Source organism: Adiantum capillus-veneris, chromosome 2 (genome assembly GCF_014529385.1).
Source record: "Adiantum capillus-veneris isolate H3 chromosome 2, ASM1452938v2, whole genome shotgun sequence".
NCBI lineage: Eukaryota > Viridiplantae > Streptophyta > Polypodiopsida > Polypodiales > Pteridaceae > Adiantum > Adiantum capillus-veneris.
Window position 1 is genome coordinate 133,278,326 of NC_140932.1, and position 144,179 is coordinate 133,422,504.

At 41.2% G+C, this 144,179-nt stretch overlaps 3 protein-coding genes and 4 pseudogenes across 5 annotated transcripts; 6 read left to right on the forward strand and 1 right to left on the reverse strand.

The window, feature by feature from the left end:
- The first annotated feature begins 31,010 nt into the window (after positions 1–31,010).
- LOC147463665 (lysophospholipid acyltransferase LPEAT1-like) lies at positions 31,011–33,199 on the forward strand. 3 transcript variants are annotated; one of them, XM_086490091.1, is made up of 6 exons: positions 31,011–31,123; positions 31,580–31,647; positions 31,735–31,868; positions 32,226–32,367; positions 32,458–32,521; positions 32,595–33,199. In XM_086490091.1, exons 2-5 carry the CDS (start codon positions 31,632–31,634, stop codon positions 32,475–32,477), a joined length of 312 nt encoding a protein of 103 aa, XP_086346217.1. In that variant the 5' UTR covers positions 31,011–31,123; positions 31,580–31,631; the 3' UTR covers positions 32,478–32,521; positions 32,595–33,199. The 3 variants fall into 3 exon arrangements, with proteins under 3 accessions (XP_086346217.1, XP_086346206.1, XP_086346211.1); XM_086490080.1 differs by having other exon boundaries at positions 31,053–31,478; XM_086490085.1 differs by having other exon boundaries at positions 31,053–31,444.
- A 752-nt stretch (positions 33,200–33,951) lies between these two features.
- Positions 33,952–60,584, forward strand: LOC147463666 (cytochrome P450 71A26-like). The gene is made up of 2 exons (XM_086497088.1): positions 33,952–34,198; positions 59,911–60,584. The coding sequence occupies exons 1-2, from the start codon at positions 33,952–33,954 to the stop codon at positions 60,582–60,584; spliced, it is 921 nt and encodes a 306-aa protein (XP_086353214.1).
- A 4,656-nt stretch (positions 60,585–65,240) lies between these two features.
- Positions 65,241–67,798, forward strand: LOC147463667 (cytochrome P450 71AU50 pseudogene; annotated as a pseudogene).
- A 2,925-nt stretch (positions 67,799–70,723) lies between these two features.
- LOC147463668 (uncharacterized) lies at positions 70,724–72,642 on the forward strand (annotated as a pseudogene).
- A 3,351-nt stretch (positions 72,643–75,993) lies between these two features.
- On the forward strand, positions 75,994–78,019 carry LOC147463669 (uncharacterized; annotated as a pseudogene).
- Positions 78,020–84,027: 6,008 nt separating this feature from the next.
- On the reverse strand, positions 84,028–84,648 carry LOC147463670 (uncharacterized; annotated as a pseudogene).
- Positions 84,649–93,888: 9,240 nt separating this feature from the next.
- LOC147463671 (cytochrome P450 71AU50-like) lies at positions 93,889–96,414 on the forward strand. Its single transcript, XM_086490104.1, has 2 exons — positions 93,889–94,974; positions 95,731–96,414. The coding sequence occupies exons 1-2, from the start codon at positions 94,069–94,071 to the stop codon at positions 96,361–96,363; spliced, it is 1,539 nt and encodes a 512-aa protein (XP_086346230.1). The 5' UTR covers positions 93,889–94,068; the 3' UTR covers positions 96,364–96,414.
- The last annotated feature ends 47,765 nt before the right edge of the window (positions 96,415–144,179 follow it).

Consider the following 144,179-nt stretch of genomic DNA (forward strand, 5'->3'; position numbering starts at 1 on the left):
ATAGAGGTTTTTCCCTTCCATTTCACTCCACACATTAGAATAAACATTGCAATTAGTAGAAAAATCCATTTTCAACAAAGTATGGTGTTCATGTTTGGTGCCCAAAGAGTAGGAGAAATTCTCGCGTCACCAAACCTTGTTATCCTGCCGCTTATTGATTATCATAGGTCATTTGATGTGAATATTTTTATTTTGTTATAGAATAGATTGCAATATAGAAAATATTATTGTGTAAATTAAAAAAAAAAAACAAAACAAAAACGTGTTGTCACTTTGAACCTGATTCAATGGAGGCCCAATGCCAAATGTCCGTATATCCTCTTTTCTTTGGAGAGCCTAGAGAGGATGTAGAATTATTTTTAGCAAATTTCAAGATGTCTTGCTATATCAAGAGGATAGTAACTGATCAAGAACGTATAGAAATGTTTGAGGTGGTCCTTAGGAAAGATGTTAGTACTTGGTTTGACTCTTTACCTGAGGAAGTTAAAGGGAATCACATGGAAGTTGTAAATCATTTCAAGAGATACTTCTTTGATCCACAAAACAGTCAAAAGCTATGGCAAGGCATTGTTTCTCACAAATAAAAAGACTTAGATGACTACTACATGTATAAACAAGAGTTTCTATGTCTTTGGGCTGTATGGGTGAGAAATGTTGCTAACCTTGGTGATGGTGCAGAGTTCCTAAAGAAGGAGAGGGTCATAGCCGGTCTCTTTCCCACACTCAAGATAAAAGTTGAGGCGGGTACACCTGCTACCTTTGACGCAGCTGAAACTAGGGATGTTGAGAAGTATAGGAAACTCAAGTGTCTAAGAGGAGAGGTTCCAATAGAGGGTCCTAGACCTAAGGGAAAATTGAAAGCATCAACTTCCAGAGAGATTCCGGAGGTAACATCAGAGGTAATTGAAAAGTTAAATGAATCCTTAAGTAACTTGTCAATTTACCTTGCACAAGCTGTAGGTCCTAAGGGACAAGCAAAGAAGTCAGAAGAGCGAGAGCCACCACAACCTAGGAGAGTCTTGTAATGTTGGAATTGCAGAGAGTCTGAACATCCCACCGGGATGTATAATTGTCCTTGGCCCCGTGGGGATATAGGGAGACCTAACTTGAACTACCTAGTGATGAATGCAAGTGAAGGAACTAGTGAACAACCACGGCTTCTACAAAGTCCAAATGAAGCAAGACCACCTCCACGAGGAGTGGAAGGAGTTCCGCCTTTGCCAGACCCAAATGTGCATGTGGTAGAGGTGACAAATTCCAACGAGGTTGACCTGGAAGCAAATGGCATTAAGCGTGGTAGAGGAAAAGGTAAGGAGAAAGAAGGAGTTATGTCATAAAGTGACCATGGACGAGAAAAGAAGGCAAAGGAGACCAAGGAAACCAAGAGGACGCGACGTCGTATTAACCTCCAAGACTTTCCTCTTGGACATGGTATGGCTCCGTACAACTTGTTGGAAGACATGAGAGGTAAAGGTCCTGATATCTCATGGCCTCAATTTCTTGCATTATGTCCACAAGTTAGGAGGGATTTAACAAGGGCAATTAACACTAGGAGAAAGGTAAAAGAGAGTGTGCATGTTGTAAAAATTGCACAAGCTGAAATGAATGAGGACATTACATCTGTACTAGATTTTTACATCAAAGGGAGATTGGTTAGGAAAGGTCTAGTGGATGGGGGTGCACAAATTTGCATCATGACAGAGGGACTCATGCAAAGACTAGGCATGCACATCCATGAGACACCTGAAATCAAAGTCAAGATGGCAAACAATAGCAAGGCTAGGTGTGTAGGCATTTGTAAAAATGTCTTTGTAGAGGCCTTTGGCATTAAGAAGGCTGTTGATTTTTATGTTATGTCGACCAAGGGAAGTGGTTATCCATTTATCCTAGGAAGACCATGGCTAATGAAAATGCGAGCTTTGCAGGATTGGGAGAGTGAAAAATTAATTTGCAGGAATGACAATCATAAAAAGGTTGTCTTTGACATGAAGGAGCAACGCCAAGAGCAGCTCCATGAAGAATCATCTCAAAGTGAGACGGAAGAAGATTGGATTGATAACACTTCAGAAGAAGAAAGGAGCGGCAGCATTATTGAAGAGGATTTTTCCATCGAAGTTATGGGGGTAAGGTTTAAGCCAACCAACCAAGAGACCTCTTGTCAAGGTTTGGAGGAGGTAGGTTCCCAAGAGAACCAAAATGTTGAAGATGAAGGAATGTTAGAAGGTATGTTGTCTACAACTCTTACAAAGAATGAAAGAGAGGAGTTCAAAGGTGTGTTAAGGAAATTTCCTAAGCTTTTTGCTAAAGACTACACCGACGTGCGTGGAGTAGATGATGTTCAACACAAGATTGAGCTAAAGCCAGAGGCCAAATCTAAAGCTCAAAAGCTACAAAGGCTAGGAGTCATCAAGGAGCAGACTCTACTCAAGGAGGTAAGAAAGCTTCTAGCAGCAGGTTTCATTTATCCAGTGGAGAATTCAGAGTGGGTCTCTCCCATTGTTGTCACTCCCAAGAAAAACGGCAAGTTGAGGGTGTGTGTGGATTACCATCCGCTCAATGAGGCAAGAAAAAGAGATCACTTTCCCCTCCCATTTGAGGATGAGATACTAAATGAGGTAGCTGGTCATGAGAAGGACACTGTATGTGATGGCTACTCAGGTTACTTTCAAATAGGGATTGCATTGGAGTACCAATTGGACTGACAAATGCTCCTGCAACTTTCCAACGTTTCATGAACATGGTGTTTCAAGCATTCTTTGGAAAGTCAATTAGGGTGTTCATTGATAATTTCTACATTTACAGCTCAAAATCATTGCATCTACAAAAGGTAGAAGAACGTTTAAAAAAACTTTACGACATGGGAGGTCAACTCAACCCCGACAAGTGCCACATAGGTGAGGATAAAGTGATCTTGTTTGGTCACAAGGTTTCCTATAAAGGTATTGAGGTGGATCCTTCAAAGGCAAAGGCTCCTATTGAGCTACCGTCACCGAAGAGTCTTAAAGAGGTCATCTCATTCATTCAAAAGGTGAAGTATATGTCATGCTTCATTCACTTAGCCTCGGAGTTACTTCACCCTTTGCAAAAGTTGACACAACAAGTCGAGTTTGTTTGGTCTGATGAGCTTGAAGAATATTTTTGTAACATCAAAGTCATTCTGTTAGAGCTACCTGTTGGGAGTACACATTCTTTGTTAGCTCTAGTGTTGAGAAAGAAATAATTGGTGTTGTTTTGCTACAACAAGATTCCCATAGTACCAGGATGCGACCCATCTACTTTGCTAGTAGGGTCATGAATGCTTTGGAGAGAGGCTATACGGAGGCAGAACTCATGATGCTTTCTCTCATATTTTTGGTGAGAAAGTTTAGATCCTACTTGCTACCAAAAACTTTTGTAATTCTCACTGCAGAAATTTGTTCCCTTGGGTGTCATCTCAAATGAATCTTAGTACTAGGATCTCTAAGTGGATTATGGAGTTGCAAGAGTTCCAATACTCTTTCAAGGTAGAAGATAGTGTGCATGCACAATTGGCAGGGATTCTCACTTATAGAGTACATGAGAAGGAGATTAAGGTGCCTAAAGTAAAAACCCTACCATTGCCACCACCTAAAAGTATTCCTAATGCTTTTACCTTGTTCTTTGATGGAGCTTTTTGACGAGTCACAGGAAAAGCAAGGGGAGGGCTAGCATTGTTCAACCCAAGTGGAGAGGTGGTCATGAAAGAGAAGGTCAATCTACCAGATTCAACTGCAATAATGAAGCAAAATACGACACACTACTTCATGGTTTGAAGATGTGCATTAGTCAAGGTATACAACGTCTCATGGTAAAGGGGGATGCACTTCTCATTGTGAAGCAAATCTTAGGCATTTTGGGCATGCAAGAATAAAAGCCTCAGGACAAAAGTTCATGCCATTCGTAGGTTGTTTAATCAGTTTGAAGAAGTGCAACTATATCATATTCCTAGGAAACAAAATGAAGATGCCGATTTACTTGCACAACAAGCAGTTACATGTGCCCAAGAATTAACTGTGAAGAAGATTTTGCTTGCGGGGTATGTTTGGCCAAGCTTGCATGTAGATGTCCAACATTGGTGTAAAAGTTGTCACAACTGTCAGGTAAATGGAAATAAAAGGTTGGTGCATGGTCCGAGGCAAATAGTGTTTGCAAATGGACCCTTTGAAAAGTGGGGCATTGATGCTATGGGTCCTCTGCCTAGAACAAAGAATGGTAAACTCTACATTCTAGTGGCTGTAGACTACATGACTAGGTGGGTAGAGGCTCAAAGTGTGGCAAGAGTAAATGGGAAAACAGTGAGCAGGTTTGTCCACTAATATTTGTTGTAGATTTGACACACCTCTAGAGATTGTTTCGGATAATGGTCCAGGGTTCAAGAAGGGTTTACTCATAGAAGTTTGTGAAGAGCTTCACATTCTACATCGTCATAGCACACCCTACTACCCATAGTCAAATGTTTTGGTGGAGAAGGCTAATGGTGTCATTGCAGGCATCATTAGAAAGATGGTACAAAACAAGACAAAGTTGTGGGATGACTTCTTAGCTGGTGCCTTGTGGGCATATCGAACCACATATAGGAAAGCCACAGAGTTCACACAATTTCACTTGGTCTATGGTCAAGAGGCTTTGCAGCCTATCGAGCTCAACATCCCAACAATACGGCTTTATGGCAAAGGTGCACAAGATGATCAAGAGGTATGGATGGATCGACTTCTTACGTTAGTGGAGCTTGAGTGGAAAAGAGAATTAGCTTACGAGTGCTACAAGAGAAAATCCACAGAAGCGAAAGAAAAGCTCGATAAGAAACTGAAGGAAAAAGGTATCAAGGAAGGAGAGCTTGTGCTAAGGTATGACAATCGACTTGACAATCGTTTTGATGCCAAATTTGAAACTAGATGGCAACGGCCATACATAGTCAAGAAGGTTTTCAATCCAAGTTACTATCAGCTTATGGACTTGAATGGTAAAGAGCACTTTAGGAACTTGGTAAACGGGTATCACTTGAAGCCCTATTTGAGTCGCCTTCTACCAAAGGATCTACCAAAGATCTGTCAAAAGGCAGCTATCTCATGTAAGTATTGTTCCATGAAGCATGAGTGTAACTCCAGTCAAAATGCTAAGGGACCAAACAATGAAGATCTCGTCAAGGACTCTGAAGCACTCTCTTTGGAAAAGATGCTCTATGATCGTACATGAATATACCATCATCCCCTGGGAGGGCTAATGATAGCCATTTTTCGGCTCTCCGTAATTGCCATAGTGAGTTACCTCACCCCACCAAAATCACCTAAACACTGTGGCTATTCTTACCTTTTCATTGTACATAGGTGTGTGTTAGTTAGGGGGATTTTTCCATATCTTCTTAAAACCCTCAGCTAGCTAGTCACTGCGCTAGTTGAGCCAAAAAAATAAAAAAAATAAAAAATATTATGGCTCATTTGTGTGTATATATTTCATTGTACATAGGACTTAAATATAGGGAATTTTCATAATTATTTTTGTATTTATTTAAATATTTCTATCTAGGTGTGCGTTATTTTGCTATCTATGTTATGTACATTTACTCACCATTATCATAATATTTTTACCTATGTATCCTATAAAAAATCATTTCATGCAAGCTTTTCTTATTTTTGGTGTGAATACACTCCAAGGAAAAACCTCAAAAATATCTTTCACCATCAGTCATTGCTTTTCACTAAATTTCTATTTCCTAGAGGTATTTTTTCGTATCTTTTGTAAATAAATATACTTCAATACAAATAAATGATTTGATTCCTTATATTTTCATGTCTCTCTTTTTTCCATTTTATATTTATATATAGCTAACACTATTCTAAATTCCATGAATAGTTTATATATACTATCCTGTTTTTTCCATCATCTCCATGTTTTATATTTATGCATAATCCACAACCATGCATATTTTCAAACCCCTAGAATCAATTAGGTCATGCTCTCATGCAAGGAGGGGCTCACGTTTGGAGCCATATGCAAATTCAACAAAAGGGGGCCACTGAAGACTTTTTTGTGAAGAAAAACAGGTATTTTGATTTTTTATATCCATCTCCACTCCGAATTTGAAGCGGTGGTCAAAAGAAAAAATGTGGACCAAGAGCTTAATAATTACCTCAAAAATTTTGGTGCTTTTTGGAGATTTCTGGAGTAACCACCGGTGAGCTAGGATTTTTTGAGTGGACCCCAATCTGTCCACTTTTCTCACAAGTAGCCCATAGTCTTCTCTCACCTCTTTCCACACTTCTACACATACACACACTCATTCCTCTCAATCTCTCACTCAAACCTGCACCTTCCATGGTTTCTCTCACCTTCTTTACCATTAACCTCTCCTCTTACTTCCATAGCTCTCATATGAGCTCTACATGTACATACACCATCTCTATGCCTCTCTCTATTACTTCCAAAGTGCAATTCCATCTTACCCCTTCTCTCTATACATAAAATTCAGCATGTAAACCATGCTTAATCTTTGAAAATTGAGAAATCTCATCAACCGAATTGCCATTTTCATCGCGGTAATCAACCTTGACGGCGGTGGCGTAAAGAAGAGAAGAAGAAGAAGATGATCGATAGTCATTTTGAGAACCTACACAAGTAAGTACTTCTTCAAGCTTCACCATCACAAGGATTTTCTCACTTCATTCAGCCATCTCACTTCAAGCATCCACCTCATTCTACCCATTGTAAATATATCATTAACTTTCTAATGATTACTAACACTAACCACTAACATACTAACAGAAAATAGCCATTGACCTAACCATGAAAGACACCTCACCTCAAGACATGTGTATAGTAACTCTCTCTCTCTCTCCTTCTTTAAAACTCTACTTTCACTTTATCTACCATCAATAATGCTCTCTTTTGAGCCCACATCCATGACTCAAGCAGACAAAGAAGGTCCGCAATGTTTTGATATTTAGAAAAAATCATAATACTGATTTGTTACCTTGTAATTTAGATTTTGAAATAATCTTAATAAGGGCCTCTAACCTATAAATAGGTCCCTCTCCTTCTTGTAAAACAACCTCCAATATCTCACATAGCACCCCAACACTCTATGTATGAGCAGAGACTTAGGTGTAGCAATCACTTTGTAAGCTTCAGTTTTGGTGTGAGAAAAGCTTTCAAGGTACACATTGCAAGTGAGAGGGCGTGAGCTTAAAATCTCAAAACCACTATTGTATATGTTCCTCTATCATCAATGAATTGAGATTTGGTGCATCAAAGGAGTGATTCGACGTTCAAATCTTCGTCCTTCCACTTGTGCGATACGGTTTAGTGAATTCAAGGTGACTTGTGTATTTTGAATTCTATCGTTTAATCTTGTTTTAGAAAGTGTTTTAGTGTGTTTTCATTACCAATTTTGTGTCCATTGTAATAGGGTATTGTGGTGAGAGGTCTCCCATATCCTTAAACAGTGTGTGTGTGTGTGTTGGCAATGTTTAACATTCACTAAGCATTGAGTTAGTTTTGTACAAGCTCAACGATAGCATCATAACAGATCATCTCCATTTGCAAGTCACAAATACGGTATTACGTAAGATCCCTTCCTCTCTCTCGTCTATTTGCTCTAGCTCTCCTTGGTCCATTTTGTGTGTGTCTTGTTGTGAGGTTGCTTGTGTGTGTTTTGTGGCGCATCTTCTTGGTTGTGCCAAAATCTCTCTTGCGTCCTAGTTCGCATACCATAACTAGGTGGTGCCCTTTCACTTGTTTGGTTGTGGGTTTGTTGTTGTTGTTTCTTGCTTGTGGTTGCCCAAGCCCCAATTGGGCAGCACAGCAGCCTTGAGAGGTGTTTAGAGGTCGCCTCTCTTGTTGCCTGCCCCGGACCGCCTCACTAGTTTAATTTATTTTGTTAATCTGACTTTGTATCAGATACACCGCATTGTACTTTCTGGTCTCATAGGTCACTTTGGCCTTTTGAAGACGTTAATATAACATTACATTTCATTTCATTTCTCTCTCTCTCTCTCTCTCTCTCTCTCTCTCTCTCTCTCTCTCTCTCTCTCGTCGGATAGATCTTTGAGGTCTCTTGGGACAGTCTCCTATGACGTTAAAATTCTCTTCTTCTTCTTCTTCTTCTTCTTTTCTCTCTCTTAGTTTGACATAGGAGGGAGCTAGTAAGCTTGATGCACTGTCTCCAATGGTTCACCCCCCTACCACGTGACCACATTTTGTTACTTTGTACTTTTGGCCTTTCCAGATAGATGGAGGAGGGCATCATGTATATTTTATTTGTCTCATATGCTGACTTCAGTCTCCAATAGATGTAAAAAGATCTTTCTTTGTGTGTGCGCACACGCGCTATGCCATTCGCAGATTTCGCAAGGGAAATGCACAAGACCATGATGGACTGGTGGCTGAGCATCTTTTACATTCCAGAAGTATGATGGGAGAGCTTGTGGCTTGTATGTTTAACGCAACTATATGAACACAAACAACAATGTGCTCATATTCAATCAAGAAATCCGACCTTGTCAACTAACTATTGCACTATCATGATTGGTCATACATTGGCCAAGCTATATGCAACCATATACTATTTGGCCTCTACATTGATGAGATTTCAAATTATATTGCGAGAGGAGGAGCCCCTTTACAGTATTTTTAGCTACGGCTACAAATAAATGAAAATGTTTTTGTGCACACAAAATGAATTTATGAATTTTTCGATGCAATGTGCCGTCTAAAAATTTATCCGTGTCAAGATAGAATGATAAGTAGAGTAGTTGTTGGATGCAGTGCATAATAGTTCAGAACAAGCACATAAATAAGATGGTGTCACCAATTCGCTCAAAATAGCTATAATTTAATAGTTTTTGCAGTGGCCGCCCAAGAAGTGACTGGCCGGACACAGTGGATATACGACCCCGTGAGAGCTGGCAGATTGAGCTGGAAGAGACATGAAATTGGCCGGGTTATTAATGCCCTAGATTGTAAAACTAGGATTTAACGCCCGTTTTTAAGTAGAATGTTTAAAACCTTTAAAAAAAATAAGCGGAGGGGCCAGTTTGAACGCGGAAGACTCAACAGACAAAAAAGAACCATTCTTAGCTTAAGAAAACTGGAGCTAGCGCTACGTCTTGGCAGCATTCTGCAGCAGTTTCCATTCACATAGAGAGCCTCATCTCTCAGCTCTTAGTTCAACCAATTCTCTCTCTCCTCCCGATTCTCTTGCTCTGGTGTCTGTGAAGGCCGTGTAGAAGCTGTGAAGCGCGCGGTGGAGGTAGAATGCAGCCATAGGAGCTTGTGTGCGTCCCTGCGGGGAATAGTCGCAGTCAGACAATTACAATACTTGCTGACTGTTGCTAAATTGGCTTTATTTGACATAAAAAATAATTCTAAATGAATTATTGGATTTATAAGTGAGAGGGTTTTCTCGCTTGGAACACCAAGGAAAAATAATTCTAAATGAATTATTGGAATTTTAAGTGAGAGGGTTTTTCTCACTAGAGACATCCTTGTACAGAGTATTCCTAGTGTGTCATTCAAAGTAATGACGGGAGCACTTTGAATGACAAACTAGAACGGGAATATCTGTAAGGCCACTAGGAACGGGTACTTTTGATGCGTCACATCGGATGGGTGACAGGGAGCACCGGGAAGAAGTATCTGACCATCCGGGAACGGACATCTCTGATGCGTCATAGGATGGGTGACATAGAGTATCGCGAAGGAGATTGTACCGTAAGTTCGATAGGAAGTGACTAGGTGATGGGTATTCCTGATGCGTCACAAGGTGAATGACGGGTGCATCGGAAAGGGGATATCCATATTCGAGAGGAAATTCCGAACTGTGTTAGAATTGTGCACAAGGAAAAACAAGCACTTGAATGAAGATGGGTTCATAGGAAACTTTGAGGAAAAAAAGATGCTTTCTGAGAAAGAGAGATTGCTTTTCGGGAAAGCGGATGCTTTCCCGCGATGAAGTCTATGTCTGCATTGCAACTGTGCATGTGATTACATCCAGGGACGCCTAGGAAGTGCCGTGAAAGTATTGTTTTTAATTTAAAAGGTTTTATTGAGTTTTTAGGCAGATTCAGACCATTTTTAAAGGTGCCCGGCGGCCCACTTGATAAGTGGACAGCCTATGAATAAATAAAGCAGTAAAAACGAGCCAGTGATTTTTCTCTCTTTTTTTCTGGCAGAACAACGTAAAAAAAAAAACTCTAAAAAACGGCTGCAATCTCTACGCGAGCAGCCAATGCTCTTCTATCTTGTCGTGGCTAGGGAGCTATAAAAGCATCACACACCCTCTCCCAGAGAGAAGATCAATGTTTTGCAAGAAGAAGATGCTGCTGCAGATTTCATCCGCAAAGAAGACGTTGCCGGTGATACCCATGGCTGCCTCAAGTGTACTAGATGTCGCCAAGACCCAGTACATGAGTTCCCTCACGAAGAAGTGCCTACAGAGCGTATTTCCATCGTGACAAGTTGCTGTTTTTCTCTGTTTTCAGTCCATAAATGTCTTAGACGGGGTTGGTTTACAAGAAGGAACCCGAGAGCACACCTCTTTTGTGTGTAGGATTGGAAGAGAGGATTTTCTATGTAGAGATCTCTTCCAGGGAATTGCTTTTCGAAAACCGAGCCGCGTTTTGAGCATCGAGATTGTGAAGGTAACAATTTTCATGCTTTGATCTCTGAGTATCTGATTGCAGGTGTACTTCCTCTTCGTGAGGAAGTAGGAGCAGAGGAAGGCACAAGCCTTTGCAGGATAAAAGCGCTCTGAGGAACTAGAGCCAGATCAGTCCAAGGGTTTCATACCCGAGTTTGGGAAGTAGGTCCACGGATCCGAGAGTGGTAGACTCTCAAGATGTGATCCGGAAGTTGAAATTCCCAAGGGAAGGACTTCAGGTCCGGGAAAGCAGAGTTATGCTGCAGGAAGAGGTCTCTGGGAATAGAGTCAGAAAAGAGTTGCAGGGATGTCATGCCCTGAGTATGGAAAGTGAGATCCAGAGGCGAGAACCTTGATTCTTGAGGATTTGGAATAAGGAACGGAAGTTCCTTGGAATAGGGTTTTGCGCTAGGAATCGGAAGCTGAGGCTTCCAGGAACCATCAAGTATTATTCTAGAATGAACGTGGTAATACGTTCGGTTCAAGTGCTTGTATAGACTTCTCCTCAGTAATAAAGATACTATTACGGGGGGGGAGGGGGGACCAATGCATCTTCTGGTCCTTAGTAGTGTGTCGATCTTCTCTCTATCTATTTCTCTCTATATACTCTGGCTTCATTAATTAAGTGATAAATTCTATTTTTTCGAGTATATTTTATATTGCTATGCGCTCCCATTTGTGATAGTGGTATCATAGCATGGTCTCTTCTCTTTCTCTGTAAAGGAGGATGACTTTGGGAAGATACGGGAAGAAGCCATGACAAGCCAAGAGAGAAGTAAGCAGGCAGAACCCTAAGTCCTGCAAGGAAAAGCTCGTAGAGTTGGAAAAAAAAAATTATCTGCAAGAAGTCGACACAAGACTTGGGATTCTCTGAGAAGGCGACAAGAGCATGATGCTCAAGAACCTAGAGCATCCACGGAGCGGAATGCTCAAGATCCTTCAGAATCCAGAAGATATCCATGAACATCAATCCAGAACCATAGCCAAGAAATCTTGTCATTTTGGGAAGGATATGAAGAAGATCTATAGACCTACGAACACTCCAGTCAAGTTTGATACTTTTGACGGAACGGAAGATGTGCTAAAAGCTACTGCTTTCATTCGACAGTTTGAAGTTGCCTTTGCAAACGGCGATTTCTGAGAAGTGTCAAAGGTGAGGCATGTGACCAAACACCTCAAGGGGGATTGCAAGTACTTGGTGGTATACCAAAGCTCTGCAAGGAACTTACAACAAGACTTGGATTCAATTCAAGGCTGAAGTTTTCGACAATTTTTTTTTTCCTCTACGCTTTGAGGAACGCATCCAAGAAGATTGGGATCGGTTTGCCCAATAGAAACACAAGCGAGTCAAAGAAAGTAGTGGAAAACACTGCTGGTGGTAATAACTCGCAAGAGGAAAAGATTGGAAAGAAGTGTCGCCGTGCACAAGGAATGTTCGGATTGGAATTGTTCGCCTACGTTGAGCGACAACCCGGAACAAGAACCTTCTTTAATGTGATCGCAAACTCTCTTTGTGAAAGAAAGACATCGAGATTAATGCTCTATGACTTGGGCATTCCCTATGTGGGAGGACACAAGAGATTTAATACTCTCTGGACTACGAGCGCAGGATTACGCGCAAGGACAAATACCTAGATTGATTTTTAGGAGGATCATTCCTCTCGGGATTGAGAAGGTGGAATTGAGTTAACAGATTCTCGGATGAGGAAACTTCCGATCTGTTGGAAAGACGCAAATGACGAGTTCTTACATGGCTCGTAAGTTTGATAATTGGTGAAGGATATCCTCGAGATTTTGCTTTTTTCCTGTTTCTCTCCGAGCAGTTCAGTTGGACCTCTACAGTTGAGGACAACTGTTTATAAGTGAGAGGGATGCTGCTAAATTGGCTTTATCTGACATAAAAAAGAATTCTAAATGAATTATTGGATTTATAAGTGAGAGGGTTTTCTCGCTTGGAAAACCAAGGAAAAATAATTCTAAATGAATTATTGGAATTTTAAGTGAGAGGGTTTTTCTCACTAGAGACATCCGAGTACAGAGTATTCCTAGTGTCATTCAAAGTAATGACGGGAGCATTGAGAATGGGAATATCTGTAAGGTCACCAGGAACGGGTACTTCTGATGCGTCACATCGGATGGGTGACAGGGAGCATCGGGAAGAAGTATCTGACCATGTGGGAACGGACATCTCTGATGCGTCATAAGATGGGTGACATAGAGCATCGCGAAGGAGATTGTCCCGTAAGTTCGGTAGGAAGTGACTAGGTGATGGGTATTCCTGATGCGTCACAAGGTGAATGACGTGTGGATCGGAGAGGGGATATCCATAGTCGAGAGGAAATTCCGAACTGTGTTAGAATTGTGCACAAGGAAAAGCAAGCACTTGAATGAAGATGGGTTCAGAGGAAACTTTGAGGAAAAAAAGATGCTTTCTGAGAAAGCGGGATTGCTTTTCGGGAAAGCAGATGCTTTCCCACAAGGAAGTCTATGTCTGCATTGCAACTGTGCATGTGATTGCATCCAAGGGCACCAATGCCGTGAAAGCATTGTTTTTAACTTATAAGGTTTTATTGAGTTTTTGGGCAGATTCATACCATTTTTAAAGGTGACCGGCCTCCCACTTGATAAGTGGGTAGCCTATGAATAAATAAAGCAGTAAAAACCAGCCAACAATTTTTCTCTCTTTTTTTCTGGCAGAACAACGCGCACAAAAAACAAAAGTTTTGAAAAACGGCCGCGATCTCTCTTTGAGCAGCCAATGCTCTGCTATCTTTGTCGTGGCCAAGGAGCTATAAAAGCATCACACGCCCTCTCCCAGAGAGAAGATTAGTTTTTTACAAGAAGAAGATGCTGCTGCAGATTTCATTCGCAAAGAAGACGTTGCCGGTGATGCCCATGGCTGCCTCAAGTGTACCAGATGTCGCCAAGACCCAGTGCACGAGTTCCCTCGCGAAGAAGTGCCTACGGAGCGTGTTTCCATTGCAACAAGTTGTTGTTTTTCTCTGTTTTCAGCCCATAAATGTTGTAGACGGGGCTGGTTTATGAGAAGGAACCCGAGAGCACACCTCTTTTGTGTGTAGGATTGGAAGAGAAGATTTTCTATGTAGAGACCTCTTCCAGGGAATTGCTTTTCAAAAACCGAGCTGCGCTTCGAGCATCGAGATTGTGAAGGTAACAATTTTCATTTTATGATCTCTGAGTATTTGATTGCAGGTGTACTTCCTCTTCGTGAGGAAGTAGGAGCAAAGGAAGGCACAAGCCTGTGCAGGATAAAAACGCTCTGAGGAACTAGAGCCAGATCAGCCCAAGGGTTCCATACCCGACTTTGGGAAGTAGATCCACGAATCCGAGAGTGGTAGACTCTCAAGATGTGATCGGGAAGTTGAAATTTCCAAGGGAAGGACTTCAGGTCTGGAAAGCAGAGTTATGCTGTAGGAAGAGGTCTTTGGGAACAGAGTCGAAAAAGAGTTGCAGGGATGTCATGCCCTGAGGCTGGAAGGTGAGATCCAGAGGCGAGAACCTTGATTCTCGAGGATTTGGAATAAGGAACAGAAGTTCCTTGGAATAGGGTTTTGCACTGGGAATCGGAAGCTAAGGCTTCCAGGAACCATCAAGTCTTATTGTAGAATGAACGTGGTAATACGTTCTGTTCAAGTGCTTGTATAGACTTCTCCTCAGTAATAAAGATACTATTACGGGGGGCGACCAGCCCATTCTGGTCCAGTACTGTGTCGATCTTCTCACCCTCTATCTCTCTCTCTCTCTCTCTATCTATTTCTCTCTATATACTCTGGCTTCAATAATTAAGTGATAAATTCTATTTATCCGAGTATATTTTATATTGCTATGCGCTCCCGTTTGTGACACTGGCCATGAAAATTTTAGCATTTTGATGCATTCCAGAAGTAGATTTCAGCCAAGGAGAACTTGTGTGGGCATCGGCTACGCGAGAAGATATTAGTAGAAGCTTCTCCCGCGTTGAAAATCCAAGTGTTAAACAGTCGGCACAAAATTCATGTGGACAAGGATTTCAAAGCCATCTCCAAGAAGCAGATTCGACACCACAAGAAGAAGAAGAAGACGTTCTAAGCTGGAGATAAAGATGTTAAATTCGAATGTTATAATGGAAAGAGGGTTGATACGAACCACAAGAAGAAGAAGAAGACGTTCACAACTGGAGATAAAGGTGTTAAATTCAAATGTTTTAATGGAAAGAGGGTTGATACGAAGGCTCTCACTTTTATGGACAATTTGAGGTGGCCTTTGCAAAAGGTAAATTCTCAGAGCGTTCAAAACTACGCCATGTTAGCATGTATCTGAAAGATACGGCTAGCAATCGTGGCTTATCACAATTCTAGAAAAACGAAAACCCAAAGGCTACGAGGAGTTCAAAAAGGAGTTCTACACTCGGTTCCTCCCCGCCTCCCCCCCCCCCCCGCCCCCGACTTTGTCGACGACATGAAGAAAGAATGGGATTAGCTCTCCCCAAGAGAGAATGAAGTTGTGTCCGACTATGTCGACAAATTTTGGGAAGTCGAGCACGTAGCTATGATACCATGTCAAAGTCGGCGATGCAGAAGCGTAGAGATGAAGGGGAGAAAGCCGAGAGAAAGAGAGAGAGTCTCCTGAACCAATCAACCTTGGCAATGAATAATTGATACAATACAATGGGGACTAAGGATTGCTTATATACCAACCTCGATAAATTGCCCTACCTAGACTTTGACAAATAAATAAAATAAATACCTAAAAGCCAAACTAAATAATGGGATCACTTTGGACAATTCACTTGAGATGCCAAAACTCTGAAGTAGATGAAACTGATAAATACTTCTTCCAGAATAGATCATACACCAGAAGATCTCATTGTAAGTACTTAGTAAAGTTTAAGAATTACTCCCCTCTAGATGCTCCACTGGATGACTGAATGAGAATCGTAAGATTTCGTAGACATCTTGCATTAGTATCATGAAACCTTACAGTCGAGGACAATTGTTTGGAAGCCAGAGGGATATAATATTTTTAGCTATGACACAGATAAATGAAAATGATTTTTGTGCACACAGAATGAATTTATGAATTTATTGGTACCAATTATGAACGGCTAAAATTTTCCGGTGCAATGTGCCATCTGGAAATTTATCCGTGTCCGGATAGAATGATAAGTAGAACAGTAGCTGGACGCAGTGCATAATAGTTTGGAATAAGCACAGGAATAAGATGGTGTCCCCAGTTCGCTCAGAAAAGCTATAATTTAATAGTTTTTGCGAAAGAAATGGCCGGCCGAACATAGTGGAACTACGACCCGGCGGGAGCCAGTAGACTGAGTTGGAAGAGACATGAAATCAGCCAAGTCATTAATTCCCCAAATTGGCCAAAAAACTGGGATTTAACACCCATTTTTAAGTAAAAGGTTTAAAACCTTTAAAAAATAAGTAAAAGGTTTAAAACCATTTTTAAGTAAAAGGTTTAAAACCTTTAAAAAATAAGCGGTCGGGCTAGTTTGAATCGGCTAGACTAAATAAACTTTTTAAAAAAAAACCCATTCCTAGCGTAAGAAAACTACAACAACTAGCGTTTTCTATTTGCGAGCAATCTCTCTCTCTCTCTCTCTCTCTCTCTCTCTCTCTCTCTCTCTCTCTCTCTCTCTCTCTCTCTGGTGCCATTCGACAGAAATCAGCATGTGCTAGGTTATAGAAGAGCTAGCGCTACCTCTTGGCAACAACAGTTTCCATTCAACCAATTCTCTCTCTTCTCACGATTCTCTTGCTCTGGTGTTGGTAAAGGCTGTGCAGAGGCTATGTGTTGTTAAATGGACTATTCTCTTATTTTCTCGAGTAATTTCTTTTTATTGAAATTAAGATATTTAAATATGTGCACTTAAACGGAAAGGTTAGGAACTGTAGATCTACTTGAATTATTGAAAGCCATTAGAAATGGAAAACTCTGATGCATCATATGATGGGGTGACATTAAGCATCGAAAATGGAATATTTTGTTGGTTTGTCAGGAAACTCGAACTGGAAAGAGGAATATGCGTAAAGACGCAAGCACAAGAATAAAGACGGGTTTTGACAAGCTTTTCTTAAAAAGCGAAATATTTTAACGCGTTTTCCGGGAAGAGCAGACGCTTTCCCGCTAGAAATCTTTGTCTGCATTGCATTTGTGCATGTGGTTGCATCCAGAGACGCCTGGGAAGTGCTGTGAAAGCATTTTTTTAAACTTATTTTAAAATATGCAGGCCGCCCACTTAATAACTCAGCAACCACCTACAAAATAAAGCAGCAAATCCAGCCAGCGTTTTCTCTCTCCCTTTTTTTGGCAAAAGAGCAAAAAAAAAAAAAGCGCCGCAATCTCTATGCAGGCAACATATGCTCAGCTATTCCTGCTGTGGCCACGGAGCTATAAAAGCATCACATGCCCTCACTCAGAGGGAAGAGTTACCAACGCCAGCAAGAGGAGACTTTGCCGCCAGGAGATCGCGAGACTACGAAGCACGGAGGTCGCTTTTCCCGTGCAAGAGCGATAAGTATCTGTCGTAGATTCTCCATACGAGCTGTTGTCGTGTATTTGTGTGTATTTGCAGGTACTTCATCGCGAAGGAGAAAGCGGAAGGCTTCGGCCTACGCTTGGGAATTCCGGGAACGGAATTCGGAAATTGTTTGCGGAGTCTCAATTCCTAATACAGATGGAAAAAGAATTGAGAGCTCGTCTCTCAGATTTCCCTCACGGTAAGGAACGACTATCGAGTCTGAGAATTAGAAAGGAGGGGTTTTCTATGGTTCTTGTGCTTGTAAAAAAAGATTCTCCCTAATAAAGGATCCTCTCTAAGGGGGGGGGGGGACCAGCCCATCTTCTAGTCCCAAATATTGTGTCGAACTTCTCCCTCATCTCTGTTTAGTTGAAAGATTATTTATTTTCATCTTGTTGATTATTCGTGTACGCTCCCGTTTGTGACACTGTGAGGCGCACGGCGGAGGTAGAGTGCAACCATAGGAGCTTGTGTGCGTCCTTGCGGGAAATAGTCGCAGTCAGACAAGCGTATTATTGGCTGCCCACAAGAATTTCAGCATTCTGATGCTTTCCAGAAGGAGATTTCAGCCAAGGAGAACTCGTGTGGGCATCCCCTACGCGAGCAGATATAAATAGAATCTTCTCCCGCGTTGAAAATTCCAATACGAAGCAGACATAGCCGTTATCGGCTACAGGTATGATGAATTTCAGCCAATATGCTTATGAAACCATGCATCTTTATGCATAAATTATTTGAGACATGAAAAGTGAATTTTGTTTCGGGTTCATGTGCTTGTAACAGTTTACAAATCAATGAAAATCTCCTTGAATAGGGGGGATCAGCCCATCTTTTGGTCCCTAGTGTTGTGCCGATTTTCTGCATTGTTTTTCCCAATTCTATGTCATGCAAAATTCCACGTGAAATAATAAATTAAGTATTAAGTACACGCTTCCATTTCTGTGACACCCTCTCTTAGGCACTTGGATACCCCTATTGTTGTATGTAGATTATATTGTGCTTGTTGCAGACTTGTCGCAAGGGCTTTAGAGACATCTTGATGTACTACATGCATATGCACATGAGAGTGGTCTTTGAGTGACCCGTGGTAAAACCAAGCTCATGTTGTTTAATATCACAATGTAGTCGGTGAAAGCTGTAACGAGAGGGCACCCCGTGCCAATTGAAAAGAGCGGACTAGAACAAACGTTTAGCACTTTAAACAATTGAAGAGAGAGAGAGAGAGAGAGAGAGAGAGAGAGAGAGAGAGAGAGAGAGAGAGAGAGAGAGAGAGAGAGAGAGAGTGAGAGTGTGGTGGAGTTCCACTCTAAGAGCACTGGCCTTGAAACCTTGGTATCCCTTTTGGTATTTATTTTAGATTGGTTTACAAAGGTACATCTGCCGAGGAGCTCTGTCTTTGCTTCCGCACACACATGAATGTCACAGTGAGCCCCCAAGGCTCACATTTAAAGGCCCTTGGCCCAAAAGCATCAAGCATGAAAAGCTTGGCCCTCCAAAAGCTCACGAATGAAAAGCTTGTGCCCTTGTGGATGTTTCCGCAATTCGCAGGTTGTCTGTATAGTTGCCGTGTTAGCAGGGATTTCTGCGATTCACGTCGGGCTATCCTTAAATAGCTTTCATGTCATCACTCTTAATGTTCTTCGGGTGGGGTCGAGTGTTGGGTTCTTTTAATGTCTAACCCCCTTGGGTTCATGCCACATCATCAACTTGTGACATACCCCCCTCTTGAAAGAAGAGTAATTGTCCGTGATTAGACTTGCAGAATTCATTCCGATTCTTTAGGAGACACTGCCTTTATGCATACATGTCAATGCCCATCATTGCGGACAACACATTCTTTAGCATTCTTTAAATCATGCAGTTCCACAATCACCAATCATCTCATCTGCATCGGAGCTCTTGACATTCTGGCGTTAGCAATATTAGCCATCACACCCAGACCGCGCTAGTCCTTTTGTAACAAGAGGGCACCATGTGCCAACGGAAAAGAATAGACAGAACAAACATTTAAGCACTTCAATAACAATTGAACTGAAAGAGATGCACGACACACGAGACGCAGAGTAGCGGACTTCCACTCAAAGAGAGCGTTGGCCCCAAACCTTGGCGCCCTTTTTGATATTTCTTTATATTGCATCAACACTTTACAGCTCTGGTGGCTCTGCTGTGTATCTGCTTCCGTAGGAATGCCAGAGAGAGATCCCACTTTACAACTCTCGTGGCTCTGCTCTGTATCTGCTCTCTCTTCTCCCTAGCATTCATGTAGAGAGAGAGCCACCCACCGATGAATTTAAAGGCCCACGGCCATTCAAATGCAGTACCTGAAAAGCTATAAGTCTAAAAGCATTTGACCTTCAAAAGCTAGCGCAAAAATAGTCAGCGCTATTCACGGAAATACGTAGAGTGCCATGTCAGAATGTCAACGCGTTTAGTAGGCTGGCCGTAAAGCAGTGCCATGTCAGTAGATTTTACGCCATAGTCTTTGTGAGTGTGTGGGTCCTCCTTTGTTTTTAAGAACTTGGGCCGCATGGGACGGGGTCCCATAAGCTTGAATCTCTTCATTATTAGGCCACTCGGCAGGCAATTGGAAGTTGGTGATAACTTCTTCTTCTTCTACTGCTTCTAGGGTTTGGGTCCCTCGGCCGGGATTTGCAAGTCGGCTAGGGTTAGTAGCCTCAGGAAGCCCTAACCTGCTAGGTCTTTAGTGGCTTGACATCAGCAGCTTGTGACATAGTCACATCCCCCCTTCTTGAGAGAAGAGTAATTGTCCGCGATTACAATATGTCTACAAAACAACAACTCAAGTTAGCTCACAAATATCCGAGGGCCATTTTGAGGGACTTTCAATTTTCTCATTCTATATCGGAGCTCTTGATATTCCGTCGTAGCAAAATTAGCCATCACACCCAGACTGCGCTGATCTTTAACAGATGTCTTGATGCACTAAAATTACATACCCATGCAATCTCATCCAATCAGGAATATTCAATGGTTGGCACATCACAATGCAACACAAATGCTCACATATGCATGTTACAAGACAGAGAGACATATAGTCGCAGATGAACCCCAATGGGAGAATGGTGCTGTTACCGCACAACATTACCGCATAAGAGGAGAGACAGAGCTCCAAGAAAGAGAGAGAGTGTATGGTGCAGACCCGGTGGCACGTTCCCCAGCTTTACCGCGACAATTACCGCCTGTATTACCACACAAATAAACGCCTAGATTACCGCACCCGGAAAAGAATCCAAGTGACCCATTCCTCTCCCACTTTTCCCTTTCTATAAATCCTATTCTATTTCGTTACTTTTCAGAATTGGTACTCCCTTTTTGCATGGAGTGTAAGAAATCCCATTCTCATTGCGATTTTTAGTACCTCTCTTCTCTTTGCTTGCCTCATCTATTGGTATGATTCTCCTACTCTACTCATTTGTACTCCATGAGATTCTATATCAATAAATATTTTGTTTCCACTTCAAAATCTTATGTCAACTATGTATTCATATGAAAATGGCAAGCGAACGATGATCGAAATTGTATTGTCACCCCCTTTTTGCACGGAGTGTAAGAAATCCCATTCTCATTGGGATTTTTAGTACCTCTCTTCTCTTTGCTTGCCTCATCTATTGGTATGATTCTCCTACTCTAGCTACTCATTTGTACTCCATGAGATTCTATAAACAAAAATATTTTGTTTTCACCTCAAAATCTTATGTCAACTATGCATTCATATGGAAATGGCAAGCAAACGATGATCAAAATTGTATTGTCTTGCGTTCATTAACAAATAACCCTTTTGTACAACATAAGTAGAGAAAGAAGTCAAAATCCAAAAGATATTTATTAATTTTCATCCTCCAAGAGATCTCTACAAGTGCTTACATCCATGTCCAACCCCATGGTAGCTAAATCAACAAATAAATCTATTGATTCATCCTCTATAGCCTCTCCTATTGAATCATCATCATCCTCTCCATCCTCGTCCTCCTCCTCACTATGGTTGGTTATTGGGAATGGTTGGTTCTCCTCGACCTCAATTGCATCATCGTCATTGGCGTCTTCTTGAGATGGTATGGTGGGATTTGCCAAAGTCTCTATGTTCGTATCTGCAAAGATAGATCTGCTTCGTGGTGTGACTGGAATAACATACCATAGTCGTCTTCGATACATACAAGGCACATAAAACACTTGTAGGTCATAGAGAAAACACCAACATGAATGTAGTTTTTTATGTATCATATAATGTTTTAGTGAGTTGCACATGGACTTTACCTGCTCACAACTACTAGGTTGCACCAAGTTGTCGGTCTTCCCGCGATGAAATTGCCCGGAGTCTACCATATAGAGTCCATTCTCATGTCTCTTAACCTCACCCGCAAACCATCGGCAGTCAAAGAGATATTTGTGAAATGTTATGAAGTCCACTTTGATTATCCTCTCTATTGTTCCACATTCCCTCACCTCTTGTGTTGTCGTGTCAAAGTTGCCCATAACTCCACTATCATGAGTGGTTCGAAGCTCATCTATCTTGCGGGTTCGAAAATAATTTTCTTCGGACCACATAGAGTTGAATGTGAAGGCCTGCAAAAACCAATCAAGATACATGAGAGAGAGAGAGAGAGAGAGAGAGAGAGAGAGAGAGAGAGAGAGAGAGAGAGAGAGGTGACACACATACACACACCCACACACACATACACTGGCACACACACACTAAACACATTGAGTATATTACCCTTGGTAGACATCCTCGTGCGTACTCCCATTCTTTAGGGCTTATTTGTTCTCCTTGTGCCTTGGCCTTGGTCATGGCATTGTGTATCCACCCAACTGGAATTAGATCAGGGTATTTGGCAAGATCTTTAGGAAAGGGAGGTGCTCGCCTACTGCCATGCGACCTCTTCCATGCTTTCCTCTCCCTTTCTCTCATTGTACGCACCTCCACATACATATCCACCCATTTGCCCATGATGGGAGCATTGAGTAGACAATGGTTGTTGACTATGGCTTGAAATTCCCTATCCAAAATCAAGAGAGAACCTTTCCCACTTGGAATATTTGCGTGTTTTTTTGGATCCTCTTCCTCCGTCTTTAAACGAGGAAATGATGGATCTATTGTGAAAAGATATTGAGAGACATACACAAAAGCCTCTTGTACAATCCAACCCTCTGCCATGCTTGCCTGAACACATGTACATGAAACCATTAGTGATTAAAGTAACTAATAAAAAGCGTTGTGAATACAATCCAATCCTAATAAGGTTTAACGCTTAAGATCGATGAATACCTCTAGTTGTGATCGTAGCCTTACAAAGTCTTTCAAGGTCTTTAGGAACCTCTCAAGAAAGAACATCCACCTTGAGTGAACCACACCACAAATGGCTATCTCCTCAACAAGATGGAGCAATAGGTGAACTTGGCTAACAAGGATAGAACGTGGGAATGCATCCTCAATAGCACAAGTTGCTTCAATCGCTAGAAGTCCAGCTGTTGGAATGGCTGAAACTTCGATTTCTTTGGAACTCACAAACCTATAACCAAAAAACCCTTCATAATCTTCATAGTAAAGTTAGTTTACAAAGTAAAGTTTAGGAGGGAGGATCAAATGTTCTATACCTGACAACTTCTCCCACCTTGAATATTGCAGTCTTTACCTTCATGTCCGCAAATCCACTAATGCTAATTGGAAGCACAAACTATTGCACAAACAAAAAGACTTTTCAGTATCCAGAACCCTAAACCACACACACACACACACACACACACACACACACACACACACACACACACACATTACCTCAAGAATCTTGTGCCAATCATGGGATTTGAGTCCATTCAGTTGTGTGGATCCTCCTTTCTTAGTTTTAGTGAAGGCACCCTTGAGAGAACGCATATAACCTGTTGGAGTACAGATGGATGCAATGACTTGTTTCATCCGCTCTTGATCCACCCTTGATAGAATCCAAGGTGCCTTTGGAAGAACCATCTTCCCCCGAGGCCCCATGCGAGGTGTGGCCGAAGGAGGGAGCCTCCTTATGGCCCTCATGTCCTCTCTAGCCCCCAATGAATCTTTCTTGCCTACTATGTGATCCCATATAGCTTGGCTAACATTTTTGAACACATATATTGGATCCAATAGGTGTTGGATTTTTAATGAAGCCCAATAGGGTAGTGATAAGAAAATAGAGTACCTAGACATACCCCTAGGTGGATCATTGGGAGGAGGCAATGTGCTGTGATGCTCGTTCCAATGTCTTGCCCAATCGGCCATGGTTCAATGGAGTGGCTTCATCCCATTGCACGGTGGAGCATAAGATGGATGTGTGGGCGGCAAGAAGATGGTGGAGCATAAGATGGATGTAGGATGCGCATGCGCTCGTGTGGACCCACCCACATTGGACGGCGGGTGTGACCCCCCTCCCATGACTGCTTCCTGGCGCAATCGCTCTTCCGTCCTTCTCCCGCCTCCGCCCCTGATCACACTCCAATGGGGAGCGACATCAATGGATGCCAAAACCCTCGGATCGCTAGTTTCCATTCGAGCGCGTTTTCTCGGATCGTCCCATAGCCCATAATCATCCACGTGATCCAAGCATATACGTCGAAGCTGTGCAATTGCACGCTTACATCGCGTACATGGACATGGTAATCGCTCCACCAACCATCGAGTTCGTTCCGCGCCAACCGGCGGACCCACGTCATCCCAATCGTCCTGCACACACGACCACACACTAAATAAGAAAAAATTAAATAAGAATATGAAAAATCAAGAATGTTTGTACTGACATGACTGACACTCATTAAAGATAGAGGGTAGTGGGTACAACAGGTCATGCAGTCAGTCGGCATAACCTTAATGTCCTGTCATAGATTTTCGCGGTAATAATTGCGGTAACCTGCGCGGTAATACTCGCGGTAATATTTCAAGCAGATTTTTTTATATAAAGGGGGCACCTACGTGCCCCCGCGAAATTGAATGCCAAAATTTCAAAATCGACCTCCTCTTCTGCGCGGGCCTGTTTCCCTCTCCATCTCCAAGCACCCTCTCCTTCTCCTTCTCCATCTCCGACCTCTATTACTCTCTTCATCTCCATCCCCACCATTTCCAAGAGACCGAGGTCACGAATGTAAGTGCTCAAGCTCTCTCTTTCTTCTCGTTCTTCTACACACACACACAAACACATACACACACACAATGCATACACACACATGCACACACACACACACAATTTTATGCACAATCACACACTAATGCTTGCATTAGTGTGTGCATGCATTATACACACACTAATGCGGGCATTAGTGCGTGCATGCATTATACACACACTAATGCTTGCATTAGTGTGGTTGTGCACAAAATAGTGTGTGAAAACACACTATTTTGTGCACATTCACACACTAATGCCCGCATTAGTGCGTGCATGCATTATACTTTCACACACTATTTTGTGCACATTCACACACTAATGCCCGCATTAGTGCGTGAATGCGTTACAACCACACACTAATGCTTGCGTTAGGGTGTGCTCGTGCATGAATTAGTGTGTAAACACACTAATGCATGCACAAGCACACACTAATGCAAGCATTAGTGTGTGCATGCATTAGTTAGTTTTTACACACTATTTTGTGCACAAATTACACACTAATGCCGCACTAGTTGGTTTTTACACACTAATGCTCATATTAGTGTGTACATGCATTATACACACACGCATTAGTTAGTTTCTACACACTAATTTGTGTCCAAGCACACACTAATGCAAGCATTAGTGTGTGCATGCATTATACACACACTAATGCTTGCATTGGTGTGTGATTGTGCACAAATTAGTGTGTTTTCACACACTATTTTGTGCACAATGCATGCATTATACACACACACTAATGCTTGCATTAGTGTGTGATTGTACAGTAATTAGTGTGTTTTCACAGATTAATTTGTGCACAATCACACACTAATGCTTGCATTAGTGTGTTTCCACACACTAATTTGTGCCCAAGCACACACTAATGCAAGCGTTAGTGTGTTCATATCTCTCTAGCACACACTAATGTTTGCATTAGTGTGTGCTTGTGCACTAATTAGTGTGTTTTCACACACTATTTTAGGCACAATCACACACACTAATGCTTGCATTAGTGTGTGATTGTGCACAATCACACACTAATGCAAACATTAGTGTGTTTCCACACAGTAATTTGTGCCCAAGCACACACTAATGCAAGTGTTAGTGTGTGCATACCTCTCTAGCACACACACATGCTTGCATTAGTGTGTGCTTGTGCACTAATTAGTGTGTTTTCAAACACTATTTTAGGCACAATGCATGTATTATACACACACACTAATGCAAGCATTAGTGTGCATGCATTAGTGTGTTTCCACACACTAATTTGTGCCCAAGCACACACTAATGCAAGCGTTAGTGTGTGCATACCTCTCTAGCACACACTAATGCAAGCATTAGTGTGTGCTTGTGCACTAATTAGTGTGTTTTCACACACTATTATTGTGAGCATTGGTGTGTGAAAAAATTGCAAACACTAATGCTTGCATTAGTGTGTGCTTGTGCACTAATTAGTGTGTGAAAACACACCAATGCATGCACACACACCCTTAGTGTGTGCTTGGGCATGCATTAGTATACCAAAACATACCTCCATTAACATTAACAATATACCAAAACATACCTCCATGTGGGTGTGCGATGAAGTTGATTGAGACCCCAATGGTCACCGAGAAGCCCAACGGCAGATTAAGGTCCAACACACACACACACTAGATTAATTTCTTTGCCACACACTAACGCACACACACAATAGATTAACTAGAAGCACACACACTTTCATCTAAATGGATGCAAAAAAAAAAGCACATAAACCATTTCTTAAATAGGAGATAAAAGGAATCTTATGCAGGGAGGAATCCTATGCAATAAAGAATCTCACTTTGACTAGAATCCAATGTTAATTAGGGTCCCTTTTTTTTGTGAAATTGTAGGATATGGCATCCTCTTCCACGCCTGGCTATCGATCCATAGAGGACTTTCTCGCTGAGGGCCTCTCTTACGAGGACGCTTGTGATGCTTACTACTCGCAGTTTTCCTCCCACCAGTCACAATCCACCTTCGGCTTTCGATGGTTACGAGGTGCAGTACACGACCCCGACCTCGAGAGGGCATACCGCGCCCAGGGAGAGTGGCTATCCTCACAGCAGAGTCTTCGAGGGCGGTACACACCAGCACAGTTGGCTGCCTATGGGCTCTCACCGCTTGCGACACCGAGCGTCGGCACTCCGATCGTGCAAAGTGTGCCTCCCTCCACCTTACCCTCGACTTTCCCGTCACCCATATCTCCCTCCACCTTGCATTCGCAGTGATCCACGCCTGCACCGTCGAGTTATCCGTTGCCTACACCACCCAACGGTTCGGGCTCGGGCCAACGCTCTTCGGGTGGCCAGCGCTCTTCTCATAGTGGTGGCTCACGCTCTCGTTGAGGTAGTGGCTCGTGCTGCTTTGGTGGTGGAGGGGGCAGTGCTGCAGATTCACCTCCTCTTACACCCCGACCTCCTCGCTCACCCCTTGGAGCTCCACATGAGGATGAGGACCGCGATGCGCCCGTCCCGGACGCTCGTGGGTACTACTATTATATACATGGTGGGGGGGAGGTGGATCTAGGTTCCTCTTTGGGGAGGACATTTCGAGGGCACCTTAACCAGCTGATCCACTCGACATACCAAGATTGCTTTAAATCTTTCAAAGATCAGGACCCAGCCGACGTGACGTACATTCACACGACATTGCTCATGCGGTTCCCTAATCCGCAAGTGGAAGAGTTCTCCAGGCAGTGGCTCGAGGAATACATCAAGAATTTCTTGAAAAATAAGAAGTCCAGTGTGCGGAGGGCGGCAAAGCGAACATTTGAATTTGAGGGTCACAACTATCACCCTGGAAATGTTCACGACGAGGAGTGGGAGAAAGCCTAGGGCGAGCTGGAGGACGAGAGAGCAACGGGTGCTAAGGCGCACACTTGGCAGGTGGAGGCGAGGGCGCAGCAAACGCCCACGCATTATGGCTCGGACGGAAAAGCAGCATGGAAAGATAAATTTGTGAGTGTGCGGATTTTCATTTGAATTGATTTAATTTGTGGTAATAAGGTTAGGTTTGTGATATTTTTTAATTGATATACAGCAAAATATTACTATGACCCGTCCAAGCCGAGAGATCCAAAGATACAGAGAGAGCCACTCCGAATATCAGACATGGTGCTGGCTGTATGAAAACAACAAAATCAATCGCGAAGAATTTGAAAATGCATGTCGTACACTACAACCTGTAAGTATGAACTTTTTTTTAAAAATCATTGCATACAACTTTATGTATCCATTTTTATTAATTAAAGGTTTTGTTGTTTTTTTCTTTTCCAGAGTCAAGGAGTCCCTCGGGAGGTCCCAGGATCTGAGTAGCTCAATCCTCCAAGTGTTTTTGGGTCTGCGCGCACGTCTTCTTTTTGCCATAGTTGTATAGCCCCCATATATCGCCTATTTGGGCAATTTTGTAATATCCAATATAATTAAACACTTGATTTTGGCCCAAGTGTTCTTTTGGCCACAGTTGTATAGCCGCCATGCATCACCTGTTTGGGCAATTTTGTAATGAACAGTTTCTCCAATATAATTAAACATTTGAATTTGGTTGGTGCAATGAAATTGTTGTTTTTGAACAGTTTCTCCAATATAATTAAACATTTGATTTTGGTCCAAATTTTTGGTGCAATGAAATTGTTGTTTTTTATTTATTAAATGTATAGGAAAAAAAAGGCAAATGACCATTTGGATGGGTCCTACCATCCAAATGGTCATCTGCTTTTTTTTAAAAATATTCCGGGTGCGGTAATCGTCGCGGTAATAATTGCGGTAAAGTCTGCGGATATAAATGCGGAAATTTAGCCGGGAGTATTACCGCGACGATTGCTGAAGGACCATTACCGCGCTTATTGACTCCAGCATTACCACTCCGGAGATTTTTTGCCTTCAACTTTTCCTTTGTTTTTGTGCGTCTATCTGAGCGGTAATGTGCTCCAAATGTCATAGTGAACAATCCCCCACAAATAACCGGGCCATGAGCATCACTCCCATAAATAATTTAAAGCGGTCCGGGCCGTGAGATATAGAGGCCTTTTACAACCAAACGCTCCCCAGACCACAGCCTGCGTCACGTGGAGGTGCTGAGAGTAACCGTTGCTCAGACAGTAAATAACCATCCAGGTTCATGAGTAAAAACACCACTTTTAAAACATTCAATACTCCCTCCTCAAATAACCACAAGGGTCTGGGCCATGAGTATAAACACCACTCAATCATTCAATACTCCCCCTGCAAATAACCACGAGGGTTTGGGCATGAGTATGTGCAGGCATTCACATGCATCAATTTTCTCTTCGGTACTCTTCCCGGGAGTAAATCACAAATCATTGAAACCAACATTAAACAATTTCCAAATCGGCACCAAGACAGGTTCAAAGCAGATAACATTCATTTCAAACAAATTCCGAACAGTATTCTCAAACAAAGTTCAAAAAGTGTCAAAACTCAAAAAGTATTCTTGGTGTAGTTAGGTCAATCGAGCTCAAAAAGACGTCTGGCTTTCCTTCCTGAGACGTGCATCAAAGTCAGGGTTAGATTCCTTTTATATGGTTGTATTTGACCGAAGCATGGTCCATAAACTCTTGAATAGTCGAAACTGGCCCTGGACAGACAATGTTCTCGTAGTGGTGATGGAAATTGTGCCTTTATGTCACTTGGGCCTCATCGGACGGGGTCCCATAAGTTGGTGGGAACTCTTCTTCAAAAATAGGCTACTCGTCAAGACTTTGTAAGTCAGTAAAACTTCTTCTTCTTCTTCTTCTGTTGCTTCTACTTAGGGTTTAGGCTTCTTGGCCGGGATTTGCAGGTTGGCTCCGTTCTTTAGTGACTTGACACGTCAGCAAATTGTGACATTCCCCCCTTCTTGAAAGAGAGTAATCATCCGCGATTACAGCATATCTGCAAAACAACTCAAGTTAGCTCAAAACTTTCCGAGGGTCACTCCGAGGAACATTCCGAGGGACAATCAGTTTTCTCATTCCAAATCGGAACTCTTGATTTCCTGGGTCGTTGGCTTCCTAGAAGAATTTCATCCAATAAGAAGTCTCATTCTAGATCAGAACTTTTGATATCTTGGGTTGTTGACTTCCCAGAAGTATCTCATCCAATAAGGAATATTCTGTCACAAACTGGTGACGTCGAATGGTGACACACACACACACATTCTCTATTGCAGGGCAGTGACATGGCAACAGTCCCGAAATTCACGCTGCTTTGCTGACGTGGCAGGCCCATACGGTAGCCCTGCAATTCATGCCAGAAAAAGCGGCAGAGTACGGAATTCCGCGTTCTGCGCTGGGAGAAAAAAAAGCAGCTGTTTTTCTCTACGCAAGGGCTGAAAAAAAAAAATCTCACACAAAGTTGCTTTATTTACCAAAAGGGATTGTGAGATGATTTGCTTTATTTTATGGTAGCTTTTGGGATAGCTTTTGGGGCTTTGCTTTTAGCATCCCTTGTAAACCTTTATAAGAGTGGTTTCGGCTTCCACTTCTCAGAGCATCTGGACGCAAAGTCTGAGAGTGAGACCCAAATCACTCCCTTGTACTTTGAGCACAGATTTTAATACAAAAAGAAATACCGAAAGGGGCACCAGTCTTTGGGGCCAATATCTCTAAGCACAGAACTCCGCCAGGCCGGTGACTACTCTTCTACCAATCCTAGAAAGTTCAATAAATTGATTTTTTTTACAAGAGTATGTATTTTACGTACATGAAAATATCTTCTGTACAGAACAACATACAGTACGTACATATCCGCCACGTACAATACGTTTTGAACCACCTTATTCCCCCTTCTCTTTCCCGCTTCTAGTGAGACTTCCTCTACTTAAAAGTTTAGAAGGTGAAATTATTGGAGGCCTACCCCTAACTTATTCACTTATCTAGTTTGTTGAAAACCCCCTCTCCTTTGCACTTACGTGCTAGGGTAAGTGGCCAATTCCCCGGGAGTCCCTCTTACACGCACAATATTCTGATCGAAGTTATGATGCATCACTACTTTCTTCTCCGCGATCCACCAATGGAGTCAGTGGTCGCATCGAAGGTAGACCGTGGACTGAACATGGATGGTATATTTTAGTAGTCTGCTATTAGAGTGGACGAGGATCAGTGGACCAAAGAGGTGGGCCAAGGTGAGCTAGACCTAGGCTGGACTACCTTTCTGTGGGAGCACCCTTCTTGCTCTCAATAAAATAGCTCAACAACGCTCTCAAAAAATCCTTTCATCCTTTCCCCATTCGATCCAAATACCGGCTTCTCTGGAAAACGGCCGGTCTAAGCATTTTTTAACCACTTCATAAAGCAACAACTCAAAGTTCCGGCTTAGGACAAGTCAATTGCGATGAAGCATCATAATGGATTACAGAGCTTAACTATTGCTGTAGTAAAAAACTCAACTGTATTGCTACATATTTGTAAGAGGCCTCGAGGAAAAAAAAACAGGGGAAAGAGCGATAGAGAAGGAGCTGCGTTGGTTGTTGCAGCTTCCACAGCTCCATTGATTGCTGTCAGAGGTGGATGGAGGCCCTTTCTAGTCTTTGAGATAGTGTTTTCTTGGAGGCACTCTTCTCTCCTGGCGAAGATCATCAGCACAAGCTGGTGGCTTCGGTGTGGATTGTTGATCAGCCTTTGTACTGTCCTGGTGATGCAGCCACTGATCACTCTTGGAAGTTTACAAGTGGATGTTTTCAAAGGGTGCTACATCGCATGTGGCTGCAAATAGTCTCAGGCAGATTGATGTGGTGCTGCCGTCAAATCCTCTCCTCAGCTTCCCATTTCAGCCCTGTGTACATGTATTTCTACAGCTTTCACTGATCCATTGGTTTTTCCCCGGAACTTTTGTCCCTTACCCCTAACTTGAGGGGTTTTTCACCTTTGGTTGTATCTTGATATTTTAGCTTCAGCTTCATTACAAAATTGGCAATTTTCCTTTTATCTGATAAAGGGTACACAACGGGTACAAGCTCACATTTTTGCCAAAGAAAAAAAAAGAGAGAAGAGGGAGAGTTCCTCCAACGAGATTCATTATTTTTGGAGTGCTACGTAACATACATTATTGCAACGTTGTTTGGTGTACCTTAACAAAAACACCCATAGATTGGCTGCTCCAAGGGGTCCGTGTCTAGTTTGTATTTCAAACTTTGTAAGGTAGCATATTGAAGTATATCTGCACTTGAAGATAATTTTCTTCACATTTATGTCATAGAGATCCATGGACCTGATTGTCAACTAGTGTTGTTGAGTTTCAGGAATCATCAAACAAAGGATGCAAGCAGCTGCTGAGGACCCAATGCACCTTTGATGATGCTTTTCCCTGGTCAAAGCCTGCTTATGCTATGCCTTTGTCTTTGCTTTGCGGTTTTCTTATTGGGATGACCATTGACTGACTTGTTGTGCCCTGCAGAAGGAACAACTACAAATGGCTTCTATATACTTCCCTTCAAGACCGGAGCATTTCTTGCGGGGACTCTTGTCCGACCAGTCATTTTGAAATATTCATATAAACGATTCAGTCCAGCTTGGGATTCAATATCTGGGGCAAGCTTTTCAACTTGGAGTTCTGTAGTTATCGACTTTTTGCATTGCTGCATCTGAACGTTCGCATGCCCTGTTTGTATCCTCGATTACATAAATGTTTTTATCATATGCATTTCTTGATTGGTTCGTTTTGCCCAGATTTTTTTCGTGGCTGGGTTTGCGAGTTCATTTCGGTGTCTAAGAGTTTGTGAATTTCTTCCTTTACCTTCTTGGCAAGAGTGTCATCGTATGTGTATGGCCTAGCTTTCTAGGCTGAAATGCTGCTAGAGGTTTAAGGCAAACAGCCAATGTCTTAGGATGAACGAGATAAAAGATGGATGTCTAGCTGAATCTTGGTTCTTTTCTATTTAATTGTAGGTTCGGCATTTTATTCTTCTGTTATGTCAATTTATTAATTTCCTGGAAGTGATTTGGCTTCCTCTGTATATCCCATCAGAGAAGGAGAAGTCTGATCCAAGACTGTATGCCAGCAATGTCCGGTCATTGATGGCGTTGGGAGGTAAGCTATTTCGAGCTTCTGTTCGAGATGGTCCGAGTGGCTGATGATGGTTGTCGCATGAAGTCTTCATTTTCTTTGCTTGCTCTGCAGGGTGGTCTTTTGAAATCTGATATCGGTTTGAAGGAAAAGAGGATTTATCATTCCTTCCTCAATGGTATGTCACGTACCAAATCTATAGAAGATTATTGAAAACAACTTTTAGAGCTCGTTTTTCCTTTGTATTGCAGAGTATATGGCATTAAAGGGTGCTGCATGAGAGAGAAACGAGGTTGCTTGCTATATGAATCGGGCTTCTTTTGAAGCTCCCTTTCCGTATATTTGCACTGCAGCAGCTTATTAGAAGAAGAAAATTGCTCGTGTAAGTTTTGCATGTATGGCTGTTTAGCATGTTCACAGACATAGAAATGGACCTTCCTTATGTGGGTTTTCTTGGGATTTTGTCAGCTGTATAGTCATTATGTGGTTCCTAGTTTTCTTGATTAAGGTATTGGAACAAGACAACCGTGGTTCCAGTGTTTCTCATTTTTGATGGGTTGAACTGCATGTGAAACAGTTCATTCATTCATTGCTGCTTCTGGTTATACCGTGATGGACGCTAAATAATATGGAGAGCTGTTTTCTCATGTTTATAGGTGCATTTGGAATGCTCCTTGCATGCACATCTTTAGTGCAGAATCTTTTCCCCATTGGAAGCATGTTGGCATCATTAATGTGGTGGATGATCTCTCCTTAGAAACGTGCTGCTTTCCTTACCCTTTTGAGGGAGTTTGCAGAGAGCTTTGTTTATGTCTTTTAGACTCTTCCATTGTTATGTTACATGGAATTGCAAGTCGGTCTTTAAAAAAAAAATGGGTTTCGAGCTGATAGTTATGGGTCCATCGGACATATTCAGAGGGACCATCAGAGAGAGAGAGAGAGAGAGAGAGAGAGAGAGAGGTGTGCGTGTATTGGGAGAGCTTTCAAGTAGTAGCACTATCTCATGATCATTGTCCGCTCGTCACAGTCCAGGGGAGGGGGGCTGAGCATCTTGGCCTTCCATCTAGTGTCTATTAAATCACGCAATTTTTTTTTGGAGCCGCTGGATTTAAGACAACTCAACAGACGTAATTATCAATTCTGCAACCAATCACTGGCGACCAGGTCAGCGCAAGGAATCCGTAATTTTTTTTTGCATGGAGCCAGTAGACTAGAGACAGCTCAGCAAACGTAACTACACCTTCTGAAAACCAATCATTGGTAGCTACGTCAACGCAAGAATGTTGAGTGACCTCTGCGTGTGCTGTGCAGTCTTCGACAGTCGGCCCCCCTGCCTTGGACCTGTGACGGCCGGGAGTGGTCTTCTGGAGACCATTCCTCTGTAATAACAATTCCCACAGTGGCTCCCGGCCTCCGCCGGTCGCCACATGGTCACTGTTATTACAAGGAATGGTCTCCAGAAGACCATTCCCTACACTGTCAAGGTCGTGGGGAGGGGGGGAAGCGCATCTGAGCCGTTCGACTGCTGCACTTTATTTTGCAGATTGTAGCTCTGCAAGCATGGGATGCATGCCACATCAGCATTGGTAATCTCAGCCATGCAATCCAATGCGTGTCTCCCATATCAGCAAGCAGAATGTGCCTTGCTTGCAACACCTCAGCCGTCGTAATCACCTGAGCGTCAATGGCTCTGCAGCTGCCACATCAGCGCGTGGAATTCCGACTGTCACCCTCTGCAAGTCAGTGTACTGGCCCCCCTCTCCCACGACCATTGACGGCCGGGAATGGTCACCTACTGACCATTCCCGTAATCAGGGCTCCGGCCTCCGCCGGTCGCCCATGATTAACGGGAATGGTCAGTGTAGGACCATTCTCTACCCCATAACAAGAAAAGACAGAGTAAATCTAGGATGTGATTGAGAGGGGGGGTGTGAGGAAGGTTGTGAACATTGCATTTGGAGTCGTGAGGCAGGTGGAGACATGATCAAGAGCTTCCATAACTTGAGTGCACAAACTTGCCACAAAAGCATTTAGACGATAATAGTCCAAAAACCATGCAAGAGAGTATCATTTTCAAACGTTAACTTTACTTAACATCGAGACTTACACATTGATTATCATGTGTGGTATTCAAGGTAAATCTATTGACTATCATGTTGTCTCTTGTCTCTTTAGATAACATTGGTTGTGACTCAATCTCTCATAGAGTATGGTAAAAAAATGGTTAAATTTGCGTACAAGATAGATGAGGTTTGATCAAACACCTTTGTCTCGGATTGACATCACCAACTGGATTTCTATCAGGTGCACTATGTTACTTGTCATTTTCTTGCACACACACACACACACACACACACCACATTCAAAACACTTTTTACATCACTTTCATAAAAGACCCCTTGGCAAGTCTAGATTTGCTAGTTATGGAGATACATCACTTTATGGTAAGTGATGAAGAACACTCTTGCTACCCAAAGAGCATAGCTCAATTCATTGAGTCCTCGCAATCCAACCCCAAGGTTGAGGGCTCGAGGCTCATGGGCTACGCATGATGCGTGTTGTCAACTTCTCCATTGGGGGAGTTGTTCTTGTAGTATGACCCCATGTGGGTGTGATGTGTACAGCAGCAACCCCAAGGTTGATGGTTCGAGATTGATGGGTTGTGCTTGATCGGTGTTACCAACTTCTCCATTGGGGGAGTTGTTCCCATAGTATAGCCCCTTGTTGCTCCTCAATAAGGTCACCAAATGATCTAAGTCTAAAGCACAAAAGACCCATGTAAGTTAGTAGCTAGACTATACTGATTATTCCAAGTCTCATACTAGATGGGGCCTTAGTCTAGACTTACACAGTGACAAGACTCATTTGTAGCACGTGAGCTCACATGGGGAGGGGTTCATGTGAGGGTTTTCTTTATATTTCAAAGAGTTACAAAATTACATATGCAACATGGGTTTAAAAATGAAAAACTGAGAAAAAACTAGGTTTATGAAAGGAGAGGGGCCTTCTAATTCATGGTGCAATGTGTGTGGAGTGGTTTTTGGAAGGTGGATCCCTGAGCTTATGATGAGTGTAATCTTCTCATTACAAGCAATAAATAATGAAAAGAATTGTTTCAAGACTTCTAATAGATTTCCAATGCATGCAAAAAATAGTAAGTGCCTTCTCTCACCCATGCATCTTGAGTATTTCTTCAAGCAACACTTAGTAATGCCTAAAACCAACGCTTTGTGAATTCTTAATGCTAGGGCTTTAATAGGAGGTGCACTATTAAGAAATTAAAATATATCATGCGTGTGCTGTGTGTGCTCTTAAAAACATATCTTTAACATGCCTTCATGAATATAATGATCCCTTGTTGAATTAATAAAGGTTTTTTTTTTCTGAAAAGCATTATAATTTTGATGCGTTTAAAAAAATAAAAAGACCCCTTCTGCTTCAGTCAAGTAGTGGTGCGCTGGTAATGTGGACCCCCGCCTCCAGCCACTAGGGCGTTCAAGCATGTGTGTGTGTGTGTGAGAGAGAGAGAGAGAGAGAGAGAGAGAGAGAGAGAGCGCACAAGAAGAGGAGGAAGAAGAGTTTTAAAGAAGATGAGTCTTGAACTCACGAGAGAGAGAGAGAGAGAGCCCAATATAGGGATACCTCGGTCCTGATCCAGTGATATTTTCTTCCAACACATGGCGTCAACTACACCTGTTGTTGCCCAATAGTTAAAACATTCTCTCTCTCTCTCTCTCTCTCTCTCTCTCTCACACACACACACACACACACACGACAATATAGAAGAGCGAACCGTGCCTTAGAGTGGAAGCTGTAAGTAGTAGCTAAAGCTTGAACTTGCGAGAGCCATCGGCCACGTGGTGCTGAGGTACTTTGCTGCCGCAGGAGGTACGAGGTGATGCATGCATGCAGGACAACAAAGTAACCTCATCACCACGTGGTGGATGCAGCTCTTGCATTCTCTTCCATCTCTCACCTCATCTCAGTTGATGACCAGCGTTGGCTGTCGCTGCTTCTCAAACCTCCATTCTTTTATAGAAGAACTTAGCAGCCGCTCTTGGCCGCGTTCCGTTAAGGTAGTTACCAACGGCCTTCATAGTTCGCACCCTAGTCTCACTTGAGCGGCCAATAATATTTTTATTTTATTTTTTAAAGCCCGGCAAAAAAAAACAAACAAACTTTAAAGACAAGGTCCTCCCAAATGAAAAATAAATGAGTTTCCTCGTTGTTGGATTTGTTTGAGTGACGTGTAGAGTCCTCATTGGTGGGGGCGGCAGAGGTTCAATCCGGGGCTGCACTAGTCTTAGACATGATCATTTTCGTGCAACAAGAAATTACAAAACTCTGTTGCACAAGCTGTTACATGCTTCATGTGAATCCTCTCACAAAATATTCCACTATATAAATGGTAAATGTCCCATATTAAGGACATTGAGATTGGGCCGGCTCAATCGGTCGGCATCATGCAAAAGAAGTGCGTTGTCTTCTGATGGAGATCCCGTCAGTTGCGGCATAATTTCGATAATTAGTTCAACAAAACAGTGAGCCTGAAGGCGGATGCAGTCCGGGGCAAAAGAAGTACAATTCCACGAGAGGGCTCGACCTCGCGATCCGACGGGACTCCACAACTCTCTGTGAGTAAATGAGATAACCACATTCTCACACCAGCTCGTACGTTCACTGCTGCACCAAGTATTCTTTTTATTGAGGTGAGGACATGCCTTGAAAAGGGGCATGTCCCGTAATTGGCCCCTTTACCGTACCATAAAAAAACAAACCCGTGTTAGTTCGATGTCTCTATGTAGGGGCCTCACAAAAACCCAGAGCGAAAGATGACAGGCTTAAAAGTTCTTTTTTTGTTCAAGATTCTAAAGGTTGGGCAATCTTCTTCAAGGCAAGCTCAATGTATAGCTATTTTTTGCAATTATAGTCAATAAAAAATATAGTAAAGTCCAATTTCTTGTGCACAGTAGCTCGGGTTCATATCATGCACAAAAGGAATTCTAACATTGTAGGAACATTTCAAACGGACCTCATAGATATATCTTGAAAAGATATACAGGAGGAGAGACTTGAGCTCTTACAAGTGCGCGCACACACACACAACCAAGGGAGCACATAATGGAGATGGAGGCTGAAAACTAGCTTCTCTTCTATGTTGCACAAAATGATGATATGGTTTATAAAACATTCGTAGGAAATATAACATAATCAAGGACTATGTACGACGGTCAATGTGGAGCTGTTAGTGAATGACCTTGCAAAATCTATGACCATCACTCGCGGTATGTAGACCATGTTGGTGAAGTCCAACTTTAGTTTCACTAGCAATAAGATTCATGTATGCTATATTACGCCCATGATCAATGTAGGCAAGAAGTCATTTTAGCTACCATGTGTTGGGTTTGATATCTCAACGCTCCCCCTTGAGCTTAACTCCATCTCTCATACTCCAAGCATGGCTCAAAATCTTATCTTCTCGACTCCTAGGGCCTCATAGAGATGATTGCAACTTGTTCATCTATCCTCACATACCTACCCTCCTTCCTTAAAAAATTCCTCTTCTACCTATATTTTGCCTTTGGTTGTCAAGCATCTGTTGATTACCGTAATTTTGGAATCCACAACCACGTTCCATCTCCGTGACCTACACCACATCATCTACCTCTACATGTGTTTTAAGACACAAGATATGTAAACCTTTAAATATTTTCTCGAGTATAAATTGAGGTCTTGAATAGCTTGTAAGTGGTCCTAGACCATGAAAGGATGCTTGTACCTTGTCATCATCATCAACCGTGACACAAATAGATGCAAGGGATTCACATATGCCCTTAAGCTTCAACAGGGAGTCATTCATAGATAGACCCTTTTTCTACACACTATTAAACAATAATAGATAATCAATACATGACCTTCCATGCTCGTTGGTTTCAATGTTTAAAAGCTTTCACCTCTTGAGGAGTAGGTTTCTTCTTGGTCAACATTGGTGTGTTTTCCTATGAATACCTTCAATGTACTCCCAAAAACCTTTTATCCATTAGAAAATTATTGATGCTCAATTCCCAAGCATGGAATTTATTCAACGTTGATTTTGTCACTACTAAACATGTTTGTAGAAAGTAAAAATCTGCACAAAACCTACAGCGCAATAAAAATAGTTTGTATATGTCAAGTGTGACCATATGTAATGTGTGTGCAGACACCCAATATAATGTTCCATACTACTAGACATTAGCCGTGAAAAATGTAATCCCAACCAAACTTCCTACAACACCGAAATGGGAGGTTTGCTAAAACCCAAATGTTTGTGTTCTTGCGTGCAAACACACTCTTAACTCCATAACAAAGGTCGAACATGCCCATCATTGAATTTTTCCTACACAAGATTAGTCCAAAGGACTATAACAAAACACAAAGCAGACAATCTTTCACAAAAAAATGCAAAGATCAGAGATCGAGATTGGCACCTCCGAAGAATCTTGGGGGTGAGTATTAATGCATGTGGGAGGAGAATGGAGGACCATTGCTTGTTGCTCACCATGAAAAGCGATAGAGAAGGTGAGATCTTGAGCTCTTGCATACACACAGGCACACTATGAAAAGATCACATGATATAGACGAAGGTTTTAAACCGCTTCTTTTTTTTCACTACAAAAAAAAAGGGTAAGGTTTACAAAACATATATAGAAAATGCAACATGATAAGAGACTATGGACAATGATCAATGTGAAACTACTAGTGATTGAGGTAGTAGACCATATTGGTGAAGTCTAGCTATAGTACCAAGGATGATGATCCTCTTGTCTACTACCTTGTGCTAGAGTTAAATATGGGGGAGGATCCATCCAAGTGTACTATGTTGAGCTTGTGAAATATGCCAAGTTTTTTCTTGAAAGCTTTGAAGTTTGCAAACGTGCTTGTCTGAGGTGGTTTTTGTGATCCAAATGATGTGAGAATGTATGTGCATGTAGGAAAGAGTGTGTGGAACAAACTTATGATGTCAAAGTGTAGCCTTATGAGCAAATGTTAAGAATTGTGATTTTAAACATTTGTTACAAATTCACCTATGACATTCCCCACACATTACCTATGACATTCCTCACACATTGCCTGCTTGCTCTAGAGCATGTCTATGCAATCAAAAGAAAGTTTAAGTTTGAAATTTCCCCTTTATATCAAAGTTAGTATGAAAGCCTCTTATTTCCTATTTTCAATCCATGTATGATGGATCCAAAGTGATTCAAGTGCCCATATCCAACCTTGATGAACCCTATTGTAGAAGAAAATGGTCCAATCCTTCAAAAGTTAGATATCGCAATTCTACACTCTTAAGCAAATAATACAAAAAACCTGTAACTGTGAAAATAATCAATCATGGAAGCAATTCCTTAAGAAAATTTTAAAACCAAACTCACTTAATATTTTTTTTTAATTGACTATCAATTAAAATCCAGATTCCTTTAATTGGTGATTGTGGTTTTCCTCGATGAAGGTTTGTGGAGCAAATTGGAAATGTGTGTGAGGTCACTATCCCCATTAAAATCAATCCATATGGTTTGTTTAGATATCAAGCTCAACACATGGTAGACTCGGATGACTTCTCCATTACATTCTCAGTGGAATGAGGTAGCAAAGATGAGGATAATTACCAACGGTACTATAAATGGACTTAATTGAAATAGTCTACCTATCGAAAGTGATGGCGGTTTATCTTGGGAGCTCACTCACAAGTGGTTTCACATTGATGGTGGCACATTGTTTTGATTATGTTGTATCTCCCACATATGTTTTGTAGACCTTAGCCTTGAGGGGTGCAACTTGAAAAATCATGCGTATCACGTGCGATTGAAGGTTAATTAAAAAAAACCAAAAGTACACATTTTACAGATTCAAATAAAACAATCCCTCTTTCTTCATAAAATTACAATTTGTTTAAAAAATTGAATTAATAAGCCCCTCCCGTTGATGTAAATCTATAACTATTAGGAGCTAAAATATACCCTCTTGTCGAGCGCACCGATACACCTACGATTTTAAAAGGTGCACCATTGGGACCTTAGCATCATTTTGAGTGGCGAAGAAGAAGAAGCAGCTTTGTGCATCCATATCCATTATGTGCTTTCTTAGATGTGTGTGCGCTTGCAAGAGCTCAAGCACTCTCCTTCTCTATCTCTTTACATGGTGTCAGAGACCCATTACTCTAGAAGAAAATGGGATAACCAATTTATTGCACTTGGGTGATAGAAAGGTTATCAAGTTTTCCTCCTCTTATTTTCACACACACACGTTAGGAGGAATGTTAGCATCATATATATATATATATATATATATATATATATATATATATATATATATAGAGAGAGAGAGAGAGAGAGAGAGAGAGAGAGAGAGAGAGAGAGAGAGAGAGAGAGAGAGAGAGAGAGAGAGAGAATATGCACTACTCTTAGGACACCCAGTCAACCTTAAACTCCATATAGCCCCACCATAACCTACCACCGCTATAGCTACTGGGTCTAGGCATCACAGTAGTGACACCATGTTCTATCATGAGGAGCAATGTTAACATATGAGAGAGAGAGAGAGAGAGAGAGAGAGAGAGAGAGAGAGAGAGAGAGAGTGTATCTGCACTACTCCAAGGCCACCCCAATAAACCTTAAACTCCATATAGCCCCACCATAACCTACCACCACTATAGCTACTAGGTCTAGGCATCACAATAGTGACACCATGTTCTGTCATAGTGTTCCATAAGTGCATGGTACACCAAATTGGATGGCACTAGATAAAGAAAAGATCTTATTAAATCACCCTCAATGCAAGAAGAAAAGAAGCTAAAGCAAGTAAATGGCATAAGAAAATGACAATATGGCCTAATGGGCCTTAAAAAAAGAGAGTCATATGGCCAAATGAGCCTTTAGGAAAGAGCGTTTCAGGCGCACAAATTTTTCTTTCCCCTTTTTTTGGGGCAAAACTCACCTAAAATGGAGACTGAAAAGTAAATTGTAGAAACAAAAAATTACATAGAAATCTCATGCATAGACCGTGCCATGAAAGCAAAAAAGAATCAGCACATAGTTTGGAAAGATTACCATCCCAACATCGGCCCGAACAGGAGAGTCCAGTCCCCCACATCCATAGCTAGACATCAACAAGAACCAAAGAAGCATCAACCTACCCTAAAACAGAGAGAATATTTCCGACTACGGGGGGAGCCGTTAGCTCCATCCTTTGACAAATGGAAAAGCTTCCACATGCGTACAATTTTGTGCTTCTATAATGCATGTATGCAAGGCCTTTAAAAGAGGTGCTCAAACTACTCGCATGATCTTAATTGCGAAGATGGATAAGAGAACATATGTTCAGAATTCCTAAAAATGTGCTAGCTTGCAAAAACCCTCCTAAAGGTATCCAAGAAAAAATTTCTAAATGGACGTTCAAGGCAAAATAATACTTAATGAAGGGGGGGGGGGGGGGGGGGGGGGGGGGGGGGGGGGGGAGGGGGGGGGGATCAGGCCCGAAAGTGATGAATTCACCGATTGAGAGGGATGTGGAGATGGCTTTTGAAGTTCAAGTAAATCAGCCCGCGTTTTCACAGGGGGTGAGCAATGCTTCCCTGCTACTACTGCATACAACCCCACACTTTCCAGTTCTTTTCTAAGGATGCGGTGTAGCGTCGATTGGTGGTCAACAAACACATTTGGTTCTATTTTTCCCCAAGCATTTGACAAGCAATGGTTGCTTAAGCTACATCTCAAGTGGACCTAAGCTTTTGTCACATGGAATTCCCTTTGATTTCATACGTAATCCTTCTTCAAGGGTGCTCTGATGAGCACAATGAAGAAGGATTTGTGACACCTGATTACAACCAGATGCCTAAAAAATATTTAAATAAAGTGAAAGCTTTATTGAAAAGTATTTTGAAGCGTACAATTCTTAAGTACATGCCGTAGTATGGATGTACAATTGATCTTGATGGATGGACAAATTGTCAATTTTTTTCTGAAAAATGTGATGGTGATTTTTTCAAAAGGATTCGAATTTATTGAAGCAATTGATACATTAATGAAAGAAAAAACAGGGGGTTTTTTAATAGGTAGATATGAGCATACAATTGGAAAAGCTGGTGAGCCCAAAAATGTCACGACTATTGTCAAAGACAATGCATCTAACTACAAAGGTGCAAGATGTGCAATCGAAGGCAAGTATCATGAGATTACATGGGTTCCATGTGCTGCTCACATTTTGACTTTGCTTCTTAAGGACTTTAGGAAAGTGCCTTCAATAAGGAAAATTCTTATAGACATTAATCATGTCGTCAAGTTCATTAGAGAGAATGCTTTTACTTATACTCCATTTAGAACTAAGTCACCTGATAAAATCTCTAAATCTTTTGTGAGACAATGTGGTTTGTGACTGCGTACTACGTTCTTGCAACATTGCAGCATGTTAAGCTAGCTCTTTGTGAAATAGTTGCATATACATGATGGGATATTTGGCTTGACAAGTATCCCCACTATGAGGTTGCAACCACCAAGTGCTATCACCTTGTATACTCTCCAATGTTGGCGAAATGTGGAGAAAATTGTCATTGTTATAAAGCCTATCATGCATCTAGTGCACTTGGTTGCTAAATATTTTCATATTTGGGTGGGTTTATTGGAACATGCATGGGGTTGTTTGCAAGCTAAAGGAGAGTACATCCTTTATAGCATAAGAGAAAACCACGATCGTGTCCTTTTCGGTGAGAAACGTTCGGATCAATTACATACCTCTTTACATGGGAGAGGCTTTATGATGGATCCAAATTTGAAATGCACAATCAATCTACTAATACTGAGGTCATAAAAAATTTAAAGAAAGTGTGTGCAACTATTAGGTGGTGCGGATGGCAAGGTACCTTACATGCAAAGGAAGGACTACAAAAGTAGAGAATGAATGTTTGGGGTCCAATGGCACATAGATGCGATTAGGACATTGAGTGTACCTATTTGGTGGAAGGAATACGGAGGGAAGAAAGTGGAGCTATAGTATGTGGTTGTCAGGGTCTTGTCGATGTCCGCCTCCAATGGAAGTTGTGAGTGAAATTAGTCACCTTTCTTTTGCACACAAAGGAAAGAAATTGATTGTCCTAAAGGAGTTGCAAACTTAGTGTATGTCTTAGTGTATGTTTGGGGTTCAATGGCACATAGATGTGATTAAGACATTGAATGTACCTATTTGGTGGAAGGAATATGGAGGGAAGAAAGTGGAGCTATAGTATGTGGTTGTCAGGGTCTCGTCGATGGCCGCCTCCAATGGAAGCTGTGAGTGAAATTGGTCAGCTTTTTTTGCACACAAAGAAAAGAAATTGATTGTCCTAAAGGAGCTGCAGACGTAGTGTATGTCTTTTGCAGTATGCGACTAATGCGCAAGCCTACAAGGATAGGCATGTGAGCTACATAGCAAAGCTTCTGATGTTTCTAGAGCCACAAACAAATTGTAGGTGAAGCCCACTCTGATGATGAAATTGCAGGCAAAGCCCACTCTAATGATGAAATTGAGTGGGATTTGGAACATGTGGATCTAGAGTGTTCAGATATGGAGGAAATAGATGACATGGTGTGCGTGATTGATGCTCTAGGTGATGTATGATAAAGTTTATATTGTGGCAAAAAACTATACTTTTGTAATGATTATTATGTACTTTTAGTTACACTTATGTAACACTTTTGTATATGATGGTTTAGAGAGGCACTCCATTTTTGTAATGACTAACACTTTTGTATATGATGGTTTAGAGATACACTCCATTTTTGTAATGATTGAAAAGCCATACGTTGGTGAGAAGTACAACATACCTTTAATTATGTAAATTTTTGTGTCAAAAATCTCTTAATCTGTCTCACCTCATCGAATAAGGTCCCTTGGGATAGTTTCCTACGACGTTAAAATACTCTTCTCCTTCTTCTTCTTCTCTTCTCTCTCTCTCTCTCTCTCTCTCTCTCTCTCTCTCTATATATATATATATATATATATATATACATAATTAAATAAATAAATAAATATATACACACATATACATATACATATATACATGTATGTATATATATACATACATATGAATGTAAAGTTATATGTTTCTATTCTTTATCCACGGCATGCTTTCTCTAGGTCAATTTCATAGAGAGGAGGATAGATGTTTCATATTCATGATGTAACATTTAATGGCCTAAAATCTTATGTGTAGCGGAAATTAGCATGAATATAGTGGGCATTTCATTAGAATAGATTCCTAATGAGAATTACAAGAGTGCTTGGGTGGAGAGAGCAACAAAAAGCATAACACCTAGTTAGATAGCATCGACAATACTTTCAAAAGAGAGAGATATTAAGCTATTGACAACAGTTGAGGACCGGATTTGCATGGAGCCGGTCCCCCCTCCAAAAGGCTTTGTATTATGGTTTCTCCCATCAAGAGAGACATTGTACAATACAATTCTTTGTGTTCCTTCAAGACTAGCTAGTGCAATGAAGATGGAAGCTTCATACACCAAGCAAAACACTTAATCAAACACAACTTGAATTATCCCCGTTCTCAGACCCAAGACCTCACACACCTTCGAAGATGGTGAGAGCTAGCAGGGTATGAGAGTAGATTGAGAGGAAAAAGAAGTATCTTACGAGAAAGAAGTACATCTCCTCACATAATCACTCATATTAGCATAGCTTAGCTTAGTAATTAGCTTGGTAGAGAAGATGAGCATGCATTGAAGCTTGGCTCTTGGTTGGATTTGCATCCACATGCCAAGAGAGTGTTGATGTAGGCTTCTATCTCACAAGCTTGGAGTAGGTGATGAGCTCTCCATTAAAGCTTGGGAGGAGATAGAGTATTTTCCCTTCACACATGGTCAAGTGTGAGAGTGTGTGTGTCAATGCCAAGCAAAAATCAGCCCCCCCTCTCTCTTGGGCGAGCCCTAGCTGCTAAATAAGTCTGGCCTTTGCCTCATTGGACCTCCCCAGGTCAAGCCAATAGGAATTAAGCAGCATAAGTGATAGCCTTTAGACATGTGTCCCCCTTTCCCCTTTTGTGAGAGCTTTAGGTAATTAAATAATTAAACTAAACTCTCATTGGACCCCTTTGCCTCCTGGCCAATAGGAATCAGGCAAGCCATGGGGCTCCTGAATGCTCATTGGACCCCTTGGGAGACTGCCCAATAGTCTTCTAGGAGACTTAATTCTCATTGGTTTCTTTTATTAAATGTTTTTAAATTAATTAAACTAGATTTACTCTAGCTTAATTCTCATTGGTCCACTTCAAGGGTCTTCCAATAGGAATTGGGCACACCTTGTGGGCATCTGGCCTAGGGAGCTGACATGTGTCCCTCATTCCCTTTGTGTAAAGGGAGCCTGTGTGTGTGTGTGTGTGGCTTTCTCTCTCATCCCCTAGCTTTGGGGCTCGCCCCCTCCCATGTAGGGATGTAGAAAGACTTTTTGGGCACACACTAAGCATCCAATTTTCCCTAGGGTTGACCTTTGGACACAACCTTTGAATTTTGGAACCTTAGCATTTTGGAAGTCTTAATGGGCTGAACCTTAGGGTCTTTTTGGCCCATTGTTTCACATGGCTCTTTTGCAGATGGCCCCCCCTTTGGATCCCTATTTTCCCTCCTTTGGATCCCTACTGTGGCCGGTCTGCTAACTTAACCAATATTCTAGCTTTTTCTCCCTTGGCACTTCCCCACATTAAATGATCAGTTTAATATGAGAAAATCATTTAGGAGAATTAGATATTGATTATTATGACACATGATGTCGACAATGGGGCATGGCTCAGGCATTGATCTTGTCACAATAGAATGCAAATATCTAGAAATGGATATCTAAACAGATCGTGGGTGTGCTTTGATCATGTTTGACAGATAGAAGGAGGAACAACTATGGAAACACACGTTTACGAGCCAAGGCAAATTGTCTTTCTACATTCACTCCAAGATTGGATAGCACAAATCTCCTCTATGCATATTGGTAGCAATGAATGTTAATGTGGATGTGTGTTGGTATTTAGTGTCCAAGTGTTAGTGATGATTTCCATATGCTAGATGAAAGAAGAAGATACTTCAGCTCAGATGATATTCTAGAAAAAAATGATTGCTGTGGTAGAGCGCAATGGGGGACCTCCAACAGGTTTATGATTAGATAAGGTGATGGAAGGTAGGGAAAAATCTTGCATTTTCCATTGGGAACAAAGTCTAGGGATCCACACCATGGAATATGTAATCAATGCATTTTAAGATGAGTACAAGCGGCTATGTCAAATTTGGCGTTGTGTGCAAAGCACTGAAGATATAGAGGCCTTGTATCGGTATATTCAAGCTTGGTGGGCAACCAAGAAGTTGGAAGATGGGAATCTAGGCCCATTGCAGTGCTGGTTAAGTTCATGGCATGTGATTGGAGGAAGAAACTTTTTTGTCAATGTTTTTGGATAGATTCTAGGATGTCCATGTAATTATGCCTTACATGACATCAATAAGATAATGTTCCATCGTTTTGCAATCTCTAGATGACCACTGCATTGAGGTTGTCCCTCAAATAAATCTCTCAGAGTCACGTCACGCATCATGGCTAGCATGTGAAGGTCACAAGCAAAAAATTCTTTGTACGATGCAACAATTTTGGACATTGGGAACACACTCCTTTAGCAATCCAAAAAATTGTCATATACAGAGGGTAAATATATAGGAAGCCGACCAAGAATAAGAAAGATGAGAGACAAATTAGCTTCATGAAAATTCCACACACCTAGTCCATCATAGTCTAGTCGTGTTGTGAACAATGCAATAGGAGGCACCAACCTTCTAAGGATGGCTGAGTTTTTTGGAGACAAGGTTATAGTGACAAAGTGGCAAAAGACATTCACCAATGTTAAAGGCATAGAGTCAAATAGTTTGCATAGGCGAGAGTATGTCAACTGTCATTTGATGGTGCAGCATAGACAACCGAAGTACTCGTACAGATGAGGAAAATGTTGGGGTGAGGATTTCGGCCATCGAGGTTGACATAAATGACAGCATGTGGGCTATCCGAAGGTGCAAACCGTGGTGTAGGTTCACCTATCAAGGAATCATCAAAGGAGGAAAGAGCAAGAAGAAGGTGAATGTATGCACTCAGGGAAAAATGGTACCAAGATTTGGGGAAAATGCTATTGAAAGGGATGCAACACTAACACATGGGTATGGTTTTGTAGCAACGATGTGAAACATCAACGCCAGTGGCACGAGGCACGAGGCACGTCCTCAAGAGTGTCATAAATAAAGGCATTGCAACTTGCAGGGTTTCATATGACAATAGAAACTATGGAAGTGTAGGGTCAAAGATGTGCAGGCAAGTACAAGGCAGGTCTTTCTAAAGAGGCTTCCAAAAGACCAATGCACATAGAAAACGCACAGTAATCATATGAGAAGTCGGAGCAAAAGTCTCTTCATAATCTATGCCTTTTTGCTGTGCATAACCCTTTGCAACAAGTCAAGCCTTATGGCAATCGATCTCACCATCCGGCTTGCGTTTCAACTTGTAAACCCACTTCGTACCAATGGACTTTTCTCCAAGGAGGAAAATCACATAACGTCCATGTGTCATTTTCTATAACTGCATCATATTCTAATGCATGACAGCCATCCAATTTTCTAAATTTTGTACTTCATCAAAGGACAGAGGTTCCTCAACATCATGTAAGCTAGACACAACCAAAGCATAACAATCTGATGCATAAGATGCAAGGTGAGAGCCTGAACGAGTACAACTAGACAAAGCTGCATCCAATTTACTGTCACACAAAGTTTGCACCAGCCATTTTGGCATACCTCTAGCCTGCTCATTTTCAGCCCTTTCCTCATCAAGTACATCCTGTACATCTACATCAGTGATAGGCTCATCTATAACATTTTCGGAAACCCCCATAGGCTGTACATTTGCCTCATTGGAATTTACATTCGAATTTCCACCACTGAAAAGAGGCAACAAAGTGTCATAAATGTCCTGTGAGCTTACATTACTGTCTCTAGTACGTGACAGCAAGGACTGAACATAATCTTCCACAAATACTAATCCTGTGAAACCAATATACGCTTTGTTTGCGGATGATACAACCTGTAACCTGTGCTTCAGCACTATAACCAACAAAAATACATTTGACAGCCTTATGATCCAATTTTCTGTGTTGCACTTGTGGCACTAAACCATAAGCCAAACATCCAAAAACACGCATGTGCTCAATAGATGGCTTTCTATCATGCCATGCTTCATATGGAGTCATAGACTGCAACGCTACGTAGGACACCTGTTGAGTACATAAGTGGCACACATGACAACCTCGAGCCAAAAGAAATATGGTGAAGCTTGACTCTTGACCATACATCTTTCCATTTCCATAAGAGATCTGTTTTTCCTCTCAGCAACACCATTTTGCTGAGGCATATATGGCAATGTACATTGGTGTTTTATCCCACGACTAGCCAGAAATGCATTGAATTCATGAGACATATACTCCCCCCCTTGATCGGAATGGAGGGTGCCCATAGTACATTTTGATACATTTTCAGCCATAGCCAGAAATTGTATGAAGCACATAAAAACTTCGGACTTCGCTTTAAGAGGAAATACCCATGCATGCCTGGAGTAATCATCAATGAAAGTCATGAAGTACAGGTATTTGCCCAAGGACGGAGTTTGCATGGGCCCACAAACATCACTATGCACAAGCTGCAACCTGCATGTGGCCCTAACTGAACCATCCTTTGGAAACTTAGAACGCTGTAGTTTACCCAAAATACAGCCTTCACAAACATGTTTGATAGGTGCTTCAAGAGGCGGCAAAGAATCAACCATATCAGATTTCTCCAAACACAGCAAACTGGCAAAATTCAGATGCCCAATACGTGCATGCCAAAGTTTTGCATCTGAAATAGCTCTTGAATCTACAACTGCATTTGCAAAATTTTGTCCACACTTGTCATACAAAGTGAGCTTATACAGCCACGACAGAAAAGGCCAGATGGAACAATTTCATCACCAAAACTGAGATCATGAACTGTACATCTGTCATCCACAAATTTGACTACAAGTCCAAGTCTAGCAAGTGCGGATACAGGCAAAAGATTCTTCTTGATCCCAGGTACATAAAGTGCATCAACAAATGTGAAAGAACTGCCATTTGCAGCAGTAAGCACAATCTTTTCAACCCCCTGAACCGGATAAGAGGCATTGTTGGCACAAGTGACTGAATTCCCACGAGCGACAGACTCAAGAGAGGTGAACAATTCACGATGTGAGGTAATGTGCTTTGTAGCACCGCTGTCAAAATACCACACATGTGAATCTCCAGCAACTGACAAGCATGCATCATGGACAACAGGATTATAAGTGCACTCTGCACTAAAAAATCCCATTCTACATCAACATCAGCATCACAGACTCCTTTTACAGAAGACTCAACAATGGCTGCATTTGTAGTGGAACCACCATTTGCAGTGGAACCACCCTCTTTATTCTTAGCCTCTTTGGACTTCAACTTAGGAAACTGCTTGATCAAGTGATCATTAGCTTTACAATAATGGCAACGCATCTTCTTTTTGCCCTTATCACCAGAATTGCCAGACGAAGTGCTACCAGCAGAAGCATTGGGAACATAAGTTTTGCCACTCGCAGCAGAACCATAAGAAGTGGCTGCATTACTGTTACCACCCTTTCTTTAAGAAGAAATAAAAGCCTGTTCAACTGCATGCTATCTAGTCCTTTTTTTTTTTGGAAAGTGACTGTTGCAACAGCAATGTCCATAATGCATCAAACTTGACAACTTCAGGATTCCTTGGGTCATGAGTCTCCAAGTACTAGCAAAATTCTGGTAAGAATCTAGTAAGGCATCAAGAACAGTCTGCACAAGGAAACTGTCTGAAATGATTTCACCTCCAGAAATAAGTTGCTCATTGATATCCTTGCCACCAGCAAGGAAAGTGTCCATATCATCTTCCTCATGCATAATCTTCGACTGTAGCTCTTTACGCAACAAATCAATTTTAGCCACATTGCGACTTGCATAAAGACCAGCCAAAATATCCCAGGCCTGTTTTGCAGATTTTTGTTGAACGAATGTGAGGAACAATGGTGCGCTTCACCGACAAAACAATCAATGCATGAGCCTGCACATCCTTTACATCCCAATGAGATTGTTCTGCTGTAGGCAAAAGAACTCTAATAGCATCAATTCTTGTAGCAAGACCTGCAACATCCTCAACTTCGCCTGCATCCTCAGAACCAGGACGTACATCAATGCCCTACACAATATTCTAGATGCCCTTTGACACAAGAACATGTTGCATCATGTAAGCCCACATAGAGATGGAGTAATTGTCCCCATACAATCTTTCCTCAACAACAAACATCTTGAACACATCTGTGTTGTTGTCAACCATGGTAAATGTTGCACCTGATGTGAAACGTGCCCAAAAAGAGGAGAAACAAAGTGGGAACAACACATGCTATATAGCACAAGCGATAGTAGACTGTAAGGCACCTATTATGCAGAAAACGACATTGACAAAAATTCTGCACAAAATGACAAAATAGCCTATGCAGTACTGCATGTAGTGGAAACAGAGGCGGAAATGAGCCCAAATCAGAAATCTGAGCAGACTAGACTCTATGAGCTCCCCTGAAATTTTTGTCAACCTACGAACGCTCGCCAAAGCTCACAGAAATCGAAGAAAGTGAGCAGGTGTGTGGTGGAGCTGCTGGTGACTGAGCCCGGGAGGACGCAACCTGCTGTGATACCAATTGTTGGAATTAGGGTTGCAGAGAAACGCACACAGCTTGGAGAAGATGAAGGAAGTTCAAGGCACACAATAGAGAGTGTGTTACTTAGTGTGCAATGGAAAGATAGATAGCCCTAGAGTGATGGGCGTATATACAATGCTGGGGGGGAAAAACCTCCTAAGAGGGAAGAAATGCCTCAGCGGTCCTAGTGTGTTCACACACATCACTACCACATGTATATGGTAACAAATCCTATATTTTTACACACTTAAAATTGATTTACAGATCAAAAGACCAATAATACAAGAAGTCAATTTGTGATCAATTCAAGACAATATCATCATTTGAACATCTCAAAGTGAATATGAAAACCCAAAAATGTACAATTCTTACAATATATTGCCTTTTGGTCTCCACTAGCGTTTTGAGTTTGTTATCACCCAAACTAGATTCATGAATGAACAGGTTGTGGTTTATGTCCATTGCAAACACTCTCAAGTAGACTAATACAACTCTTTGCAAGCCATGTGGGTCATTCCCTTCCCTACCCTCGTTTGGAAGTCTCCACAAGTACAAGTGGGATTCTTAGCTATTGAGACCCGATATTTATCACCACATAACTTTGAGTTTTGAGTTTCCACAAGGGCACTTAGTGTTTTCTTATCTTTTTCACTTCCACTTGCTCAATTTCCATCTATACAATTTAAGCAATGTGATGGTGGTATTGCCGTGTGTCAGAAAAGTTACATAGAGACATTGCTATGTAAGTTTGGACTCGAGGATTGCAAATCTATTGCCACTCCCATGGAAAAATGTTTGAAATTGAGTCTACATGATGCTGGTGATTCAGTAGATGTCACTCTTTACCAAACTCGTATTGGATGCCTCATTTATGTATGCAACACGAGGCTAGTTATTCAGTTTGCAGTCTCATAGGTTAGCAGATTTATGCATAGCCCAGGGTCTAATCATTGGCAGGCTGTCAAGAGGATTTTATGCTACCTTAGTGGCACTTTACATCTTGGCTTGTTTTATCCCAAGGGGGGATCATTGCCGCCAGACTTACATGCTTTTTCGGACTCAGATTGGGTTGGTTGTTTTGACATGCAAGTGTCACAAGTGGTTTTTGTTTCATGCTTGGCAGTTCATGTATATCATGGTTGAGCAAGAAGCAACCTTCTATGGCCACTTCGAGTTGTGAGGCTGAGTACAAGGCAGTCTTCATAGCTACGGTTGAGTGTGTATGTCTCAGACGTCTTATGGATGATTTGGGTGTTGGACAGGACACTGCCAACACTATCTACACTGATAGTCAGAGCCCATTGGCAGTTGCCAGGAATCTAGTTTTTCATGCTCACACAAAGCACATCGAGGTGCATTACCACTATGTCAGGGAAAGGCTCTCAGTAGGAGAACTCAGCTTGGCTTATGTGCCAACACAAGACAACCTTGCAGATATTTTCACAAAGGCATTGTCTCGTGAGAAGCTTGAAGCTTTCTGCAAAGCTTTGGGCTTACTCCCCTTTGTGGACTGATCATGTCCTCAGGGCATGACACTTCCCTTTACTCATGTGCCAGCTCTCGTTCATCGCATCACTCCAAGGGGGATTTGTTACCATATACATGTGGTAGTGATGTGTGTGAACAAACTAGGACCCACGGGGCATTTTTTTCCCTCTTTACGAGGTTTTTCCCGCGAGCATTGTATATACACCCATCACTCTAGGGCTATCTATCTTTCCATTGCACACTAAGTAACACACTCTCTATTGTGTGCCTTGAGCTTCCTTCGTCTTCTCCAAGATGTGTGCATTTCTCTGCAACCCTAATTCCAACAAGATTTTGGTGAAATGATAGAAGTATGGAGAGAGAGAGAGAGAGAGAGAGAGAGAGAGAGAGAGAGAGAGAGAGAGAGAGAGAGAGAGAGAGAGAGAGAGAGAGAGAGAGAGAGAGAGAGAGAGAGAGAGAGAGAGAGTCAACGAGATAGAGAGACAGTGAGAGAGAGCAAGAGAGAGCAAGAGAGGAGGTCTTTGGCTACTCCACTAAAGTGAGAGAGGGAAAGAGAGAGAGTCAACAAGATAGAGAGAGTGAGAGAGAGAGCAAGAGAGGAGGTCCTTGGCTACTCCACTAGAGGGAGGGGCAGCAAATGGACAATGATGGTTGGAGTAGGGGTAGCACATGGTGGCAGTAAGCTAACACCACCAACCACCCGTGGTGGGCTAGGGTAGTCGTGGCCATGGGTCGTAAGGGTTGGCAATGGTGTTGGAATGGGAAAAAAAAAGAAGCTCGCTCCGAAATTGCCCCACATCCATTTTACCTAAAATAAATAACAACATAATATAAAAGAAATCCCAATGTGATGTAAAATTAAAAAAGTAAGAAATGATGAAGGATTGATGACGTCATGTGCAATTCAAATATACTAATGGAACTTTTAGAGCAAAAAACCTTAAGATTAAACAAGATAGTGATGTCATCTCTTACCTGTTGAACAAGATTCTACTAAAGAAAAATGAGAGCCGGATTGTTAACCGCATTCTAGTTGGGTAGAGATGGGAACAAATTGCAGAGAAATTGTTTGATGGCGATCTAACTAGAGCCAAGGGTATGCACATCAAGATGGGACATGTTTCAAGCATGGGAGGATGAGTGGGCAGGCATAATTCTTGCAAGAACAAAAAGTGCACCTACGGCAAGCCTAACAAAAATCTTAGTCTCTTGAGTCTACCCATATAACACAAAAAAACCTTTAATGCACAGATAATTTCCTTATGGAGCCGCCTCTGACCATTGTACTAAACTACAGCTCCCAACCATTCTTGCTCTATCTGATTGTGAAGCATATTGATTCACATCTCTGCTAACTTTATAGATGGGCAACACTTGCATAATAGCATTAGCACTTGTGCTACCTCTTCTTTGCCATTGAAAGTGCAGATTTTGACCTGGCTGTCTTCACAATTTGGCTAAGACATGTCGCACACCACCGTCGCTATTGCCAGCTTTGTGGCAAGCATATTGGTCACCCACCATGTGCAAGGTCTTAAGCTTTATGGCTCTATGGTGGGATCATGCTTTGTGGCATCATGGTAGGCCCAGCCTCTAAGCTCAGTGTCTCAAGCTATGTAGTGCATGATAGGCAAGGGTTTGTCCAGATTTTGATTCCCCATCCACCGTAATCAATAGTAACAAACTCATTCAGTAAGAGGAATTGGGTGTCCTAATGTCAAAATCTTGAGGACATTTTGAACCCACCGTAAACATGGGCGGTATCCAACCCTTGAAAAAAGGCTTTCTAGGTACTCTGGAGCGAGAATCACATGCATATGTTGAACCTTTGACCTCGGTGATCCAAAGACAATCGGTAACCAATAGTCCATTTTAGTTTTTTTCTTCTTCAATAAAAATTAGCAATTTTTATTTTTTTTTGACAATGTTAATGGGTTGGAGCATGGAAAAGGATGTCAAGACATGGATGTGTGTGTGTGTGTTTTGTTTGAAAATCCCTTCCTATCTAACCCATACTTAGAAAATTACATTAAATAAAACATTAAATAACAATACCTTATCATAACATAAAGTGTGTACACAGTTTGTATATAAACTCTTGTCTCACTTTTGTCAATATACCAAACAACATCTATATTCATCTAGATTCAAACTTTGGTCTTTAACCATTACAAAATAGGATATTATATATGTGTCCATCCTTTGGGATGAGCCTCCACTACACCTACAAGGAGAAGGATCCAGCTGTTACCTGCGTCCATACAAAAGCATTCAATTAGAACTGGCTATGCTTGTGTGTATTACAGGTGTCAATACTAGGTCCAGTTGTTATCCATGTCACACCTATAGAATTAGTTTACAGCTTATCCTACGGACTCTCATATGTTCATGTATCATCAAGCCAAAAGAAATAGGTTTTAAAAAGAAATTGGACAGCATCTTGTTTGTATTTCGGAGAATTTGTCAAAAAGCCACAATACTTGCCATCTCTTTGGAGACCCTCACAAGAGGATTAAGGCTTTTAAACACATTAGAAACTTTTAAATCATTATGTAATCATCAATATTGTTTTTACATTCCTTACTTGAATTAAAGTAATGAAAATCTCAATATGTAAAAAAACCAAATACCGCCTGTCCAACCAAATGCGGACAGAATCTTGCTTGTAAATAGAACAGTTTTTCAAACCATCCGTTTATGCGAATTGCAATCCTCCACGGGAGGTTTATGGCTTGCCAACGTAATAGGTATCAAATGTGATCAAAGCCCAATTTCACAGTACGTGTCAACCACAACTAGCCACATAACAAGTTACTTTGCAGCCATATCAAACGAGCATGGCACAGCCTCATAAGACCCTTTGAGGCTCCTACATACAATAAAAGCACCTGCTAAGTCCTAGTACTGCAAATCCAAGTTCTACGTTCATGTTTTTTTAGGAATATTAGTTGCATACATTTTAGGAAACAAATTGTGACTTGAAATTATGATTCTCAGAGTATAACTTTTTAATAAAAACCAATCAACACTCCGATCTTTTGTGAATATCCATGGCACAAACCATTTCATCATTACGATTGGGTGCCTTATTTTTGCAAAACGTCCAAATCCAGCAAGTTATGACACAAACTTATCAACAATTAAGCATGTCACAGTTATATTCTTCTAATTAGGTGCATGAGCACCTACCTGCTTGTAGTTCTTGTAGCAAGCCCATTCTGGACGTATAGATTATTGTAGCTTTTGACTCAAAGGTACTCCTAATGTGTGTGTGATGATTTTGCCAATGTTGGAACGACATCATCCTTGCATACTCCATGTATGCATGTCTTTGTTGGATAAAGTGTCCTGCCATACATGTAGATAGGCTAGCCACAGTGATGACTTTGAAGGGCTACCGATCATAAATAAGCTACAAGGGAAACATGGCCATGTCTGTGTGTACCTGTGTGTGTATGCTTGCATGTGTGTGTGTGTTCGGTTATTTTCATTAATGTTCGATCTTATTACTTTATGTTTAAATACCAAAGCATTTGTAAATCCTAGCTCTGATAATACATTTTAGGCAAGTTCTGATGGCCAAAAATGTGCAACCCATGTTACCATGTCACTATGTGAGTGGTATTCCAACAATGTGCATAAATAATTTCATGAGTACATATAATCTACTCAGAGAGACATCCAAAGCTTGTAACACTAATCATACTATCATTACACATATTGCAAGCTACAAGGATTCAAACCTGAGTTTTGGCATTGAGGGGTGATCCAACGTATGATCCTTATTCATCCAATAAGAGGTTATCTTCTTTGAGCATCATAAATACCTATGGAACCATGAAGTGACAATTTTTGCCAACTGTAATCATCTGTTGATGAATATTGAACTATGTAGAATGCCGACGAAGGAAACAACCTTGCATATCTAGTGATAACTTGCCTATTTGTGTATTTTCTGTGTTTTCATGGAGATTAAGGAGGAGGAGATGGAATGTGATTACCCTCCACCAAGTGCATGGTTCTGAATGAAGGGTATATATGCTGGTGGTCGTGATGGCATGAGTATTAGCTATGGAGTGGGCCAAGAAAAGCTATGGCATGGGATCATAAGAGCATGGATATGGGCTAAGTTCTAAGCGAGCAGGGACTCCACAACTTTGCATATGGTGAACAGGGTTGGATATGTACCCGTGTGTGTGTGTGTGTGTGTGTAGAAACGTTGCGAGAGAGAGAGAGAGAGAGAGAGAGAGAGAGAGAGAGAGAGAGAGAGAGAGAGAGAGAGAGAGAGAGAGAGAGAGAGAGAGAGAGAGAGAGAGAGAGAGAGAGAGAGAGAGAGAGAGAGAGAAGGCTGAACCTGTATGAGATGGGAATCAGGGGCAATATCGTGTGTGTGTGTGTGTGTGTGTGTGTGTGTGTGAGTGAGAGAGAGAGAGAGAGAGAGAGAGAGAGAGAGAGAGAGAGAGAGAGAGAGAGAGAGAGAGAGAGAGAGAGAGAGAGAGAGAGAGAGAGAGAGAGAGAGAGAGAGAGAGAGAGAGAGAGAGAGAAGGAGAGAGATACACTGAGAGATATAAAATCATAAATAAAAGCTCACAGAAGCACCTCAATACAAGGAGATAAGCGAGCGAGACGAAATCATTTATGTATACAGGAGGTTGCTCTTAAGTCCTCATGTTGAGAGTGTAGATAAGGGATAATGAGCAAATGAAAGGGGACCAGATTCACCCCAAGATATTATCGAATGGAGCACAACCACTCAATTTGAGACAGCCTCCTAAACATAGGGGCCTCTTAAGCATAGGTATGTCACTTTGTCTCTAGATCAGAAAGAGTAGGTTGTGTTTGGTAGTGATCCCTTTACATCTTTATTATGATTTAGGGGAGTTGAGAACATATTAGATGTCCATTATTTTGGTCTTTAACAACCATGGTTCTCCTTACGAGGTGTACTGTAGGTATAGTATTTACGAATTTTCAACGTGTGAGTCATCGTGTATCAAGCACAGGTTAGTTTCATTATAGAAACAGAGATCCCAATTGTGCCAAGACATTGTCTTCAAGATGAGTGTGTGTGTGTGTGTGTGTGTTTAGGAATGAATATCCCCTCATGAATATGAACCATACAAGTACAATTTTCTAAACAAGTATATTGAATAATAGTACACCATATTGACATTACTTTTTGAAAAAGATCTATTTACAGGACAGTGTCAAAGCTGACATACTACGAAGTCAACCAATTTATACTAAACAAAGTTACAAATTCTACATAAGGAGAAGATCTGTTACAAAAGTATTTCGCAAACTATTAGAGGAATATCTTGCTTCCATGTCCTTTTGGAAATATCCTCTACAAATCCGCCAAGAGAAAGGTCCAACTGTTACCTGCATCCATACCAAAGCACATGGTGAGAACCAGGCTGTGCTAATGTGTCTTGTAGTGGAACCAGTTGTTATCTTGTCACCCTTGAAGAGCCTGCAAAAACCATCTACCCATAAGGACACAAAGGAGGGTCAACAAGCCCTAGTAATGCAGCATATAAATTAGTGTCCTGAAATAAAGATATGCATGTAATACACAAAGTTATACCAGTGTCTTAAAACTTATACCAGACCTTCCTTTTAAATGAAAAATCTCCTTCAAAACACCTCATCTTGGTGCAAATGTAGTTAGATACCATCAATCGGCATCCAATCTCTTGCATGCTTAAGTTGTCAGTACAGATAGTGCCCATCTTTCCAGATCATGTAGAGAAAGACCTCCTAATCGTTGTAAAGAGCAATCAAACTCAACTTTGTTATGAGAACATTGCTGGCAAAATTTTGACAGTCTTGTTTGTACATAGAGTATTATTTCAAAAATAACATCTCCTCTTCTCAAAAGACCTTCAAGTGAGGTTTTTTGTTCAATATTAAAGCACAGCTCATCCAAGTTCGTCACCTGTAAAAAATCATTCGCAACCACAAGTTCTAAGGCTATCCGAGTATGGAGGTTATCACCCCCCTTACATAACCATTTAGAAAATGTACAGTGAGAAGCAACCGGTTATGAATTGGGTGAGTAAGCTTCTCAACCAATATCACACCAATTTGTGTGGTATGCAAGGACTCGAAGGTCTTCATGAATATAGTAGGCGAATTTTGTACTTCTTTGAGCTTACAAGGTCTTCATCAAAGCTACAGAAGAGCAGTGCTTACTCTATCCAATATGTTAAAGCATATTAAAGCTTAATCAAATAGTTACATCTACTTTCCATTCACCTAAGAGATAGATCTAGCCAATGATACAACATGTATGTGTGAATGTGTGTTGTTAATTAACTAGAGAAGGAAAAAACTGCACCTTCTAAATTATTCCCAGGAGACAAAGGGGGTTGTAGTAAGTTGAAGTCGCGATCATCCATTGCATGAGGGTGCAAGCTTCAACAATGAGCCATCGAGTTCCATGCTCGGGTTGCAAAGAAGGTGAATTAGTGTCAGGTTTGATAGCCACGAGATGGTTTCCCCCTTTCCATCGTAGTTTCATTGACAAGCTTCTGCTCGTACGTGGATCTCTACCACTCTTGCAGCCCCAAATTCATGTGTATAAAGAAGGCGAGAGAGAGGCTACAACAAACTAGTGTAAGTGCGTGTGTGGGTGTGTGTGTCAAAATAGACACATATGCGAGCTATACAAGGCTATGCCAACTCGCTACCTAATGATAACACAGATAGATCTACGCCAAAAGTGTAAGAGTACGGAAGCTCGAGTAAGAGAGGCATATTCGTGATAAAGAAGGGAGCAAAGGGAGCGTGCAAAAGCCAAGCCTCATAGCACACAACAAGACGCCATCTCCCATGCCAGCAATTTGGGTGGTTATCGAGCAGATAGGAGGGTGGGTAGTTAATACGCCAAGCGTATTAACTACCGAGCAGATAGGAGGGTGGGTAGTTAATACTCCAAGTGTGGATATTAGCAGATCCACACGGGCTCACATTCGTAGGTGTTGATAATCCTCAACGAGTGGTAGATAAGCACCAGAACCTAATATCTTCAATTAGAAGAAAATTTTTACTGTGTAATAATATTATTTGTTGAAAGAATACTTGCAATTATTGATTTTTAAATACCATATTTTATATACAGAAGGGTTCGATAAGTAGCACGTCTATGGACAGTCTCGTCGTAGTACAAAAGAAGCGCAAATTGTCCATACCTATTGTATACCTGAAGCATATACGCCTGCCAAGCGCGAGTTCTAGCCTCAGTAAGACTTTTTTCCATATGAGTAGGCAAAGTAAGCAGGGGTCAACCAAAAAGAACTTTGTGTAGGCATACGAAAAGACGCCTTCAGAGTCGGGTTAGAAGAAAAAAAGAAAAAACCAGAAGTAGCAATGTCGGGCCTCCAGGGCTGTCGATACTAGGGCACCTGCATCTAATGGGAGAGAACCCACATCGAACTCTGCATAAGCTGAGCCAGATATATGGGCCCCTCTTCTCCTTGCGTTTTGGCTCTGTGCCAGTTATCGTGGCCTCGTCCCCGCAAACCGCCCGCCTTATCCTGCAAACCCACGACCAAATCTTATGTGGTCGTTTTTCCACCACCGTCGATCTTCATCTCAACGGCCACCATAGCATACTCAATTCCCATCCTGGCCCATACCACACTTTTGTCTACCAACTTTGTAACACCCACCTCTTTAGTTCTAAAATGGTTCACCACTTTGGCCCCATAATTAGCCAAGAATTAGCCCACCTCTTGTCCTCTATCTTAGCCCACTCTCACACCGCCCTCCCTTTCCCTCTTCGCCCCCTCCTTTACTCCACCTTTACCAACATCGTCTCTCGTATGACCCTCGGAAATAAGCTTGCTTGCAAGTTTATTTTACTGGACCTAGTCCTCGATTGGGTCCACTTGATGGCAACTTTCAATTTGAGTGACTACATTCCTTGCTGTCGTTGTTGAAGGAGTACGAGCGGAAGTGCGACGCGAGAGAGAGTGCGAGAAGAAGAGCACGACGATATGGTGAACTCGCTCTACTGTAATGTGTAGAGCATAGTGAGTTCTTATTAGGTTTTTACAAAAGAATATGTGTACATACTTGGTGGCCCGCCCACTTACCTGGGCGACCACATTGGGCTTTATACCCCAACAACCTCCCACTTAAAGTCCAATGTGGTACTGTAAGTGTGAGAGAAGCTACTATACAAGCTAATATACAAGAGATGTAGAGAAGTGATGTACTACCCTACACCTAACTGCTTGCGAAAATGCGCAAAGCTCTCTGAGGGAAGTCCTTTTGTAAGTAGATCAGCAGGATTTTCTGTGGTGTGAACTTTGACAAGCTGAAGTTGCTTATCCTCGAGCATTTCCCTGATGAAAAGATACTTCACATCCACATGCTTTGTCTTTGAGTGATAAACTGGATTGCGAGCCAATTGTATAGCACTTTGACTATCACAATATAACACAGGCATCTCTTCTTTGATTCCCAAATCTGTTACTAGTCGATTAAGCCAAATTGATTCTTTGCATGCCTTTGATGCTGCAACATATTCAGCCTCTGTAGTAGACTGAGTAACACAATCTTGTAATCTAGAACGCCATGATACTGCTCCACCAGCCAATGTAAAGACATACCCTGACGTAAACCTTCGGTTGTCTAAGTCACCTGCATAATCTGAGTCTGCAAAACCCTTTACACTTAGCTCCTGACTCCCATAGCATATACGCATACTCTTTGTAGCTTTCAGGTATCTCAATATTCCTTTCACTGCCTCCCAATGTTTCTTGCCTGGGTTTGACATGTATCGACTTACTACTCCCACTGCAAATGCAATGTATGGGTGAGTAGCAATCATTGCATACATCAAACTACCCACTGCAGACGCATATGGAATCTTATCCATTTCAGCCTGTTCTTCCTCAGACACAGGACAATCTTGTTTGCTAAGTTTCACATATGGTGGCAATGGAACACTCAGTGCCTTTCCCTTCTCCATATTGAAACGTTGCAAAACCTTGTCAATATACTCTGTTTGAGATAACCAAATCAACTTCTTTGATCTGTCTCTCTCAATGCGCATACCAAGTATATGACTTGCCTCACCCATGTCTTTCATGTCAAACGATTTTGCCATCTTTGACTTCAAAGCTGAAATTTCTTCCAAGTGCTTGCCAGCAATCAACATGTCATCCACATACAAAATAAGGATTAGCCAACCGCCATCCTTAGCCTTCTTTGTATATAGACAATGATCGAACTCACTACGTTTGTAGCCTTGAGAAAGCATAAACTTGTGGAATTTATGGTACCATGCCCTCGGTGATTGTTTTAAGCCATAAAGACTCTTTAACAACTGGCATACCCAATCTTCCTTGCCTTTCTCAACAAACCCTTCTGGCTGCTGCATGTAAATTTCCACATCTAAATCACCATGCAAGAACGCTGCCTTGACATCCATTTGGTGCAACACCAAATCTAATATGGCAACCAATGCAAGAAAGCATCTCAATGTAGTCATCTTGACCACCGGAGAGAATACTTCATCAAAGTCAATGCCTTGTTCTTTCTTAAAGCCCTTGGCAAAAATCCTTGCTTTGTACTTTGGCTGACTATCATGAGCGGTGATCTTATACCTGTAAACCCATTTACAGGGTAGAGCCTTTTTGCCCCGTGGTAATTTAACTAGCTTCCATGTCTGGTTTTTATGCAGAGCTGTCATCTCTGAGTGCAAGTCCATCTTCTTGGAAGACAACTCTTCTAATCTCCTCAAACCTCTCTGGTTTAGAATGATATTTGGATTCATTAAAGTGAACATCATTGCTACGGACAACCTTTCTGGATTCGGGATCCCAAAGTCTGTACCCCATCTCACCAGAATTACCATAGCCTAGAAAGATGCACTTTCTACTCTTTGGCTCAAGTTTGTTCCTAAATTCTTTTGGAACGTGAGTATATGCCTCATAGCCAAAGACTCTGAGATGCTTGCATGAGGGCATTTTGCCTGACCATACCATCTCTGGCACTGAATCCTTCTGCAAAACCTTGCTAGGAGATCTATTTACAAGATGAACAGCTGTTGATACAGCTTCATCCCAAAACCCATTTGGCAGCTGTGCATTAGACAACATACTTCTGATCTTCTCTTGTATGGTCCTATTCATCCTCTCAACAACACCATTTTGAGGAGGATTGTAAAGAGCAGTAAGTTCACGTTTTATACCTTTTGACTCACAAAAGTCTTGAAAGGCCTTTGAAACATACTCTCCACCATTGTCAGTGCGTAAGCATTTAAGCTTCTTGCCACTCTGATTCTCCACAAGTGTCACAAACGTTTTGAAAACACTAAACGCTTCATCCTTGTGCTTGAGAAAGTAAACCCATACTTTCCTCGAGTAATCATCTATAAATGTCATAAAGTAAGAAGCTCCCCCTAGAGATAGGTTAGGCATAGGTCCACACAAATCACTATGAACAAGTGCCAACTGTGTATCTCTTCTACTGCTTCTATGCTTATGTGGCTGCTGTGTTTGCTTACCATACAGACAATGTTCACAAAATAGTGTCATCCTCTGCAATAGTGTTTGTCACATTTATTTCTTGAATCTTCACTGAGGACTTGTTCTTCTCACCATGGTCTTCAGCTTTCTCTTTGTCTTTTTCTGCTTTCCATTCTCTGCAGTCTCTTTTCATGTGACCCTTCTTGCCTTCTTTGGTCCTTCCCCTGACAACTAAGGCTGTTCCTTTGCCTTTGTCCATTGTCTTTCTATTGGTTTCTTCAGTAAGCAGACTTCCTTCTACACCTGCTATGTTCAAACCATCTGGAGGTGCATAATTACTCAAAGCTGTGCGAAAAGTGTCCCAACTTTCCGGCAATGTGATCAACAGGAACATAGCTCTAAGAGGTTCATCAAACTTGACACCTTGAGCTGACAACTGACTGTAGATGGTGTTGAATTCATTCAGATGATTGGACATAGGTGTCCCTTCTTTCATCTTCAAGTCAACAAGCTTCTTAAGCCAGTATACCTGTGAAGCTGCACTCTGCTTCTCATAAAGATCACTCAGCTTTAACCATGCTTGATAAGCCGACATCTAGTCTGCTACATTGAAGTAAACGCTTTCTGCCAAAGTCAGCATAATGGTAGAAAGTGCCAATTCATTCATTTCGCTCCATTCATCTTCGTCCATATCTTCTTGTTTTATCCCCTTGAGCTTTATAGGTTTTATCTGCTTCTTTTGTACCAACACGTGCCAAATCTGCTTCTTCCACAATGGGAAATTGGTTCCATCCAGCTTCTTGATATTGTAAAGAGCAGTGTCCTGTGATCCAGCCATAGCTACGTTTCACAGTAGTTTACTTTCCTGGGAAAAATTCGGCACAGTTTCCCCTGTAAACTGACCTCTGAACCAATATCAACCTGTCAAATGAACCAAGAAAGCTTCAGATTTTGCATAAATTTCGGCAGAGTCTCCTTTGTAAAATGGCTCTGGTGTACTCAAAAACAGACCAAACAACAGCTCAAAAACACTGTCTCTCTGACACTGTAAGCTGTGGGTAAACCTGTCCTGCACCTGTATTGTCTCTGACTGTCCTGTCACTGTCCTGTAAGCATAGACTGCGACAATGCCTCAACGGCAGTAAAGCAAAGATGCAATCCCAACTATCTAACTCACAGTCAATACATCCTAGCTGCCTATCTAAGGGTGCTCGATGGATCGCTCCAAGACCTGTATCACCGAAAGGATCTCAACATTCGAGAATCCCCCAGCTCAATAAAACCTATCTCGACCCTCAACAAAGGCTGCAGTAAATCTGACTATACATAGACTTCCCACAAAGTCATACATCCACAAATTTCCCACTGTATGCTGTAACCGCTGCGGCGGTTGTTTGCTGCGTGACTCACAACCAGCAAACCCTCAACAGACATACATCATCTCTGACAATACATCCCATGTGGAAGTACCTGCAATGTCAAGATGAAATCTGGAATATCAAGTAGCAAACACAAGCTACCTGATGAACTAGTGGATGTCGCCTACAGTCTGTGTAGATGCGCCCGTGTTGTATGTGACACGCCTCCAAGAACTGTGAGCCGTCCTTCGAAATGTAGACAGCCACAAATCAACACTCTGGGAGTGTCGATATCCTCAGCACCAGCAGTCGTAGGCCGAAAACCCCAAATTTGCAGAGTCAGATCTGCACTCGCTGAGACCACGTAGTCGAAAATGGCCTGCGCAGACCTTTGTCGAAGCCGAACGGTGGCCGAGATGACCTCAGAATGAAATTCTGACAACACCAAGCCCTTTGGGTTCCCCCACGAGATTTGGGGCCGTGTCTTCGCCTGTCAAATTTCACTCCAATCTGAGTTGGTGACTCTAGCCTCCTGCAGTGCTGCCCCGAGCCTCGATCTGAGCTCTGATACCAGTTGAAGGAGTACGAGTGGAAGTGCGACGCGAGAGAGAGTGCGAGAAGAAGAGCACAACGATACAGTGAACTCGCTCTACTGTAATGTGTAGAGCATAGTGAGTTCTTATTAGGTTTTTACAAAAGAATATGTGTACATACTTGGCGGCACGTCCACTTACCTGGGCGACCACATTGGGCTTTATACCCCAACAGTTGTCTTGACCTCCAAGGCTATGCCAATCAAAGCAAGCTTCTCAGAAGCAAGTTAAGACAACCTTCAAGAAGGACATCGATCAACGGCGACAAGACCATGCACAAGTTTACGATCAGCCTCATGATTTTCTCAACACCTTATTATCAACATCCCTTGACAACCATCGAGCTAATATAGAGATCACTGATGATCACATCATCTCAATATTGATGGTGAGTCTCTCTTAAACTCGCCATGCATCGAGGGCTATCCACCATGGTGCAGTGTATGGGTGAGTATACAATGATGGGTTTTTTTGGCTTTTGGGGGGGGGGGGGGGGGAGTTAGGATGGGTTTGCAAGGAAAGAAAGGAAAAACAATAGATTTTACAAAGGAGGGAGGGTAGTTTGCACTTAGGTGATGAGCTTTGGTTAAAAATCGGCTTGCTTGCCATCGTGGCGAAGCAGCCGAGCCGGTTGTTTGTCAAAAGCAACTGCCTGCCAGTTGTTGACCAAAATGATGAGAAGGGACACCACACACAATGCTTGATCCCCGAACATTCCATTTTCCACTCTGGTGCTCTATCAGTATTGCACTGTGTCCAGGTGTTGCGAGTGTGTTGTAGCCTTTGCATAATAATGTCGAAAAAGTTGTTGCTTCCCAAAAAAGTGGCGTGACCGGCTATTCCAATCACGTTCACCTACACCGGGCCTAGCGGGCCGATATTTATCATAAGCCTGATGGGTGTCCCCCTGGTACTAATATTGAATCCTTGGCAACAACCTTAGCTAGGAAGCTAGCTAGTTACTATTATTGGCAAAGTGAAATATTTGAGACTCCAAAAATCCTTTGCTTATGATAGGTTTTGTTCATAGATTCGGCCTCATAAGATCATGTTTAGCTCTTTCCAACAAAAATATGTGCCTATAATCATTTTCCCATTTCTTTTCATGAGAATCTCAGAAGATACTCTTACAGCTTTGAGGGAAAAGGGAGGGAAGGTGGCACGTGGAGGGGAAGAGAGAGAAAGGAAGAGTAAGAGAGGTTCCATGTGTTAGGATTAATAATTTTGTATATTTGGAAAAATGATTTTTTGCCACGCTGCAAATAGTTGCCACGAGCTCTAGGCGATGAAGGAGCAGTAGGAACGAAGGCCGGTGATGCCTTTGTGGAGGTTGCAGACAATTCGTCAGGCGCGTGAGGGTTGCAGGCATGTGTGTTTTAGTCTGTCGCAGTGAGCGAGATTTCTCTCTTTTGCAACGCAACATAGTTGGTTTTAATTTGCGGCATCATAGGAGATTGAGGCTCTCTCTCTCTCTCTCTCTCTCTCTCTCTCTCTCACACACCACCCCCGTCGAGTGTTGCACAAGTGGGTTGGGCTACAAGGAGAAGGCCATGGAGGCAAAGCGATGGCGGCCTTGTGTATGGGAAGGAGTTGGAGCAGGTGCAAGAGGTTACGTGAGAACGCGCTCGACAAGCAGTTTTAGCTTCGAGCTTGTAAAAAGATAGGGAATCTTACAAGTTAATTAACTAATTGATGTACAATAGACCCAATATATGTACCTTTCACGTACCATACTACTAGAAATTTCTTTCTTTTTCCTCCTAGATTAGAGACCCTTGTGAGGATTTTATTATCAAGGTAAAATCTAAGTAATCATACTTTGATGAAACAAAGTACTAAATAAAACATTCGCATAATTGTTTTACAAAAGAGGCTCCCTACTCATTCAATTTCTTGATTACTTTATTGCCAAAACAATTCTAGCTGACTTTCTACATTTTCCACTTGTAGAGCTTGTTTGCTGGAGGTATAGATACTTCTACATTGGCAATTGAGTGGGCACTCATGGAGCTACTTGCCAATCCTGAAAAGTTGTCGGTAATCAAAGCCGAACTTTGCAATGTTGTAGGCACTACACGTTTCGTTCAACAGAGTGATGTTTCTTGTTTGCCCTACTTAAAAGCGGTGATAAAAGAGACTTTTCGATTGCATCCGCTTGCCCCATTGTTATTTCCACATTACACAATCCACCCTTGCCAATTACTTGACTTTGAGATACCATCAAAGACAATGGCATTTGTAAATGTTTGGGCAATTGGTAGAGATCCTATCCTCTGGGAAAATGCTTCCAATTTTGTTCCTGAGAGGTTTTTAGGTAGCAATATGGATGTTCATGGTAGACAATATGAGCTACTTCCCTTTGAAGAGTTTGCCCAGGTTTATTGCTAGGACTAAATAGTGTGCAACTAGTCCTGGCAAATCTCCTTCACTGCTTTGATTGGGAAAATGTAGGAGAGTTAGAGTTTTCTGAAAAATATGATATAGTTTTACAACCCCTCAAGCCTCTAACTACACTTGCCAAAGCAAATCTACCTCTCCATGTCATTGAGGCGCAATTGTATGAAGCCTCTTAAAAAACTGCAGTACATTGGTAGTTGAAATCAAGAGGAGAAATTTTAGAGCTACTTTGCTTTCAAACAATTTAACTCTTGACACTTACTACATGCACATTCAATAACAACAATTGCTTTTTTGAAATATATTCGAAATTGAAATTTATGTCAAATGGGATGAGTTTTTTGTTTTAAGTACTAAGTCTTACATTTCTTCAGCCCAAAGAAATGCATTTATGTCGTATTCAAGGCTCAAAAGATCGGTTCTTCATGTGTAAGGATGAAAAAAAATGAAGACCAAACAGAAAATTCATGTGATTGTGTCTTATTAGGTTCAAAGTGCTAGTATGTGTGATACAATATTAAAACATTTGTTTTGATCGAATCACGAGAGATGCAATCCGTGGCTCTGAAAAGAAAAAGCGTGGACGCGGCACGTGGAAGAGAGAGAGAGAGAGAGAGAGAGAGAGAGAGAGAGAGAGAGAGAGAGAGAGAGAGAGGCTGACGGGTGGCAAGCATCGACGCATGATAGCTAAGTAGGCAGCATAGCTTTCTTTTTATTGTCATATGTTGCTTCACAAGGCAAGTGATTTCTTGCGATGCCATGGTTAGCTCAGATGGTTTCGTCGTGTGGGGGGAGCCCCGGCAAGCTCGATTCCTAGGTGCAGGCTACCTTCTTCTTTTAAATTGAAAGGTGGAGTTGAAGAGCTCATGAAGCCAAAGCGAATGCAATCTCTGAACGACATGGCAAGGAAAGCGAGCCTTGGAGCAGGAGAGAGAGAGAGAGAGAGAGAGAGAGAGAGAGAGAGAGAGAGAGAGAGAGAGAGAGAGAGAGAGAGAGAGAGAGAGAGAGAGAGAAGATAAGGCACGGGTGGAGCAAAAATGACAGAGAGATTAGATTACATTTTTTTAGCCTTTAAATAGGCTGTTCATGCACAATGATGGTTGCTACCTTCTTCTTTTAAATTGAAAGGTGGAGTTGAAGAGCTCATGAAGCCAAAGCGAATGCAATCTCTGAACGACATGGCAAGGAAAGGGAGCCTTGGAGCAGGAGAGAGAGAGAGAGAGAGAGAGAGAGAGAGAGAGAGAGAGAGAGAGAGAGAGAGAGAGAGAGAGAGAGAGAGAGAGAGAAGATAAGGCACGGGTGGAGCAAAAATGACAGAGAGATTAGATTACATTTTTTTAGCCTTTAAATAGGCTGTTCATGCACAATGATGGTTGCCCAAATTGGGCTGACCCAACATTGCCCCTTTCAACCAAACTTGGCGTACATTACAATGGGAATTATTTCACCACCTAAAAGTCATGTCACATGCCTAGGCTTCTATCACTTGATTCATTAGGTGGTTCCTACCAGATTCATTACCTGGTTCAATCCGATATAGCTAGATGACCTTGCATCATATCATAATCATCAAGAAGGTCTTACCTTGACTCATTCTAATGTTGAGACAATGTCTAATCCGGTTACAAAGACATCATCGAAGTAGATAATTGTGGGGCTTTGCCAAAAGAAAAGGTCATTTGTCATCCATACAATCCTTGTTGAACAAATTTCGTGTGAGGAACCTCTTAAAGATAAAAGGCTTATTTAAAATTTTAAATGAAGCTTTGAAAATTAAAAAATGTGGACTTGTGGACATCACGTGAACGCGTGGCTTTCCTCTTCTGTGAGGGTTTTCGTGATCTCGCCTCTGGGTCACTGGGTGTGCATGCCGATTTGGTACGCCAAAGGCATGGCTGCCATAATTTCCAGCATTGTCGTCATTAGACAACTCCGGAAACCTAGCCCGTCGCCTCCTCTTTCTTAATGTCTTGCCCCTCAGTCTCATTTGGCCCTTCGAATGGCTCTCACTTTCTGTGCAATATAAACCCCCGGCCCTGGCTCTTTATCTGCTTAAATCAATATTGCCATTGCTTTCGGTTGATTCCCTAGTCTTCTTGTGCTTGAGCCTTTAGCCTTGAGCCACACTCTACTATTGCCCAACGATCGGCTCAGCCTGTGCAGTCAAGCTGGCTCCCAGTTACCTTGAGCTTCCCACCTTAGGGCGCTTTACCTCTCAACTAGCCTGAGTGCTTCCGGCCGCCCCTTAGGCTCTTTTGTGTGTGTGCCAGCCTGGCTTGCTGTGTGCTTAAGATTGGCCTCCTTGACTGGTTGATCTCCTCGCAGCGGCTGGTTGAGCTCTTCATCGGGGCTCCTCCGATCGCTCTCTACTTCAAACTGATGGTCAATTGTTGTCAAGCGTCCTTCTCCAAGCTTCTTACTGTGACCTTCTCTCTATTGCTGCAAAACTCCCAAGATGAGGCCTTTGCTTTGATATCAGTAGAAGGGTGGCTAGAAGAGCTCCTGAAGCCGAAGCAAATGCAATCTTTGATAGACATGGCAAGGAGAGTGATCCCTCGTCACTAAATGACACCTCCAAAAGGAGGTGGGATCAACGCTGGAGGATACAGGGAGGATGTGCATCGTTGATGTCAATTGGGAATCCAAATGGAATCCCTAGAGAATAATAGAATTGGACCTCCAATTTCTTGAACTAAGCGTGCCGCCTCCAATTTTGGCAGCATGCGGGATGGGGCGCAGTTCACACAATCGTGTGGCAGTTCAGAAGGCGAACGGGGGGGTTGCATGCGCGAAGTGCATTCGCAGAGAAGGGGCGCCAGCTGAGGAGCTTGGAGGGTTCTCTCAAAACCAGGTGCGGCTCTTTCTCTCTCTGACACACACAGAGCCGATTGACACGAAGTATAATCGACACACTCTCTCTCTCTCTCTCTCTCTCTCTCTCTCTCTCTCTCTCTCTCTCTACTCACACGCACACACACACACACACATGAATAATTCGGCGGACGGTCGACTCTCTTAAGATCTCTCTCTCTCACACACACACGTATGTACGTGCAAAATCGTCTCTCTCTCTCTCTCTCTCTCTCTCTCTCACACACACACACACACACACACACACACACACACACACACACACAATTGCACGCCTAAACATACACATGATCGACTCTTTCAGGCACACCATTCACACCAATACACACACTAATGTGAATGCAACTTTTTTTGCCTGCATTACTGTAGTGTACTAGACACCATGGCTGCAAGTAGCGAGCCAAAATTGTTTGATGACATCGTGCTTGAGGATGGGTGAAAAGCACGTATGTGTCTTGTTGATGGTGCATGTCATAGTCAACATGTACGCTACTTGCAACGAGGAGACATGATGAATTACCTACCCGAAGTCCATGGAGTAGAATGTGATATTCCAAAGCGTAAGGGAGGTCGTCCCCTTGGTTGTGTCGCTGCAAAGTCCCGAAGACCTGTATACAAGAAGTAATGTCGTGCACAATTTGAAGATGTTGAATATAAGTTCAAACGTAATGTGAAGGTACAAGAAAACAAAAAAATCTTGGGATGCGCTCGAGAAAGAGGCAAAAATAGATGCAGGTTCCAAAGAGACTTTTCTTAACCTCAAGGCATCACAGGCCATGGAATCTTACCTTCGTGATAGTGATGAATGAATGGCCAATATTTGTAGAATGATTGCAGATGGATTTGATAAGCACGGAAGTCCATGGTTATTTTGCATTTGTTTTATTATGTTAAAAATTCAAATTTACTTTTCTACTTAGACGTGAGTCCTACTAAATAGAGGCGTCCATGTAAGAAGGACTCAAACAATGCGAGGAGACGCATGATTCTAGTAACAAGGGCTCTGTAGGATCAACACCGGTACGGGCATATGGTCGTATCTGTTTGTCAAGTCTGTTGTCGTTTGGAAAATGTACAAAGTCTCTTTAACGTTCATGTGTTTTAGAAGAGACTTCAAACCACTGATGAACAAGGTCCTTTGTTGGCGCCAACGAAAGTCCGTGGCAAAAAGGATTTTCTTGAAGGGTCTCCCATATCCTCTTCTATGAGTTCACTTCCCAAGGTAATTGCAAAACAGGCCACGTGCATTTGTCTCTACATGCATTGTGCGTTTTTGTTTGTGCATTTGTTTTTGTTAGTTCCGTTTTCATGTGCAACATCCCTCTCCGCACTTGGTTAGCGATTCACCACTGCCAAGCTCTTCTCTTCCCCTCACGTTGTTGGTGACAAATAAATATGTGCACATGGATGTCAAGACATCCAAAAGTATAGGAGGAGAGCTCCAATTGGAGGAAAGGTTAGAGGTTTGCGTTCAATCACACATCAATGTCCACAATGTAGGATGTCATACTTCCAAACATTTAATGTGGTCTTAAAGGCTTGTATTCTCATTTTAGATTTGAATCTAGAGGAAGTATTCAGTTTATTTCAAAGCACAAGAAATTGATCGTGGATGTAGACTTTCTGCTAGTGGATACCATAAGCAAGGAAAAGGCTTCCACTCGGACGATGACATTATTTTACATGTATGCATTTGTTTTTCTTTCCTCAACATTGTCTACATACGTTCTCAGTAAAATAGCTTGCAGGTGGTTGGAAAACACTCTCTCACAAGACGTGCTTGATAGCGTGTGCTTGGTTTGACTTTTTGAAATTGGAGACGTCCCAGAGTGCTAAGAAGTTGTAAACCTATTTTAGTGGTGTGGATGCCAGCAAACATCTTTTTGTGTTCTTCCCAATTGTGGACAGGTATTTGTGTCAACCAGGAATTAGTAATGCGACTTGTGCATGTTGATCAATAATGTTATTGTCATAGGGATCATTGATGCGTTTTTGTATTGTACAATAACGCAATCAAGAAGATAACAAAGCTTCCTTGGGAGAACCATGGACTCATGTACCTTAATTTCTTGACATCGGATGACTCTTAAGAATATTTGCCTTTTGTGTATCGATAATCCCTAATTTTGTATGGAAAGAACATCAGGTAAGTAAATATTTATGGAATGATAGTCTTTAAAGTGTGTGTTTTTTTGTAGGGCATTGAAATTGATGGCTTCAAATTGCACGGCTCTGTCCTTGAAGGAGTTCATGGTTACGCCTAGAGATGAATCGGAGCATAGCGAGCATCCTCGGGTATGACTAGTAATAAGCCTCTTAGTCATGTTTATTTGTCTTACTTTTAGGATCTTTTGGAATACAAGAACGGCGCAAAAGCCCGCCTCTATTCTTTCTTTTCTGCTTCTGTCAGAGAGTGAGAAAACTACTCTTTGAATACTGAGAGGATTTTCCCTCTGCTGTGAGATTTTGGGAAGCTCTCGGAAGTGAGAGTATATCTTCCACAAAACTCAACGGAAGCTCTAAAAAATGAGAGACTACCTTCCGCTAACTGTGTCCCTTTATGCATAATCATTCCTGCAATAAAAACAAGGGAGAAACACGCAAAATGCAAGCACACATGCTTGCTGTAATTTTATGCACATAATCTGAAAATGTTACCTGAGCACGTTCCAATGCCGAAATAGAGACCTTTTTTGCAATGGAAACGCACCAAACTTTGTGTATGCATTGAGGAGGTAGAGAAGAACTAGATTCTATGTGTACTTTGCTGAAATTCACCCTAAAAGAGAATATTAGGGATTGAAAACCTAAAAGAGATGATTAGGGGTTGAAAACAAAGAATTTACAGTCACCACACTCTACGGAGAGAGAGTATGCTGCAACTTCTTACAAAGAATATTCACCAAAAGTTGGATATGGATATGAGAACCCTTGTTCTAGAGAATGAGAGCACAAGGCCACCACATATGTCGCAAGGGATTGCTCTCAAGCTTCCATGGAGGGCTCCAATGCGTAGAGCACACTCACAATATGGGGGGGTAGGAGCACTGCCAACACTAAGAAGAGGGGAAGAGGCTTCTCTCTTATAGACTCCAACAAGAAAGGGGGTGCTAGAAGAAGAGAGAGGGTGAGAGTGACATTGAGAGTCACTTTGTATTGGTAAGTGTGCCAATTTGCACACGTACTTAATAACCTAAAAACCATTCAACTTTCTAAAAGTCCCTAAGCTATTAATAAAATGTGCATTAACTCAGAACTGGACATGGGGATACTGCTAATAAAAACGTTAGCTGCTCCACAGCACAATGCCGTATCGGCACTCCTCTAGCATTACCTGTTCGCACTTCTCCGGCCATTTGTTCCGGTACAAAAATTTGAAATATTTTAACTGACTTATCCTTAGGCCGTAAAAATAATTCAGGCCTTAGGGTTATTGTTCTTAGGATCCCATCTCATTCATGTGCTCGTACTGATGCCTTATTTTCCTAAGCTTGAAATCTGAGGCTACTATCTACCCCTTTATTGAAGACCCAATTTCCCAATCACTAGGGCTTTTGGGTATTTTCTGCTAAGGTCTCCCTGAGGTGCTCTGGCCCAAATTTGGGCGCACTTGAGGCCCAGAACTGCTAGATCTATTTTGATGTGCACACAACTAATTAGATAATTATTTTCTCGTAAATAAATTAATTATTTACAAAGTCTGACATTGTTACATCCCTTTTGGTTCTAAACATTTGACCTCAACTATAATAGAGCGTCAACATAATTGTGCAAGATGTCTGGGTAGTCCTTGAGATCAGACTCAATCTTCCACTTTGAATCTAAAGGGGTGTAATTCTTGAACTTGACTAAATACTTTCAATGTAGGCTCCCGGACTTTGGTTGTCTCTCAAAGTGGTGTATTATCTATTTAGGTTGAAGGATTTCCTCAGTCTCTTCGACTTTTGGAAGATCTTCTTGTACTGGCGCCACTGGAGGAGGTCCAACATATGGTTGGATCAGGAGACTTACATGAAAAGCATTATGGATGCGCCAATGCGAAGGCAAATCCAATTTGAAAGTCACTTCGTTGACTTTATCTGTAATCTTGAAAGGGCCGTAAAATCTATGGGAAAGTTTAACGACTTTCCCTTTTTTGACTTGCTTTTTCAATCTAGATTTCTCAAAGTTAAGTAGGACATATTGTGCTTTTTCAAGATTGAGTTTCCTTCAGTGCTTGTTTGCTTTTCTCTTCTCTTGCTCTTGAGTATGAAGAATCGCTTACTTTAGTTCTTGGTAGGCAATATCAATATTGCGCACAAATTCATTTACGACAAAGATGTTTTCTTTGGTAACCATAATAGGAAGTAAGGGTAGCTTCCCATAAATAATTTTGAAGGGAGATTTACTAGTTGAGGAATGTATGGTATTATTATATGCAAACTCAACTAGTGGTAAGTATTGTTCCCATTCTAATTGTCTTTCCAAAACATAGCACTTGAGGAGTTCTAAAACAACAGCGTTAGCGATCTCGCTTTAACCATCAGTTTGAGGATGATAAGCTGACGAAAAATCAAGCTTAGTTCCCAAGTTCTCGAACAATGCTTGCCAAAATAGACTAGTCATGCGAGGATCTCTATCACTGACAATAGTCTTTGGCAATCCATGGTGTTTAAAAATCCGAGCTAGAAGTATTCTAGCCATGTGATTAGCTTTAATCGTTTTCTTAGCTAGAAGGAAATGTGTCTGCTTAATGAATTTGTCTACTATAGTCCAGATTGCATCATTTCCATTCTTGGATCTAGGAAGATCCATAATAAAATCCATGGCAATACTTTCCCATGGCGTGTTAGGCACAGAGAGTGGCTGAAGTTTGCCATAAACCTTATGTCTGTCATATTTCACTTTTTAATATACTAAACACTCGCGTAAATGTTTTCCAATGCTCGAAGTGTTGGCCAAAAGAAATATCTTTCGAGGGCACTAGTGGTAGCAGTGATTCCCCAATGCCCATCATAAGGAGAATTATGTGCTTCATCCATCACCTTCTGTCGTAAGGACTGAGCTATGCATATTGCCATGCCTTGAGTGACCAGCTTGAAGATTTTCCCAAATTGTAGTGAAGTCTGAATCTTGAGGATACATCTCACTAAGAGATTCTAGTTCCTCATGATAAATTGTTGTCATTGCATTGATCTTTGGGCACCTAAAGAGAGCATCTGCAGCGGCATTCTTTGTTCCAGAAATGTGTAAAATCTGAAAATGGAACATTGAAAGTAAGTTAGCCCATCTCATCTGCTTTTCTGATAACTTTCTTTGTGTGAAAAAGTAGTGAAGACTTTGATGATCTATCTTGATTTTAAAATCAGCTCCTACTGGATAATGTTTCCAAATGGAAAGAGCATGAATTACAGCCATGAGCTCTTTCTCATAAATGGAAGCATGCAACTCTGCATCTTTAAGGCACTGACTTTCGTAGGCTATGGCGTGACCCTCTTGGTTCAAAGCTGTTCCTACACAATCTCCAGATGCATCGCAGTACACCTCGAAATGTTTGTGAAGATCAAGGACGGTGAGAACAGGTCCATGACTAATTAGTAGATACTTAAGATTTTCAAAAGCTTGTTTTTGTCCAGGTCCCCAATAGAAGGGAATTCGCTTCTTTGTCAGATCATGGAGAGGACCCGCTATGGCGATGAAGGCTCGAATGAAATGCCGATAATAGGAATAGAGGCCGAGAAAACTTTGTACGTCATGTACTGTAGTTGGCGTAGGCCATTCTACAACTGCTTGAATTTTATCAGGGTCCATCATTAGGAAAAATGTGGACTCTCTTTGGGCCATATAGGATTAAGGTTAATTAGGCTCCAGCCAATAGGAAGAGAGCAATGTATATAAGTCTAGAACCTCAGAAAGTAGAGAGAATAATAGGGTTGTCCACTCATTTATTGCTTTGTATCGTAGAGGGAGATGGATGGGTAAAAGAGGGAGGGGAAAAAAGGGAGGGGGGGAGTGGTGGGTCCACAGATACGTTTTTGCAAAAACCCTAAAATTTCAAAAATTTCAAAAGAAAATTAAATTCAAAATATTCCATCCAAAACTCCCCCCAAACCTACCCTATGATCAAAAAGTCATTTTCTCACTCTAGAACCTTTTTTCCAAGACTTCCTTCCTCCATAGCCCCTTTCCATAACACAAAGCTCTCACTCTCTCTCTAAACTCTTACACCTTCCTCCTTCTTCAAGCTCTCCATTGCAACTTTAAGCTTCCACTCTCTCTCTAAACTGTCTCCCTCCTCCTTCCTCAAGCTCTCCCTTGCAACTTTAAGCTCCCACTCTCTCTCTAAACTCTGTCTCCCTCCTCCTTCCTCAAGCTCTCCATTGCAACTGTAAGCTCCCACTCTCTCTCTAAACTTTGTCTCCCTCCTCCTTCCCCAAGCTCTCCATTGCAATTTCAAGCTCCCACTTAAGCATCCATGGCAAACAATGGTCAAAATAGACGCCCCAAACCCATCATTCAAAGTATGGTTCTCCACAACTTGAAGAATGAGGAGCAGCAATATGAACCTCAGGTTTTTCAAGGTGCGTGGGTCTACATGCAACCTTCCGCAATCGGTCCCCATCGTGTTCGTGAAAGAACAAACGTTGATTTCCATTGGAAGGGAAGACTAATAAGCTTCAAGCAAGTAAGAGACAAGGGTACGGTGGCAATCGTTCAACATGTTTTCATGTTTGGACACATGCGTCTACGAGGGATCAACCCAAGGGATTTTCCTTGTAATTGTATGTCCCTTGCACTTCAATGGTTTTGGTGGTAACAAAAAAATGGACTTTTTACATCTCACGGACTGTTTTGTTTCTATGTAGATGTTTTCCCTTCTAGCCTTGTGGAGGAGCAACCACTCTCGTGCCTTTCAAGCACATTTACGACCATGCATGCAAATCTTAGGGATATGCTCTTCTCCAACACAACTTCATCAAACCTTGCATGACAAAGGGTGTTCTTCTACACCCACAAGTACATTGTACCTACAGATGAGGAAGGCTACGGAGAGCTACAACCTTTGGAGGCTACAACCTTGCGTAACATGGAGTGGCCAAAGAGAGATGCATTCACTGTAATGTCTTTGAAAGCCAAGATTGTAGCTGATGTGAGAGCATCATTAAAATTTGGAAAAGCCTCGCGTTCCGTTGGGCTTGGATGGTGTTATCCTGCTCATGTCTTCGCTAGCATCTTTGGATCGTTGCCTTTCCATCATACAAATACTATGTATGTTTGCAAAGATCTACAATACGATACATTGGAAGCCATCCTTGGCGAGAAGTGGGGGTATCTTGAAGGACTTCACAACGGAGATCGCTTTTGGTGTAAGGTTGGAAGTTTCAGCATTGCTATCCGTTTCATCAAGGTGCGCTCCACCCTTTATGTGCGGTACTTCTATGAAAGATGGATGTGCAAGCTTGGTGAATGGATTCCATTGCAATCCACCGATGCTACAATTGAGGTATTTGATATTGCAATCAAATTGTCGAGTGGTGCCGTTGAAACCGTCCAAGTGAACAAGCATTGGACATTGGCCAATGTGCGGGAGCACTTAGTGATAATGGGTTTAGAGCATGGAGAAGATACAAAATTTTGCATCGGACAACGTAAGGTGAATGATTTCTCTCTTAATTATGTTATATTTATGTTCTTTTGATTATTCCCTGCTCTAAGTTGGGTATGCTATTTCTTTTTTTTTTTGCTAGATTGGTAGCCGCATGGAGAGCACGATTCAAATTGAAAAGGCGTGGACGACGGAAGAGAATTTGATTTTATCATTAGAGTAGTTATGTTTTGTACTTAAATTTCTTATAATATCACAATTGTAAGTTCAAGCAGATGGTTGTATCAAATTTTGGCAATGCACATTATCTTAAAGACGTAGTGATGTGTTTTTAGAGTTAAATGATTGTAATTTAGTTTGTAAGTTTTTTATAACTTCTTGTTATTTGTGCTACTTTATGAAAATTGTTTAATATTTTAATTATTGTTATTATTTTTTATTTTTTATTTTTTTTTTTTTTGGGGGGGGGGGGGGGGGGGGGGGGGGCGTGCTATATAAAGCCTCCTAAACCCTACCATTTTCACACTCTTTGCCTGTTCACACTCTCATTTGAGCTCCAACACTCTTTGCATTCCTACCTTAAGAGCTAGCATTATGGCATCCTCCTCCACCCCTCCTGAAGCCACGGCGTTACAACGCTTCCAAGCATTTTTACAAACAACCGAGTGGCAAGATCGTGACGATCTTCACAATTTCTTCACCCAATTCCCTGATGTGAACGCAACTATTCACCTAAACAGCCAATCTTTTCATCCTATCTCGGAATTTTTTGAATTTTACATCGACAAGTATGCTATACCAATTGTCGGACAAGGGGAATTGTGGATTCCATGCGATTTGCTTCGCTACATACACAAAAGCGATCGGCCTTTCACCCAACGACTTCAGCGATTTTGTGTAATTGCGGGTGAGGCAGGTCAGTACATTGAAGATTCATGTTTGAAAAAGAAGAAGGTCGGCACCCAGTTTCTAAGTCGCTTGGCGACTTTTGTGTTTCTTCTTGCGGAGGAGCCTGAAAGATCTGCGGTGAGTTTGCCTCATTTGCGCCTTGGGGGTGTCGTCAAGGACACAAAGGAGCCCATTACAGCGCCCTGGGATGCGAGCAAAGAGGGAAATATTCTTGCCCTAACCTACCCAGAAGGTGTCATGGATGCCGCCAAATCCATGGGTGATGAGGGTGCAGAAGCATCCTTTAAGCCTGCTGCAGATGCGCCAGAGGAGACATTAACTCCGGAGGTTTTTTTTTAACACCTCTCCCCAATTGTGATAAATGGGGAGGAATATTTGTTTTTACATGATCTTGAAAAGACTTTTGACATCCGCATGGATGAGTGTCTATCCATCCTCTATGCCACTGTAGAGTCCTCTTCCATTGACCCCTCTTCCGATCCTTTGGATCGAAGCCTCCTTCCCCTTGGAGAGAGTGTAGTAGATACAGTGGAGTTGGCAATGGTAGCGGTGACAGATGCACTGCACTCATCTGTGTTGGAGGATGAGTTTGTAGCTACACGCGCATTGCTTGAAGCCCAATGCACGCCTATGCTTGTTCATATAGATGAACTTGAGAGTGTTGCTATGGCTCCCAATTCATCTATTTCTCTTGACAGCAAAGGCATAAATGATGAGGACAACGAAAAACAAGAGGTATTAATTAATTTTTGTTTTGTGATTACGTTAATTTTCATTGTTGCATTCTGAAATCTTATTTACCTATTGATTTCTTTGTAGAATGTTGTGGAGCTGGATGAGCATGCAGGTCGGGGAGGAGATGGTAGGTGCCAAGATTTTGGATGGCAGTCGTCTCTTGCGCATTACCTTGGCAAGCTCCTCCAGGACGGCTTTGCGATAATCCACAAGGAGTACACTCCTTGTGGTCAATTTTGGGTGTCAATGATGAAAGCAATGAGCCGCATCCTATGCCTGTCAACCATATCTCAAGCCTCCCAAGTTATATATCTTGTAAATAAATCTCTGGCCAATGCTGCATTTGGGACACACATTCGTGGTCGTGTGCTTTGTAACGTGGCCTTAAGCCAAGCTGTAGGTCTAAGCAATGTGGAACAAATTGCTTGGGATGTGCTGCACAAACAGCTTCCCTACGCCCAAGAGCGCCGAGAAAACATTGCTCGCCATATCTTAGACGGCTCAAGCACTCAATAGCTGCATAAATCTTGTAATTAACTCCTTCAAATATGTAATGAGATATATCACATCTTTGTACTTTGTTATTTCAAAATTCGAATGGGAATTGATTTTAACTGGTACTTTCCAACTTCTGTATTGAGTTTATGGTACGATAGACAATATGTGATTGGTTCTATCTTGTGATACGATTGTGCAATTCTTTGAATCAAAATATAGAGTTTTTTCATATAAATAACATCAAAAAAAGCATAATATCATAAAATTCTTATAATTTTAGCCTAAAAAAGGTTTAAAAAGGCTGTCTAGAGGTCTGCCGCAGAGGCGCGCGAGAAAGCAAAAGTAACTTCTACTTTTGCCTTCTCGCGCACCTTTGCGGCAGGCCTGTAGACAGCCTTTTTAAACCTTTTTTAGGCTAATATTATAAGAATACAATGCCTTTTTTGGTTATTCAATCAACCACACTTGGTTGACAGCTCTTCTATCCACATCTCTCTCTCTCTCTCTCTCTCTCTCTCTCTCTCTCTCTACTTAGTTTTACTTATATCACTTAAAACACAAATGTACACGACTCGTTATATTTGAAAAAGCCACGACTCGTTATATTTCAAAAAGATATCTTTACATTGGCAAAATTGCATAAAAGTCAAATTCAATCTCTTTCTCCTCTGATTCGACGCGCAAGAGCTAAATCCTTGGGCATTATTGTCACCCGTTTTGTATGAATAGCACACAAGTTGGTGTCTTCAAAAATAGAAATTAGATGATATTCTGCCACTTCTTGCAGAGATTCTACGGCGATACCTTGAACTCGAAACGCCATTCGATAACTTTGCATGATCTCTTTCACCAAATGTGCGAATGGTGCCTTGCGGATGAGAAGGTATGAAGTTTTTTGATAGTGACGAATCTCTTGCAACACCTTTGGAATGCGTCGCTTCACAATAGGAGCCCGTTGTTGAGGGATGGTAGGATCTGGGACATGGGCCTTGCGAGGGCGAACCTTGAAAAACTTTTTCTTTTTACGAGAGGGCTTGCGAGCTGGAGGAGCTTGCACATCTTCAAGGCCACCATGTGCTCCGACTGGCTCTTCAACTCCACCTTGCGCTCCAACTGGCTCGTCTGCTACATCCTCAAAATCCTCTTCATTTAGTAACCCATGATCACCTCTAGGCTGATCTGACGGCAGAGCGCCGAAGCCACGTGGCAATGTCTTCCCAGCCAAAACTCGATGATTGCTTGGGATCTCCTGTCTGCTCCATGGTGGGCTTTGTGCTTCGTTGTCCGTTTCGGTTTCTGTGTCTGATGTCACTACCCGTTTCTTCTTGCGCGCGTGAAGGTTGTCCATCTTGTTGCTCTTCACCTGACCATTCTCTCTCCATCTCTTCTAAGAGCTCTTTTTCGTGTATCCAAGGTGGTTTTTGAGCACCTTGGACGGTTGAGTGAGGGTGAGCAAAAAAAGGTTGATCTTTTCTTGCTGTTTGCTTTGTGCGTGCCATGGTGTAAGAAGGGGCAAGATTGAAAATGAGACTCCCTCTTCTCTAAAAGCCCTATATTTAAAAAAAAAAAGGTCTCTTCACACTTGACCAGGCCACTTAAAAAAACTCTTAATATCATCAAAATATAAAAAACAAAAAATGGATAAATGGAGAAGTATTATATGCAACTCAACAAAGACATCTACAAACATAAACATTACATTGCATAGCATCATTTGTTTTACATGTTGGGTAACCAACGTTTGCCCACTCTATGGCGATTTTCATGCCACCTAGCATGATTAAGGGGTCCGGTGGAGTTTCTCCATTTCTCTTTAGCAGTAAGTCGAGATTGTCTCCTAACCTCCTTGGCAAGACTTGACTTTCGCGCTCACTCTATGGCATGACATCTCCCCAAAGAACAACGAAAGAACCAATCAAACATCTCCTTCATGTAGTTGGATCTCGTAGTTCCACCACCGTGACGTGTATTTTTAAAGTAAACACCTTTGGCTCGATAATGTGATTTTTCCATTCCTTGAGTGCTCCACATGTCTAATGAACCATATTTTGACATAAAGAATGCTCCATGCGTATACAAAATATGCTGCATCAAGAAAAAATGCTTAGATAAATATTTATGTATAGCATCAAAATTTGAACTGAACAAAGTAACTTACCATGTAGTGTGTGATATTGATCTCTCCCCACGCTTGCACAAATGCTTTAGTGAAATTCGAAATGTGATCTTTGAACAAATTTTGTTGCTCGCTCGTGGTTTGGGATTTCCACATGATTTGAAGCACTAACTCCAAGTGGTGCCACACTTGCCTACGCAAATTTACAAGCACCGGATTTGAATCTTGATCAGTCGTACACTTGCAAAGCGCTTTCCATAGCTCCCATGGAGCATCCTCTTCACCCCTCTCCTTTCGCATCTCTGGTTTCTTGAAAAACCTACGTGCTTTCACACCATTCATAGATACTTTTTGTGGCACTTCATGCATATTTTCCACCTCACCGATGATAGAAACATTGCCACCATGACATCCAATCGAATTTAGAATTGTTTCAACTATTCCAATGGCTTCCATGGATCTGGAAAGTGGTTTCATTGTGAAAGCGTACTCTATGTGAAGCTTTAACAAGCGATCAAATATACGCATAAAGGCATGCAAAGTGCAAAAGTGTACATTTGTAAGTGGAAAATTGAGAATGGGATGCCATGTTTTATCTTTTGTCGATCGATTGGGGACCTCCATGATAGGACACTTCAACACCGAGCACACCCAATCCCTTGCATCATCATCCATTGACCTTGTTGCCTGACTTCCCTTGACATTTTTCTTTGAAGACGTGGAGCCACGAGTACTCTCCTTGTATCCTCGTATACAATATGGACAAGGAAGAAGTGATGAAGCACCTTGTTTACACCCAAGTATACATTTGATTGTTTTTAGATCACCTCCTAAGTGCCACTTAACATCAAATGTACCTACTCCATCTACTTCTAGCTTTTCTCCCTCTAGTTGTGCCTTAATAACCTCTATGATCCACGGGATCATAGAGAAGACCCATGCCAACACCTCACGAGTCTCTTTCGAAACTTCAAAAGCTCCTAACCACCATATTTCTTTTTCTGATTGTACACTAAATGATGGTTTCTGAGAATGATCACCGATAGCATCGACTTTTGCAAAAAACATTGCCTCATTCATGAGTGTGACACTCATACGTTCCAATCTCCGTCCTTTGACAATTTGACATTCATCTAGCTTAAGAATAAATATGAGCTTCTCTCCAAGTACTGAAACAACACATATTTCACACAGGAATTGAATTGTTATACTAAATGATATTCAATACAAATAAAAAATGACATTACAATTTGTATTACCTTGTGGAGACAAAGCATAAAATTTAACCATAGCTCGTTGTAGTCCTTTCAAGTCAACAAAAATATTGTTGAATTGATGATAACTAAAAGACTTTGCCCCATTAGGAATAGTATTGCCTCCCTTTATATTACCACATAACTTGGCACTCGTGGAAGAGTACACCATGGATCCTTCAATGTGTTTGTATTCGCCAAGGGATTCCTGAACGAGATCATTGTTTGCTTTTTTTGCAAGTCGGAACCTATGTGGAATAGGAAATAAATTATTGGTGATGCCTTGCTCTCGTAATGCATCTTTCATCAATCCATGAAGTGCATGGTATGCATTTGTGCTGATCCCAACCTCATCACAAGCTCTCTGGACATCATCCTCAAGCACAAGGTTAGAGATCTTTTTTAGGATCTCCTTTGTGATGGCATCTTTCATGTGTTTGGCCTTTTCACAACCTATGATGTAAAGTATATCTTCCTTTGAGATGCATCCTAGGAGAAGATTGCAACGGTCCTCTTGTCTAAAACTTCCACACACATCTTGTATATATGTCCTATTTCAAAAGGTGAACCGAGTTACAAATTGATGAAAATTATTTGAGAGTTATGAACACTGTGAATTTAAAAAAATACCTGGTTGCCGTTATCCGCTTCTTACGTGCCCTTCCATTAGAGGATAAGTTTTCAATGGAAGAGAACTCCCTCTTACGCTCACGCATGCCAAATGGAGTGGCTTTTAGGTGCATCATTGCAATCTGTAGCTTAGTTACCTCTGTTTCTGTAGCTTTCATCTCCTCTTTAAGATCTTTGAGTTGTTTCTCTGTGGAATGTAGTTGTTGTTGGAGATTTGTGGAATGAATGTGTAACACTTGACATTGTTGTCAGAAATATGCCGACGCACCTGCGTGATTGGAGTCCAATCTCTTACAATACCCAAGAAGACCACGTTCTCCTTCTCCCACATATTTGATTAAGCTTGGGAGTGTACGGAATGTCGGATGACAGCCCACGAGCGGATCTTTTGGATACAACCCTCCATCAAGCCACAAGTCAACATTGGTTTCTCCTCGAAACCGTCGTATGGATGCCGATTGAGATGCTTTCTCGTCATTTTTTTTTGTGGGAGCAAATTCGATCGGTAGACGCAGATTGACATCAGTTGACCTAGTAGATGACGACGCAGGTGATTCATTGGTTATGTCGCGAAGAGACATGGTGAAAAGTTATGATGGGGAAAAAATTTGATAAGATATACTTTTTAGGATAAACAGACAATTTTTGGGATAAAAAGACTTAAAAATATATTTTTTCATATATAAATTCAATTTTTGAGCTCAAAGGAGATAAATTTTTAAATTTTAAAAATTTCAATTTTTAGGCTTTATTAGATGGACGTTTTGATGATGTGGCATTATCTATTTATTCTTGGAGTTAATGTAGAGAGGGACCCAAGGAATTTTAGATTTGGAGCTTATAAAAGTTAGATTCTTCTAAAAAAATACTGTTATATATATATATATATATATATATATATATAGATAGATAGGGACCTTTTGAAAGCTTAAAAGATCCATTTTGAAGTTTTTATAAAAAATTCAATTTTTTGGGGTGAATTGATGCATGAACTGAAAAGTGGATTTTGTCATGACTACTTACTCTCTTTGTTTGGTGATAGGTAGAGAGAGAATGGTTCTTCTCTCTACTTTTACTCCTCTCTCTCCTACTTTATCCCCCCTCTTCCTCCTACTTTACCACCCTTATTCCCTACTTTCCCCCCCTCTCCTATCTAGAGAGAAGTTAGAGAGAGAGCTACAAAAGTAGCCCTATTTATTGTCTTTGTTCCCTCCATCCCCTACAAAATTAGCTTTAATCCCTTAAAATTAGAAATCCTTATATGGCCCCAAGGGGGTTCAATATTTTCCTAATGTTCTCACCTAGTTGTGAGATACTATATGGCCCAAGTAGTGAATTTCATTTAGAAAGAACTCACTCTTCTTAGCATTCACAAATAATTTGTGTTTGTGTAATCCTTCAAAGACTAAGGCGAGATTCTTGTAGCGTTCTTCTTTTGTCTCTGAGAAGATTAAGACGTCATCGAAGAAAACTCCTGTAAATCTTCTATATGAGTGAAAGATTTTATCCATCATTTTGTTGAATGTGTCTGGTGCATTAGTGAGTCCAAAAGCCATCATTACAAATTCATACAACCCGAAGGTTATTCTAAATGAAGTCTTATGCACATCCTAAGGAGCTATGCAGATTTGATGATACCCGCTCTTCAAGTCTATACGACTAAAGACACTTGCTCCTTGTAACTTATCAAGAATGTCATCAATCTGAGGGATTGGGAATCGATTCTTGATTGTGATCTTATTTAAAGATCTATAGTCTATGCACATGCGGAATGTGGCATCCTTTTTCTATATTGGTAAGACATGTGAACAATATAGAGAAGTATTAGGCCTTATTAAGACCTTCTCCAAAAGTTTGTTAATCTGCTTGATGATTTCCCGTTGCTCCATTAGACTAACTCGATAAGGGGGCTGATTTGGAGGAAAACTTCCTGGGATCAAATCAATTATGATCCTCAAGTCGAGAAGGTGGGATTTCATTTGGAAGTTCATCTACAAAACAATCTTCAAAACTTTCTAATAACTTAATTCGTTTTTTATCTAAAGAGGAAGAAAGTTGTGAAGCAGACACATCTCTCTCTCTCTTGCAAAAATTAAGTATGCTAAAACACACTTTTTTATTAATTTCTTGATTGCAATGTGATTGTGGACGGTGATACTCCAATCACTTGCATCTACAAGTACAAGATATTGATTTCCTTTATGATCAAAGGATAAAGTTTTTTGAACATAGTCAGGAATGGGATGCATCTTGTAGTACCAAGGCATTCCCAAGATGACATCACACTCTTGAAGTGAAGCTAGTAAGAAAGACTCTTTAGTTGTTGACCTTTAAATTCAGCTTCCCTATGATTGGAGTAGAGCTCGAGTTCTGTCCTTTGAAAGCAAATTGTGCTTGAATAAAAAATCCAAAACGGTTGAGGTGTAAATTCAGATTATTAGCTAGCTTTGTAGAGATGAAATTGTATGTACTACCGGGATCAAAAAAAATAAGAGCCCGTTGGTTGTTGATGCTACCCCATGCTTTAAGAAGAGCTCTTTCTTTTCCATCCTTGGTTGTATTCCCCTATACATCTGGGACTGCATTTGAAGAAGGTGGTTGAGAGGTTTTGGTAGGGCAATCACCCTTCATATGTCCAAGTTGTCCACACTTGAAGCATCTTTCTTCGTTGATGTAGGTTCTTAATTCAGCAGGAGAGAGATATTTTCCTTTCTTGGGTTGATTTGGCTTTGTTTCTGCATTGGAGGCAGTTCTTTTCTTCTTTTGAGAAGAAGAAGTAGAGGTAGGTTGTTCATGGAGAGCCTTCTGCTTGGCATGATAGGTGTTTTGCTCCATCTTCCTGGTAGTACCCTTGTCATTTATTCCATCAGCTATGCGAGATGATTCCATAAGTATTGACAAGTTACCTCGAGGGTAAAGCTTCATAGCCTTTTGCAAGATGATTACAAAGAAATTCATAGCGAGCGAGACTTGCAAAAGGGATAGAGAAAAAGGAGGTGGGGGGTGGGGTAGTAGAAAACACCAATTTTACACCAAACACGTTTCGCTTAGATTAGCTCATCGGTGGTGTAAAAAATTGGTGGAGAGAGGGGATATAAATAGGAGGGCATGGTTCAAAAACCTGTACAGAGTACTCTAATCAAGGGAGAATAGGGCTAGTTATAAAGTTGAGTTACTCCACAAATTCTAAGGAGGTACTAAAAAAGGGGGGGGGGGGGGGGGGGGGGGGGGGTTCTAAAGGGTGTACAAAATTGGAGGCTAGTTAAAGGGTGTACAAAAAGTGGAGCCAAGTTTAGAGTTATTGAGGTTGTACAAAAACGGAGGCTAGTTTAATGAGGTTTTGAAGGTACCATGGTTGGGAGAAACTCTAAGAGGAGAAGTATATGCGAGGTAGGGTTTAGCAAAAAGAAGAGGGAAAGAAAAAAAAGGGGAGGTGGGCGGACATTAGATATGATTGGTTTTCAAAACCTAGATCTCTGAACAATAGGAGAACAAGAACATTAGAGTCGTTTAGGTACAATACCCGCCTAATAACTACTATCTATTTTTCTTTAACAATGCAAATGTAGCATTACAGATAGTTAGTCAAGGACAATGGATTATTAAAAATGCCCCCTTGTTAGTGTTTAACTGGAACCCTCGGTTTAACCGTAGGGGCCCAAAACCTACCAAAGTCCCTCTATGGGTGGACTTTCCTGATTTACAAGTAGACTACTACCCTTGGTTGAAGGACATTGGCTTCTATGTTGGGAAAGTTCTGGGTCAAAGAGTAAGAGGTGGCATTAATCCCAAATGGGATCCCCTTGCCAACTCCTTATTGAGGTGGACCTGGCCTCTCAGTTTAAATATGTGAAACCTGTTAAAGACTCTACAGGGAACTTCCTACATTTGCAGAGGATAGCTTTTAAGAACCTGCCAAACACTTGTTTTCACTGTATGAAGAAAGGTCATTTTATTAAGGACTGTCTAGATCTGAAACCCCTGCCAGCTCATGAAGACAACTCTAAGGCCAATCGGGAAGGTTTTCAACCTATCTCAAGGAAAAATATAGTCAACGGTAATAAGGGCAATAAGGCTACGAACACACTTAAAAATTCTTTCATCCCTCTCTTTGAGAAGGTATTTGATCCCTTCACCTATGAAATTCCTGAAGAAAACTAGTCTAGTCCAATCCAATCCAAGACAGATCAGAATAGAGGATGGAGGGAAATTTGATTCCCCCAAACGGACCTCAAGCTCAAACCAAACAAGATGAGATAGAGATTCCAAGACCACCTGACAACCCAATGGAGAAAACTAGGGGCTTATTCTCCTCTTCTTCCTCTAAAGATGAGGGAAAAACCATTCCCAATACACCATGTGCACCAATAAGGTTCAAGCTGATGAGAAGCTATTGATAAACAACTGGAGGAACAAGACCTAGAAACTAAGACCCAACTAGCCTCTTCCCCAAACCAATCAATGGATATAGTAATGACTCAGGATGAAGAGAAGAGACTCCTAATGCCTAAACAAGGTAAACCTTAAAAGAAAAAACGAATCTTCTAAAGATATTGCCAGAGGCTCTGTGTCCCTGGCTAAACCTTTCAAAATCAGTCATTCAAAATCAGTCAAAAATGAAATTCCCAAGCATTAAAGGATGTACATTGAATTGCAAAGGCCTCACCAACTCCTCAAAGCTCAGGTTTATAAAAATTGGATGTTGAACTCTAAGTTGTTGGAAAACCTCTGATTACTAACCTGCAAAGATTGGGTAGCAATCACTCTTGGTACCACACTGACCACTCCTAGGGTAAATGAGGAACAGTCATGGAAATCTCTAATAAATACAGTCAACTTGTGTCCCAAGTCATCAAAGGAGGAAATGGGAGCTTGATTGATTTATCCCTTTCTAGTCCTTTCAATTATACTATAATTTCTATCTATGCCTCAAAATCCATTTTTGAAAGAGCCAGCATGTGGCAGGAGCTGTCTACTTGTCATTAACCTTGTATTCTAATGGGGGACTTTAACATCGTGGAGGATGTTTGTGACAGGTGGAATCAGAAAGGGCAAGCTATTAGTGGTATAGAGAAGGTAAAAAGAAGTAAGATGATAAAGGCCCAAGTAGAGGAGCTAGAATCTTCTACTCCCCCAATTTCCCTCCTCCTCCCCCCCCCTTAGATCTGAGAGAAAAACTTAAACTAAAGGAATTAGTGGCTGCTAGGGCTTCCATACATTAGACAAGGGAAATTTGGGTCGGGAAGATAGACAGAGTAGAAGAAAACATGTTTGCGCTATTAAAAATAAGAAGAAGAGTAAGGACTTTGTTCCTTTTCTGAGGAATGAGCATGGAATTGTGGTCACTTCTCACTCTGATAATTTTCAATTTGTTTAACAATACTATATGAAAATATTCTCTGACCCCCCTCAAAGAGGGGTTGGTCAGACTACTCACACAGTCAAAGTAGCCAGAATAAGGGGGAAAACTATACCCTAGCAAATGGCAAGAGGCTTAGACCAACCCATCACAAATGGGAAGCTTAGAGACACTATTCTAGATCTTAAGACAGGCAAGTCACCTAGCCGGATGGTATCCCTAGTGATTTTTTTCATCATTATCATGAATTCCTAGTCCCACATCTCTTGTCCATATGGATGGAAGCACTCAGAGCTAGTATTTTGTCCTCTAACATAAACACTGGTGTAGTGAATCTCATTCAGAAGAGGGGAGATAAGGAGGATCTAGGCAATTGGAGGCCCATCACATGTCTGACTTCTATCTATAATATATTTTCCCTCTCTCTAGCTAGGAGAAAACTAGGCCCATAATGGATAAGATTATTCTTCCAGAATTGAAAGGATTTATTAGAGGAAGGTTTATCTTGGACTCTATAATCACCATTTGGGAAGTAGTGGAGTATGCTTAGGAGAGTGACCATGATTTTGTCTCCTTAATTAAAATTGATTTTGATAAATCTCATGATAGGATGCAGTCGGATTTCATTTTTCAGTCATTGTTTGACATGGGTTTTGGTAAGGAATCTATCAATTTTTTCAGGTCCTATTTGGCGATGCCAAAGCCACGATAGATATTAATGGAGACCTCACTGATGTCTTTCCCTTGACCAACTCTATCAGACAAGGATGTCCTATTTCCCCCCCCTTGTATGTTGTTTGTTCAGATGCCCTTGGATGTCTTACCCAAGATGCTATGAGAAAGAAGAGTTAAGGGTGTTTCTATTTCGAATGCCACTAAGGATCTGTGTCTACAACAATATAAGGATGATACCAATGCTATGATGACGGGAAATAAATTTTGCACGTTTAAACAAGGTGAGGACTCACGATGGCCTGTTGAAGGTAAGGGGGGAGGAAAGATTTATGCAAGAGGGAAATGGCATAACCAATCTACCACACTTGGGTGATAGAAAGGTTATACCATTTTCCTCTTGAATAACAGGTCTTGAGTTCAACTCTCCTCGTCGGCTAGATCTCTAAGGTCTCTTGGGATAGTTTCCTACGACGTTAAAATTCTCTTCTTCTTCTTCCTCTCTCTCTCTCTCTCTCTCTCTCTCTCTCTCTCTCTCTCTCTCTCTCTCCCTCCACACTCACTCACACACACACGTATACACAAATACACAAGCATGTATGCACGTGTTGAAATTGACCTATCTACCATCCCAAAAGCTGATTTACACAAGAAGATGTACTCTTGCTAAATCTAATAGTGGGTTGTCCACAAAATTCCTCTCTTTGTCAACTCTCTCTCTCTCTCTCTCTCTCTCTCTCTCTCTCTCTCTCTCTCCGTCTCCGGTTACATACTTGAGTTGCATCGAGATCTACCCCATGGATGCTCGAGCTTTGTCATAAGCAGGCAAGCCCTCCTCTCTTTATAAAATATACTCAATGTTTGAGTTTTTGTTAATGTCTCTGTCATGTGCATGTACGTACATACATGCACTCACTATAGTAACCGATAAATTGAGAGAGAAGGGACACCAACACAAGTGCCCAATGCGAATAATTTTTCAAGCACTTTCAGAAAGGGTATAGAAGTGTCTCTTTATAGTTATTTTTAAAATTTTGAAAATACACTTGTTTGTTTCCAAAATACACGAATGTCGTTGTGGCAAGGTACGGTAAGTAAAAGTTTGTTAGTATAGTACACTTAATTTGTTCTTGGTAGCCTCTGGGAGAGAACAAATGTGTAATCTTCAGCACCTCAAGGCTCGGCTAAGGTTGAGGTCTTTTTGTACTTTCTTTGAGATTTAAATACATTCACTTACTATTGTGATTTTGGTCAAATTTTTTTATTTGAAAATACACTTTCACAAATTGTTAAGAGATATCAATATTGGTCTTTAAAAAAACCCTTTGAAAAAACAAAGGTAATTTTATCTTTAAAAATTAAGTTCTCGTAAAACAATAAAATATCCACAACAATTGTCATTTTTTTGTTATGTACACTTAAGCTGGACTATTTACTTTATGTAAAGTAGAAAGGCTTTTGACTTTACATTTTCCAAAGTCTTTTTGCTATGTGTACTTAAATGGTTCAGTTACTTTGTGTAAAGTAAAAAGCCTTTGATTTTCAATTCCCAAAAGTCTTTTCATTTTTTGCAATGTTACTATTCACTTTTGTATTTTAAATCTTCCTACCTTTGAGTTTTGCATTTTAAAATAGAGGTCTTATAAGGTTTCTCTTGAATGAAGGAGTGAGTGACACATGGAGGGTCTCTCTTCCTTAAAAAATTTAAGCTGCTTCATATATAGTATAGAAGTATAGAAGTCATTTTCAAGCATGCAAACAAAGTAAATACTGACTTAGTTTAAGCTTTCTATTCACAAGACTTTTGAATCCCTTAGGGACACTTGTCTCTCAAAGAAAGTGATGTAAGAAAACAAAAGAGACAGCAAAGATATTTTATAAAGAACCTTGCCATGTGGTGCTCATCTAGCCAAAGAATCCAACGGCCTCAGTTTTGCAACAACTTTGTACACTTAACCCTATGGCCTTCCATAGGCCAAAAATTGATTTTTCTCGAACACTATCACCATGTCATGCGAACAATTGAAGTCTTCTTTATTGGTCTGCAGAAGACCATAGTGAGGTGGGTGGATTTTGGGTGCAGATTGTGGACCGTTGATGTAAGTCAATCGGATGGAGGACATGTATACAATTGCTTGTTTTTTAATAATTTTTTTAGGTTTTTGTGAAAGGTGTTGACATTTATGTGCCTCTTTCTTTAAAGAGGACCATTGAAAATTGGGTCACACAAAGTCTTTTTTGTCCTCTTCCACCTTTTTTTTGTTATTTTAGTTTTTTCATTGAAGAACATGGGCTCCATTTCATTAAAAAAATTATTTTATCTTTGTTTATTTAGACTGCTTTAGAAAACCTTAAAGAACAAAGCATTAGTAGTACATTCATAGAATTTTGATCCTATTATGTGAAATGATGTAATATTTTGATTTGTAAAAAAATCTTTTAATTTAAAACCTCCTAAAAAGACATGATGTGAAATAATGTAATATTTTGATTTGCCAAAGAATCTTTTCATTTAAGACCTCTTAAAAGGACGTTTTATGAAAATATTTGTGTATTTTTATTTTTATTGAACCTACTTTTTCTTAAGAATTTGTTTAATTAGTATCTATGCTTATTAGATCTACTTTTTAATTTGTAATGGGGTCTCTTTATTTTGTTGTTTTTTAAAATTATTATTTTAATTATAATTTTTTACTTTGTTTTATCTTAAAATGTCAATGTGATTTTTTCACCTTGTTTTAGTAGATCCATTGTACCAGACAAGGCATCTTTACTACTTCTTTATAGAGTTTGAAAAAAATAAGTGCCATCTTAAGGATGATTCAACTTTTTTCATTTTGAAGGCCAGAAAAAAACTTCCCTTTTCTTTCAACATTTATACAAACTTTAACCTCACTATTTGTTGACCATTTCACCTCTATGTAGACGTGTGTGCATTTGTGTGGGGGGATTGGGGACAAAGGAAAAGTGCATTTCCCATATCCATAATCTGTTGTTGAAGGCAGTGGTGGGGGCCATACCGATCAATAGGCCAGTTTGAAACCTCTAGTTTCTAACACCCGTGTCACATTGGGACATGCAGAAAATGTTTATTCTCTTCCCAACCAATCAACGGATGTACCGACGGAGTCACCTATCACATTGGGATGATGTCCATGTTTTCCCAACTTAGTTGGCCATATAGCTTAGCGACACACTTTTTTCAAAATTGTATCGCCCTCCCATGCCCGCCCAACTTCAACCCCAACACTAATCCTATCGTTTGATTGGACGCATAGCAACTTTTCTAATTTTTCGCATGCGCTCAGTGTGACAGCATTTGTGCTAGCTATTGTAGTCCGAACTCTTCTCATGCAAGGGCATGTTGATCATGATCGTCCAACTCATAATGGATACGCAACTCAGTGTGATAGGGGTCTAATTATGTGTGTATATAGACAATACAATTCTATATCAAAACAATACAATTGCACAACTTATTGAGACCTACTTTTGATAGATCGTCCCCCTCTTCCTTACCTTCAATAGGCCATCTTGACTCCTCACCTTGTTTGTAAAATGAGTCCCTTCATTTCATACCGTAGATTTGAACCTCCCTTTTATTTTAGTGTTTTAGAATCAGCGTGAACTTTCACCGTATCAAAAGAATGATTTTTTTACTTGGGTGGTGGGTGTGTAATGCAGGCCCGCCCATTCCCAAGAAAAGATGGGCAACCTCATGGCCCAGCGGCTCAAAGAGTCGTGCACGCAAATTACTAGCAGACTAGGCCTATACAATTAAGGGGTTGGGGTAACTGGAGATCATTGTGCGCAGAGAGAGATGACCATGGCTAGCTGCTTGAGCTACTGCGTAGGGCGTCTGTAGTCGCGTGTTGTGCTGAGAAGAGTTGCTGCTGTCAAGCTGAGCTGCTGCCGCCAGGACGTCGGAGAGAATAATGTACGACAGCGAATACGGCGATTCCGCGCAGAGATGACAATGGCGACGTTGAGCTGGTGCGCGCAGATAATAGTTTTGCTACTGCCTGCAGTCGCAGTTTGTGTGCTTGGGTCTATTATTGTAGTAAGGAGATCAGCTGCTCGCAAGGGGTTGAAGCTGCCGCCGGGGCCTCCAGGGCTGCCGATAATAGGGCACCTGCATCTAATGGGAGAGAACCCACATCGAACTCTGCATAAGCTGAGCCAGAGATATGGGCCCCTCTTCTTCTTGCGCTTTGGCTCTGTGCCAGTTATCGTGGCCTCGTCCCCGCAAACCGCCCGCCTTATCCTGCAAACCCACGACCAAATCTTCTCTGATCGTTTTCCCACCACCGTCGATCTTCATCTCAACGGCAGCCATAGCATACTCAATTCCCATCCCGACCCATACCACACTTTTGTCCGCCAACTTTGTAGCACCCACCTCTTTAGCTCCAAAATGGTTCACCACTTTGGCCCCATCTCCAACCAAGAATTAGCCCACCTCTTGTCCTCTATCCTAGCCAACTCTCACACCGCCCTCCCTTTCCCTCTTCGCCCCCTCCTTTACTCCACCTTTACCAACATCGTCTCTCGTATGATCCTCGGCAATAAGCTTGTTTGCCAATTCAATTTACTCGACCTAGTCCTCGATTGGGTTCACATGATGGCAACTTTCAATTTGAGTGACTACATTCCTTGCTGTCGTTGGCTTGACCTCCAAGGCTATGCCAAACAAAGCAAGCTTCTCAGAAGCAAGATCAAGACAACCTTCAAGAAGGCCATCGATCAGCGGCGACAAGACCATGCACCAGGTTACGATCAACCTCATGATTTTCTCAACACCTTATTATCAACATCCCTTGACAACCATCGAGCTAATATACAGATCACTGATGATCACATCATCTCAATATTGATGGTGAGTCTCTTTGAAACTCACCATGCATCGGGGTCTATTCACCATGGTTCACTGTATGTGTGAGTGTACAATGATGGGTTTTTTTTTTTTGGGGTATTTTTGGCTTTTGGGGGGGGGGGGGGGGGCGTGGGGGGTAGTTAGGATGGGTTTGCAAGGAAAGAAAGGAAAAACGATAGATTTTACAAAGGAGGGACGGTAGTTTGCACTTAGGTGATGGGCTTTGGTTAAAAATCGGCTTGCTTGCCATCGTGGCGAAGCAACCGAGCCGGTTGTCAATCAAAAGAAACTAACTGCCAATTGTTTACCAAAATGATGAAAAGGGATGCCACACACAATGCTTGATATCTGGACATGCCATTTCCCACTCAAGTGCTCTACCAGTACTACATTGTGTGCAGGTGCGTTGTGAGTGTGTTGTAGCCTTTGCATAATAATGTTGAAAAAGTTGTTGTCCCCAAAAAAGTGGCGTGATCAGCTGTGCCAGTCACGTTCACCTACACGGGGCCTATCGGGTATCATAAGCCAATGTTTAGCTCTTTCCAACAATAATTTGGGTCTTGATCATACTACAAGAAATTTCTTTCTTTTTCTTTTTTTATTATCAAGGTAAAATCTAAGTAATCATACTTTGATGAAACAAAATAAAAAAAACATTTGCATAATTGTTTTACAAAAGAGGCTCCCTAATCATTCAATTTCTTGATTACTTTATTGCCAAAACAATTCTAGCTGACTTTCTACATTTTCCACTTGTAGAACTTGTTTGCTGCAGGTATAGATACTTCTGCATTGGCAATTGAGTGGGCACTCATGGAGCTACTTGCCAATCCTGAAAAGTTATCGATAATCAAAGCCGAACTTTGCAATGTTGTAGGCACTACACGTTTCGTTCAGCAGAGTGATGTTTCTTGTTTGCCCTACTTAGAAGCGGTGATAAAAGAGACTTTTCGATTGCATCCGGTTGCCCCATTGTTAATCCCACATTACACAATCCACCCTTGCCAATTACTTGACTTTGAGATACCATCAAACACAATGGCGTTTGTAAATGTTTGGGCAATCGGTAGAGATCCTATGCTCTGGGAAAATGCTTCCAATTTTGTTCCTGAGAGGTTTTTAGGTAGCAATATGGATGTTCATGGTAGACAATATGAGCTACTTCCCTTTGGATCTGGAAGAAGAGTTTGCCCAGGTTTATTGCTAGGACTAAATAGTGTGCAACTAGTCCTGGCAAATCTCCTTCACTGCTTTGATTGGGAAAATGTAGGAGAGTTAGAGTTTTCTGAAAAATATGATATAGTTTTACAACCCCTCAAGCCTCTAACTACACTTGCCAAAGCAAATCTACCTCTCCATGTCATTGAGGCGCAATTGTATGAAGCCTCTTAAAAAACTGCAGTACATTGGTAGTTGAAATCAAGAGGAGAAATTTTAGAGCTACTTTGCTTTCAAACAATTTAACTCTTGACACTTACTACATGCACATTCAATAACAACAATTGCTTTTTTGAAATATATTCGAAATTGAAATTTATGTCAAATGGGATGAGTTTTTTGTTTTAAGTACTACGTCTTACATTTCTTCAGCCTAAAGAAATGCATTTATGTCATGTTCAAGGCTCAAAGATCGGTTCTTTATGTGTAAGGATGAAAAAAATGAAGACCAAATAGAAAATTCATGTGATTGTGTCTTATTAGGTTCAAAGTGCTAGTAAGTGTGATACGATATTAAAACATTTGTTTTGATTGAATCACAAGAGATGCCTTCCGTGGCGTGGACTCAACGTGTGGAGAGAGAGAGAGAGAGAGAGAGAGAGAGAGAGAGAGGTTGACGAGTGGCAAGCAACGATGCTCGAGGACTAAGTAGGCAGCATAGCTTTCTTTTTATTGTTATATGTTGCTTCACAAGGCAAGTGATTGTTTGTGGTGCCGTGGTTAGCTCAGATGGTTTTTTCGTGTGTGTGTGTGGGGGGGGGGGGGGGGGGGGGGGGGCTCGATTCCTAGGTCCAAGCTGGCTCGTTCTTTTAAATGGAAAGGTGGAGTCCAAGTGAAGATAGAGGTGGAATCTCTGAAGATTCCACCGAATGAGAGCCAGTATGATTAGATTCTTTCTTAATAACTAAAAGAGCAATATAGTCTCGAGTTTCCCTTTTTGCTTTCCTTTTCTCCATGAAGAGTTGGCATAAAACCTCTCACTATAATGGAAAGGTATGCTAATTACATAGATAGCCACTCACCTACTACGTCAGATTATAGAAAAGAAAGAACTTGCAAGAAAGGTAGTTGGGTCACTGAGGGCATGATCATCGTCCAATGGGTTAGTGTAGCAAGTCATTGGAATAAATACCCACATAGATACCCTCGGAGATACAAGATTGATAAAATGAAATCTCATTTAAATGTTTATCTACAAGCTGAAGATCTTGGAACAGCTATCACCAAATTTGATTTTGGTCTACTTTAATGATTTTCTCTCTCTAAAAAGGGTGATTCTTAAAACAAAAAATCAAAAGAGTGGAAGGATCGATACAAAAATGTTTATAAGGTGAAGGACCTTAGGGTTCCAAAAGGGAAAAGCAACCATCAAAAGTGCAAATGCAGTTAATATAAGGTGCATCGCATGACCTTAGGTTGTGAAAGGATGATGCAAGCTTTAGAACTGCCAATGGAATTCTTTTCAAAATCAAATGTGCATTTATAACATTAAAACATGTATCAATAATGGATCTTGAATGCCTTTGAATGTGTGCAAGAATGCCAGGTAAAAAGAAGATGTGGGCTAGCTTGAATATAGATTGAAGATCCCTTATTATCCATGCACACACACCTCTTAAGGAGGAGTGGTGGATACTCCTCAAGGGGAAAGTAGTGGGTAAATAACTAAAGGAAAGATCCAAAACTACTTTAAATATAAAAAAAGAAGACATATTGACACTATTTTCAAAGTGTTTCTTGATAGAGAGCCGTCTCTAAAAAGAACCCTATGGATTCACTTGAAATGATAATATATGTGACTTTCATGTTGAACACTTTTGAATTGAAGAGTGAAAAGGGTGAAAATCATGCATTATTGCTAGGCAAGAGGCTAATCATAGCTTGTAGAGAAAGGCTTTGTTACCCTATATGTGGTAGTGATATGTGTGAATACAATTAGGACCATCAGGGGATTTATTCCCTCACTAGGAGGTCTTTTCTATCTTTCCATTGTTCACTAAGCAATACACTATCTATTGCATGCCTTGAGCTTCTTCATCTTCTCCAAGTTGTCTGTACATCCTTACAACCCTAATTCCAACAATTGGTATCAGAGCAGGTTGCATCCCTCAAACATAGTCACCAATGTTGCCAACACATGCCTACTCTCTTTCTCCAATTTGGGTGAGCTTTGTGTAGCAGGGCTACAATATCACTTTCACAAGACACACAGTTAGTATAGTTTGTTTGGTCTAGTTCACACTGGATGGACTCTCTGGGCTGGACAGTGACACGTGGCAGGGATACGGACGGTGGTCTAGTGGACACCGTGGCTAGGTCACCACCACTCAATTTTGGGATAGACTTAGATGGCTGACATTTATGAGCCGTTGGTGGCTCTTTATGGTTGTACATATGAGTAGTAGCGGTTGGGTCATCGGATCATCTTCTAGCTCTATGGTCCAGCGTGGTTGTTAGGAGTAGCGAGTCTATACACACAGCACTTCTGCACCATCCTTGCACATCTGAGCCTCGACACCCCATTGTACTTGTGAGTCCTAGGCTGGAGCTGAGTGTGTTGCCACGTATCAGTTCTTTGAGATAGTCGAGTCATATGTTGTGGTCTGCTGCTGTGTGGCCTGCTGGTCTGGTCTCCTCTCGCCCTGGTCCAACTAGTCTAGTCCTCTCTCGCCCTAGTCCTCTCTCGCCCTGGTCCAACCAGTCCTCGTCCCTGGACTAGTCCTTCCTCGACCCTGGTCTAGTCCTCCTTGACCCTGGTCTAGTCCTCCTCGTCCCTGGTCCTTGGTCCAGCTAGGTCTAGTCACTTGCCTAGTAGAGTCTAGACCTGTCTCCAACCAGTTAAAGGTTTTCTTGCCCAAAGCTTGGTTTGATTGGTGGTCGCTGCATGACACATACAAGGCCGTCAGTCAAGCGTCAAAGCGCACATCTGAGTCCTCTGAAGTACTACAACAGAAGACGACCCTCGGTACCTAGTAGAAGTCCATCAACCTCATCACCCATACCTCCACATATGACATCACCCATTCCTCCATCCGTTCCACATCTTCCAGATCACCTTCCCCAGTAAATCTCTCTCCTATTTTGTTACAGCAGCCTATTGAGCAACGGGCTCCTGAGCAAGGGGCCATGGAGGCGTTGGCTAGTGTTTTGGTCAAGGTAAACATCAAGTTCCCTACCTTCAAAGGACTCTCTTCAGAAGATGCTGACGACCATGCAAGGAGGTTTGTATCTCTCTGTAGGGGTCGTGGTCTTAATAGAGAAGATGCTTATTTGGTACTCTTTCCACTACCTTGGATGGCTTAGAAGACAAATGGTACAGCCAGTTTGCAAAGAACCATTTTGCAACTTGGACTGCCTTAAGACAATAATTATGTGCAGCATTCAGGCCAAGTGACTACCAGGAGAAGGTTTTGGATGAGTTGGCTAACATGGTGCTCCAGCCAAAGGAGACTTTTGTAGAACTTATGACTGAAACCAAGTCTCTTGTTGCCAAGCTTCCCTAGCAACCCGGTGAATTTATGGTTAAGAAGTGGGTGGAAAAGGCGCTTCCCAAAACTTCTCAGCAAAAACTCTGAGAGAGTCTCTGACCCGACGCCACTCTGGAAGAGTTCATCACAGCTGCTACTAGGATAGAGGAGGTAGGAAGCTATTCAACAACTCCCCTCACATAGAGACCCCCTTTGTGTTTTCGGAAAGTCCTGTTGATCCATTGACTTCTTTACGTAGAGAACTTGAAGCCCTAAAACCACAAGGCGCTCTTCAAGAGGAGAAATCAATCTCTCTTCGACAGGAGAAACCACCACATCTTGAGGCTTTGGATCAAATCAAGAGAGAGCTAGAAGAGCTTTGGTCTCAGCAGGAGACTAAGGCTATGGTATGGTGCAACTCGTGTCGCTCTCCAGGACATCCTCCACAGGACTGTCCCCTTTGGGCTTATTTCCACTTTTGCGAAAAGTCGGGGCATGAAGACAAGGATTGCTACTATATCAAGGGATTGCGGCAAATACAACAAAGTCTAGGTCCTTCTCTCCAACAAGGAATAGCACTTGCATCCAACAAGGTTTCACCCTATGGCGATCAAAACCCGATGCCACCTCTGCTGACAACGCTTCCTATGCAAGCTATACAAGGTATGCACAACAACTTTGCATCCCCCAGCTTTTATCATGCTAATACTCCTTCAGTTCCCCAAAGCTTCTACACTTCAGCATCTGGCCCAATGTAGCAAGGGCCGAGACCACCTCGTCCCTCCAATAGGCCAATTTTGTGCTACAGGTGCGGTGAGTATGGACATTATCAGAGCAAATTTCTGTTGCCAGAAGGGTCCCCTCCCTGCCGACATGACCACCCTGAAGCTAAGGATCACTATAGTAAGGACTTCCGAAAACAATGTGCATCCACATCTGCAAGGACAAACAAGAACCAGCAGGAGTTTACATTCCCAAAGGTTAACCTCATCACAGCAAGCACCATTCCACAGGCACTGCCTTCCACTCTTGTAGTTGCCTCTCGTGACGGGTTGAAGCAGGTGGAAGAGTCGGCTGGTGTGCTAACACGGGCACAGAGAGCTGCTCTTGGTCTCAGCCTCCCTGGCGGTCCAATTTTTTCATCTCCACTCACACAAATGAGTCAAGCTCCCTTAGTAGCTGACAAACCAGTAGGTAGTACCAAGCGCCAACCCACCTCTCGTCTATCACATATTGATGGTGCTTTCATGGAAGCAGTAGAGGACTTGCAAAAGCTTAAGATACCAGAGCAAGATCTGATCAAAAGAGAGAATCTTACAGTAGAGTCTATCTTAAAAAACACCTTTCAGCAAGTGTCACTGTACGACATGCTTCGACTTGATGCAAATTTTCGAAGTGACACCCTTTCCATCATCTAGTCTCTGAATCCTGGTTTGGAGTCCTACAGGATTTCTTATCCAGATGCTCCCCTCACCGACTACAAAAGTCCTCGTCTCAATGTGTCTATTCTAGGGTTCCAATTCTCAGGAGTCATAGTGGATGGTGGATCTGGGATCAATCTGATGCCAAAATTTACTATGTTGGCCTTAGGTCTGCAGCTTACCCGCCCTGTCCCATTCACTGTTACATTGGCAGACCAGAGGATAGTCTACCCTGTGGGCATAGTAGAGAAGGTGCCTCTGATGGTACAAGACTTCACATTTAGCTTGGATTTTGTGGTGGTCAGTCTTCCTCAGGTGGAGGGAGGATTTCCTTTGCTTATTGGTAGACCATGGTTGCAGCATACTAAGGCACTTCATGATTGGGGAAGCGAAGCCATGTGGATACATACTCCTGCCTCCCCCAAGCAACCAGTTCGGCTTGAAGGAGGTATGGATCCAGTGGTTCACCATAGCTCATTGTCAGTACAATCCAACCCAGCCCCTGAGCAGCCCATCCCACCTGACGGGTCTGACGAAGACATACTGCAGTGGTTGAAAGCTACCACCTCGATGCCATGCTATGTGGTCTCTATTCAAACCCCACCTGTGCCGGTAACACTCTCTCTCCCAGCTACTTAGGCGGACATCAGTGTCCCAAGCCCTACAGCAGAAAGTGTGCCAGTCGAAGAAGTAAGTGTGTTAGTCCTTGATTCCCATGATTCAAGTATTCCTCTAACGGAAGCCATCAGACTTGGTGAACCTATAACACATCATTGAAGGGGGAAGAAATCTCCTCTGCATGAACTCGCCAATGATTCCCCCCTTCCTCTAACATCTCCCAGGTCGGACGTTCCGCCCCCTCAAAAGCACTCGGCTATGTCTGTGTCTTAAGATTTACCCTTCGATGAGCTTCCACTAGGATGGTTACAAGAAGGGTATGCAGAGTTTTCAATCGATCAATCACCAACCCATGATGTCTCGAAGCTCCAAGAGGCAGCTCACTTCTCAACTTCCAAAGTACCCTCCCCAGTTACACCTCCTAACCCGGTCAAAGAAGTCAATCTGGGCGACCTTGACAACCCTCAGCACGTCCTATTAGCAGCCTGGTTATGGGAGCATCCTGCATCACTTGATCAGGTAGTTTCTTTTATACACTCTTTTAAAGATGTTTTGCTTGGTCCTACAAGGATTTGGAAGGGATCCCACCAGAATTGGGTGTCCACACTATCCCTCTAGTTGAAGTGGCTAAGCCCGTTAGAGGCCGAGCTTACAAGCTCAACCGAAAGTATGCAGAGGCTATCAAGTCAGAGCTCAAAGAAATGCAAGAGGCAGGGATCATTGTACTTGTGGAGCATTCTGAGTGGTTATCACCCATGGTGATAGCACCTAAGAAGCAGTCCAATAAAATCCGTGTGTGCGTAGATTATTGTGCTCTGAACAAGGTAACTATCCCAATTGGTTTCCCTACACCTTTCACTGAGCGTGTGCTAGAAGATGTAGCCTTGGCATGTATTTTACAGTTTCATGGATGGGTTCAGTGGATACAATTAGTTGGGCATCCATCTAGGTGATCAGCTTAAAACGGCCTTCGTGACTCCCTCGGGTATTTTCATCTACACTAGAATGTCGTTTGGATTGAAAAACGCTCCACCTTCCTTCAATCGAGCAATATATCTCATATTTTGTCCTTTACTTACGGATCATCTTCGTATCTTCATGGACGATTTTTTGACCTTCTCAGGTGCTCAATGTTCAACCCCAATGGAAAATCAAGAGGAGCACCTCGCTCAGCTCGCTGTTGTTTTTCTCTGGTGCAGAGAAGCACGCCTAAAGCTCAATCCTAACAAATGTCATTTTTTGGTCACTGAGGACTTCTAGGCCATGTGGTGTCTGCCAAAGGTTTAGCACCTGACCTAGAGAAGATCGTGGACATCTTGAAGTTACCATCTCCCATCAACCTGAAAGGTGTTCAGAGCTATTTTGCTTTTGAACAATTTAACTCTTGACACTTCCTACATGCACATTCAATGGCAACAATCACTTTTTTGAAATATATTCCAAATTGAAATTAATGTCTAATGGGATGAGTTTTCTGTTTTCCCGTACTAAGTCTTACATTTCTTCAGCCCAAAGAAATGCATTTATGTCATGTTCAAGGCTCAAAGATCGGTTCTTCACTTGTAAGGATGAAAAAAATGAAGACCAAATAGAAAATTCATGTGATTCTGTCTTATTAGGTTCAAAGTGCTAGTATGTGTGTTACGATCTTAAAACATTTGTTTCGATCGAATCACGAGAGATGCCTTCCATGGCTTTGGAGAAAAAAAGCGTAGACTCAACATGTGGAGAGAGAGAGAGAGAGAGAGAGAGAGAGAGAGAGAGAGAGAGAGAGAGAGAGAGAGAGAGAGAGAGAGAGAGAGAGAGAGAGAGAGAGAGAGAGAGAGAGAGGTTGACGGGTGGCAGGCAGCGATGCATGATGGCTAAGTAGGCAGCATAGCTTTCTTTCTATTGTCATATGTTGCTTCACAAGGCAAAAGATTGCTTATGGTGCCGTGGTTAGCTCAGATGCTTTTGTCGTGGGGGGGGGGACTGGCTCATTCTTTTAAATTGAAAGATGGAGTCCAAGTGAAGATAGAGGTGGAATCTCTGAAGATTCCACCGAATGAGAGCCAGTATGATCAGATTCTTTCTTACTAACTAAAAGGGCAATATAGTCTCAAGTTTCTCTTTTTTGCTTTCCTTTTCTCCATGAAGAGTTGGCATAAAACCTCTCACTATAATGGAAAGGTATGCTAATTACATAGGTAGCCACTCACCTACTATGTGAGATTATAGAAAAGAAAGAACTTGCAAGAAAGGTAGTTGGGTCTCTTAGGGCATGACCATTGTCCAATGGGTTAGTGTAGCACGTCATTGGCAAAAATACCCGCATAGATACCCTCGGAGATATAAGATTGATAAAATGAAATCTCATTAAAATGTTTATCTACAAGCTGAAGATCTTGGAAAACTATCACCAAATTTGATTTTGGTCTACTTTAATGATTTTCTCTCTCTAGAAAGGGTGATTCTTAAAACAAAAAATAAAAAGACTGGAAAGATCGATATTACAAAATGTCTATAAGGTGAAGGACCTTAGGGTTCCAAAAGGGAAAAGCAACCATCAAAAGTGAAAATGCAGTTAGTATAAGGTGCATCGCACGACCTTAGGTTAAAAGGATGATGTAAGCTTTAGAACTGCCAATGGAATTCTTTTCAAAATCAAATGTGCATTTACAACATTAAAACATGTATCAATAATGGATCTTGAATACCTTTGAATGTGTGCAAGAATGCCAGGTAAAAGGAAGATGTGGGCTAGCTTGAATATAGAAGACCATATTAGGTAAAGTGGGAAAATCCCAATTCCCAGGTTGGACAACTTTCAATATATCATGTATAAAATATAGAGATTTTGTCAAAAATTTGAGTTTTCTTAAGGTCTCATTCCACTTTATGCACATACAATACACAATGAAAACAACTAAAATATCATGGTTTCAATCAATTGGATTATTAGGAGAGGAGTATATTGCATCCATTATCGTTGTCTATGTTCTACTGTCCTACCTACAACTTATCTCAACATGGAGAGCTTGGTTTCTAGGTCCACCACTTGTCCAAGTTAATGTAAAAGTGACTCAAGGTTCACAACTTGTGAAAGCAAGGATCCATTGAGGAATACAATCCACTTGGCTATTTTTCCTTAATTTATTGCATGTGACATTTAAGCAAGGTCCACTTCTAATCTATAACTTCTTAATTTGAGGCATGGGGCATACATAAAATATGTAGCATATGCTCTATTGCCTCATAGGAAGGTTGGTTTCAAGGTGCACTTATCCATGCTAGCCTATCTTGGAGAAATGATGGAGCTTGCTTCTCTCCTTGTTTCAATGGAGACTAGCTTGGACAAGTGGTGGACCTTTGCTTCTCTCTATGTTTCAATAGAGTTAGCTTGGACAAGTGGTGATCTTGGAACAAAACCCCCATGTAAAACATATCATGGGTATTCCAAGTGATTAGAAAGATTACCATTTAAGATATAACCTTATAGGTTGGACAACTAGATCTTGTCTTGGAGAAATGGTGGACCTTTGATTCTCTCCATGTTTCAATGGAGTCTATCTTGGAGAAATGGTGGAGCTTGCTTCTGTCCATGTTTCAATGGAGCCTAGCTTGAACAGTTGGTGGACCTTTGCTTCTCTCTATGTTTCAATAGAGTTAGCTTAGACACGTGGTGGATCTTCAAAATAAACCAACTACTATCAATGTTGCCTAGCTTGGACAAGTGGTGGAGTGTTTCTCTACTCCATGTTTCAATGGATCTTAGCTTGGACAAGTGTTGGACCTTTAAACAAAAACCCCATGTACAACATAGAATGGATTTTTTAGATTTCAATGGAGTCTAGCTTTAACAAATGGTGGAGCTTGTCTTCATCCATGTTTCAATGAAACTAGCTTGGACAAGTGGTGGACCTTGTAACAAACCCTCCCATGTACAACATATCATTGGTTTTCTAAGTGATGGGAAGGAATACCATTCAAGATATAAACTTATAGCTTGGATAAGTAGTTGACTTTAAAACCAAATTCATCATAATACAATGAAATACAGGTCAGCCAATTCCTAAATCTTGAGACCAAACCTCCCATGCTATTAGAGATAATATATTGGATAAGTGGTGGACCTTCTATTATTTTCCCATGCCTAGTTTAGACAACCGGTACACTTCGCAGCTATAAAGGTTGGACGAGTTGTGGAGCCTTGTTTCTATCCATGTTTTAATGGATCCTAGCTTGGACAAGTGGTGGACCTTGGAAAAAAGCTTCCATGTACAACATATATGAGGTTTTCCATGTTTTAATGGAACCTATCTTGGACAAATGGTGAAGCTTTCTTCTCTCCATGTTGATTTTGGAACTACCTTAGACAAGTGGTGGAGCTTTTCTTTTCTACTCTTCATAATACAATGAAGTATATGTTGGTTACATGGTGAATCTTAAGGCCAAACCTCCCATTTTACTAGAGATGATAGGTTGGACAAGTGGATCAACCTTCTAGCATTTCTCCATGACTATATTGGATAATTAGTAGACATAACATCTCTCTATGTTGTCTAGAGATGAGCTTGGACAAGTGATGGACCCTGCTTCTCTCTTCCCTTGGTTTACTAGTTTGAAGACTCAGTATATATACTTTCTTAGATCTAGCTTGAACAAGTGGTGGACCTTGCATCCACAATCTTAATTCAGTATAAAAAAGTATATGAAAAAATAACATAGGAATCTTGGTTTGAAGGTCAAGCAATTAGGTTCCAAATGCACATAATAATATATTTTCCACCCATATTAAAAGAAAGTTAAATATGCACATAATAATATATTTTCCAAATGCACATAATAATATATTTTCCACCCATATTAAAAGAAATTTAAATATGTTATTACCAAATTGACAAAGGTAACATCCAAGAATTATATCTTTCCATCTTGTCAGATCTAAATCTTCATCAAGGCGACATGCATGTATACATCAACTTTCAAGCCATTCAAGAATACATGCACTTAGATTCCATAGTTTTGTTTTCAAAGTCTTTTAGGTTCTAAAACTCTTTCACATAAAGTATGTAATGACAAAATTCTTGAAGCAAACATTTGTGCCCAAGAAAAAGATCCCTCTCACATATTTAAAGTCCATGAATTCTCTGATCCACACTTACAAGTTTTATTTTGACGTCAAACATCAATTCTTTCATAGTTCCAAATAAATGCAACCTCGATATGAATTGACAAAAAATGAATTTCTTTTACTATATGACCCAACATAGGCCCCAATCAAATAAAAAATGAGTCCCCAAAAATTTGGGTGCACTCTAGCAATACATCAGAGTCCCCTTACAATAGGATGCACTCCAATAGTACATTGAAGTCCCCTTAGAGTAGGGTGCACTCCATTCAAGTGTTCATAAAATTGACACACCTTTAAAAAAAAAAAAAAAGACTATATCAAATTATACAAATGTTGAAAGATACACACTAGAATAAAAAAAGCATCTTATAGCCATATTTATTCAATGCTTTCGTGTTGACAAGTACACACCAAGGACATAATTTGTCTCAGAATCACTATACTGATTTACAATTGTGTTGTATGTATAGACTCTCTTATCTCTTGCATACAACCATCCTACCAACCATGGAATTATGGTTCTCTGCAAGAAGTTTTGAAGTTGCTCGGAAGTTTGCCTCCACATCTTTGGAAATATAAGATATGTCCCTGGCATGTTCCACATCACCCTATATGGAGTGTCATCAAAAATTAAGGTATTGTTTGCATCCAAATCCTCAAATATCTTCCAAATATCACTCAGATTTTTGTGATAAACCCTTGTAAATCCTAACATGATATTTGGATTTTGGCAATTTTTGTTACTCATAAACACCTTGAACTTGGTATACTGCTCAGGAAAACACTTTTGTGTGATGCGTTGCACCCTTGTTAAGTTATAGCAACTCCATATCCATAGCTCAAAGTATTCAGCACAAAAATCCAAAAAACTTTGTGCGTCTGGTCGCACCACATGATAAACTTCATCTTTGTCCTCCACAAGTCGCATGTGTTGAGCCCAAGATGGCATAGAATCTCCATGTTTCATTTCAACTGTCTTGAGAAGTAACCCCTCTAGATCCAAGATAAGTACTCTTTTGATGTCCTTGAAAGCAAGTGGTAGGTGATAAGGAGGTGATTCATTCCTTGGACAAGGTCTTGGAGGAGGTTGGATGGGTAATTCAATAGTTTTCTTCAATTTATGCCAGCATATAGCCAATCCATTTTTCTGTAATGGTTCTGAAATTAAAGAACAAGAACACTTAATGCAAACACAACAATAGACATGATTTTTACATTGTCTACCCTAAGGTTTTATTAGATACCAAAATCCATCTATGATCTACTCATTAATAGAAAGAAAGTCAAATTAAAATCCTGACTCTTTTTTATGCTACACTCTCTCTTAGTCTCAATACCATGGAGTTCAACTAGACTTAAGTCAACTAATAACTACTACTTGTTGTTAAAGGTATGCTTGAAGTGTATAAGGCTTAACCAATGCTCTAGTGTAGAATGGTATTTAGGTCTCAAGGTCTACCACTTATCCAAGCAAAGATCCATTTAGATATGGAAACCCAATTTTTCTTAATATAATGATATAGAGTGGACAAGTGGTGAATCCTGAGACCAAGCCACTCATGCTACTAGGGATAATAGGTTGGACAAGTGGTGGACCTTGAATGTAAACCCCCCATGTACAAAGTATCAGGGGTTTTGGGTATTTCAATGGACTCTAGCATCTTGGAAACATGGTGGAGCTTACTTCTCTCCATGTTTCAATGGAGTCTATATTGGATAAATGGTGGAGCATCATTCTCTCCATGTTTCAATGGAGCCTACCTTGGACAAGTGGTGCATGTTTGTTTCTCTCTATGTTTGAACAGATTTAGCTTGGACAAGTGGTGGACCTTGGAACAAAATCCCCATGTAAAACATATCATGGACATTACAAGTGGTGAGAAAAAATACCATTCAATATATAACCTTATAGGTTGGAAAAGTGGTGGACCTTAACACCCAATTATTATTAATATAATGGCATAGAGTGGACAAGTGGTGAATCTTGCGACCAAACCTACTAGGAAAAGTACGTTGGACAATTGGTGGACCTTGAATGCAAACCCCCCATGTACAAAATATTACTCATGCTACTAGGAATCATTTGGTATTAAGGTCCATGTTTCAATGGAGCCTAGCTTGGAAAAGTGGTGGACCTTTGTTTCTCTCTATGTTTCAATAGAATTTTCTTGGACAAGTGGTGAACCTTGGAACAAAACCCCCATGTAAAGCATGTCATGGGCATTACAAGTGGTGAGAAAAAATACCATTCAAGGTATAACCTTATAGGCTGGACAAGTGGTGGACCTTAGCACCCAATTCCTCTTATTATAATGACATATAGTGGAAAAGTGGTGAATTGTGAGACCAAACCTACTAGGGATAATAGGTTGGAGAAATGGTTGACCTTGAATGTAAATCACCCATGTACAAAATATCATGGGTTTTGCGTATTTCAATGGAGCCTAGCATCTTGGAGACATGGTGGAACTTACTTCTCTCCATGTTTTAATGGAGCCTATCTAGGAGAAATGGTGGAGGTTCCTTCTCTCCATGTTTCAATGGAGCCTAGCTTGGACAAGTCGTGGACCTTTGTTTCTCTCTATGTTTGAATATGGTTAGCTTGGACAAGTGGTGGATCTTGGAATGAAACTCCCATGTAAAACATATCATGGGCATTTCAAGTGGCGAGAAAGGATACCATTTAAGATATAACCTTATAGGTTGGACAAGTGGTGGACCTTAACACAATATAATGACATAGAGTGTACAAGTGGTGAATCTTGAAACCAAACCACTCATGCTACTAGGGATAATAGGTTAAACAAGTGGTGGGCCTTGAAATAAAACCCCCTAGAGTGTTTCAATGGATCCTAGCTTGGAAACATGGTAAAGCTTGCTTCTCTCCATGTTTCAATGCAGCCTATCTTGGATAAATGGTGCAGCATCATTCTCTCCATGTTTCAATGGAGCCTAGCTTGGACAAGTGGTGGACCTTTGTTTCTCTCTATGTTTAAATAGAGTTATCTTGGAAAAGTGGTGGACCTTGGAACAAAAACCCCATGTAAAACATATCATGGGCATTACAAGTGGTGAGAAAAAATACCATTCAATATATAACCTTATAGGTTGGACAAGTGGTGGACCTTAACACCCAATTATTCTTAATATAATGACATAGAGTGGATAAGTGGTGAAATTGGGACCAAACCTACTAGGGAAATAGGTTGGACAAGTGGTGGACCTTGAATGTAAACGCCCCATGTACAAAATATCACTCATGCTACTAGAAATAATTTGGTATTAAGGTCCATGTTTCAATGCAGCCTAGCTTGGAAAAGTGGTGGACCTTTGTTTCTCTCTATGTTTCAATAGATTTATCTTGGATAAGTGGTGTACCTTGGAACAAAACCCCCATGTAAATCATGTCATGGGCATTACAAGTGGTGAGAAAAAATACCATTCAAGCTATAACATTATAGGTTGGACAAGTGGTGGACCTTAACACCTAATTCCTCTTAATATAATGACATAGAGTGGACAAGTGGTGAATCATGAGACCAAACCTACTAGGGATAATAGGTTGGACAAGTGGTGAACCTTGAATGTAAACCCCCCATGTACAAAAAATTATGGGTATTGGGTATTTCAATGGAGCCTAGCAACTTGGAGACATGGTGGAGCTTATTTCTCTCCATGTTTCAATGGAGCCTATCTAGGAGAAACAGTGGAGGTTCCTTCTCTCCATGTTTCAATGAGCCTAGCTTGGACAAGTGGTGGACCTTTCTTTATCTATATGTTTTAATAGAGTTAGCTTGGACAAGTGGTGGACTTTGGAATGAAACCCCCATGTAAAACATATCATGGGCATTTCAAGTGGTGAGAAAGAATACTATTTAAAATATAACCTTATAGGCTGGACAAGTGGTGGACTTTAACACATATTTCTTCTTAATATAATGACATAGAGTGTACAAGTGGTGAATCTTGAGACCAAACCACTCTTGCTACTAGGGATAATAGGTTGGACAAGTGGTGGACCTTGAATGTAAACCCCTCATGTACAAAATTATGGGTTTAGGGTATTTCAATGGAGCCTAGCTTGGAGACATGGTGGAGATTGCTTCTCTCAATGTTTCAATGGAACCTATCTTGGAGAAATGGTGGATCATCCTTCTCTCCATGTTTCAATGGAGCCTATCTTGGACAAGTGGTGGACCTTTGCTTCTCTCTATGTTTTAATGGAGTTAGCTTGGACAAGTGGTGGGTCTTGGAACAAAACCCCTTTGTAAAACATAGCATGGACATTACAAGTGATGAGGAAAAATATCATTCAAGATATAACCTTATAGGTTGGAAAAGTGGTGATGGACCTTGACAAGTGGTGAAGGATACCATTTAAGATATACCCTTATAGGTTGGACAAGTGGTGGACCTTAACACCCAGTTATTCTTAATATAATGACATAGAGTGGATAAGTGGTGAATCTTAAGACCAAATCACTCATGCTACTAGGTATAATACGTTAGAGAAGTGGTAGACCTTGAATGTAAACACCCCATGTACAAAATATCATGGTTTTAGGGTGTTTCAATGGAGCCTAGAATCTCGGAGACATGGTAGATCTTGGTTCTTTCCATGTTTGAATGGCACCTATCTTGGAAAAATGATGGAGGTTACTTCTCTCCATACTTCAACGGAGCTTAGCTTTGACAAGTGGTGAACCTTTGCTTCTCTCTATGTTTGAATAGAGTTAGCTTGGACAAGTGGTGGACCTTTGCTTCTCTCTATGTTTGAATAGAGTTAGCTTGGACAAGTGGTGGACCTTGGAATGAAACCCCCGTGTAAAACATATCATGGGAATTTCAAGTGGTGAGAAAGGATACCATTTAAGATATAACCTTATAGGTTGGACAAGTGGTGGACCTTAATACATAGTTCTTCTTAATATAATGACATAGAGTGTACAAGTGGTGTATCTTGAGACCAAACCACTCGTGCTACTAGGGATCCTAGCTTGGACAAGTGGTGGACCTTGGAAAAAAGTCCCCCTGTACAACATAGATGAGTTTTTTCATGTTTTAATGGAAGAGAGATCCGACAAATGGTGGAGCTTGCTTATCTCCATGTGGATTTTAGAACTAGCTTGGACAAGTGGTGGAGCTTTGCTTTTTTACTCTTCATAATACAATGATGTATAGGTTGGTTACATGGTGAATCTTAAGGCCAAACCTCCCATCTTACTAGACATGATAGGTTGGACAAGTGGTCAACCTTCTATCATTTCTCCATGCCTATAATTAGACAATTAGTAGAACTAGCATCTTTCTATGTTGTCTAGAGCTGAGCTTGGACAAGTAGTGGACCTTGCTACTCTCTTCCCTTGGATTATTAGTTTGAAGACTCATTATATATACTTGCTTAGATCTATATAATTACTCATTAGTTAGGTTACAAGTGGGTATGTAATTTGTTAGCCTCAAGGGACTTTGAATATTGAATAGTAAGACCAAGTGCTGGTTTGAAGATCTTTTGCTTATCTAAACTAGACTCTAACTCAATAATAAGTTTCATAAGTTCCACGAATTGTCCTATCTAAGCTCCAAAAGAGTCTTAATTGGTTTGTGCTAGATTATAACTTCCTTGATGGGGTAGAATCCTAGAAAAATGAGGCACTATAAGTTTTACCTTAGCTCAAATGGATTTTTCACTTAAACTCGACTGCAATTTGGCTATCTAGTCTTTGTCTCGATGGAGTTTAACACTAGATACATAGTAGTGATATTTAAGCTTCATGTCTCTTCACTTGATCGAGATATGAGACCATACTTTCAAGGTCACCACTTGTCTTACCTAAAGACCAATGTGAGACATGGGAGCAAGAAAGCCATCCGATATTGTTTTAAGGACTATTACATAGGCAATCAATAACTTAAGTAAAGCAAAAAGACTTGGATCTTTCACAATTAATAACTTAAGTAAAGCCAAAAAGACTTGGATCTTTGACAGTTTTTTTCAAACTAAAAAAGCACAATCTCATGCTAACAAAACTATAAATCACAATTGAAAGGTTTGAACAAGAAAAAGATCAACAATCTTAATAAGAAGGATACTTTTCATTTCATTTGATGATTACAAATCTAAAATAAAGTCTCTCAAGAAATTGATAAACAAAAAATGTAGGTGACTGCTTCATTATTTTGAGCAAAAATATCAAAATCTCTATTGATTGAGCTCCATCTAGTAGTATCCTTTGTAAGATCCTGCAAGAAGGAATAAAAAGAAAGATTTGTTAGATACCATGCACATGAGTGTTCAAGCATGTGTATCAAGAATATATGACATGTCACTAGTACCTTAGGGTTGCTTTCTATCCAGCCTTAGAAGATTGTTCTCAGCTTTCACCTTATTTATATAAGCCTTTGCTGTGGTTGCCTTCAAAACTCCTTTTGTGTTACAACCCAATTGCCTAGCTAAAGTGGTCAATTGTGCCTTCATGCTTTCAATGGGTGTACGCTCCTTTGCCAAGATCTCTTGTATTTGGGCTCTTCTCATTTCATTGCGGTGGCTTGTGTCACTTGCATCTTCAATGATAGTTTCATCTCTGTCACCTTTTGCAGGTGGTATTCTTCTTGTAAAGAACACCTTAGCTGACCAAACATCATTTTTCTGCTTCCAATACTCCATGATTTGTTTGTATTCACTATCATTTGTCACTATAGGTTGTCCATAACGATTAGAAGCAATTAAATCACGCACATCCCTTCTCTCATCAAGCTGAATCAAGTATGGCAGTAGCTCCTCCAAGAGCATATTGTCAACCATCTTCTCAGCATCAAATTGTGGTGGAAAAATGAAATTGTTTGCTGGTGAAATACATCCCTTGTAAGGAGAGTCATCAATAAGCACTGTTCTTTGTGGATCACATTCAAACCCCATGGCAATTTTGGCTAGAGGCTTGAACATTGCCTCAACGTTTGGATTGTCGGGTCTAAACAATTTTTGAGTTTGAGCGGTGTAGCAAACATCTTGCGACCAAATTGCAAAGAAAGGCAATGTATCCTCAGCTAAGTTGTTTAGTGCTGCAAGGATTTGATACACATTATTCCTAGTAGCTGTCGACCAAATTGCAACATTAAACCTTTGTTCAAGAATTGGATGCAACCTGGCCTGAGTATAATATATCTTTTTGAGTCCATTTGCACTGAGTTGTGGTGTGAGGATGGTTGAGGGGAACGTTTCAACAATAGACCATTTAAATCCAATATAATTGTAAGCATGGATTTCTCAACATCTACGCTACATGACGTAGTACCAATTGGCAATAGCTCGTGAGTGGACTTTTCAGTCTCTTTTGATGTATGTTGCATTTTTGAAGCATCGATTTTTTGGTTCTCATTATTGGAAGCTTTCTCAAGTTGCACAACACTAGACTCTAGTATAGAAATATCATCCATCTTGGGCACTTTAGAAACCATAGAATCTATGGATTCTATAGTTGTTGACTGAACCATAGGAGCATTATCCATCCCAGTTTGTGAATCTAAGAAAACACACACACAAATGGTATCTCAAAACCACTAGAATTTTATTCACCATATTTATATGTAGAACTCCTAGTAAGAAATTTATTTAAGGTAAAGTCGTTGTTAGAATCCTTGCAACCATTTTCAGCATTCGTACACCAAACACCACTTGTCTAAAATACAATCTACTAACTCAACATTTTCCATCCTACACTTTATTAAATATGAGTACTTAAAGTGAAAACTAAAAGCCACCCTTGTTGAGGAAACATGGATACAAGGTCCACCAAATGTCCAACCTAGACTACAAGAAAATAATTAGAGATTTGGCTTAGATTTGGATTCAAAGGCCACCACTTATTCAAGTAAGATAACTCCACTTGTTTAAGACAGTAATGTTTGAAGCCCCACCACTTGTCCAACCTAGACATTGATTAAATTTTGGTAAGATTTATCACAAATCTAGAGTAGAATCAAGATTCTATGGCCAAGGTAGTCAAATATGTTAGACAACACACAAAGCATAAGAGCACTCTAGATTCTCGTTGAGCATAAACTAAACAATAATCAAATGTTATATTCACTTGAGATTTCATCCATGAAAAATGAAAATGATGCATGTACTTGAGATTTCCATCCATGTACAATACTTTACAATGTCAAGTAAAGTTATAGTCAGCAAACAACTCTTCTCCTGCTTCAACTTGACAAATAGTCTCAATGCATACATGGCCATATTCTTCTAACTTGATGTGTGAAGAGGTGCATTTATGCCAAGGTGGCAAATTTGGATCAAATGTATAGGGTACGTTGGGACAGACATTTGTACTGTGAGAACTATTTATATAGCCCGACACGTTTCCTTCTTCTACACAACCAATAATGTATGATTGATCTTCCTCTTCTTCTATGTTTGGATCCTCTAGAAGAGAATATTTATAAGCTCTTGGAAATATTTTTCATATCTTTTTCCAGTCTTGAAATCTATACTTATGCCCTCCATAGTTTAGAATAGTTAAGCCACTTTCCAGGGTAGTATGCACAAATAGCCCATAACCAGCTCCTTCAATACATGAAAGTCGCACTTCAAAATCCACACCGTTAATATGGAAAATTACATCTTTGGGAATAGGAAAAGTTGGTGTCCCAAAAGGATCTTCATGCCAATCATAGTGTGAAATACATCTAGTTTTTATATCACTTAACTCCTTTGTGTCTGCAAAAAGAAGAAAATATTATGCATAAAATAATGACAATATCAAAGAAAGATATCATTATTTTATAGTCCAATAGGTCCATTGTATGGAAGACTTAGAGTGCCTCTTACATGGTGCCTCCAAGGTTTCAAAAAAATAAAATCATTGGAAAAAAAAGGCCACTGTGTCTCCAATCTATTGCCCATTTGAAGCATAGAGAGAACCAAGGTCCACCACTTGTCCAAGCTAGACATGGAGCATTGACACAAGATCCAACACTTATCCAAGAACCCTATAGTATATGTGGTAACATGGGATGCATTGATGCAACAAAAGTAGTGTAGCCTCCTCATCCATCTCTTTTTTCTTGTAGCCTAGAGGGATTAGTTTCAAGGTCTATCACTAGTCAAAAACTACACATAGAACATTGATACAAGGTTCCACCACATGTGAAACCTATCATCTCTAGTAGCATGGATGGTTTGATATCAAGGTTCATCGCGTGTCCTACCTATACTCTATTGTAGCATATAGATTCTGGTTTGGTGGTACTACACTTGTCCAAACTTGGCTTGTTGTTGATATCTGGAGGTAATCAAGGGTCCTCCACTTGTCCAAGTTAGGCATATAAAACAATTGCAAGGTCCACCATGTGTACAACATATGATTGATTATAGCATGCATGGTCTTATTTCATGGGCAACCATCTTCTCTCCAACATGTGTCCAACCTCGGCTCCATTGAAGCATGGAGAGAAGCAAGGTCCACCACTTATCAAAGCTATTATTTTCTCCCAGTGCTTTCAAAACCCATAATACGTTGTACATGGGGGGGGGGGGGGGATTCTTGTTTCAAGGTCCACCCCTTGGCTAAGATTGGATCCATTGAAACATAAAGAGAAGCAAGCTCTACCATTTGTCCAAGCTAGGAGCCATTGAAACATGAAAACCCCATAATATGTTGTATACGAGGGGTGTTTTTCAAGGTCTACCACTTGTCTAAGCTATGGTCCATTGGAACATGGAGAGAAGCAAAGCTCCACCACTTTTCTAAGCTAGGATCCATTGAAACATGGAGAGAAGCAAGCTCCATTGTTTGTCTAAGCTAGGCTCCATTGGAACAAAGAGAAAACAAGCTCCACCACTTGCCTATTATTGCATAGAGATTCTGGTTTGAAGGTCCACCACTTGTCCAACCTTGCCTTCATGTATGGAGATAATCAAGAGTGCAATGCTTCTCTAAGTTAGGGACATAAAAGAGTTTCAAGGTCCACTACATATACGATCTATGATGGGTTGTAGCATGGGAGGTTTCATTTTAAGGTTGACCACTTCTCCAGCTCCGCTTGTCCAACCTCAGATCCATTGAAGAATGGAGAATAAAGGTGTACCAACTCTCCAAAATAGGCAGGACAATCTCTATAAAACCCATGAATTGTTAATATATGCTATGCTGTGGAGTTTTGTTTGAAGTTCCACTCCTTATCCAAGCTACAATCCATTGAAGCATGGAACTAAGTAAGATATATCTCTAGTCCAAGATAGGATCCATTGAAACATAGAGAGAATCAAGGTCCACCACTTGTCCAAGCTATGCATGGGTAATTGATATAAGGACCACTACGTTTTCACCTGTACTATGCTCTATCATGGATGGTTTCATATCCCACCAATTTTCCAACCTATTTAGTAGGTTGTATTATGGGGGTTTGGTTTCAAGGTACTTCACTTGTCTAAGGTGGGTTCCATTGAACCATGGAGAGAAACTATGTCTACCACTTGTCCGAAATATGCTCCTTTAAAACATAAAAACAAGGTCCACCACTTGTCCAAGCTAAAGTTTCTCTCCATTGAAGCATGGAGAGAAACAAGGTCTACCACCTGTCCAAAATATGCTCCATTGAAAGATAAAAGCAAGGTCCACCACTTGTCCAAGCTAAAATAACAAATGGGTGTTGGTTACAAGGTGTACCACACTTGTCTAAACTAGTCTTCATGCAAGGTCTACCACATGTCCAAGCTATATGAGCTTGTTTTGAAGGTCTACCACACCTCTTGAAATTAGGATCCATGTAAGGTCCACCTTTTGTCAAGCTATGCATTTAATGAGTACTAAAACTAAGTAAATTGCAGTACTTAAATACCTTTCCAAGCTCATTAAGATTTTGGTCTCTAAGGCCGGCCACCACCACATGTCTAATCTATGCTCTAATTGATTACTTATGCTAGTTCTCAAAGTCCAAACATAAGCTCCCTTCTAGTAAGGTTAGTTTAAATTTAGGCTCCAGCACCTGTCTAAGCTAGGTTCAATTTATGAAGCATCACCATTTAACCATGCTACGATCTAATGTATCATATCAAGGGGGTATTGATAAAAGGTCCAAAACTTATTGAGTTCAAGCTCTTAAGTACACTACAAGAGGTTCTTCATATTAGCGACGCTCACACAGCGACACTCAAAAAAAAATTTCCCGGCGTCGCTATGAGCGTCGCAAATTTATTTGTAAATTTGCGACGCTCATAGCGACGCTTATAGCGACGCTCATAGCGACGCCGGCTGGGGTAAAAAAAATAACCGAGCGCGCCCAAAAACTCAGATCTCAGATCTGAGTTTTTCGACGCCCTCAAGCAAAGAGCAGGTAACGCTCTCCCTCACTCTCTCTCTTTCTCTCTCTTTTTCTTCTCCACACACACACACACACACACACACACACACACACACACACACGAGGAGAGGAAGGAGAGCCAGGTATGCTCCTTCCCTCTCCTCATTCTCATGTTCCCTTCCCCTCTTTCTCTCTCCCTCTCTTTCTCTCTCACATACACACATACACACACACACACAGTGTTTTGTGTGAGAGAGAGAGAGAGAGTACAAACAAAAATAAAAACGCACACACACATACATAAACAAAGAATGCACACACATTGAGAGAGAAAAAGAGAGAGAGAGCATGCATAAACAAAAAACGCACGCATTGAGAGAGGAAAAGAGAGAGAGAACATGCATAAACAAAAAACGCACACATTGAGAGAGGAAAAGAGAGAGAAAACATGCATACGATCCAAAAAAACGCACACACATTGAAAGAGAAAGAGAGAGAAACTAATTTAACGTCGTAGGAAACTAATTAAAATTAAAAGACCTAAAGATCTAACCGACGAGGAGTTGAACTGAAGACCTATTATTCAAGAGAGAAATGGCATAATCAATCTATCATACTTGGCATGGGTGATAGAAAGGTTATATCGTTTATCTCTTTTTATTGGCACACACATCCACACACGCGTACACACACAAGAAGAAGAGAGTTATAACGTCGTAGGAAACTATCTTAAAAGACGTTAAAGATTAGGTTATATGTAGACTTACATTAAATTAGATTTAGGTTTATTTTTAACTAGATTTACGTTTATTTAAGCTAGATTTAGATTTACGTTATATTAGATTAGATTTAGGTCTCCATAGACTGCGATGCCTACATGAAGCGGGTGAAGAAAGCCCTCAATGGAATATAGGGTATTGCTGTCTTCACTCATGGTGGGCTCCGTCGATCCAAAAGTACTGGTGAAATGTCTTCAGAAGATAGGGAAGAAGGTGGATCTTCAGGGCGGCAAGAGTCACTACATCCCCGACACAATGACCATCTAGACAACCTCTAGTCATTAGACTTACGTTAAATTAGATTTAGCTTTATTTTTAGTTAGATTTACGTTTATTTAGATTTACGCTTATTTACGTTAGATCGAGTCCACGCAAGAATTACTTACGATTTAGGGTTTAGAGTTAGACGAACAGTGAAAAGATCTACTGTGAAAAGATGTTAAGATGAAGTGAAGTGCTACAGCTAGAGAAGAGGCAAAGGGATTTTGTCCACTACATGCAGTATCATGTAGACATGGGTGTGTAGATTTCTTGTACCCACAAATACAGGTATTGACCAATAAAGACGAGATGATAACCCGGTGGTTCTGATCTCCGTGCACCTCTAGACCGAGGTGTGCGGGGATTGGACATGACTAGAGAATGTGAGATAAAGAGAGAGAGAGAGAGAGAGAGAGAGAGAGAGAGAGAGAGAGAGAGAGATAAGACGAAGAATGCCAATAGAATATTAAATTTGTTGTCCAGGTTATAAGTTTTTTATCCTCATTATGAGTAGCGACGAGGATGTGGGACCGTCCAATCGAAACACCTATCTCTCAACGAGGGTCTTATGTCCTTGTAATCAATGCAAGCATGCTGTGCGACGGACAAGACGTGTTTCTTTGCAGCACGTTCGCGAATTTGGCGAGTTCGATCCATCTATTATAGATCGAGTTGTTGCCAATTATAACTCGTCGGACTCTGACGCTGGCCAACAAGCAGCAATCTTGCAACCCAATAGACGTGTTCGCAGGCACTTTGGTCAAGCAGCATATGTGAGGCCACAAGATGTAGCCTCTGACAGCTCGGGGGATGATCATGCAGAGCACATTCCCAATGAGGCAATGTCTGAGCCCGAGATTGATGAAATGATCGAGACGATCATGGATTCAGAAAGGCTTATCTATGATGATATGAAAAGTGAAGCCGATACGTCATTGTATAATGGAGCACGTATGTCTAGATTGAAAGCACTCCTGGTTCTTCTCAACATGCAGGCAAAGTTTGGATGGAGTGACACTAGCGTCACAGCGCTTTTCAGGTGATCTATTACAATTAGTTTACTTTAATAGAACTCTAAATGTATAATGATCTGATAGATTTTTACACGATTGTATCATATTTTTATATTGTGTAGATTGCTGAAAGAGCACATACTACCAGCTGACAATGTGATGCCAGATTCCCGAGATGAAGCAAGAAAGATTTTGCGAAACTTGGGGATGGATTACAATTCTATCCACGCTTGTCCTAATGACTGCATTCTTTTCAGAGGGGAATACACAGACATGGAGAAGTGTCCAAAATGTGATTCCGAAAGATATCGAGTAGATCTCCACGGGACAAAAATTCCACAAAAGATTTTGCGACATTTTCCTTTGCTTCCTCGCATCAAGCATTTCTTCGAATGTAAGTCCATGGCCGCCCTAGCATCATGGCATGAGGAGAATAAATCTTCGGATGGTGTGCTACGAATTCCTGCAGATTGCGCAGCCTGGAAACATATAGATGGAACATGGTCGGATTTTGCCAGGGAAGCTCGAAATTTGCGCTTAGGCCTGGCTATGGATGGAGTAAATCCATTTGGTCAAAGATCAACATCTTACAGTGTATGGCCCGTTGTCATCGTCAACTACAACATTCCCCCGTGGTTGACTACGAAGAAGGGGCACCTATGGCTAAGCTTGATTGTGCCAGGGCGATATAAAGTGGGGAATATGGATGTGTATCTTCGTCCACTATTGGAAGAGCTACAACAATTGTGGATTGGCATAGAGGTGGTGGATATGAGCCGACACACAGGACGACGGAATGCTTTGATCAGAGGTATTCTAATGTGGACCATGCATGACTATCCCGGGCTAACAGAATGCTCAAGTGATCTATTGACACTCCTCACTCAGACACTGTAAATCTTGTTTTTTCCCATAGTTGATCTATTATCATGTGTATACATGCAGGGCTTCAAACAAGCGGATACAGAGCATGTGTCACATGTGGACCTAGACTGAATGCACGTAGGGCACCCTCACTGAAGAAGCAAATCTACGAAGGTCATCAAGCGTATCTTCCAGAGAATCATGTGTTACGCGACGGCTTTTTGGGAAGAGAGCCACCAAGGATGTCTGCACAAGCATGGTTAGAGCAGAAGGAGATGTGCGATGACGGATTGCCTCCAGGGATGAAGAGACTATCTCTATGGTACGAGTTACCATACTGGCCCCGACTCGTGATCAATCACTTGCTCGATCCAATGCACATATTCAAGAATGTGGGTAATCTACTATGGGACCATTTGACCGGCAAGAAAGATACTTTGGGAGCCAGAGTTGACCTTAGAAATGTGGATCGTATGGAGCAATATTGGCCGCAAACAGCGTCTGATGGATCGATAAAACTCCCTAAAGCACCATGGATTTTCACAGGAGCCCAAGAACGCAAAGTAAAAGAGGCCATTCGATCTTTGCGGACCCCCACTGGCGTAATGCACTCGCTCCGAACGTGTTTTACTAAAGAAGGAAAGCTTACCGGTTTGAAGTCACACAATTGGCATAAAATGTGTCAGGTACGTTCATAGTGGACTTTAATATCATTGCATAAAATGTGGACTTTAATATCATTGCTACACATACTTTACAGTTTATCTTACCGGTTGCCATTGAGGGATGTTTGTCTCTCGACATCCGTAACACAATCTACAAACTTGCAAAGCTGGTGCAATGGATCTCACAAAAGGAGATCGACGTAGACTCCATACCATTCGCCAAACTAAATGCTGCGGAGCTTGTGTGCATGTTTGAGAAACATTTTCCTACTACAATGCTAACCATTCAGGTGCATCTTCTTGTTCACCTAGTTGATGAGGTGGAAATAGCTGGCACAGTTCATTCGAGATGGATGTTCTTCTTAGAGCGTTTCATGAAAACGCTTAAGGGATATGTGCGTCAAAAGGCACGTCCGGAGGGTAGCATGGCAGAAGGTTGGTTGGTATCAGAGTCCCTAGTGTACATTGGAGAGTGGCTAGACGGATTTGATAAATCCCGGGACACGCTATGGCGAACCATAGATGATGAGCGCATATCTGGGATTGTCATGTGCAATCTCGGTATTGAGAAGAAGATGACGGAAGATCTAGAGGCTAAAATCAACCGATTTTGCATGCTTCACAATCCAGTGATGCAAAAGTGGATTTCACAATATGAGGATGCAAAGCAAGAGCGACAAAGGGCATGAATCGAGTGGAGACGGGGAAGACGACCACCGATGCACTATCCAGCGGTTCTGGAGAGCCTACCAACCTTCATGAGCTTAAGATGGTTGCACAACCAATTGAAAAGCGCACAACAATGCGGTGACGAAGTGACTGAAGAAGAGTGGGAGTACTCTCGGGGTTGCGCGACCAAGGTAAGTTTGCAATGTACGACTAACAAGTGACTTTATTTATAAACGTTTGAACGGCCACTCATAATCTTTGTTCGTTGTAGTATAAGTCATACACAGCAGCATGGTGTAAAGGTCGACATTTTAGGGTGGAACGAATCGACAAAAAGCGTTTTACTCAAGATTGTGGAATCATGGCAAAATTTGAACAGTCTAGTCGACGACGTTCCTCTGATGCAGATCCTGTGGTGGCGGAACTCACTTACTTCGGCACGCTGCAAGAGATTTTGAGGATCGGTTATAGAGGATTTTTTGTCGACTTATTCGACGTGCAATGGTTCAAGATAATCATGGAGGGTCGCAACGCTACTGTGCGTAGAGGAGAGTCTGGTTTTCTTGAGGTGGATTCTACTAAGAAATGGACTGACCTAAGAGACACTTTCGTACTACCCGAGCATTGTGAACAAGTAAGTATATAAATAGTTAACATCCCCCTTTTACAAGTTATGTGCTTGAAAGCTCTCATGTAAGTTATGTGGCTCTGGCAGGTAGTATTTCATCCTACAAAGTCTACATCAAACTGGTGGTACGTCATAGAGGTAGCCCCTCGTAGTGCAAGGACGTATGAAGGCTACCATGTGCCAATCACAACGACATCAATGGAGGAGATTAGAGAAGATGCTCAATCAGAAGCCACTGCGGTGGTGCCAGACGAGCATCAAGATGCTACTACTCTATATGGGGTGCATGCAGAGGAGCTACAAAATGAAACAGAGGATATGTGTTTAAACGGAGAGCTCTATATAGATATAGGAAGTTATGTTGAGTTATGCGAGGATGAGAGAGAGATCTCTTAAAGCCACAAATATTGTATTTGAACAATTTTGCTCCGTGCTGTAAAAGCTCTGTTTTCGACTTGCCTCTTCTATCACTCGATTCATTGCGTCATTGTATTTATATGCTTCATTACGTCATTGTATTTAATGGTCTTTGCGTCATTGTCTACTCTATTCATTCAATATTAAGTTTAAATATTCGTGTGTTTAATGCAGGTATGGATGATGAGGAGTTTCTTTCTTCTTTGTCACCGCAGCAGAGACAGTGGTACGTGGAGCGTCATCGCTCTGGCGCATCATCGCGCGTTCCTACACCATCCGCATCTCCCTCTCTTTCGGAGCATTCGACGCGCTCCGAAGCTTCGGCGTCGACGAGACGAGCGTCACACTCGTCTAGACACCGGCGCTCTAGTGGTGGCGGTGGCGGTTGTTGTGGGGATTCCGCCACCGATGCCTCCACACCGCCTCGTGTTCGACGAGGCTCTTTACCCTCCCCTTCTTTGCCCGCCCCCACACCAGCCACAGCATCGCCGTCTACGCCAGGTTTTTCACGGCTGACTGTTCCTAGAAGCTACACACCTCTACCTACTCCGCCAGGAGCCACCCCACTCGACACTCCTCGCTTCGGGGCCCAGACGCCGGTGGAGACACCTGACGTCCGTACCCCCATCGACACGCCGCTAGAGACCCCTGCCGGGACACCCAGGTTCACGCGTCACCGGCCAGAGGGCTTGCCTTACTCCGTCGACATCAGCGGCGGCATCATCATGGATGATGAAGGCAAGAAGGTGATCTCGCGCATGCGTGGTCTTTGCTCTCAGCTGTTTAGACACTATATACTAAACAAATGGAGTGAAGTACCAAGTGATTTAAAAAACAGAGTCATCAGCATACTTCATGATGAGTTTCCCGTTCCAACACGGGATCAGCGCTTCAATGAAGACCTGATGAAGATTCGAATGCGCAAATACTGCAAACACAAGCGTTCCGAAGTGCAAAAAGCGATCAAGAATGGGTGGAACAGGCCAGATTGGCTGGCCAAAGAAGATTGGAAGAATGCGAAGAAAGCAGCGCGCGAGAATCCCGACAAGTGGAAGCAACAAAAGGATGCAGCCAGAGCGCGAGTAGAGGCAGGGAGCTCGCACCACTTGGGGAGCGGTGGATGGGCATCATTTGAGGCCGATTTTGTAAGTCTTTTCACATTGCTCTTTATGCATGTTCGATAGTTTAGGGTTTATGAGTTTTTTAGTTCTAACATAATGAAATCTTTGTATGTTTTGACAGTGGTCGATGACAGGACGTGATCCCACACCGTACGAGCGCGAGTACGCAGGCAGGAAGGGCTTAAACGCCCTGATGGACATTCTCAGTTCTCGCGGCGGCATGGTTAGTATTAGGGTTTACTCTTTTTTATTTTTTGTATTGTTTTATAAATGTCGTTATATGTTTATATTTACTGAAAACTGTCTTATTGTCTTTTTTTGCAGAATCCGACAGATACGCCGCTTGGACGCGATGAGACGTCTGACTAGACGACGTCAGTTTAGCCGTAGCTAGATAGCATTAGTTTAGGGTTTCTCATAGCTTATGTATCATGAGACGGATTTTATACGTCTTTTTGAACCATGTATATTATTACATTTGTCACCGCAGTTCCTTTTGCCAATAAATTCTTTATGCCTATGATGTTATACAATTGTCATTATTACATTTTCCAATCAATTCATTTTGCTTATGATGTGTACAATTGTCAATTTTGCAAACAATGCGTCTTGTGGGTGACTATTTTGGGTCTCTTATCTACCTTTGCACTTTTTTTTAAAAAGTGAATCAAGTACAATATGGTTGATGGGTGGCAGGGCATTGAATGCCCTGCCACCAAAAAAATATTCTCTCGAGCGTCGCTATTTATGGCTCTGTAGCGTCGCTATGAGCGTCGCTATAGTCTTCTGTGAGACCGTCGCTATAGGCGTCGCTATATGCGTCGCTATATAGCGACGCTGATAGAGACGCATATAGCGATGCCTATAGCGACACCTATAGCGACGCTCTCGTAGCGACGCTCGTAGCGACGGTTTTAGCGACGCCGGGGGTTATAAAAACCCAATGTATTTCCGTCGCTAACAGCGTCACAAGAGCACACAACCTCTTGTAGTGGTAATTAAGTCTTTGTGAGTATTAAATGTTTTAGTTTTAGTCTACAGATCCACCATTCAAAAACTCAAGTAATTTACTATTTACATTCAAACCTTGAATGCTTGAGATAAAAAATACAAGTTCAATCAATACTATATAAAGCAAAATCTAACATTAAGAGTATCAAATCAGTAACAAGAAACACTAACATGCACAAGAAACTCAAAACATACGTGTCTCCATTTCCAAAAAGTCCTCCATTGACAGAGGATGGTGTTGTTGTTGTTCTTCTTCTCTTTGTGGAGAGCACTCCTCTGTAACAGGCACAATGTCGCCTGATTGCGAAGTGGATTGTTGAAGTCCAGCCCATTTTTCTATATCTTCATGAGACTTAACAAAGTCTAGCAGCATGGTCTCCATGCTTTTTGCCTCCTCCACACTATCAATTAAGCAGATGACTTCTTTTTTCTGTTGTATTCCTTCTTGTGCAACCAAGGAGCCATCACCAAAAACATCAACAAGCTTGCGGTCTTCAAAACAATATGTACGAATGTAGTGCTTGACCAAAGCTCTTTTTTTGGCCTCCAAATATTGCAAATCTGACATATCGTTATCTGCTACTTGAAGAAGAGAACAATCAATTGGCATGGGATGTTCCTCTGATCTTCTTCTCAGGTCTTCAAATGCATTGCCTTGTCCCAAGAAGGCAATAACTGTTAGGAATTGAATTGCTCCTTTGCAAGGAGCTGATGGAAAGTGATGCAATGCACCACAACAATGGTAGCTCAGATTATCTCCCATGGCGTGAAAGGCACATTGCAATTTTGTGAAGTTAGTGAAATCCACAAATGCAAGAAAGACAAATCCAGGATCTGTTGACCCTCCAGCAATAGCCAAGATCCCATCCAAAGCATTGTTAAATGTCTCCTCACTCCACTTCAAATTGCCTCCAACGTTTTTTGTCATATCTAAAACACATAAGCCAATAGGCACTTTATTATTGAAGTGGCGCATCAAGTAGAGATTGCCTTCCATTTGTAGGCTCACCACATAGATTGACCATGGCAAATCTCTAGGCTCAGTTTTCTCCTTTTGAAGGTGAATTTCCCATTTCATGTATTTTATTGCTCCATCTGGAAAAGCCATTTTCTTTGTTCCACGCGTCAAACTAGATCTGATCCATTCCTCGCATAGCATTAAAATTGTTTTATAAACAACATCATTGATGTTATACATTTTGACCACCTCCTCCCAGTCTTTACATGGTGAAGACTCATTCAAATTGTTGAAGCCTTCAAGAAGTGCATCTTGAATCAATTTGTCTTGCTTCAACTGCTTGATTCGATCATACATGTCAGTTGCATCACCATCCTTTGCACTCTTTGACAGTAAAATCTTCTCATCTCTAATCTCTTCTTGAATAGTCTTTACCTCTGATTCCTCAAGGCCACAAAGGTATCTAAATACAGTTGTTGGGGGTTTCTTATTCTCCTCTTCTAGATTTTCAATGATTTCTATCCAGCAATCATAAACTAAATCAGAGTAGGTGACCATGTGTGCCTGTTTAGCAATCCAACTTGCTGCTGCACTCATTCTTGCCAATCGAAGAAAAGCCTAAAAAGAAATAGAGAAATAATTAAACTATTGAGCAAGATTTGTTAATTAAACACTATCAAAAAGACAAAGAAAATAACTTACATCCCATCCGGCACGAGATGCATGTCCCTCTGCAATTCCACTTGCTGCCTTTGGTGGTCGTCCTGAGAAGATCCATTGACTCCGTAAATGTCTCAATATTTGGCTGTAAGGTTGCTTGACATACAATGCCTGAGCCTCCTCATTTGCAATGGCAGATATAGCAGTTGCAACAAATGGAGGAGCATTCACAACAATGCGAGCCTTTCTAAATTTATACACGCTAATCAGTCTTTCAAAGATCTCTTTGTTGTTTTGTTCATTGTGAAGCAAAACTTTTGCAGCATAGATTGAATGCTGCCCATCAAGAATCCAATAATGATAATCTTTAATTTTTTGCTCCTCTACCTCTTCTACTGCCAAAGGAGTCCCCTTCTTTGATTTTGCATTTCGAACAGGCATCAAATATGCACATGCTGCAGGCTTGGTCGTACTCCGTGAAAATCCAAATAACACACTTTCAGCATGTTTTTCATCCATAATACGTGCATTATAGTGATCAGGAGCAAGCCAACAATTTTGAATAGGGATATCAAATTCCCTATATTGGAAAGGAAAATAATTTATGTACTTATTCATTCCACCTGTATCTTTTTCTTGTCCTTTCATGGCCTCAGCTTCTAAAACATCTGGATCCACAATTCTCATCTTTGACATTGAACCCTCTATTGATGAGGATGCCAAAGATGCCTTGTCTACATCCAAAATGGAACTAGTTCGCTTAGCTTCTACTTTCTGCACTTTTGCTTGCTTCTTTGTGGATGGTGGTCGTGAAGCTTTCACCTTTTTTCGTTGTAGTGTGGCAATGATGGAGCTTTGAAGTTGATCTGCTGTGATATTTGGATTTGATTCTGCAAACTTCCATCCTCGAGAAAACATTGTCTCTTCTTTGTTTCTAGACATGCGCTCCAATGCATATGCTCCTGGAGATAGTTGAAATTCTAGATTCATTGGAACTAGAATGTCAATGCATTCCACCTCTGGATGACTATCAACTACAGAGACAGATGCTTCCACAACTTGTCCAACATCTTCAAACAAGCTGTCATTCTCCTTTTTGGCAATAAATAGATGCACCTTATGAAATTGTGCACCCTCTATACCATGTATGTCCAAATACCATTTCCTAAGATCATTGCAAGTATAGTCAACTGAGACAGCAACCCTTGCAACCTGTTTTTTTGGAGCCATCTTTCCTGAAACAAAAAAGACCAAATGTTATTTTAACATATACTTTTTTGTAATGGATTAAGTTTGTGTGAATACAAGTTCCACCACTTGTTCAAGCTAGATCTAAGCAAGTATACATAGTGATCATTTAAGCTAGTAAACTAAGGGAAGGGAGAAGTAAGGTCCACCACTTGTCCAAGCTTAGCTCTAGACAACATGGAGAGATTGGAGGTCTACTAATTGTCTAATATAGGCTAACTATATTGAAACATAGAGAGAAGCAAAGGTCCACCACTTGTCCAATCTAGGGTCCATTGAAACATGGAGAGAAGGATGCTCCACCATTTGTCCAAAATAGGCTCCATTGAAACATGAAGAGAAGCAAGATGCACCATGTCTTTGAGATGCTAGGCTCCATTGAAATACCTTAAACCCATGATATTTTGTATATGTGGGGTTTAAATTCAAGGTCCACCACTTGTCCAACCTATTATCCCTAGTAGCATGAGTGGTTTGGTCTCAAGATTCACCACTTTTCCACTCTATGTCATTATATTCAGAAGATCTGGGTGTTAAGGTCCACCACTTGTCCAACCTATAAGGCTATATCTTAAATGGTATTATTTACCACCACTTGGAATGCACATGATGGGTTTTACATAGGGGTATGGTTCCAAGGTCCACCACTTGTCCAAGCTAACTCTATTGAAACATAAAGAGAATCAAAGGTCCACCACTTGTCCAAGCTAGGCTCCATTGAAACATGGAGAGAAGGATGCTCCACCATTTGTCCAAGCCAGGTTTGATTGAAACATGAAGAGAAGCAAGCTGCACCATGTCTCCAAAATGCTAGGCTCCATTGAAATATCTTAAACCCATGATATTTCGTACATGGGGGGTTTACATTCAAGGTCCACCACTTGTCCAACCTATTATCACTAGTAGCATGAGTGGTTTGATGTCAAGATTCACCACTTTTCTACTCTATGTCATTATATTAAGAAGATCTGGGTGTTAAGGTCCACCACTTGTCCAACCTATAAGGCTATATCTTAAAGGGTATTCTTTCTCACCACTTGGAATGACCATGATAGGTTTTACATGGGGGTTTGGTTCCAAGTTCCACCACTTGTCCAAGCTAACTCTATTGAAACATAGAGAGAAGCAAAGGTCCACCACTTGTCTAAGCTAGGGTCCATTGAAACATGGAGAGAAGGATGCTCCACCATTTGTCCAAGATAGGCTCCATTGAAACATGAAGAGAAGCAAGCTGCACCATGTTTCCAAGATGCTAAGATCCATTGAAATACCTTAAACCCATGATATTTTGTACATGGGGAGTTTACATTCAAGGTCCACCACTTGTCCAACCTATTATCTCTAGTAGCATGAGTGGTTTGGTCTGAAGATTCACCACTTTTCCACTCTATGTCATTACGTTAAGAAGATCTGGGTGTTAAGGTCGACCACTTGTCCAACCTATAAGGGTTTATCTTAAAGGGTATTCTTTCTCACCACTTGAAATGTCCATGATATGTTTTACATGGGGGTTTGGCTCCAAGGTCCACCACTTGTCCAAGCTAACTCTATTGAAACATAGAGAGAAACAAAGGTCCACCACTTGTCCAAGCTAGGCTCCATTGAAACATGGAGAGAAGGATCCTCTACCATTTGTCGAAGCTAACTCTATTGAAACATGGGGGGTTTACATTCAAGGTCCACCACTTGTCCAACCTATTAACGCTAGTAGCAGGAGTGGTTTGGTCTCAAGATTCACCACTTTTTCACTCTATGTCATTATATTAAGAATATTTGGGTGTTAAGGTCCACCACTTGTCCAACCTATAAGGCTATATCTTAAGGGTTATTCTTTCTCACCACTTGGAGTGACCAGCATAGGTTTTACATGGGGGTTTTGTTTCAAGGTCCACCACTTGTCCAAGCTAACTCTATTGAAACATAGAGAGAATCAAAGGTCCACCACTTGTCCAAGCTAGGGTCCATTGAAACATGGAGAGAAGGATGCTCCACCATTTGTCCAAGATACGCTCCATTGAAACATGAAGAGAAGCAAGCTACACCATGTCTCCAAGATGCTAGGCTCCATTGAAATACCTCAAACCCATGATATTTTGTACATGGGGGGTTTACATTCAAGGTCCACCACTTGTCCAACCTATTATCTCTAGTAGCATGAGTGGTTTGGTCTCAAGATTCACCATTTTTCCACTCTATGTCATTCTATTAAGAATATATGGGTGCTAAGGTCCACCACTTGTCCAACCTATAAGGCCATATCGTAAACTTTATTCTTTCTCACCACTTGGAGTTACCAAGATAGGTTTTACATGGGAGTTTGGTTCCAAGGCCCACCACTTGTCCAAGCTAACTCTATTGAAACATAGAGAGAAGCAAAGGTCCACCACTTGTCCAAGCTAGGCTCCATTGAAACATGGAGAGAAGGATGCTCCACCATTTGTCCAAGATAGGCTCCATTGAAACATGAAGGGAAGCAATCTGCACCATGTCTCCAAGATTCTAGGATCCATTGAAATACCTTAAACCCACGATATTGTTTACATGTGGGGTTTAACGTCAAGGTCAGTCACTTTTCCAAGCTATTATCCCTAGTAGCATGAGTGGTTGGGTCTCAAGATTTACCACTTTTCCACTCTATGTCGTTATATTATGAAGATCTAGGTTTTAAGGTCGACCACTTGTCCAACCTATAAGGCTAGATCTTAAAGGGTATTATTTCTCACCACTTGGAATGACCATGATATGTTTTACATGGGGGTTTGGTTTCAAGGTCCACCACTTGTCCAAGCTAACTCTATGGAAACATAGAGAGAAGCAAAGGTCCACCACTTGTCCAAGCTAGGCTCCACTGAGACATTTAGAGAAGGATGATCCCCCATTGGTGGAAGATAGGCTTCATTGAAACATGAAAAGAAGCAAGTTGCACCATGTCTCCAAGATTCTAGGATCCATTGAAATACCTTAAACCCACGATATTGTTTACATGTGGGGTTTAACGTCAAGGTCAGTCACTTTTCCAAGCTATTATCCCTAGTAGCATGAGTGGTTTGGTCTCAAGATTCACCACTTTTCCACTCTATGTCATTATATAAAGAAGATCTAGGTGTTAAGGTCGACCACTTGTCCAACCTATAAGCGTATATCTTAAAGGGTATTCTTTCTCACCACTTGAAATGTCCATGATATGTTTTACATAGGGGTTTGGTTCCAAGGTCCACCACTTATCCAAGCTAACTTTATTCTTCTCATAGAGAGAAGCAAAAGGTCCACCACTTTTCCAAGCTAGGCTCCATTGAAACATGGAGAGAAGGATGCTCCACCATTTGTCGAAGCTAACTCTATTGAAACATGGAAGGTTTACATTCAAGGTCCACCAGTTGTCCAACCTATTAACGCTAGTAGCATGAGGGGTTTGGTCTCAAGATTCACCACTTTTTCACTCTGTGTTATTATATTAAAAATATTTGGGTATTAAGGTCCACCACTTGTCCAACCTATAAGACTATATCTTAATGGTTATTCTTTCCGACCACTTGGAGTGACCATGGAAGGTTTTACATGGGGGTTTGGTTCCAAGGTCCACCACTTGTCCAAGCTAACTCTATTGAAACATAGAGAGAAGCAAAGGTCCACCACTTGTCTAAGCTAGGGTCTATTGAAACATGGAGAGAAGGATGCTCCACCATTTGTCCAAGATAGACTCCATTGAAACATGAAGAGAAGCAAGCTGCACCATATCTCCAAGATGCTAGCCTCCATCGAAATACCTTAAACCCACGTTATTTTGTACATGGGGAGTTTACATTCAAGATCAACAATTTGTCCAACCTATTATCGCTAGTAGCATGAGTGGTTTGCTCTCAAGATTCACCACTTTTCCACTCTCTATCATTATATTAAGAATATTTGGGTGTTAAGGTCCACCACTTGTCCAACCTATAAGACTATATCTTAATGGTTATTCTTTCTCACCCCTTGAAAGACTATATCTTAGGGGTTATCCCTAGCTATTATTACTAGTAGCGTGAGTGGTTTGGTCTCAAGATTCACCACTTTTATTAAGAATATGTGGGTGTTAAGGTCCACCACTTGTCCAACCTATAAGACTACATCTTAAAGGTTATTCTTTCTTACTACTTGGAGTGACCATGATAGGTTTTACATGGGGGTTTGGTTCCAAGGTCCACCACTTGTCCAAGCTAACTCTATTGAAACATAGAGAGAAGCAAAGGTCCACCCCTTGTCTAAGCTAGGGTCCATTGAAACATGGAGAGAAGGATGCTCCACCATTTGTCCAAGGTAGGCTCCATTGAAACATGAGGAGAATCAAGGTGCACCATGTCTCCAAGATGCTAGGCTCCATCGAAAAACATTAAACCCATGATATGTCGTAGATGAGGGGTTTACATTCAAGGTCCAACACTTGTCCAAGCTATTATTGGTAGTAGCCTGAGTGGTTTGGTCTCAAGATTCACCACTTTTCCACTCTATGTCATTATATTAAGAATATGCGCGTGTTAAGGTCCACCACTTGTCCAACCTATAAGGCTACATCTTAAAGGTTATTCTTTATTACCACTTGGAGTGACCATGATAGGTTTTACATGGGGGTTTGGTTCCAAGGTCCACCACTTGTCCAAGCTAACTCTATTGAAACATAGAGAGAAACAAAGGTCCACCACTTGTCCAAGCTAGGGTCCATTGAAACATGGAGAGAAGGATGCTCCACCATTTGTCCAAGATAGGCTCCATTGAAACATGACGAGAAGCAAGTTGCACCATGTTTCCAAGATGCTAAGCTCCATCGAAATACATTAAACCCGCGATATTTCATAGATGAGGGGTTTACATTCAAGGTCCACCACTTGTCCAAGCTATTATTGGTTATAGCCTGAGTGGTTTGGTCTCAAGATTCACCACTTTTATTAAGAATATGTGAGTGTTAAGGTCCACCACTTGTCCAACCTATAAGGCTACATCTTAAAGGTTATTCTTTCTTACTACTTGGAGTGACCATGATAGGTTTTACATGGGGGTTTGGTTCCAAGGTCCACCACCTGTCCAAGCTAACTCTATTGAAACATAGAGGGAAGCAAAGGTCCACCCCTTGTATAAGCTAGGGTCCATTGAAACATGGAGAGAAGGATGCTCCACCATTTGTCCAAGGTAGGCTCCATTGAAACATGAGGAGAAGCAATGTGCACCATGTCTCCAAGATGCTAGGCTCCATCGAAAAACATTAAACCCACGATATGTCATAGATGAGGGGTTTACATTCAAGGTCCAACACTTGTCCAAGCTATTAGTGCTAGTAGCATGAGTGGTTTTGTCTCAAGATTCACCACTTTTTCACTCTATGTCATTATATTAAGAATATTAGGGTGTTAAGGTCCACCACTTGTCCAACCTATAAGGCTATATCTTAAAGGTCATTCTTTCTCACCACTTGGAGTGACCATGACAGGTTTTACATGGGGGTTTGGTTCCAAGGTCCACCACTTGTCCAAGCTAACTCTATTGAAACATAGAGAGAAACAAAGGTCCACCACTTGTCCAAGCTAGGGGCCATTGAAACATGGAGAGAAGGATGCTCCACCATTTGTCCAAGGTAGGCTCCATTGAAACATGACGAGAAGCATGCTGCACCATGTCTCCAAGATGTTAGGCTCCATCGAAATACATGAAACCCACGATATTTCCTAGATGAGGGGTTTACATTCAAGGTCCACCACTTGTCCAAGCTATTATTGGTTATAGCCTGAGTGGTTTGGTCTCACGATTCACCACTTTTATTAAGAATATGTGGGTGTTAAGGTCCACCACTTGTCCAACCTATAAGGCTACATCTTAAAGGTTATTCTTTCTTACTACTTGGAGTGATTATGATAGGTTTTACATGGGGGTTTGGTTCCAAGGTCCACCACTTGTCCAAGCTAACTCTAATGAAAGATAGAGAGAAGCAAAGGTCCACCCCTTGTCTAAGCTAGGGTCCATTGAAACATGGAGAGAAGGATGCTCCACCATTTGTCCAAGGTAGGCTCCATTGAAACATGAGGAGAAGCAAGGTGCACCATGTCTCCAAGATGCTAGGCTCCATCGAAAAACATTAAACCCACAATATGTCGTAGATGAGGGGTTTACATTCAAGGTCCACCACTTGTCCAAGCTATTATCACTAGTAGCATGAGTGGTTTTGTCTCAAGATTCACCATTTTTCCACTCTATGTCATTATATTAAGAATATGCGCGTGTTAAGGTCCACCACTTGTCCAACCTAAAAGGCTACATCTTAAAGGATATTCTTTATTACCACTTGGAGTGACCATGATAGGTTTTACATGGGGCTTTGGTTCCAAGATCCACCACTTGTCCAAGCTAACTCTATTGAATCATAGAGAGAAGCAAAGGTCCACCACTTGTCTAAGCTAGGCTCCATTGAAACATGGAGAGAAGGATGCTCCACCATTTGTCAAAGCTAACTCTATTGAAACATGGGGTGTTTGCGTTCAAGGTCCACCACTTGTCCAAGATTTTAGTGCTAGTAGCATGAGTGGTTTTGTCTCAAGATTCACCACTTTTTCACTCTATGTCATTATATTAAGAATATTAGGGTGTTGAGGTCCACCACTTGTCCAACCTATAAGGCTATATCTTAAAGGTTATTCTTTCTCACCACTTGGAGTGACCATGATAGGTTTTACATGGCGGTTTGGTTCCAAGGTCCACCACTTGTCCAAGCTAACTCTATTGAATAATAGAGAGAAGCAAAGCTCCACCACTTGTCCAAGCTAGGGTCCATTGAAACATGGAGAGAAGGATGCTCCACCATTTGTCCAAGATAGGCTCCATTGAAACATGAAGAGAAGCAAGATGCACGATGTCTCCAAGATGCTAGGCTCCATCAAAATACCTTAAACCCACGATATTTCGTAGATGGGGGGTTTACTTTCAAGGTCCACCACTTGTCCAAGCTATTATCGCTAGTAGCATGGTTTGGTCTCAAGATTCACCACTTTTATTAAGAATATGTGGGTGTTAAGGTCCACCACTTGTCCAACCTATAAGGCTTCATCTTAAAGGTTATTCTTTCTTACTACTTGGAGTGACCATGATAGGTTTCACATGGGGGTTTGGTTCCAAGGTCCACCATTTGTCCAAGCTAACTCTATTGAAACATAGAGAGAAGCAAAGGTCCACCCCTTGTCTAATCTAGGGTCCATTGAAACATGGAGAGAAGGATGCTCCACCATTTGTCCAAGGTAGGCTCCATTGAAACATGAGGAGAAGCAAGGTGCACCATGTCTCCAAGATGCTAGGCTCCATCGAAACACATTAAACCCACGATATGTCATAGATGAGGGGTTTACATTCAAGGTCCAACACTTTTCCAAGCTATTAGTGCTAGTAGCATGAGTGGTTTTGTCTCAAGATTCACCACTTTTTCACTCTATGTCATTATATTAAGAATATTAGGGTGTTAAGGTCCACCACTTGTCCAACCTATAAGGCTATATCTTAAAGGTCATTCTTTCTCACCACTTGGAGTGACCATGATAGGTTTTACATGGGTGTTAAGGTCCACCACTTGTCCAACCTATAAGGCTATATCTTAAAGGTCATTCTTTCTCACCACTTGGAGTGACCATGATAGGTTTTACATGGGGGTTTGGTTCCAAGGTCCACCACTTGTCCAAGCTAACTCTATTGAAACATAGAGAGAAACAAAGGTCCACCACTTGTCCAAGCTAGGGTCCATTGAAACATGGAGAGAAGGATGCTCCACCATTTGTCCAAGATAGGCTCCATTGAAACATGACGAGAAGCAAGGTGCACCATGTCTCCAAGATGCTAGGCTCCATCAAAATACATTAAACCCACGATATTTCGTAGATGAGGGGTTTAAATTCAAGGTCCACCACTTGTCCAAGCTATTATTGGTTATAGCCTGAGTGGTTTGGTCTCAAGATTCACCACTTTTATTAAGAATATGTGAGTGTTAAGGTCCACCACTTGTCCAACCTATAAGGCTACATCTTAAAGGTTATTCTTTCTTACTACTTGGAGTGATTATGAAAGGTTTTACATGGGGGTTTGGTTCCAAGGTCCACCACTTGTCCAAGCTAACTCTAATGAAAGATAGAGAGAAGCAAAGGTCAACCCCTTGTCTAATCTAGGGTCCATTGAAACATGGAGAGAAGGATGCTCCACCATTTGTCCAAGGTAGGCTCCATTCAAACATGAGGAGAAGCAAGGTGCACCATGTCTCCAAGATGCTAAGCTCTATTGAAAAACATTAAACCCACGATATGTCGTAGATGAGGGGTTTACATTCAAGGTCCACCACTTGTCCAAGCTATTATCACTAGTAGCATGAGTGGTTTTGTCTCAAGATTCATCATTTTTCCACTCTATGTCTTTATATTAAGAATATGCACGTGTTAAGGTCCACCACTTGTCCAACCTATAAGGCTACATCTTAAAGGTTATTCTTTATTACCACTTGGAGTGACCATGATAGGTTTTACATGGGGCTTTGGTTCCAAGATCCACCACTTGTCCAAGCTAACTCTATTGAATCATAGAGAGAAGCAAAGGTCCACCACTTGTGTAAGCTAGGCTCCATTGAAACATGGTGAGAAGGATGCTCCACCATTTGTCGAAGCTAACTCTATTGAAACATGGGGGGTTTACGTTCAAGGTCCACCACTTGTCCAAGCTATTAGTGCTAGTAGCATGAGTGGTTTTGTCTCAAGATTCACCACTTTTTCGCTCTATGTCATTATATTAAGAATATTAGGGTGTTAAGGTCCACCACTTGTCCAACCTATAAGGCTATATCTTAAAGGTTATTCTCTCTCACTACTTGGAGTGACCATGATAGGTTTTACATGGTGGTTTGGTTCCAAGGTCCACCACTTGTCCAAGCTAACTCTATTGAATAATAGAGAGAAGCAAAGGTCCACCACTTGTCCAAGCTAGGGTCCATTGAAACATGGAGAGAAGGATGCTCCACCATTTGTCCAAGATAGGCTCCATTGAAACATGAAGAGAAGCAAGATGCACGATGTCTCCAAGATGATAGGCTCCATCGAAATACCTTCAACCCACTATATTTCGTAGATGGGGGGTTTACTTTCAAGGTCCACCACTTGTCCAAGCTATTATCGCTAGTAGCATGGTTTGGTCTCAAGATTCACCAGTTTTCCACTCTATGTCATTATATGATGAATATCTGGGTGTTAAGGTCCACTACTTGTCCAACCTATAAGGCTATATCTTAAATGATATTGTTTTTGACCACTTGGAATGTGCATGATATGTTTTACATGGGGTTTTGTTCCAAGGTCCACCACTTGTCCAAGCTAGATCTATTACATATATATTATACGTACAATATTCAACTAGATTCCCTACCTATCATGTCCAGTAGCATGGATGCTCTAGCTTGAAGGTCCACCACTTGTCCAACCTATACTCTCTTATGTAAGGGAGATCTCGCTCTAAATTCAAAACCTTCCCGCCTAAATTTAAAATATTCCTCCCAAATCTTAAATATCCCGCCTAAATTTTAAAATATCCCGCCCAAATTTTAAAATTCAAACTTTTCTATAAAAATTTAAATTTTACTACTTAAATTTAAAATATTCCACGCGAAATTGATTTTAAATTCAAGTTTACCACAAAAAGATATCATTATACCACCTAAATTCAAATATGCAAACCTCAAAACATTATATTGTACATAAATTCAAACAAATTCAAATTAACAAGCCTAAACTGATATTAGTTTGCATAGATATGAATTTATCACACCTAAATTATGTCACCATGTTAGAGAGAGTGGTTAGAGAATTTGAACAAGGTCCACCACTTGTCCAACCTAGATACCAAGAAGGATTGAGTGTACAAGGTATTGTTTGGAGGTCCTTATAGTCCACTGGTCTCAAGGTCCACCACTTGTGGTAAGGGTCACCAAAAAGTGTATATATTCATCCAAAGAAATACATGTATTTTTGGTCTACATGTCCTAGTTTAAACCATTTATGTCCATTAGGTGTATCACTAAACAACACTACTATTTTTGAGAAACAGAAGTTACAATCATATCTACAAATGGATTAGAGGAAAATCAACTCAGCATACATCCAGAACTCGCTACAAGAATCGACTTTAACAGATCACGCAAGTAAGTCTTCCATTCAATTTTACTAGTATTACAATGTGTTAGTTATTTGTGATATTTATGTATGTATATATACTATGTATGCATATCGTAATTAAGTGTAATTGTGTATCTGCATTATGTATGAGTATTACAATGAAATAACACAAATATACATACATACACATAGATAACACAGACGCACACATACATGAGCATGTATTTTCAAGAGAGAGATAGCAAGATACAGAGATAGATAGATAGAGAGAGAGAGAAAGAGATAAATACCTATTTTTTAGAGAGAGGAGAGATAAAGATAACAGATTTCACTGTGTTTATGTATGTGGAAGAGAGGAAGACGATGTATGGGAATATGTGCACGTATTTTCAAGAGAGAGACAACAAGATAACAGATTTCATTGTGGTTATGTATGTGGAAGTGAGGAAGACGATGTGTGGGAATATGTGCATGTATTTTCAAGAGAGAGACAGCAAGATAACAGATTTCACTGTGGTTATGTATGTGGAAGAGAGGAAGACGATGTGTGGGAATATGTGTATGTGTGCGGGGATACTTTTAAACTATGTATCTCTGTCTTTTGACGAGAGAGTGTGTGTGCAAGAAGAGTTACAGAGAACCATCTTCTCTATATGGAGAAAGACAGAGAGTGAGAGAGAGAGAAATACCTGTTTTTTCTCTATTCGTGTAGTGTGCAATGTCTCCCGAGAAGACTGCCCGATCGTGCCCTTCTGGAAAGCATTGTGTACGCTACTGTTTCTTTATCTTGTGCGCGAATTTCCAATCCTGTGCACTCCACCTGTGTGTTGTGTACGATGCCGAGCTTGCTCCTCTACGCGTGCGTATACTCCAACTGTGTGCGATCCGTGTGCGCTTTCTGTGTGTTTGCTGCTCGCCTGCTTTCTCTGTGTGCGTTGCTCGTGCGCTCTCTGTGTGCCTAATCTTGATAGGGTTTATTAGAATGCCACGTATGCTACAAGTCCATGTTTTATCATAGGATTAAAAAAAACAAAAGCAATATAAAAAATTAACCAATTCACACGACCAAATTAAAGAAATCATGGTTGAAAATATGAAAAACATGCGTAACTCTATACTCAAGGGATACTTGGACATTGGAAAGCATAGTCCTATAGTAGTTGATAGGTGGCAGTGGGTATTACAACTAGGTCCACCACTTGTCCAACCTATGCTCTCATATAGCAAAGAGGCTTTGGTTTCAAGGTCCACCACTTGTCCAACCTTGCTTCCATTAATATAGCAAGGAGGATTTGGTCTCAAGGTTCACCACTTGTCCAACCTATGCAAACCTTTTTCATGTTGTAGCATGATTTTTTGTTTGAAGAGTATTTTTCTATAACTATGGATTTAACAATGTAATCTTTTTACTTACAGGATGGACTTCGAATCTGGGGAGAAAGTACATATGATACTTGACAATGAAATCGTTGGTATTGGTTGTGTGTGTAGAACAGATCCCAGATTCCACTTGTGGTGGTACAAAGATAGGGCTGGGAAATGTCTCCATACTAGTGGAGGAATGCTTGAAGGATGTGGTCCTACCTTTTCCTACAATGGATACTTCATCTCTCCAAGGCTCATTATGGAGTGTTGTTCGATGGTCAAAGCTTCTTTTGCAATCTTTTGTATTAAATGGGAACTTAATTGATCCACACGAAAGCTACAATGGTGATGAAGAACATGATCATTCTGATCCTCTAGTTACAGATGCAATACCTATGACAAGCCCAGAATTTGAAGCAATGATTCGAGAGTCTTGGAGAAATTAGAGGGTCCTTTTAAAAGATGACACAATGATGCAAACCATGAATGAAGGGACCATCTTATATGTATTTCCACATGATTATGTCAACTTTCAGGAACTTGGTCCTGATTGTGTGGGTGTGGGTATTGAAAGAGAAAATGCAAGCATTCATGATGTGGTTGAAGTGGGTAGCATCACTTTGCTAAAGTGGCCCATCAAGCAGACAACAATGTTGAATGGGAGCCCATTACAACGCTTTGTTCCTGTTGATGGCATGCATGCTACATATGAGGATGTATCCAACGATGGCAATGTTGGAAAAAAACTTGATGGGAGTAATGTTGTCCAGTTGTCAAGGAAGAGACGATACACTTTCATGAACAGGACTCAAAAATCAAAAGCAGCACCAGCTTCGACTTTTTACCTTTCAAACAAATCAATTCAAAGGGTATCATGCATTGATTGTTGTGCACAAAAATGCTGCCAATTTGTAGATCGTGATATGGTGACAAGGTTACGACAACAATTTTGGGGAGAGTCTCAAAAATCACTCACTAATTATGTTTATGATGTTCTTTCTATATGTTATCAGAAAGATGAGAAGTCACGATACCAATTCAGGCTAAATGGCTCTATTGTTTGTTGTAGAGCATGGTATGAGCTACATGGAATACCAAAGACATCATTTTATCGATACAAGGAGAACTTTGAAAATGGTGTGCGCCAATATGTACATGGGAACACATGTACATTGAGAAGGGGACTTCAACATACTAGTTTAGCAAGAGCACTACTAAATGAGTTTGTGGAAAACAACTCTGAGAAGATGCCACATAGAAGTAGAACAATGCTAGATGGCTCAAGAGAGACTCAATTGGTGATTCCATCAACATACAAACAAGTGGATATTTTATGTGAAATCAACACGACACTTGACCAAATGGGCTATGAGAAGAAGCTATCCCAATCTTCTTTTGGTAGAATTTGGAACAAAGAGTACCCACATGTCACTTTAACAAAGACGAGTGAGTTCTCTAAGTGCAATATTTGTAGCTCAATCAAGGCAAGGTTAGAAGCTAAACCTTCTCTTGAAGAGAGAGCTCTTCTCTTGAGGGAGAGAGAAGTTCACATGGCACAACAAAAGAGTTGCAGAAGCCTATATTATGCATGGCGCACGTATTCAAAAACTCAACCACAAAAATATGTATGCATAATCCATGATAAGATGGATCAAAAGAAGACTGCCATTCCTATATTACGCATTGTTCCCAAGGGTGTGGATTCAGGATATAATCTGCAGGTGGCATTGATTGGCATGATCACTCATGGACATGGAGAAGGTCATTACGGACACTTTGTCTTGAATGGTTTGTGGCCAGCTGATCCAAATCTTACAATTGGCTCAATTGCTAATTGTTTACATAACCTCGAGAGGATAGATAAGCATCCTCTTGGTGATCTAGTAACAAATGGACTTCCAAGGAGCAATATTTCACTACTACATGCTTTGAACTCAAGGGATGCTTTGGACTACCATAACTTGAGTGATGGAAAAGAGCCCATTGTGCAGTCGTCAGAAATTGCAGAAGAGGAATTGGGGTCAACATTTCGCAGATTGCCAGAGAACTTGTTGCTACAATTGGATAATTGTGCAGGGGAAAACAAAAATCGATACTTATTTGCCTATTTGTCAATGCTTGTTGCAAGGGGTGTTTTCAAAACCATCCAGCTGGGATTTTTAATGGTTGGGCATACACATGAGGACATAGACGCCATGTTTAGTAGGTTTTCAGAGAAGTTGAGAGTTACACAAACCTATACTTTGCCACATTTGATGGATACATTACGAAACAGCTCATCTTCATCTCCAGCTCCATTTTTTCTCACAAAGATCCCCGATTTCAAGCAATATTGTGATGGCTATCTTTGTGATGGACAAGACATACTTGTTGGACATTCCAAACCGCTTCAGTTCAGGTTCTTTATGCAGGATGAGACACCAATGATGCAATATAAGGCACATGTAGGTGTATCAAGTTGGAGTGGAAGTATTCGCCTTTGGAAAACAGACACAGAAGGCAAGCCAATGTTACCACATGGAGATCCACCTCTAGTACAAATGGCGGAGTATGTCAAGGCCCACGAAGAAGTCATTTTGGGGCTAAAGAACTATATAAAATTTTGAAAAAATTTAGGGAATGGTTCAAGTATTCCGCGATATTATAGACCCGTGATAGATTATTGGAGTAAGGTAATTGAAGAGATTGGAAAAGCAATCATATCAGAGGGAGTCTTGTATGAAATGTTTTGGCCAAAAACTCAAGAATATTCTCATCTACAAAGCACTACAATGAATTTGCAACAAAGAGCAGAAAGATTCCTAGGCCTTGAAGAGTTGAACGATCATTTTTGTGGGCCTCAACGAGATAGGCCAAGGGAAGAGTTTGACCCTATGTCTGATGTGCACCAAGGTGACTTTTTTATGCTTGTTCCGAGTGACACAGAAATCTATCCAGTGTGGCTTGCAATGGCTTTATCTGACATTGATAATGAGCCTACATCACCAAACTACAGAAAACTCTTGATTCAATAGTGGGCACCTTGCGCGAGAAAAAGTGGGATGACAGATACTCAAGCTTACAGTAATTGTTGGAAGGGTTATTGGGCTGTCAACTATAAGGACCCACAAGTGTGGGAAACTATAGATGCAATTGTTTGGTCCTGGAGACCCAACAAAGAAGGACCATTTTCTAGAATAAAGATTCCAGAAAGACATGCTCTAAAAGCCAAAGAAGGCCTCACTCGTGCACATCAGCCACACTTGGATCAAAGTTCAGATATGGTATCAAATGTGGAGTAGAATTATGTGGAGCTTCTATTGTGACTATACTAGTCAATTTGTAAACAAAATCTTTTTTGTATCTTCCTTTGTTTTATGTAATTTATAGTTATTATTCAAATCCATGTGTTGTACATCCTCTTGACTTTTGGTGTTTATCAACACCACAATCCTATAAGATTTTCACTTTATTTACTAGCCACACACCTCAATTTTTCCCACTTTAAGTGGAAAATTCCCAAATTACATGAATTCGGTCGATTTGGAGATTCCCATAATGTGAGATTTTTACCAAAATACCTAATATGGTCTTATAGATTGAAGATTCCTTATTATCCATGCACACACACCTCTTAAGGAGGAGTGGTGGATACTCCTCAAGAGGAAAGTAGTGGGTAAATAACTAAAGGAAAGATCCAAAAATACTTCAAGCATAAAAAAAAGAGACATAGTGACACTATTTTCAAAGTGTTTCTTGATAGAGAGCCGTCTCTAAAAAGAACCCTATGGATTCACTTGAAATGATAACATATGTGACTTTCATGTTGAACACTTTTGAATTGAAGAGTGAAAAAGGGTGAAAATCATGCATTATTCCTAGGCAAGAGGCTTCATAGCTTGTAGAGAAAGGCTTTGTTACCCTATATGTGGTAGTGATATGTGTGAATACAATTAGGACCATCAGGGGATTTATTCCCTCACTAGGAGGTCTTTTCTATCTTTCCATTGTTCACTAAGCAATACACTCTCTATTGCATGCCTTGAGCTTCTTCATCTTCTCCAAGTTGTATGTACATCCTTACAACCCTAATTCCAACAATTGGTATCAGAGCACATTGCATCCCCCAAACATAGTCACCAATGTTGCCAACACCTGCCTACTCTCTTTCTCCAATTTGGGTGATCTTTGGTGAGCTTCAATAGGCCAATTAATATATTTTGGGGGAGCTCACAAATCCTTGTGTACTGAGAATGTTTCATTTTG

Coding starts and splice junctions, on each gene's coding strand:
- LOC147463665 (XM_086490091.1), top strand. Junction 31,869..32,225: donor CTTGGGATTCAATATCTGGG/GCAAGCTTTTCA, acceptor ATTTAATTGTAG/GTTCGGCATTTTATTCTTCT. Junction 32,368..32,457: donor GTCATTGATGGCGTTGGGAG/GTAAGCTATTTC, acceptor CTTGCTCTGCAG/GGTGGTCTTTTGAAATCTGA.
- LOC147463666 (XM_086497088.1), top strand. CDS start 33,952: ATGCGTGTCTCCCATATCAGCAAGCAGAATGTGCCTTGCTTGCAACAC. Junction 34,199..59,910: donor GCCCATGATTAACGGGAATG/GTCAGTGTAGGA, acceptor CCATATGAGTAG/GCAAAGTAAGCAGGGGTCAA.
- LOC147463671 (XM_086490104.1), top strand. CDS start 94,069: ATGACAATGGCGACGTTGAGCTGGTGCGCGCAGATAATAGTTTTGCTA. Junction 94,975..95,730: donor ACATCATCTCAATATTGATG/GTGAGTCTCTTT, acceptor TTCCACTTGTAG/AACTTGTTTGCTGCAGGTAT.